At 34.2% G+C, this 144,179-nt stretch overlaps 5 protein-coding genes across 5 annotated transcripts in view; 2 read left to right on the forward strand and 3 right to left on the reverse strand.

The window, feature by feature from the left end:
* Positions 1-4,172: 4,172 nt before the first annotated feature.
* On the reverse strand, positions 4,173-6,184 carry LOC129227430 (CXXC-type zinc finger protein 1-like). Its single transcript, XM_054861988.1, has one exon. It carries the CDS (start codon positions 5,931-5,933, stop codon positions 4,287-4,289), a length of 1,647 nt encoding a protein of 548 aa, XP_054717963.1. The 5' UTR covers positions 5,934-6,184; the 3' UTR covers positions 4,173-4,286.
* A 292-nt stretch (positions 6,185-6,476) lies between these two features.
* On the forward strand, positions 6,477-59,592 carry LOC129227533 (E3 ubiquitin-protein ligase Mdm2-like). The gene is made up of 10 exons (XM_054862108.1): positions 6,477-6,612; positions 21,437-21,511; positions 22,343-22,411; positions 28,349-28,482; positions 33,281-33,327; positions 36,489-36,545; positions 37,040-37,203; positions 49,656-49,841; positions 50,192-50,320; positions 55,847-59,592. The coding sequence occupies exons 2-10, from the start codon at positions 21,452-21,454 to the stop codon at positions 56,744-56,746; spliced, it is 1,746 nt and encodes a 581-aa protein (XP_054718083.1). The 5' UTR covers positions 6,477-6,612; positions 21,437-21,451; the 3' UTR covers positions 56,747-59,592.
* Positions 59,593-74,677: 15,085 nt separating this feature from the next.
* LOC129228481 (alpha-1,6-mannosyl-glycoprotein 2-beta-N-acetylglucosaminyltransferase-like) lies at positions 74,678-89,060 on the forward strand. The gene is made up of 2 exons (XM_054863161.1): positions 74,678-74,716; positions 87,699-89,060. The coding sequence occupies exons 1-2, from the start codon at positions 74,678-74,680 to the stop codon at positions 89,058-89,060; spliced, it is 1,401 nt and encodes a 466-aa protein (XP_054719136.1).
* Positions 89,061-89,635: 575 nt separating this feature from the next.
* LOC129227787 (clotting factor B-like) lies at positions 89,636-102,415 on the reverse strand. Its single transcript, XM_054862396.1, has 6 exons — positions 102,339-102,415; positions 101,100-101,221; positions 99,703-99,803; positions 96,627-96,880; positions 93,096-93,277; positions 89,636-89,895 (listed from the first exon to the last, which is right to left on the reverse strand). Exons 1-6 carry the CDS (start codon positions 102,403-102,405, stop codon positions 89,743-89,745), a joined length of 879 nt encoding a protein of 292 aa, XP_054718371.1. The 5' UTR covers positions 102,406-102,415; the 3' UTR covers positions 89,636-89,742.
* Positions 102,416-129,813: 27,398 nt separating this feature from the next.
* LOC129228127 (clotting factor B-like) overlaps positions 129,814-144,179 on the reverse strand; it is a 33,307-nt gene continuing 18,941 nt past the window's right edge. The window contains exons 3-6 of the mRNA XM_054862774.1: positions 139,883-139,983; positions 135,544-135,797; positions 134,040-134,221; positions 129,814-130,295 (exon numbers count right to left, since the gene is read on the reverse strand). Coding sequence (XP_054718749.1) covers positions 130,122-130,295; positions 134,040-134,221; positions 135,544-135,797; positions 139,883-139,983 — 711 coding nt within the window. The 3' untranslated portion in view covers positions 129,814-130,121. The remainder of the gene's footprint in view (positions 130,296-134,039; positions 134,222-135,543; positions 135,798-139,882; positions 139,984-144,179) is intronic.

Here is a 144,179-nt window from a genome sequence, read left to right on the forward strand (position 1 = left end):
TTTTTTTCTGAAGCAAAATGCGAAATACCTGCGAAAAAAGCCAATCCCCATGTACATTACAGGTATACATTTTTCTTCGAATGAAATAATATCTGAGGAGTATGGCCCCAAAATTTTGAGCAAACTCACTAAAAAAGTTCAATTTTTGTTGCAGTAAAAAAGTCATACTTTTGTGTTTTGAGATATCAACTATGAAGAAATTTGTATTCAAACTTCAAAAGATCAGTTAAGTCATGTGTCATTGACTTAACCTACCATTAACTTTGATTACACTTAGAATAAAGGTATGAAAAATCTTTAAAAAATGCTTTTCGTACTAAATTTACGCTCCATTTCAAGCACCAAAGGAGGCGTTTTTTCTCTCTTCAAAAGTATTTGGCTGTGTATGAATGTACATTTTTAGGGAGGGAAAAAAAAACATTTGATGGAAAATAATCAACTCTGACCCTTGGAACTTTAAACCTTTAACTCCTAACTCCGACTCGTTTACCCCAAAACCAACCCAATTTCAACTCCACAGCCTTGGTTTCATCTATCACGTGGAGAAAACGAATGATTGCACATTGATCTCACAAACTAAATTTCAACATTTTGTTCACAGTATTTACTCCGTTCATGGTGCGGCACTGGTATCTATGTTACTCAAGAAAAAATATTTCCTGCCAATTTTAAAAGCATCCAAATCTTTCTACTTTCACTGCAGAAGAAAAAATTTAGAGACCCTTTTCAATATGAAGCACCTAGAAGCTGATAAGATGGTACTAATAGCCCTGGTAGATGCTGCTACACTGCATGATTTAGAAAAATATTTTAATGAAAGCCTACCAGGGGTGTTAGCAGATGGTAATGACATTTTTTGAACCACAAGTGAAATTTTATAAAATCTGGGCCAGGCTGTTATCTTAATCCTGCTTCAATTGCACCAATGTGCGCCATCAAACTAACAACAAACAAACAAACTTTTACAATTTTTACAAACTACTATTGCTGCTCCAAAACATATTTTTGAGCCTCTTTCAGGGTTGCCAACTACTCCTCAAAAATAGCGAAACTCTGCAAAAAAGTAATTATGCTCTGCATTTTCTGTTTGGTCTTAATTCTGACAAGGCTTAATAAGGATTTTAATAAAATTAAATTTATTTTTAGTTATTTTTTGCTAGTTAGTTATGATAGGCATGCAAGTTTGGGAAATTTTATATGCTTATACAAAGTGGGACATGGTGTTTAAAGCTGTTTTATTAATTTAAAAATAATTTTTATGCCATTGCTTAAAATGATTATCAAAGCCCAAAAATAATTTTGGACAAGAGATTTATATTTTTTTATACAAAAAACCGAGCTGTTCCCCATAATTACGAAATGTTCCTCAAAATCACTACAGGTACTCTCTAAATAGTTTCTTCAACCTTGCTATTTTGCACCAAAATGCTTTTACTCTTTGACCATGGATTGTATGGAAAGACAAGCATCCATTTTACGGCCGGAAATGGACGAATCTATGATTTTTTACCGATGTCAGCTTTTGCAGAAGCAGAGTCTCATTCAAATGAGCGGAATACGCGCATCAAATTTTTACTTTTCCCCCTGATTCACATAGATCCGTCTTATCAGGACGTTTGCAAATTCCATGCAATCCGTGGTTGGACAGTATTGTCAAAACATCGATTTTCAATTTGTTTGAGGCATTGGTGCATTTGTGGGGACATTGAGAATTCTTCATTAACTTGCCATTTAGTAAATAATTCAACAATTTTTTATTGATTCCCTTACAACCAGTTGTATCCATATTTACAAATTATTTATTGGAATTTTAAGCCTAAATCTCTATATTTTTTGTCTTAATCTCAACGTTTTTGATCAAAAAATGGACGGACAAAAAGTCAGGCTGATTCATTTGCTTTCTTATCGCACCTTTATTTATAGTGTAGTAGAATAATTGCTGAATGGTTTGTAAATACAAAGCATCAATGGCGCTAATATTGCTTCTTATAAAGCTTGTAATAACAAATCATGTAGTAGTTTTCCCATCAAATTTTCCAATTTCAGTCGTTAAGAAAATCGTGAATTGCAGTAAAAGTTCCAAAGAAAAAGTTTTTAAAAATTAGCTGTACACAGACTTGAACTTTTAAAGTTAATTTAAGTCAAATGTATATTTCTTTCATTTGATGTTTTATTATTTTTTTGCCCAATGGGAGGGATTTGATCCCTTAAATCCTTGGACACCGCCTTGAAGTGCGCTACATATGGCATGAATTTAATGATTTATATTATAATCACTCAATGGATTATGTTTAGTAAAATCTTTAATGAAAAACCAATAAATTCTAAATAGCCTCTAGTTAGTAATTTTTGGTCAAATTACAGTGGACCCTCGTATTACATGTGGGTTACATTCCACGGAAATTGAAACCGCGTAAATGGAGACCTAATATTAGTGTTAAAATAGGGTTTAGGTTCCGCAGATAAAAGAATACTTCATTTTAATGATGTCTAATTGCATGTATAATAAGTTTATTGTGTACTTATATCAATTCCTATGCACAACATGCATAAAGAACATAAATTAATTTCGTGTTCTGTTTATAAAAATAAGCTGGTCTTTTGGTAGTCATTAAGAATTTTTCTCTGTAGTTCTTTGCTGAGCATTAACGCATCCATGATCACTTGCGTCATTTCCATGACAGAATCTTTCTTCACTAACAAATCAGAAAGATCACTTTCATTGTCTAGGAATGGCTCAAAATTTTCAACATGAAAGTTTTTTGTTGTGCGTCACCGACGTCAGTATCCTCGTCGGTTTTGGCGTCCTTTGTCACTCCTAAAAGATCTTCTTCCAGTGAGTTCTGAACTGTGTGAGTTTAATAATTTTACTTCTGGAAAGAGCTCTGGAACCAATCATATAAAATGTTTCCAGTGGCTCAAGCTTGATTATTTGCACGCCAAAATACAATTTATTACATGTAATCTGCAATCTTTAGGAGTTAGGATTTTGAAAGAGGGGAAAATTTTATCTGTTTGCATTGCGTCATCCACGTAAAATAAAATAAAGGTATCAAATCTTAAACCGTGTATAATCGAAACCGCGTAAAATAAACTTGTGTAAAACGAGGGTCTACTGTATTCCCTCAAAATGAAGCACAAACTTCTTTTAAAGCAAATCTCCCTCCCCTACTTTTACAGAATTCTTTTTTTATGTTCTTTAATTAGTACTTATATTCTTAGGCAGAGTTACGGTAACATGGTCGTGGAGATGTATGAAAAATCTTGGAATTGGTTAAAATTTCTATTAAAATGTAAAAATTCCAACAAATAAATTTGTCTAAAAGAAGCATCTAAATATCTTTCAAAACTTAAATAGTCTTCCAATTAAATATAAAAAAAATATTAAAATGTAAAACAACTCGCGAGCTTCAGTTATTGGGGCAAGTGACCACGTTATCCAAAAGAGCCCACTCTTAATAGTTTTGATTTCTCTCTGCTCTCGTAGAGTAGTTTCAATATTTTAAAATCTTAAAAAAACGTAAGAATTATTTGTTAGGAAAACAAACATTTGGTAATGTTCTAAATAGAATTAAAGTAGAACTTATCATTAAATAAAACTCTGTACATAAAATATATCGCCAGCTCAGTCATTCCAGCTGAGGACTGGCTCTCTTGGTTCCTTTAAGAGGTTTTCTGCCTCCAGCTCAGTTACTTCCTATTGCAGGTCTGATGAGTGCTAAAAAGCACGTAACTGCAGTCCTCGGATTGAGCTGGCGGTGTATTTTATGTATTTCTGTCTTAGCCCTGGCTTAGGGCGGTAACTTACTGCGAAGAACTAAGTGCTCAGCAAGAGATAGCTGAACTATGAAGGGCAGTGTGCTTCCAGATAAAGGGACACTTCAATTTCCTTAAAAGGACTTTTTACAGTTAGTTCTGTGATAGATATAGAGGCCGCAAAGCCTGTAAATCCACTGGGTGCATTGAAATGTGCACACACAAACAAAAGGTAGGACACAACACCCTCCTAAAAATGCCAGGTAAAAACATATCATAAAAAACATTCAAGAACAATTTTTTTGCTTATTTCAACTTAAATCGTATTTACTACCACAAATACCTACTTTTTTAAATGTTCAGTTATGTTCCTAAGAGAACCACTTTTAAATTTATCTTCAACACATTGAGTTAATTTATAGAATTTATTTTTGCTTGCGAAGTAAATATAATAAATCAGATTAAAAATAACTGGGAATAGAAAAGATATAGTTTAAAATTAATTTAATATTTAACGATTAAATAGCAGTTTAAGTTTCAATTTGTGATTCATAAGATATAGTCTGATGAAGCATCAATCCCAGTACACTCCCTCTATTTGCCATTTGTTGCCGAAGACTTCTTTCTTGTTCAATTAAATCATCCAACTTAAATAGGAGCCTCATTTTGCATAAATCAAGCTCGGCTCTTCTGAACTTCTCCCACTGATGGTGTTTAACACATTTTTTTTTCAGTGTCCTACAAAATTCACTCGCAGATTCTGATGTAGTTTCCATCACAACCCTTGGTGATCTTTCCACAAGCGGAAAACCACATACCTCATCATCCAACACTTTTGGCTCTTTAGAATGTTCTGGGCAGATAACTTTCAGTCGTTTGCAATAGGTGCGTTGATTGCTGTTGTAGTAGTCGCAGAAAATATTGCTTCCATCAATGTTAGTTGGATAAAAGGAGCCAAACGAGGTCTGACTCTCATACTTGTTGAAACATTTCTCCATATGTTTCAAAGCATTCCTCTGACTTATTTCATGACCGCAAGTGACGCAATAATAACTAACTTCAGATTCCTCCGACTCGTTTTCCAAATTCTCCTGATCTGCTGCAATTGTAACTTTCTTTCCTCTCTCAATAAGCTTTTCCAGGGCTTCTTGCTGTCTATCAAGCAAGGAAAGTTTCTCTTTAGCCTCTTGCTGTTCTTTTCTGACTTTCTCCAACGTCTTTCTATTGGTCTCATCTGCAGAGCAAACAGACTGTTGCCACTGTTGGATTCTATGAGGCAATATTTCGTAGATTCTATTTGTTGCCAGTTTCATTCCGCAATCATCAGAACAATACTTCGAGTTCACTCTAGCTGGAAGAATGCAACTGGGGCCATAGCATTGTCTTGGTGCATCATTGTCTTTCTTGCTTGAACTTTTCTCTTTTTCTTCTCTGTGTTTTTTTCGGTGATCATTCCTTTTGCTCCTTCGTTTGTTTGTTTGCTTGTTATAGTGGCTCCTATGCTTTGACCTAGAGTGAGGCTTTTTTGTGCCAGGATCGTAGTCAACATCTCTGTCATCATCCTCATCGTCGTCTGAATATTTAATCTGTGGATCAACATTTGTTATTTCAGTATTCGGGAGCAAAACAAAATGCCCATTATCTTCAGTGTCATCACTCTGAGAACCTGAAAAAAGTTTTGGCTTTTTACCCAAAATAAGACCAAAATTCATACATTGCCTCTGTCTGCACTTTTGCCTAATTTTGTTTGGTCCACCGAATTTTCTCATGTCTTTACAGAAATCACAACGGCCGCAATCTTCAGTCCGGTAACAAGCAACACATTCACCACATCTCCTGGCCGACTTTCTATTGCGTTCCTCTTCTGAAACATATCTCTTGATTTCTTCAATTTTCTTCTTATCTATCTTTTCTTTCTTTTCTTTGAATTGTATTTCAAGGTTTGAGTCGCGTTCTCTACACATGAGGCAAAAAAACTGCTTAATGTTCTTGGCATATTCCTCTGTGATGCTAATACAGTCTCCATGATACCATTCATTGCAGCCGTCGCATCCTATCATAAATCTATTTGTGTCTTTAGTGCGACAAATACAATACACTAATTCGTCCTCATCATCTTGATCCATTTCATTGTCAATATTTGGTGGCTTACAATAACTGTGCATTTCTTGCTCCATGGTTTTGAAATGTAAGGGAAACTTTCAAGAGTAAGTCAATAGTTCGCCCATTCTATAGGTATCAATTCATACTCATCATCGTCTTCAAGTTCATTATCAATATCTGGTGGCTTACAATATCTACGATATTCTTGTTTCATTGTTAAAATTAAAGGGCGCTATTTCCAGGCTCATAAGATTAGGCCATTTAAATCGTATGAGATGCAATATGAACAAACACTTAAGCCTTTTGTTTACAATTGGTAGGAAAACACAAAAGCTTGCTTCACTTCGTTTCAAACAACGCTTAAAGCGCGTTCGAATAGTCTAACTTTTTCAAAAAGTGTTCGAAATAGCTAATCAGTAATACTCCATCTAGCTCCATGCACCTTGATACAAATTTAATACCAAATTAAAGAACAAAAATGTCAAAGCATAAAAGCTAACATTGGAAAAGAAAATTTTGATCTGAATAGTAAATGAATTTAATGGTCTAACATAGCAATTGAAAAACGTTGATAAGACGTGAAACTGTGACCGTTAGTAATGTATTTACGTAGTTGAATTTAGTGTAATTATAATTTTTCATTTATTACGTTAATAAAATATAAGCCTCTTCGTATTGTGTTTTGTTAAAAACTCTTGATTGTCTGAAAAATCCACACAAAATCATTTGCTTTTTCTGTGGGTTAATTTAAATGTAAGTACTGTTATCGACAATGGTGGTTGTTTAATGGTTACAGCAAAAGCGGAAGCTTTTTTACATGCGTGTATAAGTCGCATATGATTATTTAGCAGCTGTTATAAAATGATTATTAAAATAGAAAACATATATAGTTTCTCTGTGTCCTAAAGTTTATGTCAGTTGGTTAATTTAGTACTTTGTCATATGCAAAGCCATGTACACGAGTAGAATATAAGCCATTTTTTTTTTTCGAAAGTCGAACCTGTCTAATCATGTTTCACGGGTAAGAAAAAAATTCGAGATTTAAAGGGTTCGATGAAATGGGCGAAGATTGTAAGTCTTTTGCAGAAACAAATGAATATTTTCTTGTTATGATCTGTATTTTATCAATTTTACTGATAACATAAGTTTACTTTTTTTAATCTTAAGGTTTAGGATATTTTTTTTTATCTTTTACTATCAATTTCCTTGCAGTTTCACTCTTGTTAGAAATCATTTGTCCAAGGTATCTATAACAGCTGGACTGTTTGACCACGGGTTGTATGTAATTTGGCAATCAGCCAAGTTAAAATGATTCCATCTGAATGAATCTAGCAGGAACATGGGCGGATTTATGGAGGGGGCAGAGGGGGGCAATTATGTAGTAACAACATATCTTCCAAAATCTTAAAACAAAAAAAAATCATGACTTTTTCTTTTTTGAATAATTTAATGAAAATGAAGAGAATAGCGAATGTCCTTTTCTGATGGGAAAAAAGAAAAGGAAAAAAAAACGAACATTAAATATAAATAAAACAGCTGTCACTGGGGTGCTCAAAAGTGTCTAAATTCTCTATTTTTGGACTGAAAACCATTTGGGCAAGTATATGAATGAAAATATAGGCTAAACGAGCATTACATTAAGCTGCAGGGGCATTCCAAAGTATTTTTGATATTTATGTAGAGTCCGTAACGTGACCTTTTTTGCCATAACTTTTTAGTTTACTGTTTGATTAGCATATTTTATTTTGATCTTTTCCTACCAACACACCAGCTCAAATTAAAATAATTTGCAAATTAAAACGGTAAATTAAAAAGTTATGGCAAAAAAAGGTCACGTTACGGACTCTACATAATTTTAAAAATACCTTGGAATGCCCCTGCAACACTTATAATAATTGATGATTATTTTGACAAATTAGAACCTAAAGCAAAGGGGGGGGGGGGAGAAACTCCCCCCCCCCCCCCGCCCCCATTCTCGCTAAAAAATGATCTACTCGTTATGATTTGTGTCCACATTTCAAGTATGTTTGTGCATAATATTTATGTTCTTAGTAGATTAATTGGCCCTTTAAGAAATTCTAAAAAGCATATTTTTTTCCCTTTCTCTCCTTTTTTTAAGAGAGAAGGGGGAAAAAAATATGCTTCTCTCTCTCTTTTTTTAAGAGAGAGAGAGAGAGAATAAATAGTATCACAAACTGAATAAATTTCAGTTATCTGAGTGTTCTGATTAAAGTAGAGACGTACCGAGTACTCGGTAACTACTCGGTACTCGGCTTACTCGGCCAATTTGCCGAGTACTCGGTACTCGGCCAAATTCTGATCAGATACTCGGCCAATACCGAGTAGTTGCAAAAAATTGAATATTGTCCAAGACAGATACTAAAATTTATAAAAAAAGAGCAAGCATTATATTCTGCAATCATTTACAAATAAAATTTATAAGTCAAATTTAAATTTTGAGAATAATGAAGTTTGTTATGCTTCAATGGAATAAATCTTTATTTTAATGTCCCCAAAGTTAAAAAACTTATTTATTAAAAATTATGCAAAAAAGGTAAATTTAGAAATTATGGAATTTTTATATTAAAAATGGATTTTTGCTACAAACAAAAATTAGTTATAAAACAAATATAAAAATACCTTTGCTTAAAAAATAAAAGAAAATAAAACAACGTTAAAAGCACAGTGCAGGAACACTGCAGACACGTGTTTTGGCGTTCAAGGAATTCCTTTTTCAATGCACAAAATGGGAGCTTGTGGATTTAAAGGCATCCGACAACAGTCGGATGTTTTCGTCGAATGTCTTTACATTCTTTAGCTGACATGTTATGCTCTGAAAAAGACGTTCCTTGTAACGGGGGGGGGGGGGGGGGGGGGGGGGCAGAAACACGTGTCTGCAGTATTCCTGCACATTTGTTTTATCTGCTTTTAAAAATTATTTATGTTTGGCAGACTAGAACTATAATTGATTGGTATACAGTGAAACCCCTCCTAACGGACACCCCTCAAAGGTGGACACCCATCTTATGCGGACAATGTTTAATTCCCCAGTTCCAATGCAAATAACATTATTAAACCCCTGTCCCGCTGACAAAAAAAAAGTCCTGTTAGTGTCCTCATTAGAGGGTTTTTACTGTAATTTGTTATAATTCCAACTCGATTAATCATAACTTTTATTTATTTATTTTTAATTTTAAAAATAATTTTTTTGTAAAATTTGACACAAACAAAATTTTTTAAATGATGCAAGGATAAATAAGTTAAATTTCTGCAGGAATTTAGTTTTAAAAACTATTATATGAACAAGGAGTTCTATCTACTATTTTTGGATTTTTTCGTTGAATGTCTTTAAATTCTTTAGCTCACGTGTTATGCACTGAAAAAGATGTTCCTTATAACTGGGGGGGGGGGGGGGGGGGCAGAAACACTTGGTCTGCAGTGTTCCTGCACATTTGTTTTATTTGCTTTTAAAAATTATTAATGTTTGGTGGAATAAAACTATAATACATTGGTATAATTTGTTTTAATTCCAACTTGATTAATCAAACCTTTTATTTATTTATTTTTAATTTAAAAAATATTTTTTTTTGTAAATTTTTCACATAAACAAAATTTTTTAAATAATGCGTAGTTAAATTTCAGCAGGAATTTAGTTTTTAAAACTATTATATGGGCCAGGAGGTCTATACTACTATTCCAATAAGTTCAAAATTCATCACATGTGTGTCGGTGGTTCTTCTTAAAACATAATTGGTACTTGGTAACTCGGTCGAGTAGTGAAAGGCCGAGTACTCGGTAACTCGGTACTCGGCCGAGTAGTGAAACGCCGAGTACTCGGTACTTGGCTACTCGGCCAAAGTGCTACTCGGTACGTCTCTAGATTAAAGGAATCTTTTTACTTGGAGGGAGAGTACAATTTTACTTTACTTTATAAATACTGTTTGAAAAGTAAGGTTAGTCATAAACATCTAAGTCTAAGTGAGTTAGTCCTTGCCATTATTGAAATCTAAATAATTGAGTCATCAAAAGTTTTGGAAAATTTTGCTGAAATTTTATAAAAGTTTACAAAAACCAAACAAAGATTAGTAAAATCGATAAAATCCTTTAACCGTAAAAACTGACGAATTTTCGTAAAAATTACAAAAAATCAAGCAAAATTTTGCAGGTAAGAGTGAATTACAAACAGGGCCAAATTTGCCTATAAGGTAAACAAGCTATTGCTTAGGGCCCCTGCTTTGAAGTGGGTCCCTAACTCGCAAAAAAAATTCATGATTCGTTCCTTAAAAAATAGAAATTGCTTGAAAAAACTAATTTCATTTTTAAGTGCTTGAAAACCTTGAATATTTCAAAACGCGTGACTACAAACCTTAAATTATAAAATGCCTAACAAATGGTAGAGTGGGAGGAATGCCAAAATATGTCAAATTCAGCTCCTTGCCACATCCTGTATTAAAAATGTAAAAATCATGGTTCTCACGTTTGTAACATTATTTGAAATAAATTTTTGTGACTCATATGTTTCATACCTTGCTAGTTATTCAATCCCGAATGCAGTAATTTGGAAATTCTTTTGTATTGATAGCTTTTATCTTCTTCTGCATATTGTCTATCTGTTTAGCACGGAAAAAAAATACACAGTACACTACTTCTATCTCTTTTCGTTTTCTGCCCCACTTGCAACTGAAGAAAAGTTGCTGTCATGAGAAATCTATGGTTACTTTTCTCTTTTAAATTTAAAATAGCTATTTCTCAAAGTTAGAACAGGACTGTAAAAATTTACAATCAAGTACTAAAATATCATAGACTGGAAAGTACAAATGAAGTGCGTTAAATAATTTTATTTATTCTAGAATCCTTGAAAATAATTAGATAAGACTTTGAAAATCCTAAGCAAAATGGCCTCCAATTACTTCTACTGCAGATTGTTAATCTTTTTAGCCAGGAAAAAAAAAGATACACTTTCTCTATTCCTTTTTGTTTTCTGCACTCTATTTATAATTAAAAAAAGATTGTTTAAATGAGAAATCTATAGTTTATTTTTTCTTTCAAACTTAAAATGGCTGTTTCTTACAAAGTTTGAACTAAACTGTACAACTGTATAATCTAGTTATCAATTTCTATGTCTATCCAACTAACTACTAAAAGGCTTCAAAATGCAGAATTTTATATCCATTTTACAAAATTTCCTGCGGAGGAGAAACCCCCGGCCCCCTAAAATAGGAGATATTCTATTTCTTACTTAAAAGGAAGCCCTGCATCACTCTCTTGATACCGGCTCCCTCTCTTAAGGTCAATTCAACAAGGACAGCATGAAAACACACATTAATGAAAACGACACACAAAAAAGTAAAGCATGGACTTATGCATCACAGGAAAAAGACAAAAACATGTAAGTGGGGGGGGGGGGGGGGGGCAATAAAAAGTTACTAAAAAAAAAAATCCTGCCCCTCCCCAGAAACTGTCCTAAATCCGCCTATAAGCAGGGAGAAGGAAAAATAGGGATGCGATTTTAATGTACGTGTTTCATAATTTCCCTAGGGGTGATTATATTATATCATTGAGGTGAAAATTAATGGAAACAAAATGAGTCTCTATGGAAACAACTAAAAGAAAATAAAATGTTTTAATTTCGTTCGAAAATTTAAAATCAAAATTGTAAGCTCAAAATTATGTTGTAAACTAAATAAGTCAATTAAATTTAGAGTGAAAATATAGATAGAATATAGTTTTGATTAAAAATTATTGAACTGAATAAATTGTCGTTTTTAAAAAACCGAGTCGAAATAATAAAGAGGCAAAATGCGCATATCTAGATTAGAAAAACTAATGTCCCTGAAAGGTAGTAGGCCCATCCTTTTCCGCCTGTAAACCGGATTTAAGCCTTTCCATTTAATTGGTGGACTGACAGTATTGGTACACTTTTGATTTTAGCTGAAATTAACTCTACATAGGTATATTTTTTGAATTTAGCACACCAGGAAGGGTTCTGCAAATGTATTGAACTGCATCTCGTGCAGTTAAGATAAGAATAAGTTGAAAGAGCCCTTTGGGCCATAACTTAGAGCCTGGTCCATGTGGGGGGGGGGGGGGGGATCCAGCTGTTGGTTTTGGTAGGGAGTCATCCTCAGAAGGGGGGGGGGCAATGTAAATAGTAGGGGATAATCAGAAATAGTGTCTAGGGCAAATTTTATGAAATAAATTTGGGGAATAGAGCCATTTGCAAGTATATAGCATAAATTCTTTTTTTTAAGCATTTTTCTTCTGATACACCATGGATGAGTTGATCGTGCAGTATTTTTGAGCGTTTAAAATTATTTCGGTTGCGGCGATATGCTAATTCGGTGTTTCTACCTGAAGTTACAGTGTGTTTAAAAAAAAAAAAATTTTGATGAAGTCATATTTTTTGTTTAAAAGAACATTGTTTAAAATTTCCCGTTTTCTCCCTTGAGATTGATGTCCCAATCTCCTGTTTTTTTCTTTTCATAAGGTAAGCAAGTATGCCGTTATAATACGTACCTCGGAACCAGAGGTTGTACGTTTTATAGGTTTTGGTATTATTATATTATTTTCATAAATTTAAAAAAAAAAAATCAGAATATTGAATGTATTTGCGCACTATAGAATACGTTTTTACTAGAATGAGAAACAAAGTACAAATTATGCAATTTAACCTATGGTATAATTCACAAATAATGTTTCATAATTGAAAGAAAGGGCATTATTGTGCACTTTTGCTGGCTTTATGGTTTGCATAACAGCTGCAACTACAAGAACAATCTGGTATTTGTTTAGTGTGAATACTAATTATCAATTAAAAGCTTTGAATTAAGATTACAAAATGGAAAACCTTCAAAATTTAATTTACAAAAGATTTATACAGAAAATTCAAACTTGAGAACATGTTATTATAACTTAAAAACTTGTTTGCTTCTGAAAAGCTTCGAGTTAAGTTTTATAGGTTGGCGTTATAACAATACTGTAGTTCAAAAAATTCTTTATCTTTCCTTCTGTTTCAATTCTCTCAGTTCCAGCTATCTGCTTGCATATTCCTCTAATCTATAGTTTTACAACAGCGTCAAATGAAATTCCTGTCCACACTTGTACCCTTCTTCCCTCTATGTTCAAAGAAAAAAAGCAAAAAAAAAAAAAAAAAACCCTCAATACTCTTGAAAATGTTTAAACAAAACGGGAAACTTTTGGGGAAAATGTAATCCTCACACAATACTTTAGAGACGAAACTATCAACTCCAATATGATATCTGCCAGCTCATAAAGTATTTTTTTTTACTGAGCTTTTTTTCTAGATGAACATTAGACCTAGAAATGGGACTAGTGTTCAAACTAGGCTTAAATGTCAAAGCTCACTGCTTGAATAATGTCTACAGTACCACTTTTTAATGACTTTAAAGACAGTCTCGGCTTCTCTCTCTCCACTGCTGTTTGTGGAATCTTGGAAACTGTCATTTATTGAGAAATTTCATTCCTAGAAGTTGACATTGATGTTTTCTTTTCCACTTAGACAATAGATTACTGTTTCATCCATTTTTAACATATTTTTTCTTTCCTGGAATAAATGAGTAAGCTTATTAGAACATGTTTAACTTGAACTTCTTATCTTAAAAACCTCTCTAAGTCAAAATTTTCCATTTTCCCTGCATTAATAGCTTGAATTCAATGGTTTCCATATCATTTGTCTCGGAATAAATTTTCCTGAAAACCTCCATGTTTTGAATTTTCGTTTCACTGTCATTTTCGAACTTAAGCCCAGCGATCTTTATCAACAGCAGATCTTGGGGGCAAAAAGCCTTTTTTTTTCTAATATTAGCAATGACTAAGTTCAGCACTCCAAGTCCAATCTGAATTATAGCTCAGTGAAAACTATACGTACAGAGAGCAAGATATTGGGAATTCCATCCATTTGGAAACTGAGGACAAGGTAATATTGCTGAACAGTGAAAAACTTAGTGAGTTTTACTTTCAGGTCATTGAGAACAGGTCATTCTGGTGTACTTTCTGGGTTTATACCGTAAAGATAATTTCCGTTATAAAGGTATGCATATAAACAAGTTATTAATATAATAATTAAAATTAATGAAACAAGTAAATGTAATCACAACAAGTCATACAGTAAAATGTTCAGTAGAAGAATCTTAACTCCTTCAATCTGTTCCTTGTTCCTTTTTATAACTGTATCAAAACCCGTCTCGAATTTTTCTTCTGTCCCGTGAAATTTGAGATAGACAGTTTTGATTGTATTGGAAACCAATGGAAATTAAGTCCTTCCTTTAAAATTACCTCAAAGCTAAACAACAAGTGTTCATAATAACTTAAGTACTGAATTGAAAAAAAAAAAAAAAAAAAAACATCGACAATTTCATGAACTGCACTGTATGGTTGACATAGGAAAAACCTGTTTTGAATTATTTTTCTTATGCCAATTGCAGTTTCATATAATCTAGGTCTGGAATCTATGAGTTAAACTAAAACTGAAGTAATAATAAATATACTTTTAAAAAGGTTAATACAGTCAAGCTTGTCTCTCTGGGGACAGAAGAAAAGAGGAGATTTCAAGGTACAGCACTTTTGATAAAGTTATGAATAAGAGCAATTGGAACAAATTCAAAAAGAGTAGATTCTTCTACTGAACATTTTTTCTGTATGACCTGTGTTCTGATTGCACGTTTTATTAATTTTAATTATTAAATCAATAGTATGTTTTTTGCATACCTTTAAAAACGGAAGATATCTTTAGGGAATAAGCTCAAGAGGGTACACAATGAGGGACTTCCGCCCTGCACCACCATCTAGGGCATCTCAGGGTACTGACCTTTCGGCCAGGGACCACTCTTGTCCTTCAAAAACAACTCAATCCACTTACGACTCTAGTCACTGTGGACCGGGGTATGGACCTGACTCCGGTGGCACCCACTGCCTACTCACTGTACCACTCAGTTAGCCACTGAACAGATTTAGATCTGCTCAATCGTAAGTAAAGAGTGGTCGTTTTTTTTATGCGTGGATGCTACACCATCCCCATTTACCTGGGCTTGGGACCGGTATAGGGACCTCCATTTGGTCCCCCAAAACCTACGGCTGGGTTATGCTCAAGAAAGAAAGCCAGGCTTGCCAGATTTTTGCAATGTTCAACTGAGACACCGGAGGCGACCCCCCCCCCCCCCGAAGTAAAACTCGCAAAACTGTTTCACTTCAACAATATCCTTTCCACCCCAGTTTTCAAATGGATGGAATTAGCAAAAGCTTGCTCCTGTTGTATAGTTTTTTCTGAGTTGCATTTCAATTAGACTTGGAGAACTGTATCACTGCTAAAGTGCTAATATAAGAAAAAAAAAAGGACTTTCTGTCTCCAAGATCTTCTGTTGATAAAGATTTCTGGGTATCAAATTCGAAAATGACAGTGTAGCCAAAATTCGAGACATCGTGGCTTTCTAAAAAATTTATTCGAGATAAATGAGGTGAAAAACATTGAATTTATGCTATGAATCCAGGGAAAATGAAAAATTTTGACATAAAGAGGCTTTCGAGATAAACAGACTCGACTGTACTTCATTAAGTTTACCTATGTTCTTTGTATGCATTATCAACTTTTTCATCAATGAACTACCTCTAAGTATTGTCAGATTATGCTACAAATTTACCTGAATATTTTTTCATAAAAAGGAACCAAATTAAATATTGAGAAAAGACCTTATTTTCATACTTCAAAAATAATCTATACTGTAATATATATGGAAAGGAATGGGATTCCCCGTTTTACAAAGCAACCAACTGTTCGGCAAATGTCCAAGTAGTTGGTTTGCTTCCCAGGTATGGAGTGCATAGGAGTTGGTTAAACCAACGGGCTAGGTGTATGAACCTGGTACTCAAGGAAATTTATGTTAAGCATAGTATCAGGTTTATTGATGTGTGGAGTAAATGTAAACGCGATTGGATTGCTAGGGATGGCCTGCATCTGAGCTCTATAGGGGTCAAAATGGTTAGTGGTTTGGTTTTAGAGGTTTCAGAATCATAAAACTAAGTTGGAATGGGGGGCATGGTTTAAGGAGCAGAATTCGAAAGGGTACTAACTATTGGAATTTTAGTAGAAACGGAAATAGGGTGTCTAATAAGAAAAAATATTTTAACAGTTGGGATTCAAATAATTGTGCAGCATTAAATAAAAGTAAGATGGGCTTACTTAAGGTTTTTTATACAAATGCTTGTAGTATTAGGAACAAGATGGAAGAATTGAAAAGCATAATAATAGACGCGAGGTTGGATATTATTGGAGTTATACCGAGACATGGACTACCGAAAGTGATGATAATTTATCTATTGCTGGGTATAATTTGTTTAGACAAGATAGAGTAGGTAAAAGAGGTGGTGGGGTTTTATTTTATGTCAGAGACACTTTAACTTGCAATGAATTGGTAATTAATGATAAACCTAATGAGAATGATATGAATGGGGGAAGGAGTTGATGGAGCAATAAGGGCAAAAAACTATGTTTAGGGAACATTTATAGGCCACCCAACTTAAGTCAGGGTCAAGATGAACAGATGCTTAGTATTATTAGTGACATTTCTAGCAAGGGGTCAGTCATCATAATGGGAGATTTTAATTTTCCAGGAATTGATTGGAATAATTTTTACCATAGTAATAGCAGAGAAGAGGAATTTTTGAAAGTAATTGGTGACTGTTTCTTGAATCAAATTGTAACTCACGGTACTCAACAGGACGTGATTTTGGATCTAGTTTTCTGCGACATGGGAGGTTCTGTTCAGGGGTTGTGTGTAGGGGAACACATTGGCGATAGTGACCACAACAGTATTAGGTTTGGGATTAAAATTGATATGCACAAAGTAGAGAATTTTAGGTTTGTGCCCAATTTCAGAAATACTGACTTTGTGGCACTTAGGCAGAGTATGAAAGCAGTTTTTTCTTCTGGATTGGACAATAGCGATGTGAATCTTCAGTGGGCAGAGTTTAAGGAAAATCTAGCGAAAACGGTTGGGGATCATGTTTCCTTTAGGAGAAAGTCTGTCAACACTAAAATTTGGCCAATGTGGTTCTCCAGAGAAACTAAAGACGCTCTAAATTACAAGCAAGCCGCTTTTCATAGGTTTAGAGAAACTGGTCACAGTGCAGATAGGTTCCAATATTGTAAGGCAAGGCGTAAATTTAAGTATTTGGTACGGATTCAGAAAAGAGAGTTGGAGCAAAGACTGGCAGATAACATAAACAGGAATCCCAAGAGGTTTTTTGCATACGCTAATTCGGTGAAGGTTCGAAATACTCATATTGGGCCACTGGTTGATGAGCACGGAATTTTAATTCAGGACGATAGTGATATTGCTAATGTTCTTAATAAGTTTTTTCAAGTGTTTTTAACGATAACTATCTCAACAGTTGACATCAACAAGACGCAAGCTATAGTACAGCTTGAAGACTTTGTATTTTCCAGGGATGACGTTTTACTTCATTTGAAAAAAATTTAAAGAGACTAAGGCTCCGGGACTAGATATTATTTATCCAAAAATTTTAGTTGAATGTGCAGAGGAATTAGCAGATGTAATTGCAAATATTTTCAATGCGTCTTATAACTCGGGGACAGTGCCAGAGGACTGGAAGCTGGCTAACATTACACTGCTCTTCAAGAAAGGTCTGAAGGGAGTGTGGGAAATTATAGACCTGTGAGTCTAACTTCGGTGGTTTGCAAAATTTTTGAAACATTGATGAAAATTAAGATAGTAAATTTTCTAGAGACTAATAATATAGAGCATGGAAATAAGTGTACAAGTTATTATTCGCAAGGTTCAGTCATTAGTCAGGCAGACAAAGTTACTGATCTGGGGGTCTTAATAAGTCAGGATTTAAAGTTTAGCCAACAGTGCAGCATTGCTAGTAACAAAACCAATAAGATGCTTACGTTTATCAATAGATCTATTTCAAACAAATCTAAAGAAGTTCTTCTGCCCTTATATAGAAGTTTGGTAAGACCCCATTTGGAGTATGCTGTTCAGTTTTGATCTCCTTATCTTAAGAAAGATATTAATGTATTGGAAAGGGTTCAAAGGCGGGCTACAAGGCTAATAAATGGACTTTCCCACTTAGACTATGATTCCAGGCTTAGAAGGCTAAAAATGTACAGTCTTGAGCAAAGAAGAGACTGAGGGGACATGTTTCAGTTGTTTAAATTTATTAAAATGAAAGATGTTACGGGGCTGAAGTTTAGCACTGAAAACAGGACAAGGGGTCATTGTTTTAAGCTATTTAAATCTCAGGCTAACATGGATATTAGGAAAAGTTATTATTTTAGCAGGGTAGTGGAACCTTGGAACAGCTTACCGGAAAAGGTGGTAATGAGCAAGGGTGTAGATAGTTTTAAGAGGGCCATTGATCTTCACTGGGGATTGTAAATTGACCAGGACCAGTCTAGCTTTGCCCAGAGCCTGTTGCTGGTCGTCACTTTTGTATTTGTATTTGTATATGGTGCCATCTGGTCTTGGAAGGATTGAGAAGCAATGGAAGTGCCATCCATTAAGGATTAGAAGAATAATTTCTTTGTTGCAAATAAAAATCTCGTTAAGTTACGGAGAAAATGATGATAAAGTAAAAATCTAAAGAAAAACTTGAGAAATTGATACTTAAATGTTAAACCGGAAGAAAGAGGCAAGAAATGGGAGAGTTGGCAGGCCTGTACTTACATGAACAAGGCAATGCCATCCAATAATTGATGCATGAAGAAATTAATGAGTTAAACCTGTCTGGAGAGCACTCAGAAGAAATAACACTGTATTTAAAATGAGTCTTTCAATTTGTTTGCTATGGAAAGTTTTTTATAGCCTCATACTAACTGTGTTTCAGCGTAAATATATGTGTTAACTTCAGGGTTCATTACATCAGGGTTACATTTAGGATGTAAAAGTTGGGTGTTGTTACCCAGCTTTTTGTTTTAGTTGTCCCTTAGTTGTCAAAATGTTCTGCTTTTGCATAATTTAAAAATATTTTGAGTAGTTGAAGCAAAGTTTCCTGCATGATATTTTAAGCTTGTAAAAAAACGACTAAAAGTGAAAAAATGACTGTCTAATTGTTTTTGTATAAAACATTTGGCATCAAAAATAATGACTGAATGTTAAAGCTAGGTCATCAAACTAAAAATTTTAGTTCCAAAATATGGCTTATTGCTGCTTGTTTTGAACCCTGATAAACATATTTCTGAAATTTTGACTTCAAGGAGCAAAACTACAAAAGCTTCAACTCACACATTTTACTTAGGTAGAAATTTAGAAAAATGCATCACTGGTCCAATAGGCCAGTAACTGCGAAATATTGCTGTTTCATGCACTTTTCATGATCCATTCTTGCATCATGGTTTTATAAAATGAAGCATTGAAGATAAAAGTATGTAAAACAAAGTAATTTGACAGATGAAGGCAAATACCACTTTTCAAGAAAAAAAAGGTAAAAACAATATGTGTTAGAATGCTCTAGAAATTACGTATACCCCCCCCCCCTTTTCTTTTCTAAGAAAACTAGAACATTTAAATAAAGATATACAAACTTTCAACAGATTCAAACAAATATGCTTAATATTTTTAAAATGAAAACAGGAATAAAACTTAACTAGTCCCTTGGACCGTTAAAATTTGTTTTCTGCCGATCTAGTGGATGCTTCTGTGTTTTCAGAACAGCTGACAACTGCAGAGATGCCCACCCCCTAAGAGCAGGGGTGCACCCCCCCTTAATATTACAAAGACCCTCAAAAATCAGCAGCTCCCCCCTAAAAATGAGAAAAATATCCCTCAAAACAACCCTCTTAAAAATTTAAATGGCACAGTATGTGCCATAATGCCCCCCCTCTCCCCAGGTGGGTACCCCTGCAACTGTTAATTTCAAGCTCTGATTTTACTTTTAGTAATTTTTTTGATAAAGAATTTATGCATACCTTTAGGCAACAAAAAATATATATTCCAACAATTATCATTATTCCGTTATAGAAAGTATCTGAGCATTAGAATTTCATAAACAAAGAACCCACGACAAAATTACCGTTCTTAACGACTAAAAAATTAAAACTCGGGAAGTTGACTTGAAGGACAAAACAACCCCTGATGCAAGAAAAACTTTTACATGCAGTTTCTGCTATTGACAACTCGAGTTCGAAACTCGGCTTTCCAGGAATTAAGGAATAAAGAGGTTTCAAAGAAAATTTATTTGGAATAAGTGTGGAAAGAGTATTGAATTCATGCTACAAGTGCGAAGAAATTGGAAAAATTTTGACATTGTGAATTTTTTAGATATGCAGGTTTTGCCTATAATTAATTTTCAAAATTAAATAAGAAAACGTATTTAAAAGTCAGTAGTAAAATTAATTTCCCTGGATGTTTCTTATTAGTTTATTGTGAAACGGTCACAATTGCCATTCTATGACAACAGAGTGAAAATGTACATTTAAGGCTAAACCTTTAGAACCAAGGAGAAGTTCATTACAAAAAGAAAAAAGAGGATCAAAGTTGCAACTACAGTAGAAGACCATTATAACGCACACCTTGGGACTACAGCTTTTGCGTTATACAGGTTTTTGCGTTATATAGATCATTTCACAAATTTCGAAACTAATATTCAGAATATATCTATATATTAGCACTTCAGAATGAGTTTTATTTGCAATGAATATTAAAGCACCAATATTACAATTAGTTATTCACAAATAAATATGTTTCACAATCAAAATCCTGCACTTCTGCTAGCTTCATGGTTTGCATAACAGCTGCATTTTCAAGAGCCATCTGGTATTTTCTGTTTACTATGAGTACTCATTTTCAATTTAAAAGCTTTGAAATAAGATGGATAGATGAAAAACTTTCAAAATTTAATTTGCCTAACAATTTTTATTCTTGCAAAGCAAAACAGAGGGATTTTTTAAACTTCAAAACCTATTGTTTACTTCTGAAAAGTAGTGCGGTTTATAGAGAATTGTGTTATACAGGTCGGCATTATAACGGTCTTCTACTGTATTTTACTTTTTGTTGCTGTATATCCCCCCTCTTCCTTTTTAAACAATCTCTAGTTTCCACTTGATATAGAAAATTCATGGATCGGAAATTCAGCATTTTTTTTTTTTTTTTTGCAATTTTCATATAAATGTGCTTTAATTGTAATTGATACAGCACTCCCTTATTGTTAAGCTTAGGGAAGTGTCCAGGATTTCAAGTATTCTTTTAAAAATTGCTTTGGTTGAAATTTTTGGAATTTTGTCCATTAGTAGATTGGGGATGATTTTTTTCTTTATGTACATCTGTAGTCTAAAGATTATGGGCTTATAATGATGGATCTCATTCTGATATTTTGTTGAGAAACTTTGATCATTTAATGCAGTTGGTTATTAAATGTGAAAATAATCATAACTTTTATGCGCTACAGCTGTACTATAGAAAATTTTATAAATAAGATTGAAGAGAAATTAAGAAATGGTTTTAGCAAAGGGGGAAACGGTGAAAGTAAGTTTCTGATGTTGAAGTCAACTTTTTAAAATTAAGTTCAAAGTTATTTTAACTATGGTAATTTTCCTTTTTAGATTTATCTAGTCATCATGGCAAATAACGACTCATCCTTGGTCATTTCCCTTGAAACTTTGAACTGTCCTTATGTGGTAAGATTAAGCTTCTTTTTTGTTTTTCTTTTAATGATAAATTGTTTTATTTTCTCTCATTTGTTGGAAGAGATAAGTATTTTATGTAAAATGTTAAGTGATGACATTAAATTGTATATTTTTAATAGTGTAATAGATGCTGCCTTATGTTATTTTGGTTAAATTCGTTGGTCATTTAGTGTTATAAAAAAGGTCAGCTATGCAAAGAAGATTAGTTATGGCTGCACTAATGCTGAGGAAGCACATAAGAGGTGTTTGATTTGTTGTTAAACTAGTCCAAAGGAACACCTAGGCCAATTCTTCTAATATGAGTGATGCCCTAGTCTATTGGGCCAAGGCTTTATTTTTGCATTTAGTTCTGGAGATTAACCTCCAAATAAGTTGCAGGCTGAGGAGGTAACAAGGCATCACAAGCACCCTCTTTGACCTGGATGTCTATAATATTGTTTCCTTTGAGGTTTGATTCAAATAAGAGGGATTACCCTGCAAGTCCAATGAGACAAAGAATTGTTTCAACCTTTTAAGAATTGTCACTCCAAACATAAGTCAGGATTTCTCTTCTGAGTTTTTGCATCATGCCCTTGTGATTTGATGTTGATTTTACTGACAGAGAAAATATTAAGATCACAAGACATTCTTTTTGCTAAATTCAAACAGCATAAAATGTATGCATTGCATTTTTAGAAAATGTCTGCAATATATTTGATATTATGTAGTGCCTAAATTGTATCTGCATTTCACCCTAATTTCTGTTAAAAGATAAATGTATGAATTTAATGTACTTGTCTTTTTTAATAGTTTGCCAGAATTAATTATAATTTATATTTTCAGATATCCAAAGAATTGCACTCCATTTTGTCATCTGTGTCAAAATTGGAACCTATTGCTACACTTCATGAAGTATTATATTCTATTGCTGTTTGATTTTATTTTCTAACTCACCATCATTGGCGAACTTTTTGCATAGTTGGTTTGTAAATACAGTGAAAGCCCATTATAGCAAGAGTTCAAAACACCAAGGACAGTTCTTGCTATAACGGGCTTCTTGTCATAAGGTAATTTTTAACTTTTAGCAATCAGCAGGGTGGAGACGTTTCCAGCTTTTCCCAAGCTTCTACTTTTTGTATTTTGTAAAACTCTCGTCCTTTTTGCCTTCTTCAGGCCTTTCAGCATTCACATATTAGCAATTTAAAAAATCCTAAGAGATTTTCTGCATTTTCAGTCCATGCTTCCTTATTTTTTACATTTTCCCTTTGTTCTTTGGATCCTGATACCTGGAAAACTGGAGATTGGTCTATGCATGTGTTTCTCTTTGTTGATGTATGTAAATATGCAATTTTCACATCATATTGAACATTTTCCCTCCCTTTATTTATAACTAGCAAAAAGAAAAACAAGCATATTCGACTGAAATTTACAACAGGACTGAAAGTTTCATGATAAGACTCCTAGCCTTTCACCCACTTGAGTCCCTGAGTTTCCAACTGGCCTTGAATCAAACTTTTCTTCCTTTTCATTTTTCTTTGCATTGGAAGCCCAACAGCATCCTACTAGCCACATCTGGCCCTCTAGATTGATCGGTGTGGCTCGTTGTTTTGTCTAATGTAACAAATTGAAAAACAAGATTAGTGACTATGTTCTAATTTTGGAGCCAAATATTCATAAATTGGTTTCTAAAAAACATGCTTTCAATAAATAAGCATCTAGGTAACGATAACAACAATAATTAATCTGTAATATTCTTTTCATTTTCATGTTTTCCCATGCTATTTAAAAAAAGAATGAAATAATTTGAAATTTTATATGTACTTTGACCTGCAAGAATGGTTTTAATATGAGGTGTGGCCTTAGGGCAGAAAAAGATTGGGAGCTCCAATTTAAGGTATCTCACTGAGGAGTCATAAACCCGGTAGATCTAACGGATTTCTTTTTTGATTTTTATGGCCGACCTTTGTATGTTGTTACACAAACTGGAGGGAAAACTTTTGTCCTCCCCTCTTTATGTAATAATACCTGGGCTCTACAGACCTAGAAAATAACAGTGGTCTGCTGGTCTGGGACCAAAAAACATCAGACCATCAGAATATAAATTTTAGTGATCCATTGGGGCCAGTGAAGTTTTATTCCTGTTTTTCTTTTCATAAATTTTAATCAACATCATTTTTTAATCTGTGTTACAATAGTCGGATGTCTTTTCATCCCTAAGCTCATTACCTTTTGCATTGAAAAAGGCGTTCCCTGTAATGCTGAAGCACGTGTCTGCTGTAATCGGCAAATTTGTGCTTTTTTTTTAACGTTGTTTTTCTTACTTTAATAAAATACTGAAGCCAATGTTGCATCACAAGAAGGCATCTTAAAACTTTCTTTTTGGGCAAGGCAGTTGGTGAAATTTCGATTGAGAAGCTATGTGAAGCACTTACCGATAGTAATTATCCATGAATAAATGTCTCATGCTTTCCTTTGGATGGTCCTTATGTTAATAAAAAGGTTTTAGGTTGTTTGGCACTATTATCCTTGAGACACGAGAAAAAAGCCTAATAAATATTGGTACTTGCAGTATTCATACAATTCATAATGCGTATGTCAAAGCATTGCAGTATTTAGGTGAAGAAGCATCTGAACTTCTTCTTAGTACTTATAGCTATTTTGATGGTTGGCCTTCTCGTTATGAGGTCTTCGAAGAAGTGCAAGCTCAACTAAATACACCTCATCACAAGTTCCTGAAACACACAACTACCAATTGGCTTACCCTTGGACCTGCAGCAAACAGACTACTGGAACAGTGGGATGCTCTTCAGTATTATTTTTTTAAACATGTGCCTTTAAAAAAGAATCCAGCTATGCAATGCAGGTCATCTAAAGCTGTTGCAAATGTTTTAAAAAGACCTTCTATAAAAGCTGAGCTGCATTTTATCCTTTCATCTGCTGATTTGTTTATGCAGTTCACGAAACACTTTCAATGCCAAGCGCCTATGATACATAAATTGTACCAAGAAATAGAGACCATTGTTCAGACTTTTATGGCTCGGGTTATAAAAGCCTTTGTCATAAAGTAAGTTGTTTTTTTAAACGTAGACACGGATGAACTGTTTGCAGTTGGTAACTGACTACCTCTTGAAGATCTCGTTGTTAGTGGAGAGGTGACAGATGAACTGTCAAAACTGAAAGAAAATGAAAAGGTTATGTTTTTAAGAGCTGTTAAAAAGCATTGTGTGACTGCATGCAAGTATGTAATAGAAAAAAGTTGCATATCAAACGGGTTACTGAAAAGTTTTAAATTTTTGGATCCAAAAGAGAGAAGTAAATCAAGAAGCTGTAAGGATTTGATAAAGGTTGCCAAAATCATGCCTTTTAATGTTCCACTTGATAAGTTGCAAGATGAATGGAAACTTTTGCAGCTGGAAAAAGATGATGAAGCATCCGAAAACAAAACCATTGATATCTACTGGCAGCAGCACATTTAAAAAAAGGACTCAACTTCCAATAATCTAATGTTTCTGAGGTGATAAAAGCTTCACTTGCATTATCACATGGTAATGCTGACATTGAAAGACTATTTTCTATTTCAAAGCACCTTTTTGGTGAAAATAAGACAGCAAGGACTGAAAGATTTTTAAACAGCATACTTATAGTTAAAGACGCTGTAAAAAGAATATCCTCATTTGCTTTCTTTACCAATTGGTCCAGAAATAATTAAATGTGCACAACAGGCACATGTAAATTACACAACATACATATATAAAAATGAATGTTTTTCTGCATGTCATCCATGAACTCAAAAACTACCTGGCAGATTTGGCTGAAACTTTCACCGTTTGTTATTTTTGGTACTGGGAATGTTTATAGACCAGTTCGAAAAAAATCCGATCGATAGTTCCTTTTTTATTCCAATTTAAGTCACAATCCATTGGATAAATACGAATAAAATGATTGGCTGCAGAAATTAATTCGCGTGAAAGATCTCATTGATAAGAAGCCATTTTTCTTGAGTTTGAACAAATAAATTCTTTATTGTTTTATGGCTTTTCATGCAATGGGGGGATTTAAAACTTTTTCTATTTGATACTTTTAGCGATTGATTGATCTTGCAAACTGCTTGAGTACAAAATTTGAGTATAGTTACGGCTTCACTTGATACCTGGACCAATTATTATGAAAATTCGTATATATATGTATTTTTCCATGGAGAAGGTGCATAATATGCTCATTGAAGCCACTCGCCACCAGGTGGCACTGCAGAGTAGCAACTTCTGCCCCGTTCCACCGATTGTCATGAAAATCAGTATAATGATGTATTTTTTTGTTGGCGTAGCAACGCACGTCGGGTACAGCTAGTGGATGAATGTAAAAGGAAAAAGGATTTGGAATTGAAACAGAAGCAAAAAGAAGAGCAAAAAAGAAAGGATTGTGAAGAAACTAAGAAAATGGAAAAATTAAAACATATATTGAAAGTGAATCTGTAGAAATCTTTACAAAAAGCATATAGGGCTATTTCGGTAAAAGTCAGTAAAAAATGATAATCCTTTTCTGTTTTTTGAGTTCTTAACAAATTGCTTTTTGTCACCTTTTAGTTACTTTTTTGTCACTTTTTAGTCACCTTTGTTTTCAAATTCGTCACCTTTCTCACTTTTTCCAAAGGCCATCAGTAGTCCTCGGCCTGCTTGTCGGATTGGATACCTCATAGTTCCGGATAGTTAAAAAATCAGCCGGATAGGCCAGATACCGGATAGTTACCGGATATCCGGTGCATTCCTATTTTACACATTTATGTTTGTTCTTTAATTTTTCATTATTTAATGATGTAAGTATAAACCACTAAAAGTGCGTTAGGACCAGTAAGGTTTTTTTAGATAGCGGTCAATTGAACCAGTGTCTTATTTTTCTAAATTTCTACCTCTGCTCTGTTAACAAGTTTGATTGAACAACTCTGCCACACCAGTTATTTCAGGACTGTAACTGTTTGTTAATTTATGTTCAATTAAAAAAAAAAACTTTCAATTATCATTAACAAACTCACTCCCGTTGTCAGCCATAACTTTAAATTTAATTCCCAAAACCTTTCGGTTTTATCAATGATTTTTTAAGATTTGGGCAACTTGACTTTTCTCCTTAATGGGGGTACAATGACTTACGTGAAAAATCATCAATGATGGAGAAATAATTCTGTATCTCAGGCTAGACTGACATAAGTCCAAAAATTGTGATCATCCATTTATTAGTGCATTTTATGTGGAAGCCGCATCAAGCATATGAACGTAATTCTAAAAAAAAAATCCATTTCAATTTTTTACCGAGATTAAAAGAGCAGGCGTGCTATCCTTTGCATGCGCCAGAAAATAGTTTTCTCTATCCTGTAAAATTGCTATAATGTGAGTTACGTCCTTCTGACTCTGAGGTACAGAATTATGCTCACTATTTCTACCTAAAATATTACATGTCCGTCCTATATGAGCATGTAATAAATCTTATAGCTTCTGGTGAATTTTATTTATTAACTTTTAACAGTGGCAAATTTACAGGTTTAGGGGCCCGTTGCAGTGCATTTTTTGGGCTCCATAGTCCATCACTTTTTAAATAAAAGAGCTTGAGAGACAGGTATTATGAGCCTCTTCGGGACCCTTCGTAATTGCAACAGTTGCGACATGGTAAATCTGCCACTGGATTTAAACGAGATCCAAAAATTTACTTAAATTGCATCTTATTTGCCATTTTATTGTTAAGTACAAGAAAATCAGTGCTTGCAGCACTATGTAAATATCAGATCATTTCATATATTCAGTGTTTAAATGAGCAATATTTCTGTACTTTCAGTATTATTTCAAAAAGGGTAAATAGCTGGAAACTTGAAGATCTTCACAATGCACATCTTTGGTCGAGTTGTAATAGAGCGATCATTTAACTAGGGCTTGCCGAGGACTAACCAGAGGGTTTTAATAGATCAACAGGTTAGCCGATCCTATATGAAAACATTCTACTGATATTCACCATTCACCGCACTAACCACTGACGTCATCAAATGTTATGAGATTAACTGGTAACTCTATTTGAACATAAGCTTTAAGAATCACTTAAAAAAAGTTTATCTTTGTTTAATACCTTTATGAAACCATTGACCTTCTTAAAGATAGCTTCTCGCTGGTCATGCTTTGAACCTAATAGCAGGTTATTTCTCAAATTCAGTATTACAAAGCAAATAAATCATTTTTATTGACTGCCAACTTTATTGTTTCCTTATCAAAATTTGCAATTATGACCCCAACTCTGTCTACAGGAAAAGTGAGATTAAGTCACCACTTAACTTTCTGTGATTTACAAAGAAAAATAGCAAGAAAACCCTTAGTAAGTGAAACAGCCATTGTCAATTCTGCACCTGAACATAGACAATTTGAAAGCAAAATGAGTTGCAAAACAATTTAAGTAAATTAAATATTTTAAAGGTTTTTAAAAATCAATTTGATTACTTTTAAAGTTTAGGATTCTAAATCTGTCATATAATATATAAAACTAATGCTAATTTTTTCATTAAAAAATAATTCAATTTAAAAGGGAAAAAAAATCATTACTTTCCCCCCTCACATTTCAATAATTTTTTTTCCACAAAAATTAATTGTTTTGAAAAATATTTGCTGCTTTTTCTTGTTTCAGTTAAAGTTAGTAAACCAGACAATCAAACAAACCACCTTTTTTATATTAATTGCAACTACATACAACAGTTGCCGAATGAGATCTGCAGCATCAAGACATGATTCCATACATTGATTTCATTGTTTCTAGAAATTGAGGCTGAAAATTTACTGAACTTGATAAAATATCTAAAAAAGAATATTTTTCTTTTAGATTCTTGAAGGACTGAAGATATATATTATGAGAAAAAAGCTGTTCAGTCCTCTTGATCCTTCAAAAATTGTTTGTAAAACTGATGAACTTAGATCTGTTTTTGGTGTTTCTGAGTTTTCTGTCCAAGATTTGAGGTAAGTTTTTTAAATGTAGCCGATTTTGTTTTAGTTGAATGAAATGACCCACAAAATGATTGCTTTAATATGTGATCCATGTATCAAAATTATTGATTTTATTTGAAATGTTATAAAAATGTTACTGGTAATAAGCCACTGTTATAAAATATTTTAAAATTCCTGAAGCAACTTTATAAACTAGTGTAAAAAGGGAAGCTACCATTAGAACTTCTTGCTCCTTAAACTTTGGTGACCTTTTGAGCCAATGCATAAGCAAGAGATGTCTTTCCTAATAAATAAATGCAGATAAAATTTGTTCTGGGCCTGTTAAAATACTCAAGACACATTCATAGTAAGATAAAAATATAAAGTATCTGCATACACAACTGAAATATCTGCAGGTATTTAAAACAATATATAGTGGGTAAGTAAAATTTTCAGTAATATAATGCTTATTTTGCTTTCAATCATGTATCCATGAAAGCAAAATATTAATTTCATTAATTTGACTACAGATTTTTAAGATAACCATTGTTTAATATTGATATTAATTTAAAAATTTTGAGGGAAGTACATATTTGCAGCAAATGGTATCTGCACAGCGGCAAATGTATCCATGCACGGCTTGTGCGTCTACATTTTCTAGCTATGGGCACATTTAATGAAAAATAAATATGGCATTTGCTACTGAAAACAATTATCGAAGATTTATATAAGAAATAAGCATAATTGAATTCAGATGTTGTTTTAAAAAACATTAGCAGCAATGTTATGGTGGTTTGCTGTTGAAGTTTATTACAAATAGGGATTGTTGATAAGCAAATTGGTGGATTATTGATAATTTGGTTGTTGATAATCGGCCAGTTAACCGGCAAGGCCGATTTTTTAATACTTCGTTTTCTCCATTGCCATTTTTTATTTCAAAAAAATATTTCAAAATTTAATTTTATTTCTGTGAGCAAACTTTCATAATATTTTTAATAAATGTACAATATGTACTAGATGTATGAATTTGCTTATGGTTTCCGAAAATTTCACACTGTCGTCAGAAAATTTTACTTGAGTTCACTGTCTTAGAGGATTAATTTCAATATTTCATTCAGCTTTACACAAATTATGTGTTTGTCTTTATTATAGGAGGAACAATTCATGCTACATTATAACTTATGTTGCAAAAAATTACATTCATTTATAAATAATAAATTTATTCACCTTGATTTCTTGTTCAAAAATAATTTATAAACATTATTAAAAAGTACTTTAAAAATATTTTCCACTCTGATTAATCCGTAAAATTTGCCCGGTTATGAATAATTTGACAAAGCAGCCAATTATATCTGATTATTGATTGTTGCCTATTAATCTGCACATCTCTGATTGCAATTGTAACCAACAGGAAAGTGATAAAACTGAAATTGATGATAACTATAGGTCTGAAAAAAATTTCAAACCTCTGAAAAAATGTTTAGCAGAGTCGCAGGATTATAAAGAAGCACACAATAACAAATGTCCGAAGAAATATAATTTATTCACTTTCTAGTGTAGAAAGCTTTTGCAAAGAAATGCAAAAAATGCATTGAATCCAGTTCAACAACAAATAAATTAACACTAAATCCAGTCGACAAAAGTATCCAATCATTGTTAGCGAGCCACTAAATCAGAATTTTAAAATGCATTTTCAAATCAAATTATAGTATTTTAGCTTACTCCATGCTTCAAGGTATAAATTGAGTGATTCGAACTAGACGAGGACCGATATACATTCATGACTGGAAAAGCAAGTGAGAGAATGATCTTTTAAATCGGCAAAATTTTATGCTAATCTTCTCACATGGTGGAACAAGCAAAGGCTAAAAATTCAAGCTCTTATACAAAACAACTCTATTGCCAAAAACAAAAACTTTAGAAGAATAACTCACGCAGTTATCAAAAAACAAACTTAGAACTTAAACTCTATCCAGTTCAATTGAGCGAGTCGTCCAAATGACGTCATTTCGTGTCACGTGATGAGATATTTTATTTGTTGCATCAAATGCGGCTTAGATCTGTATAGGGCAAAAATAGTGATGTGGATCGGGTAAATACCCAGTGGGTAGGTAAATATTTTTTGGGTATTTACCCGGGTATTTACCCAAGGCCTGGGTAAATACCCAAAAACTGGGTATTTTACAAAAAATGCAAAAAAGTGAATGGGATTTTTTTTTTTAAATCTAAATTTGAAATAATTGGTAAAACTGATATATACATATGTATTACACAGTTTATAATATTTTTTATTGAAAGACTTGATGAAATCATGAAAGAAACATATTGTGAACCAAAGAATCTTTCTTTTCAATGTCATAATTGGAGAAGTATAAGCAATTCATTATGAACTTCAGGATTTCAAAATCACAATCTAGGTTAGTCATATCCAAAATGAAAAAAAAAAAGAAGCATGAGGGATGTTTGGAAGAATAAACTGAGAAGTTATTAAGACTATGGTGTTATTTATTTTATTGATATTTAAGTGATAACATGGAAAATATAGAAACAGTTTTCACATTAATAAACAAAAAAAAAGCAAAATATTCTATTCTGTTGCCTTGCTCATTTGCATTTGCTCCCCTGTAGGTTGGGAAGGTAAATATTTTTTTGGGTATTTATCCAAAGGCAGGGTAAATCCCCTAGTAATTGCGCATTTTGAAAAAATTTTTTAGGTAGTATTAAAAGGTGACTATTTTCTTTTTTAAACATAAACCCTAAAATAAAAGATTAAAAATTTTAAATGAATTTTAAATGTTTATGTATATTATGTGTGTGTGTGATACAAAATACACCTGAACAATTGAACTAAGTGTGGAGCAAGGGCGGATCCAGAAAATGTTCAAGGAGGAGGAGATTGTTTTCACTCTTTACTCTTTAGAACTTCAATTTCTAAAAATTTTCGAAGGAGTGCATTGAACTCCTCGTTTACCTATCCCTTATATCATCTATCGTCTAAAATTGAGATTTCGGAACTTCAATTTCAAAAATATTCCTGTAGAAAGTTCGTGCCCCTATCCCCAGAGTAATAAGAGATGTGCTACGATTGCGCTTTAAAGACTTCAATTCCGGAAGAATTCCTGGAAAGAGTTCCCTTTCTTCTAACACCATCGAATATTATGTAAAATTACGGTTTTGAAACTTCAGTATTGAAAATATACATGAAAAAATTTCCTGTCTCTTGGCTCAAGGAGGGGCCGATCGCCCCCATCGCCCTTCCCTTGTATCCGTCCGTGGTGTGGAGGAAATTTCTGCATAAGATATAAGTAAATAAATAGTAATAATAAATTGAGCGACATTTTGTTACATTTTGATGTCATGCAGGGACATATTACTGGGTTATAAAAGACTATTACCTTAAAAAATTGATGTTTGCTTTTTTTTGTAACCAGTTAAGCTTTTTACTTTTTGATGAATGGCTTTTTATATCTGAAATTTGGCTATCAACATTGATAAGGCATATCCAACACAATTAATGTGAATATCATATTAGATTGCTAAGCTGTTTCACACAATAATTCTTTAAATATGTGATCAAAATACAATTTTTGGGCAAAATTTATTGTTTTGTATATGGTTGGTTGTATATATACATAATGGAAGACACAGAAAAGTATTAGTTAACTATAAATTTTTGAAATAAATACCCGGGTATTTACCCATTTTGGGTATTTACCCGGGTATATACCCTGGGTATTTACCCCTAAAAATATATACCCGGGCATTTTACATCACTAGGCAAAAATGAAATTTAGTGCAAAATAATAACAGTAGGTTATGATTTTCTTTTTTTTTAATTTTTTTTTTATAAAGATTTAACTAAAATTTTAACAATAACAACTGAAGTCAAAAAAATACTGAGGTTTCACTTGTTACTTTATTTTATTGTATTAACAAATCATTTGTGTGCATAAGGTATATGCATATACAGTTTGTAGCCAAGTCATATATTGTGAATTTATGGCCATAAGGTAATATTTTCAATTCCCTTTCATGTTTTACTTTGTATTATTCAAATTTTCATAGCTAAATTTTTTCTTGGTCCTCTAGACTTCGCTATAAAAGGCGCAGTTGTATATACTTTTTTATGTGCTAATAATACATTTCTTTTCTAAACATAGTTAGGTACTTTGGAGTGATTTAACAATGGCAGTTAAAAACGTTTAACACATAGGGAGGGGATTAAAATCTTCTTTCATGTTAAAATAATTTTGAATCAAAAGATTTTTCTGTAATTGTACTGTATACTATATGAACCACTACTGTAAAAGCACTTATTTTCATAAGACTTTAATTTTCATTAGCTCATCGTAATCGCAGAAATTTAAGCCTCGCAAAATATTTTTTTGCAACGTATTTTTCAATTTTTAGGTCATTTCATATAAAATTGGCAACACTTTCAGCTTACAAAATGACCAATATCTTCATTTTTGCGAAAATTACGGCTTGCGAAAAGTGCTTCTACAATATATCATTTTGTGTTGACTTTTTTAATGTTAATCGTATTTCACTATTTGAAAAGAATTTTAGCTCTGTCAAAAGGAAGAAGTAATTTTTGAATTGCCAAAGAGTTTTGTAAAATGCTTGAGGAATCACAGAATGTGAAATGCATTTATCAAGCATTTGGAGATGTAGAAATGTTTTGCCGAGTTCTTAAGAAAGATTGTTCAGATTTAAAAAAAACTTAGTTTTGTCCCTTTCTTTTAATAGTTATTTAGAAGTTATTATTATGAGACAGTTTAAAATAATACAATAAAATTGATCATGTATGATGTCTATATATTTCTTACAGAAAAATCATACAAAAACTAATTGTCCCCGAAGTCAATCATATCAGTTGTAAGTATATGCAATCTGCTTTCATTTTAAATTTGAATTTAAAAAAGTAATATCCAAGTAATTTTTTTTTGCAATTCAATATGTGTTTTGTTTGTAAAATAAATTACAATAAAATACATTTTTAAATGCAATGAAATTGTTTGGCCATGTGTAATGAAAATGTTTTATTTTTTTAGGATTATGATTTTTTTTTTCAAAATGTGTTGCAAAACTTAGATGCATAATTTTAATTTCTGCTTAAAAGCAAAACATAATTTTACAAGTTGCAAATGAATAGAAACACAATCAAAATTTTTATCCCGAAAAAATTGCTTAGTTGATTTCAATATTTTTACTGTACTAATGTTTTTAAACAGTCACAAAGTGCAATATTGTATTAAATATGTTTCCTAATTTGTCTCTTTTATAGCAGTGTATATATACATACTCATGTATTTGCAGTAACTCCTCATCATATTACATTTTGGGAAATCACTCATTTAGATATACAGGGTGTTTCAAAAAGAATGATTCAAAAGACCCGATTTGAAATGCATATATTATAAAAACTGTTGAAATTAGACACTTCAGATTAATTTTATATTACATTGATAAATGTTTTTACGTACAAAATTGAAGGTGCTCGCTCAATATGTCCACCTTTGGATGCACGGCATATGTCTACACTGTAGTCAAATTCGTCCCAAACTTTTGCAAGCGTGTCTGCATTGACTGCATCCCCACTGCTTACACAAACAACCAGTTTCTTTAAATTATTTATACTATTTTCTGATGCTCTTTGGTTGGTTTCAATGTTGTTTGTTACTAAAAAGTAATCTAAGGGTTTTTTTTGACAACTAATGAAATCATTTGAAATTGAGTTGTGCACATAAGTAAATATTTTTATTATTTTTTAATAGTTAAAATGCTGTATTCATTCATTAAAACCTAAGTTTTTGATTAGAGAATAGCTCAATATGGCTGGTTGTTGAAAGATTTCAATTTGTTTTACATAAATATGTCTGTTCTGCCGTGTGCAAGTAAAGGGCAGTAACTGCACATTTTTCATTTTTTTTTTTTTTTTGCATTTTTGTCATCTATTGTACGTTATCTTTATTGTACATACTCATTTTGGTTTCCGCTAAAAAAGAGGCGCGAAAAAACGTCTAATTCCAACATTTTCCTATTGAATCCACCACATATTTTTTCAAATATCTCGAAAACTAATTTCTGCAAATACTGCACACATAAAACTTCAAGTAATTTCTTTTTTGGATTGATTTTTATTTTCTGTTACACAAGTTTTTTAAAATGAAAATTGAGACTTGGCAAGTATTTTTTGAACATTTCAACCAGTAGGGTAACAGCACCAGTAACAGAGATACCTAAGACATCGCGCTCAAGTTAACTCGATTTTCTGAGCCTTTTAATGCATTTAGAATTTTTAAACTATTTTTCTCTCATGCAACAACATCTCATCTAACATTTGGCTGTTTCTGAATCCTCCGATTTAGTTAATTCTATTTTTATTTACTCAATTTTGAAGAAAGGTCCGATCCCCAGTAACAGACACCGGAAAATCTGATGATGGGATGAGGAAAGGATGAGTGATGGTCAAAATTCCCCTTTTCTCTTCAAAATGTGCATAAGTTCTTTATTTTTAGAACTAAAACCCTTTTTTAATTCAAATGAACATGAAAAACCAGCTGACCTCGTGGTGTCTGTTCATACCATTCAACCACTGCTTTGTAAATACCAACTGACTCATAAAATTCACTCTGATAACATTAGATGTTTGCACCTTATTCATGGGCCACAGCAGCATTAGTTTTACCCGCCTAATTTTTTTTAAATTTAAATCTAAACTTATGACTTTCTGTTAGTGGTCCCTTGTCTGTGTTACTAGTGCCGTTACCCTATATTTTCATTTAATCATTTGTAGTTTGCTTTTTAGTTTATTAAATAAGTCACCTTTTGAACTTTTTACTGGGAATTTCAAAGATCAGTTCCTAAATTCCTGAACATGCACATTTCAAAACAGTTCATGATATTGCTCTTATATAATGAATACAAGTAGTTAATCAGTGTTTCAAGTTGAACTATTACTTGAAGAGTGTACCGCCAATGCTAAAGTGTGTTAGTGGAAAATCTTTCTTTCCTCTTGTAAGTGTTTGACTTGCTTTATTAGTTATTATGAGTGAAAATTATACATGATTTGAAAGTCTCTAGTATCTTAGTTTAGTCATTTGAAAAAATGTCAATTTGTAAATAATTGATTGATTGAGAATTGTTTCTCTGATTTTATGCTTTTTAATCAGAAATGTGGGGAGTATTTCAATGAGTTTTTACTTATAAATGATTAAGAGTATTAAAAAAAAAAAAAAAAAAAAAGATTCAAAATTCCTAATGAAATTCGTTACATACAATATTAACTACAAATTGTTAAAGTTTATCTAATTATTGATTTTTATTAATTAATAATTGATGTTTACTGAGTTGCTCCAAAAATACTTTTGTGGCAATTTCTCAGCTCCGAAAGGTGCTCCAAAACTTATAATAATATTACTTATCTATATAATAATAAAATGAATTACTTAGGAGCATTTTGCCCGAAGCTATTGGGAGCTGCTTAAGACTATTCAAATGTATTAGTTAAGTTATAAATGCTTTCAGAGTGCTCAAATTGGTATTTTATGAATTTTGTGCTCTTTTTCTTTTGCTTACATTGTAAAAGCCTAGTTTAGATTCAGGCATAAGTTTTGGTCAAGTCAACTTAATTTGTCATAAAATAAAATGTTTTGTTTTGATTTTTTTCTAAATTTTATTTTTGAATGTGTTAACTTTTTTGAATATCCTGCTAAAAACTTTTAAATAAAACAGTTTAATTTTGAAAAAAAAAGAAAACATATCCATCTTTTTTTTAAATTTCTAAACTAGAGTTTATAAATTGCTAATAAACTAGCTTTCAAAATATTAACCATATTTTGAGACAGAATTGTGTTATTGCATAAATGATTTGGATACTCTGTTTTTGTCCAATTGTGTATATGTATATTTGTTTCATTAAAATATGTTCATTATTTATTTCGTGTCGGAATACTTAGTTATTGACAGTCTGACAATTGCTGGCATTTTTTGTGCTTAAGGTATCTCACAATTAATATTGGTACTTTTTTTAATAGCATTTTCTCAAAATTCTGGTGCTAAGGGAGATGGTGCAATAAAAAGAACTTCTAATGGTATTTATTCATTTATTTTATTCATTGTATGTATATATTTCTCAATTTTGTTGACGTTGCATAAAATGAGCTGTATGAAACCCTAGAAAAAGTGAAATAACGTACTAAATTATCTTAAAAGTCCTTGATTTTTCTCATTGAAACCAAGCAAGTACATAACATTGATTGGAGTCCTAAAATGGGTGATATAAAAAGCACATTCTGCAAAATGAGGGGAGTTTTTTGCCTCTGCCTTGCAATCTGTGTTTAGCCCCCATGGTTTTGTCATTTTGTCAACACCAATATAAAGTTATACCGGAATGACGTATTGTTTCAGTGTGGTTGTTTGATGTTTATTTTTAAAAGGGTTGAAGTATTAAGTTAGAGGAATTAAAAACGGTATGCACTCCTTCCTCTATCACAAGGTCACTACTGAATTTGTTTCCTTTATTCATGCCTATTAATAATAAAACCAATCTGCTGAACTATTTGCTGATGTTCTTCATATTTTTTAGGTGATTTGGTGAAAGACGATGAGAGTGTAGTAGCTAAGAGGTTTTGTGATCCAAACGGTTCACAACAAAATTTTGTATCCAGCAGTTCACCTTCTAAAATGTTTCTATATATTCCTCCAACCCCTGAACGATGTGATTTTTCAGATCTTCCTGAAAGTATTCAGGTAATATTAAAAGTTCTGTACAAAGTTAGAGATTGAGAGAAAGAACAAATAAACAATTTTTACTATTGTCTCATTGTATGACCAGAAATTATTTTGTGTTTTTAGAACTAAAGGTCACCATTTAGCATTAGAAATCTTTAGAAAAAATAACTGGTCGTGGGAATCAGTATTAATGAAAATTTACTAGTTTGTAAACAGAGTGACTGGTCCACTTAACACAAAATGTTGTTTATCTTAAAATATGCTCCTACATAAATTTGTAACCATTTTACTTACATCTTATTTATTTTTCATGAAATCTTCATTATGTAGTTAATTGACTTTAATTAAAAATTTATTTGACAAAAATTTACTTAAATTTAAGAGCCATTGTCTGTAAGAATCAGGCAGTTTAAAGCATTTGTGATTGTTGACATTTTTAATTTTTTTTATTTTCACATATGTTGTTCCTTGTCACGAATGTAATGTAAATTCAAAATTTGAGCTTTGTCTGACTCACCGTTTTTGAGAAAACAATTTTTTTTGTTTAGGGGGCGTGGCACATTTTTGCTAGTTTTTCAAATTTGCAGATTTTAATGTGCTTGTTGCTTGAAGCGTCCTTATAATGACATGGATTTTTTAATTCCGTATCACTATATGGTCTTGTTAGATACTGTTACAGATGTCAAATCGGTGACACTACGAGGGCGACGCCCACAAACTCCATTTAAAAATGACCAAAAATGAATTTTTTTCTATATTCAAGGCCAATTTTCTCAAAGCGCCTTCATGATAACACCAACATTTTTAGATCATTTTCTAGCCACACTTACATACATCAAAAATATGTATCAAAATCGGTGTCACTATAAGGGTGCCAGAAGATATTGGAACTTTTATTCGATAAATTTCACAAAAACAAATATTTAAAATCTAACTACAACTGTCGCCCTCATAGGAGAGATCTGGTACTACATTAGGTTGATAACCAACATGTTTGTCTAACATTTGCACAAAAAAAATCGGTGTCACTTTTATTATTTTTGGAAATATAATCGTTCGAAGTTAGTACGTTATGGCGTTTTTTTTAATATTTATTTATTTAATCTTTTCACCCCCAGATAGTTTTTTTGAACATATTTATTTTTAATTTAATACAAGGAAGTGTACCTTATAACATAAACAGCTTTGGGCAGCAAGAGTATTTTTCTTGAATAGAAAATGCCCGTTTTGATATAGGTACCAGGTGGATCTATTGTGCATAACATGTCTAGATTATCAATACTCGTCTTGTTTTTCCGGCCAAAGAAATTTATTTATTCCAATTGTTCTTGACATGCATTTGACCTAAACTTGCAAATGGTCAACTTCTGCTATTTTTCTGGGACACCATGTTTTCCCATGCTTTAATGCTACAAAATTAGCAGTTTTCAATAAAAGATGACCGTCTTTCTGAAATTGGTTGATTTGATTCTTAAGGTTTTCTTCGTTTTGGTCTACTTTATCCTCAAATTCAGTTTCAGATTCTGAATGTTCGCTTTCTTCAAATATTCTCATTTGATGTATTGAGAATGCATTCGTTTTTTTTGTTTCTTCCATCGAAAAAAAGGGATAGGATTTGGTTCATAGTCCAATACTCTGAAGCAACGAACAGTTTTTTTCCCGTTACGAACTGCATTTCTCATCAAGTGTGTAACTTGACAGTGATGTTGTTTTTTCCAGTACTTTCATCAATCATAAAATGTTCTTATAAATACTCCTTCTGCTTTGGAGTGAACTTGAACTGAACTCGTAAAGATAGGGCCCATCCAATTTCATTAAATTGAACCTGTGGCAATGCAGTGGTGTTTATTAGTTGAAAATTTGAAGCATTTATATAAGATGTTTGTAAGAGCTTCTCTCTATACATCTTTCGTATAAAATCCGTTTGCAAGTTGAGGTCAAATGTATGTCAAGAACAATTGTAATTAATGGATTTGTTTGTCCGAAAAAACAAGATGAGTATTGGTATGGTAATCTAGACATATTATGCACAATATATCCGCCTGTACCTATATCAAAACGGGCATTTTCTATTAAGGAAAAAGACGCTCTAACTGCCCAAAGCTGTTCATGTTAAAAGGTACACTTTTTTGTATTAAATTAAAAATAAATATGTTCAAAAAAACTATCTGGGGGTGAAAAGATTAAATAAATAAATATTTAAAAAAACGCCATAACGTACTAACTTCGAACGATTATATTTCCAAAAATAATAGGAGTGACACCGATTTTTTTTTGTGCAAATGTTAGACAAACATGTTGGTTATCAACCTAATGTAATACCAGATCTCTCCTATGAGGGCGACAGTTGTAGTTAGATTTTAAATATTTGTGTTTTTGTGAAATTTATCGAATAAAAGTTCCAATATCTTCTGGCGCCCTTATATTGACACCCATTTTGATACATATTTTTGATGTATGTAATTGTGGCTAGAAAATGATCTAAAAATGTTGGTGTTATCATGAAGGCGCTTTGAGAAAATTGACCTTGAATATGGAAAAAAAAAATCATTTTCGGTCATTTTTAAACGGAGTTTGTGGGCGTCGCCCTCGTAGTGTCCCCAATTTGACAGCTGTAACAGTATCTAACAAGACCATATAGTAATATGGAATTAAAAAATCCATGTTATTATAAGGGCGCTTCAAGCAACAAGCACATTAAAATCTGCAAATTTGGAAAACCAGCAAAAATGTGCCACGCCCCCTAAACAAAAAAAATTGTTTTCTCAAAAACGGTGAGTCAGACAAAGCTCAAATTTCGTATTTACATTACATTCATGACAAGAAACAACCTATGTAAAAATAAAGAAAATTAAAAATCCCAACAATCACAACCTGCCTGATCCTTACAGACAATGGCTCTTAACCAAACAAAATTGCTGTAAATGAAAAAATAAAATTTAAAAAATGTAAACAATATGAAAATTTTGAATTAACCGTGGTCAACCACTGGTTCCAGGGACTACTGAACTTTATTTCATTGTGATCAAAAGTAATTTTCACTAGTCTCAGATCAGGAGACTAACAGTGATTTCGAACGCTGCCATTTTAAGAGACTACTTGTTCAGAAGTGGTACTAAAAATGTTGTCTGTATTAAAAAAAAAAAATCTTAATCTTGATTCTCATTTATTCAGAGGTTGAATAATGTCTGGAATTACACCATCTTGTTTTAAGGATTATTATTTTGATACACATGTAGTACATATGCAATTTTGTGCAACCAATGTGAAGTTACAGTAGACATGGTGTTTAAGAAAGATCTTTACTATTCTAATCATTAATAACAGAAATGGGTCATTCCAACAGATTCAACGGATGAGTGCGCTCGACTATTTTTAATTTTTTTGAAACTCATATCCCAAAAAGATGCATATGAATGATGTTTAAAACCTTTTTTATTTTTTCTCTAACCTTAACCCTTGATCTTTTAGGGGTCATCAAAAGTGATTTTCGCAGTCAAAAATGGGACTTTTAGACCTTTGCATTTTGGCCAAAATCTATTTGAATTACATTTATGGCAGTTAATTTTACGCTTTGATGTTAAAGTGCATAAGATGATAGTCTCACATGCTGAGTTACGTGGCTGTAACTTAATAATTAAAATAATGGCAACAGGTTAAAGTTCAAGGTCGAATGTAAAATTTTTACTCATTTCAAAGGGTCATAACTCGCTTAGGGGACGAAAACACAAAATGAAATATGGCAAAAACTAATCACTTGAGTCACGCTAATGAGAAAATATAGCTGTAATTGTTTGTTTGTTTACCCTTTATAAATTACAGCCCCTCAAAGATCAGAAAATTGAGAAAAATGACATTTTTAGACCCCTGTAAACCAAAAGGGGATGGAATTAAAAATGAAATTTCTTGGCCAATTGAATATTCCATTCAAGTACTATACATGTTATATATATTGTTTTGTGTATTTGGTTTGTAAAAATGATACAAGTCTTTGAAATTGAGCAATTTTGCTAGTTAATTCATGCACTAAAACAGAAATAAAAAGTGAAAACTTCATTGCACCTTCTTAAATTACGTATATTGCACTCTATGTAATATATTATACTGAAAAAAACATATTGTAAGTATAAAAATAATTATTTTAATTTGATAACTTAGAAATATTTGGAAATAAATGCGTAACCCATACATGATTGACAGCTTAAGTAGTTAATTTATAGACTATCTTCACACACAAATTTTCAATACATAGAAACATACTCTCTGTACATTAAATTATGTAACTTGCCTAAACATGTGCAAAAGCATTATCTACATAGTTGAAAGGGAAAAAAAAATTGCGTTTTTCATTTCTTGCTTCAGTGTCGTTTTAAGAAAATGAACTCACACAGTAAGTACTATAGTTCTGGTGGTGACACAGCATGTGGCGTACTGAAATACTTTACTCAAATACACAACAAAAATAGAAAGAACTTTCTTAATTTATGTAATCACGAAACGGATTTCAACTTGAGAGCTGAATGGCATTTCTATGCAATATCACACGGTAATGGAAATTGTAACAGAATTAGAAGAACCGTAAAAAGAATTGATACTACTAAGACTAGCTTGCAAATAACTTCTATATGTCACATTTTAATTCTTACAGAAATGTATACCTTCTGCATTTTTGGTACTAAATATTGCATGTATCCTTGTGAGCATTCAGTATATTAAACTAGCTGAAAAAATGCTGCAAGAAAGGTTTGACTCTGCAAATAAAATTCCCATTACAACATTTAATCACTGCTTTATGCCACCGTATTTAAATATTATCACTGTAAAATTATTGTCCCCTAGCAATAGGTATGAAGAATAGTGTGTTACTAAAAAGACTATCAAAGGAAAATGCCCTTTATTGTCAAAAAAATTATTACATAGCTTGTGTTGATCACTAAATTTAGAACCCCTGTCATTGTCTTGCTCCTAGTAAATTTTCGAAATATCAAATTATGAATGTGCCTTGGTAAAGCATTTTAAAACGCCATATACTTGAGTCACCATTACAACTATAGGACTACTAGGTGAGTTCATTTTTCCAAAACTACACTCAAACAAGAAATAAAAAATGCACTTTTTAAAATTAAAATTTTGTATATATGATGTTTTTGCATATGTTTAAGGTAATTTAGATATGTTAATGTACACAGCATATAATTGTGTGTATTGAAAATTTTTGTGTGTAGAGAGTCTATAAATTAACTACTTAAGCTGTGAATCAAGTATGAACTACTCATTCATGTCCAAATATTTCTAAGTTATCAAATTAAAATAGTTTTTTTTAATACTTAAAATATGTTTTTTCAGTATAATATATTATAGAGGCCATTTAAGAAAGTGCAATGAAGTTTTCACACTTTTTATTTCTGACTTAGTGCATAAATTAACTAGCAAAATTGCTCAATTTCAAAGACCTGTATCTTTTTTACAAACCAAATACACAAAACAATATATATAACATGTATAGTACTTGAATGGAATATTCAATTGGCCAAGAAATTTCATTTTTAATTCCATCCCCTTTTGGTTTACAGGGGTCTAAAAATGTCGTTTTTCTCAATTTTCTGATCTTTGAGGGGCTGTAATTTGTAAAGGGTAAACAAACACACAATTACAGCTATATTTTCTCATTAGTGTGACTCCAGTGACTAGTTTTTGCCATATTTCATTTTGTGTTTCCGTCCCCTCAGCGAGTTATGACCCTTTGAATTGAGTAAAAATTTTACATTTGACCTTGAACTTCAACCTGTTGCCATTATTTTAATTATTAAGTTACAGCCACGTAACTCAGCATGTGAGACTATCATCTTATGCACTTTAACATCAAAGCATAAAATTAACTGCTATAAATGCAATTAAAATAGATTTTGACAAAAATGCAAACGTCTAAAAGTCCCATTTTTGAGTGCGAAAATCACTTTTGATGACCCCTAAAAAATCAAGGGTTAAGGTTAGAGAAAAAATAAAAGTGGTTTTAAACATCATTCATATGCATCTTTTTGGGATATGAGTTTCAAAAAAGTTACAAATGGTCGAGCGCACTCATCCGTTGAATCTGTATGGAATGACCCAAATACTAGCTGTTGAAATCGAAACACAATTTGAGACAAGGAATGAAAAATTCTAAAAGTTTCTTCTGACATTAATAACAGGGTTGTTTGGTTTAAACCATGGTTTAAACAAAGTGGTTGTTTTCAAAAATGTTTTTTTTTAAATAAAAATTTCATTCTTTTCCCCCCAAGTGTTTCATAAATTTTAGATATTAAAGAGTAAAATCTAATTAATACAAAGTAACTAACAAAGCTTTATAGATTAATTGTAGATTTAAAAATTTTTAGAGACTTATATTTTTTAAGGTAATTCAAGTTTGCTAAACAGTTTTTATTTACTTATTTATTTTTCTTTTCTTAAATCTATCCAGCTTTTCCATTAGGTACATAAATATACAAGGCAGAACAACTAAGTTAAACAAAAATTACATGGAATAAAAGTCCAGGTAGTTCTTTTATAATTTTTAATTATCATTGTGTTTCAGTATTTTGCATTTCAAAATTGTCAAAAAACCAAATTTCAACCAAAACTTCAATGTTACCTAATTTGCTTGATTACTTAAGCTGCTTTCAAACTCTGCCTAAGTGCCACAAAAGCAGTATTTCTGAAATTGGGCACAAACCTGAAATTCTCCACTATGTAAATCATCATCATTTTCGGTAGCCCATGTCTCGGTAACTCCAATAATATCCAACCTCTCGTTTATCATTATGCTTTTCAATTCTTCCATCTTGTTCCTAATACTACGAGCATTTGTATAAAAAACCTTAAGTAAGCCCATCTTACTTTCATTTAATGCTGCGCGATTATTTGAATCCCAACTGTTAAAATCTTTTCTCTTATTAGCCACCCTATTTCCGTTTCTACTAAAATCCCAATAGTTAGTACCCTTTTGAGTTCTGCTACTTAAACCATGCCCCCCATTCCAACTTAGTTTTTTGATTCTGAATCCTCTAAAACCAAACCACTAACCATTTTGACCCCTGAATTTAACTTTTTTTAAATCTTTAAACAAAATATATGTTGATATTTTGATTTTTAAAGTTGTATGATGTACATCAGACTTATGATTCATTTGTAGATGCTGCAAAATACTTTCCATGTTTAAGAATGCATGATTTTAATTTTACTTCTGTTTTTTAATTTATAGTAGACAGCTATGATTATGAGGAAATTAATTTGCAAGAATGTATTCTTGGTTGTTTAACTAAGAAGGTTCTTCAGCCTTTATATTTATTAGAGACGTACCGAGTAGCACTTTGGCCGAGTAGCCGAGTACCGAGTACTCGGCCTTTTATTGCTCGGCCGAGTACCGAGTTACCGAGTACTCGGCCTTTCACTACTCGGCCGAGTTCCAAGTACCAATTATGTTTTAAGAAGAACCACCGACACACGTGTGATGAATTTTGAACTTATTGGAATAGTAGTATAAACCTCCTTGTCCATATAATAGTTTTTAAAACTAAATTCCTGCTGAAATTTAATTACGCATTATATACATACAATTTCGTTTGTGTCAAAAATTTTACAAAAAAATATTTTTTTTAATTAAAAATAAATAAAAGGTCTGATTAATTAAGTTGGAATTAAAACAAATTACAGTAAAATCCCTCTAATGCGGACACTAACATGACAAATTTTTTTTTTCTGCAATATAGAGGTGTCCGCAGGACAGGGGTTTAATAATGTTATTTGCATTGGAACTGGGGAATTAAAAATTGTCCGCATAAGAGGGGTGTCTGCCTTTGAGGGGTGTCCGTTAGGAGGGGTTTCACTGTATACCAATCAATTATAGTTCTAATCTGCCAAACATAAATAATTTTTAAAAGCAGATAAAACAAATGTGCAGGAACACTCCAGACACGTGTTTCTGCCCCCCCCCCCCCCCCCCCGTTACAAGGAACGTCTTTTTCAGTGCATAACATGTGAGCTAAAGAATGTATTGTAAAGACATTCAACAAAAAAAAATACGACTTTTGTCGGATGCCTTTAAATCTACGAGCCCCCATTTTGTGCATTGAAAAAGGAATTCCTTGTAATGCCAAAACATGTGTCTGCAGAGTTCCTGCACTGTACTTTTAAGGCTGTTTTATTTTTTAAGCAAAGGTATTTTTACATTTTTTATAACTAATTTTTGTTTGTAGCAAAAATCCGTTTTTAATATAAAAATTCCATATTTTCTATACTTACATTTTTTGCTTAATTTTTAACAAATAAGTTTTATTAACTTTGGGGACATTAAAATAAAGATTTATTCCATTGAAGCATTACAAACTTCATTATTCTCAAAATTTAAATTTGACTTATGAATTTTAATTGTAAATGATTGCAGAATATAATGTTTGCTCTTTTTTTATAAATTTTAGTATGTGTCTTGGACAATATTCAATTTTTTGCAACTACTCGGTATTGGCCGAGTATATGATCAGAATTTGGCCGAGTACCGAGTACTCGGCAAATTGGCCGAGTAGGCCGAGTACCGAGTAGTTACCGAGTACTCGGTACGTCTCTAATATTTATGTAGGAGTTTAGTAAGACCCCATATGGAGTATGCTGTGCAGTTTTGGTCGCCTTATCTGAGGAAAGATATTTGTGGATTGGAAAGGGCTCAAAGAAGGCTAACTAAACTATTAAGGGGACTTTCAGATTTAGATTATGATACCAGACTTAATAGGCTTAGTATGTATAGCCGGGAGCAAATGAGAGCCAGAGGGAACATGATGCAGTTGTTTAAATTTTTCAAAATGAATGATGTTAATTAGAGACGCACCGAGTAGCACTTTGGACGAGTACAGAGTGCTCGGCCTTTCACTACTTGGCCGAGTACCGAGTTACTGAGTACTCGGCCTTTCACTACTCTGCCGAGTTAGCAAGTACAGTGAAACCTGTGTAAGTTGACCACTCGCGGTGCAGTACTTTGGCGGTCAACTTAGACTGGTAGTCAACTTATAAAGGGCGGTAATGATTTTTTTTTCTTGCACCATGTATTTATTTTTTGAATAATTCACCCTTACTCTTTCTGCTCAACTAACTTTCATTGTTTAACATCATTGAAAGTGAAACAATAATTAAAAATACTATTCAAATAATTTTGTTATTTTTTTCTTGTTTTTAACTATATTAGACACTGTAGTTTTAGAAATTCCATATGTGCCAACTAATTTTCTCTGGCTTTCTCTATTTTCAATTAATTTTAATATTTCATACTTTTTATTAATCTCAAATTCAACTAATTTTCTTTTTGAAGCCTTTTTATGTAAAACTTATAACACAAAGAGCAACAAGCTTCACTCTCCCAGTTCATAAAGGCAAAATTAAAATGTATCTCTTAATTAATCCCTTGCACCAGAAATATGTAACTTTACTCATTAGCAGGCCCAGATCTGTGTATCCGCAGTGCGAGGGGCCCGCGTCCTTAAAGGGGCTAACGGCCCTAGAAATTGAAGAAAAAATAGAAAAAAACTAGCACTAAGACTTATGCACTTTAAAAATAGACACTGCTGGCCACTAGGGATGGGCTCTACATATTTTGTTGCAGGAAGGGGGGGGGGGGGCAAAATATATATATAGCCGGGTCAGCTCTTTTTGCGCAATTCCTATGTTGCCATAACATATTGCAATTGAAAGAAAAGATTTTGAACTTTTATACTGACACCTATTTTCATTGAACAGAGTACTAAAAGCTATCTCAAATAGAACAACAAATGAAAAACAAGTTTGGAGAATAAAGAGCAGCATAAGCTTTATGCTGCTGTTCAGTTAGTAAAATGCTAGACTGTCATCAAAGCATTAAAAACATTCTTGGAAAGCTATCAAAAAGAAAATAATAATAATTAATAAATAAATAAATAGATAATAAAATAAAATAATTTGCTGAAGAAAGTTTAAGAAAATAAACCAAGTGGTCAACTTACAAAGGGTTTTTTACAATACTGCAAACCAAATTTTTCATACATTAGTGGTCAAGATAGACAGGTGGTCAAGTTACAGAGGTTTTCCTTCATTATATGAGATAGGACTAATTCGGTTCCTGACAAAAGTGGTCAACATAGACAGGTGGTCAACTTACAAGGGTGGTCAACTTTACTGGTTTTACCGTACCAATTATGTTTTAAGAAGAACCACCGGCACACATGTGATGAATTTTGAACTTATTGGAATAGTAGTATAGACCTCCTTGTCCATATACTAATTTTTAAAACTAAATTCCTGCTGAAATTTAATTACGCATTACATAAATAATTTTGTTTGTGTCAAAAATGTTACAAAAAAATTGTTTTTAAAATTAAAAATAAATAAATAAAAGGTATGATTAATCAAGTTGGAATTAAAACAAATTTCAGTAAAATCCCTCTAATGTGGATACTAACAGAACAATTTTTTTTGTCCGCAATAGAGAGGTGTCTGCAGGACAAGGATGGGTTTAATAATGTTATTTGCATTGGAACTGGGGAATTAAAAATTGTCTGCATAAGAGGGGTGTCCGTTAGGAGGTGTTTCACTGTATACCAATCAATTATAGTTCTAGTCCGCCAAACATAAATAATTTTTAAAAGCAGATAAAACAAATGTTCAGGAACACTGCAGACACGTGTTTCTGCCCCCCCCCCCCCCCGTTACTAGGAACGTAATTTCAGTGCATAACATGTGAGCAAAGAATGTAAAGACATTCGACAAAAAAATCCGATTTTTGTCGGATGCCATTAAATCTATGAGCTCCCATTTTGTGCATTGAAAAAGGAATTCCTTGTAACACCAAAACACATGTCTGCAGTGTTCCTGCACTGTGCTTTTAACGTTTTATTTCCTTTTATTTTTTAAGCAAATGTATTTTTATATTTTTTATAACTAATTTTTGTTTGTAGCAAAAATCCATTTTTAATATAAAATTCCATATTTTCTATACTTACCTTTTTTGCATAATTTTTAATAAAAAGGTTTTATTTACTTTGAGGACATTAAAATAAAAATTTATTCCATTGAAGCATTACAAACTTCATCATTCTCAAAATTTAAATTTGATTTATAAATTTTAATTGTAAATGATTGCAGAATATAATGCTTGCTCTTTTTTTTATTATAAATTTTAGTATCTGTCTTGGACAATATTCAATTTTTTGCAACTACTCGGTATTGGCCGAGTATCTGATCAGAATTTGGCCGAGTACCGAGTACTCGGTACATCTCTAATGTTAATGGATTAAATTTTTGCACTGAAAGCAGGACGAGGAGTCATTGTTTTAAGCTATGCAAATCTCAGGCTAACCTGGAAATAAGGAAAAACTACTGCTTTAGTAGGATCATGGCAACAGCTTACCGGAAGACGTGGTAATGAGCAAGGGGGTGGATAGCTTTAAAAGAGCCATTGATCTTCATTGGGGACTTATAAATTGATTAGGACCAGCCTAGCTAGGCCAAGAGCCTGTTGCTGGTCATCACATTAGTATTTGTATTGTATTTGTTTGTAATTAATAATGTCTTGAACTATCACAGTAAATTAGTTATTTGATTATTTATACCAAGACCCATTTACGTATTGTATTTTTTAAAATAGTTTAAGATTTTCAAACAGTATTCTCTTATAGGAATCTCTTCATATGAGTAAATGAAATTACAAGATTTTACTCTTAATTATTTAATTAATTAGGAAGAAATTAGATACAAATATGAATATTAAACATTCGTTAACAATTAATTCATAAAATCTTCATGATTTTCCTAAAATAAAATTGTTTTTCTTACAAATAGTAAGAAAAACCAAATAGACCCTGTTTAAACCAAAAACTCGGGCTTAAACCTAGTTTAAAAAAAAAAACCTTTATTATACCAACCCTGATTAATAGCCTGAAGTAGAAGGCGCTTATTGCTTGCCAGTTGAGTTAAGAAAAGAAAATAGTGAATTTCTAGATTTTGTATTATAGTTTAAAATCAATGTAAACAATTCCTGTTCTGATTAAATAGTATCTCATTACTTTTCATTTACACACATTTAAAAAATAATAATTACCTGTTTTTTTTTTGGATTACAGTCCTTTTAAAAACACTTAAAAGTAAAAAAACAAGCCAATTTTTTTTGTGTGGTTGATAGATAAGTAACTTTGTTAAGTTCTTCATGATGATTTTTTTCAAAATTTCTGATAAAGTAGCATCTCAATATATTTCATTTTGTGAATATTATTCTCCTCTTTTCCCTGAATTCTTTTCATTAGAGTTGTAGTACTTTCTGTTTAGCTCTAAATGTTGAATGTATGACATTTTCTATTTTAAGTAATAATTTCCTTGAATAATTTCATCTTATTTTTAAGAGTTTTGAGTTATTTTTGTTCTCTGAATCATTTTGTTATTTTTTTTGCTGTGAAAGAACTTTCTTTATTTTTCAGGGCTATGAAACTGAATATGTCAAAGATTCGAGTGATATTTCATTTTGGTCCGACTCTGAGAATGATTTTTTCTCGAATACTGGTGAAACAGTCGCAACTGCAGATGTGTTTGACATTGAATATGAAGTTGAATATTCAAGTGAACATACTGCATTGCCTTCAGGAACTGATACCGATGATGAAGAGGTAAAGTGTTTTAAAAAAAATAAAATGATTTAGTAAATTGGTTAACAAACTTTCAGTGATCTGTGTTTGCATGTTAATCTATCTTTGTCTGTGCACCATAAGCTGTTGTAGTAGTCGAAGTTGAATTAAAAAATACTGAAGGAAATAGAAAAATTTCTTAAATTGAAATTTTTATGGACAAAAAAAAAAAAAAAAACTGGTGCATCCAAAAAGATGTCTGTGAGTTAAAATTTATCTCTTTATATTTTGTTTGCTTATCTGGTCCATTCATGTATTATATCTGTGTACAGCCTAATCTATATTCCTTTCTGCAATCACAGCTACTAAGTTTAACAATGCAATTTTATTAGGTTATTCTGAACACTGCAGCCATCATTTCTGTGCTGCAGAAGCCTGACAGTGACTTTGAGTTTTGGGCGGATGCGAGTTCAGAAGGGGAAGAAGATGATGACGATGATGATGTAGAAATTCCAGTGTCTGTAAGTTACGTACTAACTAATGCAGGAATGTACAGTTAAATTCCATTACAACAAACACCAATACAATGAAATTTTCGTTTCAACAAAATGAGTTATTAGTCCCAATTTAGTTCCTGTTTCATTGCTTGTATTCCATTACAACGAAATTCCCGTTACAACAAGCAAGATTTGTGGTCCCTTAAAGTTCGTTGTAACTGGATTTCACTGTATTACTTTTGCTACTCTCTTTATGTGTTTCAAGAAGGAAAACTATCATCTGTATCTGTATTTTTTGACATTTATTAATCACAACTCTTTAAAACAACATTTAACTGTATTAAAATGTAACTATTCCATGTTCTATATCTATGAGTGTCTATGAGCGTCAAATGTATGCTAAATAGGGTAACGACCACAGTAATTGACACTTAAGAAAAGTCCTTCAACTCATCTCTGTTTTCATAGCTTAGAAAACAAATATTTTCTTACATAAATTTTTGAATAGAGATTTTTTTAAAAATATATGTCTAAAAGTTACCAAAATTACCAGTAATTGGCACCTGATACTCCAGTGTATGACACCTTGTGATCGAGTGATTGGCACATATTAAAAGAACTGGAAAATAACGTTATTTTTTAATATTAGATTACATTTAATTTTTATCATCATCAAAAACATAATTAATGTTAATTTAAAGAAGGTAATTTTACATAAATTAATGGTAAATCACACATCTTGAAGTTGAAAAAGTATTTTAGAGAAATAAAAATAAAGTTGGAGTATTGCATGTAAAAAAATATCGAGATTAATGCTGTTCCATCATGGTATGCAGTTTTGATTTCACGAATTGTAGCTGTTTCCACAGTAAAAGGAACATCACCTGATAATTCTAAGGGGCCGGCCATAAAAAAGCAGACGATTCTCTACAGTCGCAAAGTTACTGTGGTGCCCACACATATTGTTTTTTTTTTTTTTATTGTTTCACTTTAAAATTTAACTGTAGAATCTGTAGGATTCAAATCAATAGTACAACCTATATAATGTAGTTGCTGCATATCTTTACTAATAATAAAGATGAAAGTCTGTCCGGAGGATGTCTGTGACGCGCATAGCGCCTAGCCGATTTTCATGAAATTTGGCACAAAGTTAGTTTGTAGCATAGGGTGCACCTTGAAGCGATTTTTCAAAAATTTGATGTGGTTTGTTTTCTATTCCAATTTTAGGAACAAAATTATCATAAGAACGACGAGTAAATTACGAAATTATCATAACGTGGAACTGTAACATGGGTACAAGCCAATTGGCGAGAAAATTCACCATACATCATTTACGAAATTGTCATAACGTGAAACCGTAACATGGAAACAAACCAATTGGCAAGATACAAAACTATCATAACGTGGAACCGTAACATAGGTACAAGCCAACTGGTAAGCCCAACCTTTCAATTTTCCTATTACGGGCAAAGCAGTGCGGGTACCACTAGTGTATCATAAATTAAACAACACATTAGTGACTATTATTGGCACATGTGCCAATTACTGGGGACTAGCAAAACTGAAGCACCACTAAATGGCATCCATCATTATTTCAAAAATCCAAAAAGGGACAAAAATATACTTCTTCCAATTAAAAGTAACACCTTTCAACTAAATAAAACTTTTGACTACCAAAATTAAAAATATATTTTAGTCAGATTTTAATGGATTGATGTGCAAGTGCATGCTTCCCTTAAGCCAGAGAATAAGCTTTTGCAACAAAACTGCTGATTTGACACAAGCTAAAAATGTTTCTCTTTCCTATGCACTGCTACCATTTAGTAACATGAATTGAAGTTATACTCTTTGAGGTAAATGTACATTCAGTTGGTATATAGCCTTCTACTTTTAAAAGATTGGATATGAATCTTATTTTAGGACATTTTTGTTGGAAGTGCCAACCACTGGTGACCTGCCAATTACTGGGGATGTTACCCTAGTTAGTTTTCTTTTATTTTTCCCTATGATATTGGTAGTTATCAATAATGTTTTATCATAGACCAGTGTTTCCCAAACTTGGCTTGAGTACTCCTCACACCTAATATGCTGATATCTACTGGGTGATACATAAAATACACTGCTTGACAATTGCTAAGGAACAATTACCTTTTCTGAAATAGTTAAGAATAGACAATGATTAAAGAAACAGAACAAAATATATAGTTAGTAAGGAGGATGTGCCTTTATTATAAGTACAAAATAATACAGATATTCAGATATTACTGCATAATGAAGTAAAAACTTAAAAATAAAAAAATAATCGTACTTACATGATTTTCATACAACAACAAAAATATGATCTAGGTCAGAATGATGGAGACATAAGTACCTTAATATGATGTATGATTACCAGGGACACTAAAGCACAATTTACATATGTTTTCCATACTCCCCATTAATCATTGAGGAGTGCTTGGGAGATGTTTTCCTACTTCTCTCTCAATGCGGATTTGAGTTCTTGTACTGTTCTGGAAGCGACAGTTCCTCGCACAACACTTCTGCCAAGTACCTCCCCGACAAGTTTCATCGGGTTTAAGTCGGGAAAGTAAGCAGACCACTGCTTTCGGAGAATGTTTTCACTTTGCAGTGTGTCTGACACTTCAATGTTCCAGTGTGGCCATGTATCGTCGTCCGTAAAGAGAAAGTGTGGACCTACGGCCCCCCTAAAAAGACAAACATGTTCCAGCACAACATCTCTGCAATACATTTGCGACGTATTGCTTTCTTATTAAAAAATGTGAAGCGGTGTTCTGCCATTGGGCATGACCCCTGCCCACACCATGACCCCTGGGCCGTACCGATCACGTTCACAAATTTTTGTGCAGCTATCTGTCCAGTTGTGAAATTTCTGTTCTTTTTTGCCATGAAGGCTACATAGCGATCCTCTGAAGGTGTGGTGCTTCTACCACGACCCCCGGCATGCTTTTGCAAAGCATTTCCACTTTCAGCGGCCTTCTTTGATCGGGAGATGGCACTTTTTGATACACCCATTGCAGCAGCCACAGTGGTGACACTTTGACCTGCTTCTAGACGTCAAACGGCTCGTCTACGATCGTAGATACTCAAATGATGTCTTGCTGACATTTTACTCTTAAATATTTCAAGAACCAAACAGAATTTCAGAGAAAAACCTTTTTAACATCCAGCACTATTTTTGTTAAAAACCAAACAGTGTGAATTTTCGTACGAATCTCAAGCATGTATGCACTGTTTTTTATACAGATAACGAGTCTTGGTCTACCACGGCATTTGAACTTGAATTTATTTCCATTGGCCAGGTGGTTGAGGTACAAATTCGCATAAATCATTTGTTCCTTAGCAATTGTCAAGCAGTGTATATTTCTCAAAGCATGAATAATTTTGTCATGTGATAAAGAACTCTAAAACACAATATAATGTAAACCAGCTTGCAAACATACTGCGAGAATTAAAAGAAAGAAGAAAAGTGTAGTTAAGCAAAAAAGATCATCATTTACAGTGGCAAACCTAAGGGTTGCTAAGACCCGATAGCAAGAAGGGTGGCAATTCAGAATTGGCCAAGATTATTTTGAAAAATATTATGTTTTTTAAGTAAAATACTTAACACTAGAACGGCCAAAACGGTCATTTTGATCACGAACAAATTTAAAATATGCTAATTTTTTTTTGTTTTTCACTAATCCCTTTGATGTACTTTGGCTTATAATCTTTATTTGTAAGTAATTGTTCCTTTGAAAATCAGTGTGATAATTCTGCTATGTAACACTAAATGTTATGTAATCAAACTGCTATATAGTTCTAAAATAAATAAATTACAATTTTGAAATAATGATCTTGATACAGACTTGCCAACTTTCCAAATTTAACCCGGTAATGCCGGATTTTTGCCGCGTCTTCCAGGTTACCGGACTTTTTTTTTTCCGGAATTCCTCTGATTTCTCCGTCGGTAATCAAAAGAACGTGTACGGATTTGAATTTTCTTCCGTTGTAGATGGCGACTTTCCTTTACCTACTGCGAGTCTCCAATTGGTTCACTCTTCTAACGATCGCTATTCAACATGACGTCATAGATCGCTCTGTGGCAGCGCCAAACTCAACGTTGTTCCCCGTTGTCGGCGGCCCCAAATCTTTCCACTCAGCAAGATTGTTTGAGATGTTTGGCATCGTGCCAAATAACGTGTTCGTGCGCGCTTGCTACTTTGTTTACATTAGCTACTGCAGACTGCGGAGTGTGTAGGCAAGAATGTTAAGAAAGCTTCGGAAAAGTTTTGAATTATGGTGGAACTTGACGATGTCTGGAAGAAAATATAATTATATCTTTAACAAGTCTTACAGTGTTGATTATTCATTCATTATAGAATCAAGAAAAGGTCAGCAGTTTGTGTTTTGCTCTTCGTGCTGTTGCGATTTTTTCATAGCCCATAAAGGAAAAGGAGATGTTATTTCTCATATTCGCACGAAAAAACACCGGGACAGTAAACAAAGTGTTGAAAATAATCAAACTTTGAGTTTTCCCCCGACCTAGTAGCTCTTCCAATGCTGGTATCCAAGCTGAGTGTTTGTTCACATCGTTCTTAATGGAACACAACATACAAGAGATCACTGCTGTTATTTAAATATGTATGTAAAATATTATTTTAGAATAACCATAATTATTATTAAACAAGATGTTTATAAAATATATATTAAAGTAAGAACAACAATCAATGGAATGTATTCAATCACATTAGGGATGTCTCAATAAATTAACTCCGGTAAATATTACAGAATTTTTTTCCTTAGTATTCAATGTAATTTTGTTGTAATATGTGTTGATCACAATTTTTTAGTACTCGATGGAATAGTTGCAGGATTTTCTCATGCAAATTGCAGGAATTTTCATTTTTCAAGGTTAGCAGGTCTGTTGATATGGAATGAATAAATACCCTTTTGCAATGGAGTAACAGTAGTAAACAATGTTGATTTTGTACTAATTAGTAAATTGATTGTAGACACTTGGTTTGGAATTTCAGGGAACCCCTTTCTCAATGCTGCAAAATGTAAGCTTTTGAATGTTAAATTATACAAGTAACAAAGTGGAACAAAATACTGGAGCAAAACAAACAAAATTTAACTAAGCAATAAATTTTGACTCTAGGTTTTGTTTTGTTTGTTTTTTTTTGATCTCCTGATTTTTACGATTTAAACTGTCTTCCACCTGGTTGCTTTTCTCAAATGACTTTACATCCAAAAGTTCATCCTTCAATGCATTGAAAAGGGGATTCTTTGAATCCCTGAAATACCAATCAATTTGCTAAATTGTACTACACATTTATTGTTTACTACTGTTACTAATAATGATCTTGATGTTGGTTGCACTGCTAAATTTTTTTGAAGAGTTTAAAGCTTGTTTGCAAATTTATTTTTTATAAATTTAAAATTTAAAATCGTTTTTCATCAAAAATTTTGTGCAGTATATTCTGAGAAGATTTTTCTGAAACTTGTGCTTGAGATAAAAAAAAAAGTTAACCTTATTCAATTTCATTTTAGGATCGATGGTTATGCAGAACTTGTGGCAGTCTCAACAAACCACCCATGAGATATTGTTTAGCATGCTTTGATCAAAGAGCTGGATGGTTGCCTGAAAAAAGGAAAGATTATGAACTGTGGAAAATGGCTTTTAGGAAGAAAAGGCAAACTGCTAGGGACAAGTACCGAAGCAGAAATCCTCATGCTAAATCAAGCGAGCACCATTCTGAAGACTCTTCAAACTCTTTCGAAAGTAAAGACTCAGACTTTTCAGCGGAATCACCAAGTTTTTTCAACTCTTCTCAGGAAACTGTTGATTCCTTAGGTATGTCTCAAGGTACATCTGCCAGTTCGTTGTTGAACGGCATCAGCTCTTCTTGTCCGTCTCTTCAAACATCTGGCTTTGAGAGTTCTCAGACAGAGACGACACATGATTCTGCTGGTTTATCACAAGGTTCTTCTTTAAGCCTGTCTCAAAATGATTATAATTCTTCAAACCCATCTCTACAATCAAATGACTTTTTAAGTTCTTCGCGGAGTGCTGATTATTTTGTGCAAATTTCTGGAGGCAAATCTATCAGTTCATCAGAATTAGGAGCTTGTTCTTCCAGTCCTTTGGAAGCATTCAGCATATTAAACTCATATGATGACTGCAATTATCCTTCGTCTCAAGAGCGCTTGAATGATCCTAAGAATTTGAGAATTTCTTTAAGCCAGAAGGGCAATGCAGAACTAAATATTTCACCCAGCGAAAAGTTGTGTATTATTTGTTGTTCGAGTCCTGCATTGGGTTCCATCATACATGGAAAATTTGCACACCAAGCGACATGTTACAGGTGTGCACGGACATTGCAGAAGCAAAAAAAGCGGTGTCCTATTTGCCGCAGAAATATTCAGAAAGTTGTGCATCAGATAGTGTGATCCATAACTCTGAAAAAATCCCTTTTTCCTCTAGGTTTCTAAAAGTCTTTGCTATCTAATTAGATCCCTAGTCCTCGCAATATTTTTATGAACTGCAGAAAATGTAAGATTAAAATAGGAAATATGTTTATTTTACCTACAGTAAACTCCCGATTATCCGCAGAATTGGGTGGCATAAGTGCCACAGATAATAAAAATCGCGAATGAATGGCAAAAAGGCGAAAATGAGGGACTAATAAGGTAAAAATTTTTCTTCCTTAAAAACTTAGTTGTATTGATACATCCTTTCTTCAAACAGTGAAAAATAAACAATACAGTAAAAATATTTTGTATTTTTGCACAACAGAACTTAACATCAATACAGAACAAGTGTACATACGATGAAGAAAGCACAAAAAATGAATAGATAAATAAAACAAAAGCAACTTAGTTTAAATTTGCAGTTTTTCACCAAAAAAAACAGCCATCGGTATTTGCTTTTTACTGCAAAAATACATGTTGTTGATCAACTCGCGGATAAGCTGCTCTACGGATAATCCATAGTCTACTGTATTTAATAACCCATTGCAAAAATGTTTAACTAGTTAAATTGTTCATAAAACTTCAAAGAAATTTCCAATTCTTTTTTACAATAAAAGTGAAAGAAAGAAAAAAACACCCATTGGAGTTAACTTTTCAATGGTTAACTTAGTAATAAAAATATTTTTTAATTGCATGGCAAAAGGTTTGTATGTAAAGTGGAAAATTTTATTTGTGTATTTATTTATTTAATCTGCTTTGATTTCTTAATTGGTTAAGATTTTGCTTAACCCATTTTCGGCCAAAGGTGCGTATACGCACCATTTCAGTAAAGAATTTTTAATTAACGCTGTTTCGTATATTTTTTACAAATTTTATTTTTATGCTATTTTAAAAGGTTTTGAAGGCATCTATAAAATAATAGTAATTCATTTGGAGCAAGCACTTTCTTTGGAGAAAATTTCAAAATATGCTTGTTTTTTACCTTGAAACGTTGACTGTCAAATTCGACTTTTTGAAATTGTATAATTAATCCACTTGAGATTAATCGCACGTTCTTATAAAGAGTTAAAGTTGTAAATTCTATAGATAAAATAAAAATTAAAATAATGTCATAAAAAATCTTATAAATCATTATTCAAATTTAATGGTGCGTAAACGCACCATTGGGGGGGGGGGGCGAATGCATGAACAATAATCAAAAATTGAAAACCTAGTTTTTATGCAAGAAATCGTACGTTTTTTTCTTTTTTTTTTGCAAATTGTTGTAATTTCATTTAAATTTGTCTAATAGATGTGTCTAAATCATGTGTCCTAATAGATTTGTCTATTTTTTTTTTCAAAAAAATATGCTAATGACAATAATAGTCACGATTTCCAATTTTCCGCAACCGACTTGAAAAGATTTTTAGGCATACTAATTCTTTCTGGATACCATTCTCTTCCCCAAGCAGATATGTACTGGTCTTTAGATGATGATAAAGGACTGCCAATAATTTGGAAAAGCACGAGTCGAATCAGATTTAAAAACATAAAACAAAATATCCATTTATCCGATAACTCTTGCCTTGATAAAACAGACAAGTTCGCTAAATTACGCCCATTTTTCCAGCATATAAAAAAACGTATCTACAATTTGGAATCTTTTCTCAAAATTTGTCAATTGATGAAGAGATGGTGCCTTATTTTAGAAGGCATTCATCAAAAATGTTCATAAAGGGAAAGCCAGTAAGGTTTGGATTCAAACTTTGGTGTTTGTGCTCATCAGACGGATACCTTTTCCAATTCATTCTGTATGAAGGTGCTGAGACTAGCAGTAATCAACAAAAAATGCCATTAGGAACAAGTGTTATTATGAAATTATTTAACGTTGTTCCAAAACCTGAAATGCGCAAAATATGTTTTGATTACTTTTTTTCTTCCTACAGTTTATTCCAAATTTTGAAAGAAAGGTTTTATTTTTCTTTTTTTGCATCTGGAACAGCTCGCGAAAATCGCATTGCTGAATGCGTATTGAATGACCCCAAAAATATTAAAAAAAAAAAAAAAACTCGGGGCTCCTATGATTTTGCATTCAACAAGGATGCAAAGACATTGACTATCAAATAGAACGACAATGCTGTACCAGCAATTGTTACCATTAATGGGACCGTTTTGCCAATTGTAAATGCCAAACGCATAGCCGCAGTGAATGAAATGAAATTTATATTTCACAACCCAACTTTATTTTGGACTACAATAAGTATATGGGAGGCGTTGACCTGCATGACAATGCTATAGCAAATTACCAGATCAGAATTCAAAGCAAAAAATGGTGGTTTCCATTATTTACAAATATTATTGATAGTGTGATAGTGAATTCATGAAAGCTACATAGAATTGCTAATAACACAAAAATGCCACTTACAGACTTTAGGTCATACATAGCGATTGCCTTATTAAAAGCCGATTTCAAGGACAATCTATTTGGGGAAAATACGGTACAAATAACACATCCAAACAAGGGTCGTCTATCATCCACAGCTCTACCGAAAGAAATACGGTCTGATATAATCGTATATACCATAAATGAACACGAAGAAGAAGCCTGCAGATGATGTAAAGTGCGCAAAAACCACATGATTTATTTGTGCCTCAAATGCAGTCCATTTACATCCAAAATGCTTCGAAAATTTTCATTTAAAAATGTAAAAATTCGACTAAGAATAATATTGTTCCACTGAAATATTTGTTCATTGATTTGGCAAATGGTGCGTATATGCACCATTTTATTTTTTAATTAAATATTTTTTTCAATGCAAGAAACTTTTTGTGTCTTAATGGATGTATTTTAAGAAAATATTACCACATTTTATAAAATTTCCATGCTCGGCCTGAAATGGGTTAAAAGTAGAAAAAATAGTAGGAAAGAAAACTTGTTTAACATATGCCATTCATTGTTTAATTTTATTTTTAAGTGTTCTATTCATTAAAAGGCTACTAAAGTAGATAAAAAATTAATTTCTTGCAATCATGTACTAAAGTATTGCTTTTCAGTGTCTTATAACTTGCTTTCATCTATGATACTATTTTAAGAATTTGACATCAACTTTCAGTCATAGGTTTTGCCAAGTACAATTTATTACAATAAGTCTCTTTCTTATGTATATGCAATATCCAGCAGTTTCATTTTACCAATGCTTTATGAAATTCTACACTTCCTTAGAGTTATATAAAGCAGGGGTTCCCAAACCTGGCGCCATGGCACCCTAGGGTGCCTCAGAGAGTGAGGCGGGAGATGCTGCGAAATGTCCATGATATCAATATATATACATAAAAGGGTGCCATGAGAAAATTCTAATTCTTCAAAGGGTGCCATGAATCGGGAAAAGAATGAGGTACCCCTGATCTAGAGTAATTTGTTTTGCTAATTTTCATATTTCTTTCTTTTTCTTGAATTGGTTTCTTTCATCTTATGCATTGTCTTCTCTTTTGCTTGCTCAATTAATTTGAAACCTTGTATATGTCTTTATTTATATATGTCAGGCAAGAACAGTAACGATTAAGTTTTTGTTCCCCCCCTTTTTTTGTGCAGTTTATCTTGCCATGACAAGTTAAATTAAAATTACAACAACAATGTGTTGTAATTCTTAATTAATGTTTTACATGTTTTGTTGATTTATTGCTCATGCCAAATTTTTTTTGGAAAATCGATGAGTAGTTTAGAAAATTGATGAGTTAGTTGATATTGCTTGTACCTAACTTTTTTAGGTTTCTTAAATTAAAATTGAGATTAAATTATAGATTGTTGTGAAGGTGACATAAGGTTTTTTTATGTTTAATCTGAATTACAAGTAATATTGGGAGTACCCTTCTCACCATTTTAAAATTCCTACAAATTGGATTGCTTCCTAGAAACCAGGTAGCAGAAACCTTACGCTGTGACGTGTGTCGCAGATTCTTAAGAAAGTCTACATGCTATTCCTTAGTTGGGAGAAAAAAAAAAAAAAAACCTAAAATTTGTAAAGAAGTAAGAATCTTAAATTTCAGCTAATGAAGATTTGTACATTTTTTTTGGGGGGGGGGGGGATATAATCCACAGATAGCATCTACTTGCAATTTACCTCCAATACTGAAGTCTTAAACATTTATATTTTTTGAGATTTATATTTTTGATAATAAAAGAACAATGATAGGGAGGGGGGGGGGGGCTCCAGGGAAAAAAAACGAAAGTTAAGGGTGATTCTGAATTTCTCCCCAGCAAATTCTAAGAAACCTAAGTCCCAAATATTTAGGCAGTCTTTAGTGATGTAAAAATGGAGGGGGGGGGGGGGAGGTGTAGAAAAATCGAAAACTAGAGTTTTAAAAACATTAATGTAGACAATCTTTGATGAGTTAATGAAAAAGGATTTCCGGTATTTTAAACCAAAAATTTCTCCCAGCTAGAGTATTAAAAACAGGGGTAATTTCAGGATATATTTGGATGACTGAAGGAAGAGTGTGTACGGGACACACTGATACTCTCCCACAAAACATTTTAACTGAAGTCTTAAAGCTTCCCTTTTAAGTGAAATTCCTAAACTGCTGTCTTAAAAGTGCAATTTTAGACTGTGTTTAGTGAACATTGGGAGTGGGGTTTGGGGTCCCTCCCTCCGAAAGTTTTTCAGAACTGAAGCATCGAGATCTTTGCTTTTGGTAATCTTTGATGGATGAAGGTTAGGGGATTTGAAGGGGATTCTAATTAGGGAATTCTAAAATTGATCTCCCGATCAATTTTAGAAATTGAAGTTTTAAACCTTTAAGGTTGTCTTTAGTGATGTATTAGTGTGAGCAAGCTGGAGAGAGGGGGGGGGGAGTCAGTTTGTATAAAAGTTTTTGAAATTGAAGTCACAAAACCCGCAAATTGAAGACAAATTTAATGAACTTATGGAAGGAAATCACAGTGGTTCACTCCTTTAAAATTATCCATGCTAAAATATTGAAATGCTATTCCAGGATATCTTTGGGCGAGTTAAAAATTAGAGGATTCGGTGTGTCTCAAATTTTTTGAAATCGAAGTTTTAAAACTTTAGGTTGTCTTTTGGCAATGTCTTTTTATAAAAAAAAATCTAAAACACTCTCTTACGCAGTCCTTGGTGAACACAGGAGAAAAGGTGCAGGAAGGAGTTCCACCCCCCCCTGCCGGAAAAAACATTTTTTTCTGAAATTTTAAAAACTCTTATGGATGACTTAAGAAATATGACAATCAGAAGCAATTTTAGAACTCCCAGTTTGAAAACATTGCTGTAAGAGAGTACCTGAACCCTATTGTTTCCCCGAACATTACCAAATTGGCCTACATTATATGTAGGCCCTTATATAATATGAAACATATATGATATACGTTTTTAAGACTTCACTTTAAAAAAATTCCAGGGGAAGCCCCTGGAACCCCCTTCTCTGTAGTTGTCTAAACTTACATTTTCGGAACTACAACATGGAAAAAAAATACGTGGAAGACACCCACTCACAGAGGGAAAAAAACACGCTTTGAATACTACACTTAAAACTAGGTTCATATTGTTAAAAAATCAAAAACTTAAAACTCAAATCAAGCACATTCCAAAAGTGGCGTAATTAAAATCAATAATGTTATATATTTTATTGATATATCAGTTTTTCCTTAAGCATGCATGTTTGTGTGTTTGGGATGATGGGCTCAAAATATTTTCCTTCTTGAACACATCACTAAACTTGCATCTTGCATCCTTTCTCTTGTCAAAGCTATTTTTTCAATTTTTTTTTTTTTTTCAATATTATTGAATATTTTCTTATGACTTTTTTGTTAGCAATAGTTTACAATACGCCAGTCTTTTCCTTAATTTTGTTTCCTAATTCTGCGGGAAAGTAAATAACAAATAATTTTTGATATCTAAAAAAGTCTTCTAAATTTGGCAATTGTTTGTAAATATTTTTCCTGTCAAATAATTTATTGTGTTAATTTTTTTTTTTTAATTTGAAATAAAGGATTTTTAGTTATTCATGGTGTCACTATTTTTTTAGCTACATTCTTTAGAGCAGGGTTTCTCAACCTTTCAACCTCTTCGTCACTTTGAAAATTCATGTGAAGATGTCCCCCCCCCAATCTTGGCCCCATAATTACCATTAATATATGAAGTCCAATTCAAGTAGTATAACAGGAAAAAGGGGAATTTGGAACTGAAGCTAAATGTTTAATGAAAAATATAGATAAGTTACACGAAATTTAGTGTTCCAACACCTAACTTTATTTTGAACACATTAAATCAAAAAACTAACTACAAGTTAATTTGAGGTTATCTAGGTATAGTAAGCATGGGGTAAGCATGTAGTAAGCTAGGTGTAGTACCTTTCACTTTCGCAGCATGAAAGAAAACACTGCCACCCTTTGTCATTGATAATTTTTTGAATATTAGATGTTGCCTAACAATGACAAAGTAGCATCTGGCTACTTTCAATGCCTTGCTAAAAGTTTTGACCATTTGTCTGCTGTTGCCAAAAATCCAGGTTCGGTGATGTGTAAATGAAAATTGCACTATAAACCTCAAAACAGAAGGTCTTAATGTCGAAAATAGTTACATCTGATATTGAAATTGAGCAAATTACACCAAGTTTCACTATTTTCTGCGTTGGGGGGGGGGGGGGGGGGGAGGGGGAGGGGGATTACACTACAAATGACCGCCCTGGATGAGACCTATGCTAGGTATGCCACGCCACTGGGTAAAATGAAGATAATTTCAGAGCAATAAGGTATACATGATGGATATATTTGTGTAAAATTTCTAGATGAGAAAAAAATTTGTTTTTAAATTGAGGCAGTAAGAAGCAAAGGTATGTAAGTGGCAAAATTAAAAATTTGGAGATAACCAGTACAAATGGTAGGTGAACCTCTCTTCTGTCTTGGGGCCAGAGATGGCACTAGTACCCCTGGTAAGTGCTGCTGTACAGCATGATTTAGAAAAAAATTCAATGAAAGCCTACCTAGGACGTTATCTTTATCGTCGTTTTACTCAAAACTTGGAAATGTCCATTTACATCCCTTTGCTTCTCTCTGCCTCAATTGTTATCTTTATTTGCTGCCTTTAACTTTATTCATAAGTTCTTTCAGTATAAGTGAACTTAGTTTCTGTGCACGCAAAAATATTTGCTGATAAGTAATTAAAGCAATCTTCTAAATGTTCTATGGAAAAACTAGAAATGGATTTTCTATGTTCTATGGAAAAACTCATAAATGGATTTTACTAAAATATGTTTTTAACTAAAAATTCGCAGAGTTAAATGTACAATTTACAGTTTTTTTTTTTTTACTTTGTGTTTTCCGAGATCAGAATTTTCCTTAAAGCTGTGTTTTCCAGCGAGTTTTCAAAGAAAAATAATTGGAATGAAACACTGCTTTTAATCACTAATTGACCAGTTTCAAGACCTTTTAATTTATTTTCCTAGTTTCAGAAAAGTTTTATTCATAATTCAGTAAATATATGAATTAAACTCACAACTTTCAGAATTAGTTCCAAAAAAGCTTAACATTATATTGCTGTACATTACAAATAAAGTAGCATCTATTTCACTAAGTAAGATACTCTTTTTAGCCTACTTTCCCAGTAAAAGTCATAGAAAGAAGAAAAAAGCATGAAAGAAGGCTATGCATCTTAAAAATATCCCAAAAAAAAAAAAAAAGTCAAAAATAAATAAAATAGTTGGATAAATATTGAAAAATTAGAAATTGGAAAGTAGGGTATTGAGATGGAGACAAATGTCTGTCTGTCTGTCCCCCCCCCCTAATAACTTTTGAATGAATAGTCCGATCCGAACAAATTTTTTTTTTGTTAGAAAGATCTCGAGGAGGACATCTCATTTCCATAATTCATTTTTTGATTGGATCAATTTTTCGTTCAATTTTGAACAGTTCAAATCTCTTAACATTAGCGCATACGGGGAAACTGAAAGTCAATATTGATTCCGAACTTAAAGGCGGATTTACTTCAAACAAACTTCGTTGGAAATAGCTCTTGACGACCTACTTCCGACTCCGACAATTTTGGGGCTCCTGACTCTGATTCATGTGCCCGAAAATTACTCGGACTCCGACTCCCCAACTTTGAATCTGACTTTGTAGCTTTGGCAAAAATTTATGCACGGGGGAAAAATGACTGACTCCGACTCCTGGAAATTCGACTATGACTCCGACTCCTGTATCAAATAATAAGTCCGACTCCGACTCTGCAAATATTGGTAGACTTGCGGACTTTTTGGGGAAATGACCGATTCCAACTACGCGAGTTTAAAACTTTCAGCTCTCAAACCTAACTCTTTTGTCCCAAAATCAGATGGACTCCTACTCTGACTCCGCAGCCATGGTTTTTACTGTGAAATAATTGTTTTTAATATGTTTTGATTTTATTTTCAAGTTAAAGGTTTAATTTATGTATTCAGTTTTTGGCGGAGAAATTCGGAGTCCTTTATGTTTCTACAAAAAGATATGCGCAGACGATTGTTTTTTCGACAATGAAAATTATTTCTTTAAGTTGATATTTTATTGTTTTCATTTATTTCTGAAAGTACATTAATTCATTCTTAAAATATTTTTTTTTGGCAACAGGGGAAAGGCAAGCGATTTTTTTGTTTTTGATATGATGTATTTATTTTAATTAGCTTTTAATTTGAATTCTTTTTTTTTTTTCCTTTTTGAAATCCACAACTCCAGCGCTCGAATACGCTACCTTGCGGTAATTTACATAACTGCCGAAAAAACTAAAACATTGCGTTCCACGTATGTCTGTTGAGTAAACATAGGCAGTTTGTTATGAGTATTTATTAACGCATTCGATGTGTCTTGGATTGCTTTCAGCAATAGAAAGTGTTTTTTCCCTTAATGTTATTCTCGAGCTCCTCAAAATAATGTTAGTCTTTATTATTTCATTCTAAAAAGTGAGTTGACTGTCGTAAGTGGCATGAAATCCTAAACAAAGAAAAACTCTGGATTAACAAACTTCGCATTTGCAAGTCTATTCAAAGCAATTTTTTTTTTTTTTTTTGGAAGAGGATAACTTTATACTAGGTAAATTTTTTTTTATTGTTTTCTGTGAATTTGTAAGAATATGTTTTATTTTTTATCTTAAGCTCAAAAGAAGGATTGTATGCAGTATTATCGTAGAATGGAATGAAAAATGTTTAACGCTGAGAATTTTCATCGCCAAAATAGTGCGATTATATTTTAAGGTTATAGTTTTAGTATTGTGCGAGCAAAGAACACTTGCTTGGCGAGATTTTGCGTGTCAGTTGTAAACCCTTTTTATTTTTTATCATGTGTGGATTAAAATGGTAGAAAGATAACAGAATTCGATAAGTTTAAAGAAAATAATGGAAGATCAATTAAAAAGAAAACTACCGCCATGTAAATGTATCCGTGAGAATTTTATTGATGATGCATAATTCAGAAATTAGAAACATACGAAACCGAATGTAAAACAATTAGCGCTAGCCAAACAAAACAAAGATCTTTCACCTTCCTCTTTTGATAACACTGATAAACAAAGGTTTATTTACATGAAATATTTATAGTGTTCATATGGCTACAATAAAAATGTAGTTTCATCAAGAATTGATAAATTTTGAAATCGACATCGTGGAAATGACTGCTTACAACTACGAACTACGAAATTTGTATTAATTTCTAATGTTTAGTAATGCTTCTTGAATTCTAATTTCTTTTTACATGGGCCAGAATATCTATAAGACTTTGAAAATTGATTTAAAAAGAATAAAACAAAAAAGTTATGCATACAAACAAAAATTACTATAAAAAAAATGTGAGAACGTACGTTATGTGTATGTTAGGGTATAGTGCCAAAATAAATATCTTTAGATGTTAAAGGTACTAAGATAATTCATGCTTATCTGATGGATATCATTTGGAGAGACCCCGGTATCGTGATTCCGCAGGCGGGGAAGAAATGGTGATAGCCCGACACCTTCTGCAATTCCAATACATTCTTCGGGAGCTGAAATATTTTGTTTAAGACATTATTTTGTACGCACATAAAATATTAGACTCGAATCATTTTTATATAGTCGCATCGAACAGTGGTTCTTCCGTCTTAGGTGTGGTGGGACACCCAGGTTCTGAAATATTAGGTATGAACGGTGTAGAATACATCACAACAATAACAATCATGATTAGTTCCAGATAAACTATTTATTTTTCATTTACTTTCCTCTTTTCTTCTTTAATTTCATCATTATAACACAAGAGAAATATCACTCATGACCTTAATATACATGTATACACTAATCAGATTCATCAACCACTATGTATATGGATGTGCAGCAATCGCCGCGCACATTATGTACATAATTAATACCAATTTAAAGAAAGGAGATGATACTTATCAATATCACATTTTACGAAGGAGATAGGGTCCCGATTTTCGTGTCGATGCCGACGGCACGCACCCATTCGCCATCAAAAGTAGCCGGTCAAACTCAAAAATAATACGAACTAAAAAAAGAATCCATCACTATCCCCAGGCCATGCCGATCTGACTCGCTTCCACGACGCGACCCCGTAGCATCAAAAAACCGTTGCCAAACGGGAGAAAAACTCCCCATTGCCCGTAAGAGACAACCCAACTCGATGGACCTGGAGCGCCGCCACTTCGAGTGAAGTAGAGGCAAAGCCGATGCATTGTACGGATCGAAGTGGGGTGGAGTCGCGACGAAGAATGAGGTAACTGATCAAGATTGTAGGCGGGAGTGCTGCAAATGAGAGGAATTAACAATCGTGGTACTGGAAGTTACCACATCCTCCCCTTCGAAAGGATGAAAAAAAAAGAGGAACTCCAAGTGGGAAGACACAGAAGTGTGGAACGGAGCATTGTCGAAGATGTACAATAGTGAGCCAAGGAGGTGGTAGCACCAGAACCCAGGGCAGAAGTTGTCGGCATACAAAAGAGACGAAAGTGACAGAGTCTCATGGTCAAAACGTGAATACAACCAGAATGCGGAAGAAATGAAAACAATATATACATGACAAAGAAAATCGTGTGGGAATACATTGCATGCGTCATGTGTACATAGGTATTGGGGAATATAGCAAGCACTGAAAACCAAAATGACAAACAGAAACGACTTATATTATGATACATGTGACACCCTTCATTGGTACACATAACACAAAAATACTGTCATAAATTTTTCTCATGATTAAATAGCACATACTACACTTCATTCTGTCTTAAGCTGCAGGAATACCAATTGACAATTAAATACCATTTCAACAAATTGTTCCTGGAAAAAAATGTATATACATATAACAATTCAATTATGTACAATTTACACGTCCAACAATACATGTATGCAAAAAAACAAGTAGAATTAAAAAAAAAAAACATTTCGTACATGTGGTGGCCAGCCACAATTTGTAAAAACATATGAGAAGTACATACATAAGAAACATTACAATTGAGTACTCATAAAAATGTGTCAGGTAAAACCAGAATATGCAACAAACATATATGTACTAAAACCAGTTGCACAAAACAATATGGATCCTTAAAAAAAACAAATATTGAAAATATAAAAAATACCAAATGCATGCAGGAGGGAAAACGGTTGGTGGTGCAGCGCTGCAGAGACATTAGGTCGCACAGAGGACGGAATGCTAGGGATCCCAAGCAGGAATAGGAATGCTAAAAGATTTAAATGCACAATAAATAATACAAATCTTACGAATTGTTGCTAAGGCATTCACATAAAAAATATTGACTGTTGCTAAAAAGAAAAGATAACTTTGACCTAGGCACATAAATACATTTGGAGTGCAGACAGAAAAGATATATATTATGGCATATTAAGAGTACCAGGAAATGTCCACAGGATTTTTGTATGGTTGAAATCCAAAAGGTAGTGTGGCTGTTGAACACAGGAGCAGGTGTACCAGACGATCAAACAGAAGCCTAGGATAGCTTGAGCACACAAGTCCTCATGGCATGGAACGGGAAAAAAAAATGCAGCTGACACACGGGCACATTGGAGCATATGGGGTCGCAGGGGTGTCTCACCATCACTGGGTAACCACAGCATAGGACAGGCCTCGTCCAGGTAGGAAGCCTAGATGATTGGATCCAGGGTGATCAATTCCGGAACAGAACATCAAGACTCAGATGAGGATCAGGCCAGGTGGTTCGATGGGTCACTGTTGCAGACTTACGGTGAGCTCCAAATCATCTCGCAGGTCGAAGCCGGCACATGACACAGGGGCGTTGCGGCAGGAGGACTAGATGGGCTGCTTGGAGGCACGGGGACGCAAATTGTATCTAGCTGCTGAAGGAGCAGAAACTTGGATAGGGCTCGGGCTATTGTCATTTTCTGCAGAGGAGAGAGGGAGATTAGAGGCAGAATTCACTGGATTGTAAAGAGGAGGAGGTGTGGAGGCTGCAGGGGCAGTTATTGATGGGTTGCCGTTGGTTTCATTGATATTGGATAGATGGGGTGCCCGAGGAGGGACCAGCAAGATTCTATCAATGTGTACCTTAAATTTGTGGCTGTTTGGGATGTTGGATTTCTGGATTGCAGCCACGACATTAGAAATCATTTTTAAGATGCAGTAGGGTCCGCCGTATGATGGTTTAAATTTGTCTTTTGATTTCAGATACACCAGGTCTCCTTTCTGGAATGTGCGAAGCTTTGCCTTAGGGGCTTGGCGTGCGTTCTGTCTTCTTCGCTTCACCAGTGTGTTCTGGTACGCCCTGTCGTAAATAACCTTGAGCTCGTCAAGTATTTTGTGCAGCTCGAATGCTGCATTGAGTGAAAAGTCTACGTCGATGGTGTCTGTGAGTAAGGATAAGTTCCTCCCAAAGTGAAGGACATTAGGTGGAGTTTTAGTGGTCGAGTGCATGGTGGCATTGTAGATTGCTTTGTGGACTGCTATAGCATATTCAAAAGACTTGTTCTGAGCCATAAGGGCGTTGACTGAAGATTTGATCGAGGAATTGATCCTTTCGCTCAAACAGTTGGCTTTGGGATTGCCCGAACATGTGTGCCTCAACTGTATACGAAACAAGTCTTTAAAGGCGTTGAAGACTTCTGCAGTGAACTGTGGTCCGAGGTCTGCAAGCACCATCTCTGGTCTGCCAAATGTTGTCACATATTGGAAAAGCTTCTTGACAACGCATGTGGCAGAGGTGTTTTCAAGAATGTAGAGTTCGATGTGGCGAGAGAAGGCATCTATGACGGTTAAAATTGATTTCCCGTTTGAAAATGGGCCAAGCAAATCCATCGAAATTAATTTCCCTGGAGCGTTAGGTGTTTCAGGAGTTTGGAAAGGTGCCTGCGGAATCTTGTGATGTTTAGATTTGATACATATGTGACAGCTCGCTATGTAATTGATGACATCAACCGACATGTTCTCCCAATAGAACTTGTTTGACAAAATTTGATAAGTCTTCGAAACACCGAGGTGGGTGAGATGGGCGATTGCAAGTGCCTTGGCTTTTAACGTGTTGGGGACAACAATTTTAAAATCTGCATTAGTAGGATCCGTACAGGGTTTCTTGGAAAACAACAAAATTTTTCGTTCTGGGTGTATGCAGTAGTGTTTCCATTTCTCTAAGTTAGTCCGGTTGAGTATGTCATTGTAGATTCGAGAGAGCTTGGTGTCGTGGAGCAATTCTTTTAATAGCCCAGTTTCAGTAATTTCTAATTCAGCATCTCCTGTGGTGTCTTGAACCAAGGTAAGGACTGTTTCTACATCCTTAATTATGTTTGGAGGATGTGATTGGATAAGGTTGCATTCTGTGGGATCGGGAATAAATTGAGGGAGACTGGAGCTGGATATTCCTGCTTGCTCTGGTGAGATTTCAACAATTTCTGGTAGCATGACTTCATCTTCTGGCGTCAGGTCAACAACGGGAGTTATCTCGGGATCGGTCAGGATATTTTGGTTGTCAGCGACACTTGACTGATTGCATGGTGTCCTTGAAATAAAGTCCGCTAAGCGATTTTCCCTCCCCGGCAGGTGGACGAATCTGTATTGGTATTCGCTCAAGCTGAGCAACCAGCGAGTTGTGAGGGATGCAGGTGATGTTGTTTTTGAGTAAACCTTGAGCGGGGCACTGTCAGACAAGATATAAAAGGCACGGTTGTACAGGATGAATTTAAATGCGTGTATTGATTTTACAATGGCCATAAGTTCGACCTTGATTGCAGGATACCTCTTCTCACTCTCAGAGAGAGTCTTGGAAAAGTATGAGACAGGTTTTAAGACGTCTTCCTCTTTTTGCATTAGTACCCCTGCAATTGCAACTAAGCTTGCATCCGTGTTAAGATAGAATTCTTTGCCCCAGTCAGGCTGAATTAGGAAAGGTTTCTTAAAAAAGGTGTCTTGAAGATTCATGAATGCATCATTACACTGTTTAGTCCATATGAAGGAAGACTTTGGGTGGGTGAGACAATTTAGGGGGTGCACCAGGTTTGAGTAATGGTGGATTAGGTTTCGGTAAAAGGCACACAGTCCTAGGAATCTTTTAAGTTGTCGCTTGGTAGTAGGGGGTGGAAAGGAGACAATTTTGGAGATATTTGCTTGAATGGGATGGATCTTTTTTGCAGAAATTTCGAATCCAAGATAGTTGATTGAGGATTTATATAGCTCGCACTTCTTCGCAGAGAGAGTTAGGTTAAACTTGGTTAAGACGGAGAATAATTTGGACAGTTTTCTTGTCATATCGGTGAAGGAGTCAGCACACAGGACAAAATCATCTTGATATGCGAAAATTCCAGGCTCATTTACTTCCTCTAGGACGCAATCTACCAGATTTTGGAAAATAGAGCTTGCGGTACGGACCCCGAAGCAAAGACGTTGATATTTAAAGGTTCCGAAAGGAGTGACGAAAGCAAAACGGTCTCTATACTCCTCAGGAAGGTGAACTTGGTGGTATGCACTTTGTAGATCAAGAGATGAAAAATAGCGGTATTGGGAAATTGCATTAATGATTGTTTGGATCTTCGGAAGTGGGTAGCTAGCATGGCAAATTAAAGCGTTGACCATACGTAAATCAAGCGCAAGCCTGTATTTGGGTGCGGTCACACCGTCACTGCGTTTCTTGACCAGGAGCATTGGGGAAGCCCACTCTGAATTTTCTCTGACTATTATTCCTGCTTCCTGGAGTTGATGGATTTGGTTACGCGCCTCTTCTATCATAGACTGTGGGAGTGGGAAAGGCAATGTGCGAATAGGGTAATTGTGGAGGAAGTTGAAGTTAACGGGGACTCTATCCGTGTGTCCCAAAGCCTTGAGTGATGTAGAAAAACATTTAAAATTATCACTCAACAGTGCTGACATTTCTTGAGCATGTTCAGGGGAGAGATGTGACAAATTAAAGTCCTGAATATTGAACTCTTCCTTTCTAAGATTGATAATTTCTTGGGATGCCTGAATAAAATTCATTGAGTGTTGTTCATTACCTTGTTTTATTTCCTCAATATCCTCAACAGGTTCTACAGTCCCCACCGTGGTGTTTTTGTTTAAATGAATCTTCTGTGAGGAAGAATTTTTAAGAAGAACATAAAATGTGTTCGTTATCTTGGCAGGGGTAGTTGATTCAGCAGCATCACATATGGAGTTGGGGCGAACAATGCTTAGATCAGAATCCACGTTAGTATTTTTCAAAATAGGGGTAAAAAGCAGGTTGACTTCTTCATCAAATTTCTTGGGTTGTGTATGAACTTCTGCATATACAAACGAATTGGGTTCTAAGAATGTCTTTCTTGATAACATAACATTAACTGAATGACTGATAATTTCCCCACAACATTGATGATTCCCCTTTGGTATGTTTTTATGTGACCCTAAGGGGCATTCCACATTGGAAGCATCATGACACTTGTGAACATTGCCTCTCGGCTGACAGGAAGTAGTAGAGTGACTTTGATGAAGATCATTAAAGAAAAAGATGGGGATGCTTTGATTCTGTATTGTGATGGACTTTTGAGAGGGAAACATTTGAACATTATTTTTGGTCAGGAAATCCATTCCCAATATGCCATGAAAAGTAGAATCTGCACACAGGTCAATTATAAAGAAGGTGTTTTTGAAGAACTGCTGTTGCATTTTAAAAGAGAGTTCTACACATTGGCGAAAGTTTACGGTAGAATTTAGAGTTGAAATGGAAACGTTTCTGGCTATGTTCTTGTAGGGAATGTTATGCTTCATGTTTTCAAAAATGTCCGCAGCGACTAATGAAATAGTTGACCCAGTGTCCAAGAGAAAATTGAGCTGTGTGCCAGAGATATCAACACGAACGAGTGGTAAGGAAGAGGCTGAGCCAGACTGGCCAATGCCCGCATTTGCAATGAAATTCTTTTCTTTCCCCACAGGAGGAGAAATGACACCACTATCAAAACATTTATGAGTATGATCTGAACTTGTACATGGTGTGTCATGTGAAGTACCTTGAGTGATGCAGGAGGGTCTCTTAGCCTTAGCAGGAGACGTTTGAGTACCTGAATGAGTGGTGATTTTGATTGCAGCACTTGACTTCTTTTTGTTCAGAGACTCAGAAGCAAGTTGTGGCTCCCCTACATTGGGTTGTATAACCAAAGATCCCATGCCATCAGTTGGGCATGTCACAGGTGGATGAAAAAATGGATCCTTGACAGTGCGAATATCTTGCGGGATAAAAATAGTTGCCTCTGGATTATATCTGGTGGGAGGCGGTGCATGTATGTTAGGTGGAAAAATCCTAGGTGCGGTTAATGCACATGCTTTCAAATTGTTAGACGAAGACTGGGTAGAATTATTAGCAAAGGACAAATGATGAATTGAGTGTTGCGAGTTGTTTTGATCTAGCATTTCCTGGCGAGAGAACTCTTGGTTTCTTGAGCTAAAAAATTGATTAGAATTTCTAGATTGATTATTGCCCCCTTGTCTGTTCCTTAGCTTGAAGCATTGATCTATGACATGTCCTGTCTTTTTACAGTAGGAGCAGACCCTGGGAAAATTTCCCTCTGAATTTTCCCTGATGTTGGTTCTCTTGGAATATGGTTGGAAATTTTTGTCGCCTCTGCGACGGTCATTGTGGAACCTAGAATTTGACCTGTTGTCTTTTGACGTAGAACTTTCCCTTGACCCACCTGTGATAACATTTGTGGACATGACATGAGAAGAAGAGCTACTCTGTTGTCGAGATTTAAGTTGCTCCTGGAGGAGGTTAACCTGTTCCGAGAGCTTTTGTATCTGTGCCGATTGGGCGGCATTTTGGGAGAGCAAGGATGCTTGAATAAAAAGTTCTTGCAGATCATTGGCACGAGCGACCGCTTCATCGAAACTTTCAATCTTAGCTTCTAAGAGCTTAATTCGTATGTCAGGGGGAACCAATTCGAGTAACTTCTGTAATTTAATTTTGTTGAGAGCCTCGCCTTGGGGTAAGCTGAATACCATTGACGTAACACGGCTAATTCTGTGAGCTAAATTTTTCATGGATTCGTTTGGCTTCATTGCCAATTGGTGGAAATCCGCCATGGTAACCCTTGCTTCATGTTTAAAAAAATCCTTTAGAGCAGCTAAAATCACAGTGTGATCCTTTGTTTTTCTGAGTGATGGAGATTCCAAAAAGAATTGGAGAGCAGCATTTTTCAGTTTACTTTTTAAAAATATAATTGCCCTGTCTCCTGACCAATTATTTACGTTGATGATGTCGTCAACTGTCTCGCAGAAGAATTCTAACTGGGAGGGATCACCCTCAAATGGGTCAATGTGGACCATGAAAGGAGCTGAGCTAGTGCTAGAAGCAGTCGAGGACTGGCCGGCATACATAGCGAGTGCGTTGACAGCTCTTTGAATGCGTTTGGGGGGCATAATGATGAAAACAAATAAATTGTGTCACAATAATAAGTCGAAAAAAATTTCAAAGATCAAATCTGATGCTCATTGAACTGATGTGCAAGTATTCTGTTGTCAGGGTAAGGAATGTGAAGCATCTCAAAATCTTAGTTTACCACCAAAGACTAATATGCATATATTTTCCAACTCATATATCTTGTAACACAATGGAGTGTTGGCATTCTTATATTAAAATCAACAATCTTCAAGACTAAATATTTCAAACTTCTGTACATGTAAATACAATAAAATGTGTGACATACTTGTATTATAATTAAAAATCTTCAAGACCAAATATTTTCAAACTTGTGTGACATGTAAATACAATAAATGTGTGACATACTTGTATTATAATCAAAGATCTTCATGATCACAGCCATGTTGATTTGCAACAGGTGTGATAGCACATAGAATGCATTTAACTTCATTTAATCATTAGTTAATTCAATGTATTAAGTAATGCATATTTGAGATCATCAAATAAAATTTTGGATGTAAACACATCATGTCAATAACACATCAAAGGCACTTCAATTTGAAAAATATAAATACATATTAATGCACAATTTAACCGTTCATTCAAGCATTCGGCTTTACCGCCGGGGCAGTATTGGCCGGCACCAACTGTGGTAATTTTAAAAAAAATGTGAGAACGTACGTTATGTGTATGTTAGGGTATAGTGCCAAAATAAATATCTTTAGATGTTAAAGGTACTAAGATAATTCATGCTTATCTGATGGATATCATTTGGAGAGACCCCGGTATCGTGATTCCGCAGGCGGGGAAGAAATGGTGATAGCCCGACACCTTCTGCAATTCCAATACATTCTTCGGGAGCTGAAATATTTTGTTTAAGACATTATTTTGTACGCACATAAAATATTAGACTCGAATCATTTTTATATAGTCGCATCGAACAGTGGTTCTTCCGTCTTAGGTGTGGTGGGACACCCAGGTTCTGAAATATTAGGTATGAACGGTGTAGAATACATCACAACAATAACAATCATGATTAGTTCCAGATAAACTATTTATTTTTCATTTACTTTCCTCTTTTCTTCTTTAATTTCATCATTATAACACAAGAGAAATATCACTCATGACCTTAATATACATGTATACACTAATCAGATTCATCAACCACTATGTATATGGATGTGCAGCAATCGCCGCGCACATTATGTACATAATTAATACCAATTTAAAGAAAGGAGATGATACTTATCAATATCACATTTTACGAAGGAGATAGGGTCCCGATTTTCGTGTCGATGCCGACGGCACGCACCCATTCGCCATCAAAAGTAGCCGGTCAAACTCAAAAATAATACGAACTAAAAAAAGAATCCATCACTATCCCCAGGCCATGCCGATCTGACTCGCTTCCACGACGCGACCCCGTAGCATCAAAAAACCGTTGCCAAACGGGAGAAAAACTCCCCATTGCCCGTAAGAGACAACCCAACTCGATGGACCTGGAGCGCCGCCACTTCGAGTGAAGTAGAGGCAAAGCCGATGCATTGTACGGATCGAAGTGGGGTGGAGTCGCGACGAAGAATGAGGTAACTGATCAAGATTGTAGGCGGGAGTGCTGCAAATGAGAGGAATTAACAATCGTGGTACTGGAAGTTACCACAGGCTTATTAGCATTTTCTACGCTACGACGTGCGTTTGTTTTAGTTTTTTCGTCCGCATTAGACAGTGACTGCAGTGCCCTCTATAGTTTGTTGGAGTTGCGAAAGAGGTTGAAAATTGTTTTTTTGTTGGGAAAAATGTATTTAACTGCTTTGTTTAAAAGGTGCTGCTATTTTATTTGTTCTTTTATTTATTTTTTACGTATCTAATTCTTGAGATGAGCATTAGAAGGCCTATTTTATTTCTCGTAATCAGCTTAAAATATTTAAAAAATATGTTTGAAATAATTTACGAATTTAGCTAATTTTGAGAGTACTGGGCGGTCATTCCAAGCTCGTCAGCTTGCGAGATCGAGACTTTCGCTCACGTGATCGTTTGTGATGTAGAAATGTCGCAAAGTAGTTTTCTAATCTACTCGAACCTAGCCGCAACAGAGAAGAAATCAACAGACATGAAGGCAAAAAAAAAAGAAAAGAAAAGAAAAAGAAAAAAGGTGCGTCCAAACAGTGCGTCCTTCGGATGAAGATGATGAAGACTGGTTCTGCATAGAGTGCTCTACTCAGAATCCAAAAAACCAACTATACGGCTTCAATGTCATAATTGTGACAAATGGCCACATGACTGATGTGCTAAGTTTGATAAATTATATGCTTGTAAAAATTTTAATTCGGACAATGATAATGATAGTTTATTAGAATAAGTCATTAATGAAGTAAATCTGTAAAGCAAAAAAGTTTTTGATTTTTAATGTGGTTAAGAATTTTTTAAATTTAACAGAATAAACCAGAAAATGTGCAAAATTCATTTCTTTACTAAAATATATCTAATGTAACAACTAACCCCATATACTGTAACAACATGCCCCGTGATGGGGTAAGTTGTTACAATCTACATCTATTAAAAAAACTTGAAATATTTTGGAGTAGTGACTTCTAATCATTTTTTAAAAAATATATTATGAATGTTAAACAGTCTAGATGCATTTTAAAGTTTCATGCGTGTAAATAATTGAAATATTTTAGCGTAAAAAAAAGTATTGAAAAAAATTGTAACAACTAACCCCGGTCTCCCCTACATATGAATTTAAGGAAAATTAGTGATTTTCAAACTTTAACTACTCCGGCCCATGATGTTCCTCGGGTTTGAATTTTTGTATATGTTCTCAGTGGCACCCCAAGAATATGTATACAAAAAATCATTGCATAGCCCTCCGAGGAGCTGCCACGATTTGTGGTGTAAAAACGAAGGGGGAGGGGGGACAAATGGCACATCAGTAGGGCACAAGGAATGTGTGTGCGAAATTTCAGCTTCATTCGTTTTTTCGTCTGGGCTGTAGCCCTGTCAAAGAAAGCGAAAACTTTTTTGAACAGCGATTTTATAACTTAAATTCCTCCTCCCCCTGATGGTCCAGGAGATTGTATTTTGGTTTACGGCGTCAGGAGCCACTAGATATTGAGTGTACCAAAAATCAACTCCGGGGGTATTCATGAGGCTGAGAAACAGAGGGGTGAAATCCCAGAAAACCTTAACTTGTTCTATCGCGTAAACTGTTCTTGGTCGCTTTTATTTTCTTTCGTCTTTAGCGGTGGATTTGCTTTTGTTGGCTGCTGACGTTTGGTTTCCTTGGCGGCGGGACGCTCCCGCCTCCCGTGATCTTTCCCCTTAAAAAACGAAATTCAAAATGAAAACAATATGCATTTGCAGGACCTCTAATACTAGGTGCCTGGATAGGGTTTGGGGAATTTCCTCCGGAAAAGGTTTGAAATTTTAGACCATTTTCAAAATGGAACTGGGTGGGGGTGGGGGTGGGAGGGTGAGGGGTTCGAGGGCGCTCCTGCACAAGTGTTTAGAGTTGAGTTCCTTTAAACGATATTGTTTGCGATGGTGTTTGGGAGAGAATTAACGTTAGGAACCGCAACAGAAATTTTCTATACCTTATTTGTCCTAAATGCGCAGTTGAAGATCATATTTGATACGACGTTGTGGGAAGGGATATGGTTCGTTGAGTCTCACTCTGAAACTTTTTGAAATTGATGTTTCATAAAAAAACAAGTTTAGATAATCTTTGAAGATGATAGTGGAAGCGGGTTCATGGAATCTCCTCTGAATTTTTTCTATTTAAGTTACAAAAATGCAATTTTATAGCTTTGGTGACGTAAAAAGATGGGAGTGGACTTAGAAAAATCCTCCCTCTCCCCCTATTTTGCTTTGTCCATAATATTTATTTCATTTTTAAAAATATGTTGTAAAACATCCTGACCCACTTTTTCTTTTCCAAAAACATTTAACTACACTGGTGTGCAAAAATCAAGGACGAAGTCGAAAAATTAGCATATCAGTTGAACGAAGAGGCAGAGCGGACAGAAAGACCAATCAGGAGATTAAGTAAGGTGATGTACGGTTGCACATGCGCAGATATGCAGGCAGACGTAATGGGGGAGTGTCTGAGTAGTAGAAAGCATGTTGTCGGTGTAAGATCAGTATTTCTGGCAAAGAGATTGCACTCCGCATAGCAGTTAAAATCACACCGAGTTGCTGCCTCAGCGAGAAATGGCGAATAATCAATCTGTTAGACGACATCTGGATGCTTTTACCCGAGGTCGAATCATTGGAAAGTTGGAGGAAGGTCGCAGTGTGATAAGTGTGGCTGCAGAGTTCGGAATTGCTCACAGCATCGTTTCACGACTTTGGAGACAATTTCAAACTATAGGAACAGCTATCCGGGGGTTCAGTAGTGGTCGTCAACGAGGAACCACACCCGCAGATGACCGGTATATTGTCTTACAGGCCAGAAGAAACAGGCGGGAGAAATCGCTAGACACACGACACAGGCGATTGGACGACCACCGATATCGAGTTTTACCGTGGCCAAAAGACTGCACGGTGGTGGTCTGTTTGCACGACGCCCTATACGGTGTGTACCTCTAACGCCTGCCCATCGGAGAAGGCGTTCTCTGTGGTGTCGGGAACACCGTAATTGGAGAGACAATGAATGGGGACGAGTACTCTTTACAGATGAGAGCAGATTCAGTCTGAGTAGCGATTCTCATCGCATACTCATCTGGAGAGAGCGGGGAAGCCGCAATCATCCCTGGAATATCATTGAAAGGGACAGGTATGGAGGTCGCATTGTTCTCGTTTGGGGAGGCATCATTCTTGGTAGTCGTACAGACCTTCGCATCTTCGACGCAGGTTCAGTCAACGGGACCCGTTATTGTAACGAGATTCTTCTTCCATATGTGCGTCTTTTTAGAGGCGCTATGGGTCCGCAGTTCCTTTTCATCGACGACAATGCACCATGTCATCGCACATTAGCTGCCGAACAGCTCTTAGAGAGTGAGGATATTGAACGTATGGATTGGCCGGCACGATCTCCGGATCTCAATTCCATCGTGCATGTGTGGGATTTTCTAGGCAGACGCTTGGCAGCTCGTACCTTACCACTAGTAACGATTCAAGATCTTCGATTGGCGCTGCAAGACGAATGGCCAGCAATGCCTCAACAACTCATTGACACCCTCATTCTCAGCATGGGCAGACGCTGTGAAACCTGCCTAGCAGTCGGGGGAGATCATATCCCCTACTAAAGACCGGATGTTTCTTGCTGGACACCCATCACAGGGATGTTTCGGCCTTCAGTCGCATTGCGCTCCGTGCTACTTTTTCAATAAAGCTTCTTTTTATCCCTCTGATTTCTCTTTTAGTAAGTGTTGCTTACATTACACATGTCCTTACGTATTGGAGATCTTACGGTATTAAATGTGTTGATTTGGAAAGCTTTTGTACAAAGTTATATTGAAAAAACCGCCTCGTCCTTAATTTTTGTACACCAGTGTATGTTAGTTTTCCCATAATGGAATTTTCAAATTTACCTTTCAAATTTTTGTTAGTTTGAAAAACAAACGCTATTAGCCCCGAGGAAAAAAAAACTTTCTACGTTTTGGCTTGAATTGATATTCAGCAGTGATATCTTATAGCAGTGTTTTCCTTTTCAATTAAATTTAAATATCCGGGCTCCTGAATTTCTTAATGCACTTTAGTTTTCCATTCACTTTTTTACCTTAGAAAAAAATTAGAACTGCTGGTGTCTATCTTACAATGTTCTGAATCACTCTTTCTCTCTATATTTAAATTTTTCTTCTAGTTAAAACACATTTCGGGGCATCCCATGTATTTTTATCCACTCTTCGTGGGGAAATTTTCAATAAAAATATTCATAAAATTAATATATTGGAAGCAAATCCCGATAACTTACATCATTATAAGTAAAAATACATAAAATTGTGTATAATAAATTATTTATTAGGAACTTGGATGCATTGCATGTGTGTGTGTGTAGAGAATTAAAGCTATCTATGGTGAATATTTTGTGCAAAATAGGATGTCTAATTTTTCTTTTCGTTAGATGTTGGTTCGTGTGCGTGCTCGTACTTTGTAATTCGGTGAGATTTGAACTTTTATTCGGTAAATTGATAATTTCCCCTCTCCCAAAAATTTTAACTTTGGGCGCCCCTGGCCATTGGCAGTTATAAACAAGTATGAATTAATAAATTATTAATTGCGAAACGCTTACATACTGACATAATTGAAAGACGTCAAGAGAAAAATAGTTTCAGTAACAAGGGTTTTATAACTAAACCTGTTCTAGGTCATGGTTTTTACTAGTTTTCCTGTGTGTGACTTACTTCTAATAAGTATTTTCACCTTTGCAAAGTTAGGGAGCTCCCCCCCCTCCGAGCTAATAGCCCACCGGCCCTCAAACCTATGCGTTTTCGTTTTTTTTTTTTTTTTTTCCCATCTTCGAACTTCTGCGCCCTTCAGGACATCGGTAGTCAAGGTTGACGCACTTTTGCGGGACCCAGTCCGCTCCTGAGCAAAGCTATATTTTTAACAAATCATTATTCAAATCAAAGATATTGAAAATTATCTGCTTTGACCAGAAAAGAAACTCAACTCAATCATTACGCCCCTTCCCTATCCTCCAATTACAGGGTGGCGACAGATCAGGGAGATCAGGGAAAAGTCAGGGAACTTTAGCACTCAGGGAAATATCAGGGAATTTCGAAAACATAACAAAAATTCAGGGAAAATTGATCAAATGAAGAAAAATTTTTTTTTCCCCCTTGCAAAATGAAGTACTTTGATTCCCTACGAATTTTCCTCAATTATTTGTTTTAAAAAAGTAAAATTAATGAGGTGCAATTATACAGTGCTGCACATTTGAGCATCTTTTTTCCTCAAGGTCAACGTATTCAATCTTTGGATGAGCATCCTAAGATTGCATGTGTGTCAGTAAAGTTGTTTATTTTACCTTGCTTGAATTTTCCTTCCAAGCATTCCAAGCTACGTAAAATAAACAACCCTACAGACAAAGAGAAAGTTGTCGATAATGACTTTGCTCCCTTGCCTTCACTCATTGTCTTGAAGTAATTAGCATACTGTTATCACGATTTCAAGAAAAAATCTTTGTTTTTTAAATTAATGCTGAAAAATCTTAAAAGTTATCACTTGGCGTGTTTAATTTAATTGCTAAAATTAAATTTCGACTGAAAATCATTTTTTTTTTGCCATGGTATTATTCGCTGTCACTTCAGATTACGCAAAGGGGTTTTTTTTTCGGACTTTAAAACTCTTTTATTTTAAAACCATATACATTTTGAAATTAATAATCGTTTTTGAGTTTCAATGTTGTTTGTTACTAAAAAGTAATGAAAGGTTTTTTTTTCGACAACTAATGAAATCATTTGAAATTGAGTCGGGTACATAAGTAAATATTTTTATTATTTTTTAATAGTTAAAATACTGTATTCATTCATTAAAACCTAAGTTCTTGATTAGAGAATAGCTCAATATGACTGGTTGTTGAAAGATTTCAATTTGTTTTGCATAAATATGTCCATTCTGCCGTGTGCAAGTAAAGGGCAGTAACTGCACATTTTTCTTTCTTTCTTTCTTTCTTTTTTTTTCATTTTTGTCATCTATGGTACGTTATCTTTACTGTACATGCTCGCTTATTTGGTTTCCGCTGAAAAAGGGGCGCGAAAAAAAAGGCCAATTCCAACATTTTCTTATTGTTGGTATTGAATCTACCACACATTTCTTCAAATATCTTGAAAACTAATTTCTGTAGATACTGCCGTTTACCTGCACACGGCCGTATTATTTATGTTAGTAAAACTACATAACATTTATACTTTAACTATCACCTGTTATTCTTGCAGCAACATTTATACTGCTTGAAAATTCAGTTCAAGATTATTTCCATTTACATGTTTTAGTCGTATCATGATTTATATTTCTTTTAGAGTGGTTTAATAATTTCTTAGAATTCTTATGTTAACTGGTTCATGGAAGTAAAGTATTTGTTTTAGATTTCCTACAATATTTCTCTGTCGATAATTTAATGCACTATTTTTACCAAAAAAAAAAAAGAGGAGCATCTTTTCGAAATATACTTTTATTTAACAGCTTAAACCGTTCTAAACACTGCATTTTATTTAATATGCAATGCTTTTCAGGTAGGGCAAAGAAAGGAAACCATTATCATTGATAACGTAAATCAGGGAAATTTGGTGAACTTAATCAGGGAAAAGTCAGAGAACTTTTTTTCCAGTTCCTGTCGCCACCCTGAATTACTTTTTCTTCTGCCTAACGGACTGGTTGCAATTAGGGTTTGCAATATCGGACCAAAAATTCAATACCGGTATTCGGTATTTTTAAAACGTGATACTGGAATACCGGTATTAATACCAGTACTTGAAATTTCTTAAAAAATACTTGAAAACATATTGTTTCGTTGCCACATTTCATAATTTTGCACCAAATTTGTATTATTAATGAGAAGGTATTGTGAACAAATATTAAATGAAAGAACAAATGTCATAATAAAAAATCAATAATGGTAAAAAACATTATGCATCGATTGAATTGTTTCGGAGCCTAGAACTCATTTAGTACTCTACTTTCCAACAGTTAGAAGTACTCTATCTGAATTCACGCAGGTCGATGGTACTGTTATCAATGCGCGATTCACCTTCTCTAATTATCTAGAAGGGCAGTTCTCAAAAGGTGGGAACAAAAAAGTTAACTTTGAGCAATTTCAAAAATTTTCGAATTTGACATCAATTTTGATTTTATTCTATAGTATGCATACCTAGAACACAATATATGAACATGAAAAGACAGCAGGTATTTGTAAAAATTGTTAATTAGCAAATTAAATCAGCAATCTGTAGGTAACAGATTTTGGACATTGCTTTCCTGTAGGTAACGGATTTTGGACATCATCATAACGTAAGTTTCATCATTTTTGACAATTGTTAATCTGATTTTTAACTTTTCCAATGAAAATTTTATTTATTACTTTTTAAATTTTGCAATTTAATAATAAAGAGGATATTAATGAAATACTTGAATGGCTATACATGCTGCTCCTTACATTTAATAAAGTTTTGGAATGATTTTGAAGAAATTGATGCAAAGTTAAAAAAAAAGCTTCAAATTAAAAATAATACAATTGTAAAAAGTGACATCAGTTTTAATAATGAATATTTTTTCTAATGTCATAAGAATTAAAATTATGTCTAAAAAAATTATTGAAGAAAGAAGTTCGTATTTCTATTTGGAGATCGTTAAATTATGTTTCCAAAAGAAAGAAGAGAAAAAGAATTCTAAAATAATAAAAGCGGAAAAAAAAAAAAAAAAATTGCTAGCGCAGGTGATAAAGTCGCCAAAAGTGGTACAGCTGACGATAAACTACATTTGTCAGACTGGAATTCCCCTCTGGTAACCTTTAGCGTATCGTATACTGTGTTGTCGCTAGCGGAAGTTTGCTTGGCGATGTTAGCGCAAAATGGCTTTCGTTCGATCATAGAAAGCCATGTTACTACTGTAATTTATGCATTGTTCAATGTGTAACGTATTAATTATGCAAAATACCAATGGATTAAAAAAGATAACATTATAATAACCTTTTTTATTGAGGTTAGAAGACAGTGGATCATCAAAAATTATGAATAAACGGTCAGAATTATCGGCATCAAGATCGTAACGCCATTTGGACATCTTACATGTATGTTTAAGAAAAATCATTTTTCTTCTAAGATACTGCATAAAAGCTTATGAAAACACTTTTAAACAATTAAAAATTGATTCTGAGGATCGATAAATACCTTTAAAACAAAAACATCATATACTTAGTTCTCAAATAATAGCATTTTAAAGATCGCAACTTTTGGACATACATCAAATTTCAAAGTTACGTTTTTTTTAAATCGTTTACAAAGTAAACAATCTATCTTTATTTTTGTTATCTGTGTAAAATATTAACAAAAAGTTATTCAGTGTAAGATTCATACCTTTAATTTTTTTTTGAAACGTATGGAAATAATTAAAAAAAAATTTTTTTTAATGGTACATTTGCTCAGTTAACGTTTTGGTATGTCCAAAATTGTGCCTTTTAGCAAAGAAAATATTTTTTTAAGGGCATTTGAAGAGCATTTTTTCCATAGTTTATGTCAATTCTTGTCTCTATACAGTATTATAGTTTAACTCAAAAATTTTTGAGTTAATTAAAATGAAAGTTATTTGGTGTTGAAGCTTCAAAGTTGAGGTCTGTGTTTGTTCCCACCTTTTGAGAACTGCCCAGAAGTTTTTCAGCTTCAAATTATTCGGTCTCTTGTGTGTTATTTTTGGATAAATCTTTTTGTGTGTTTCTTTTGTACTGTGTGTATTATTATTATTATTATTCCTTAATTTATAGCTAGTCGTAATTTTATTCCAAGAGACGATACTTTTCCAACAATAACATCATTTTCTTTTGAGCAGGAGAGGTTTCGTTTGATTTTTATTGCTAGCCCTTTAATTTGAAATTTAGAATAAACTTGACTAAATTTAATCTTGTTAGTTTCTTTTATTCGTTTTCGCGTTCTTTTAAAAATTCTTTACAGTTACAATTATTTTAAATATCTGAAAATATGTTTAATGATTATGATTAACATCTATTTAAATTTTCAAGTCACTAAATACTCTCCTTCTTCAAGCCAGACATGACAACAAACCAATGCCGGTGACAACAAATTACCATTTGTTTTACTAACACGAAAAAGTTTTTTGCCAAAATTCAGTACAATTGACACAAATATTTAAAGAAAATATCATAAAGTATCCCTGAAATTGATGGTTGGAATAAATTATCCGTAGAACAAATACATTCGAAATTACACTCGAAATTAACTTTCACAAAAAGGAAAGTGAGTGATCAATGAAACAGAAAAAATAAAAACATGGTGCACAGAAATGCAATTCATCGCACCATCTGGTAATTAAAATATCATTTTGCAATCTTTCCGCTACTTTTGTTTCATGATATTCTATTAGTTCGTGACTTTGAAGCCAAATTTTTACATCAATAGATTGATTTTGGTTCTGTATCATGGAAACAAAATGTACATTTAAAATATAAGTAGATATTTATTAAGTTAAATTGAAAATTCTTTAATTAAAACTATTTATTTTTTTCATCTAATACCGAAAAAAACCCCCGATATTTTACCTCAGCAAATATCGGTATTTCGAAATCGCAAAACTGCATGAAATACCAGTATTCGGTGTACCGGTATTGCAATCTATTCTAGTTGAATTTTGCTTTTTCATATGTACTAGCGCGCCACATTTTTTTTCCCCAACAAGCTGTTTATTAATTTTTTTTTCTCCGTGATGTGCGCCCTTTTCGGCTTGCGCCCCTAGGCCAGGGCCTAGGGTGGCCTATTGGGTAATCCGGGCCTGGTCCCCGTACAAAAAAGAATTTAACTCATATATACAACGCAATTTACGTAAAATGACCATTCCGCTCCACCTATTAGAAAAAAATGTTTTAAATTAAAATCGGCATTGCAAATACAAAAGGAAAATCCTGCTGCCCTGTAGAAAAAGAATTTAACTCAAATACGCAACGCATTTTTTAAAAACCTATTTTGCTATAAGGATCGCGCACGCCAGAATAGCTCTCAGTATTGGGTAATCCGGGCCTGGTCCCCGTACAAAAAAGAATTTAACTCATATATACAACGCAATTTACGTAAAATGACCATTCCGCTCCACCTATTAGAAAAAAATGTTTTAAATTAAAATCGGCATTGCAAATACAAAAGGAAAATCCTGCTGCCCTGTAGAAAAAGAATTTAACTCAAATACGCAACGCATTTTTTAAAAACCTATTTTGCTATAAGGATCGCGCACGCCAGAATAGCTCTCAGATGGCAGAATTTTTTCCTACTTGACACTTATCGTTATATGTTTCGGACATTTCACACAATAATTTTATAAATTATAGGTGTTATTCTGATGTATAATCTATATTATTGCTGAGTTTTATTAAAATCGATTCCGTAACTTTTGCAGGAAGGAGTAACAAACATCCTTGCATACAAACTTTCGCGTTTAATAGTAAGAAGTAAGATTCTTTCGTTGTCGGGTGAAATGTTGAGCATTTAGCCTTAGCCATGGCCCCACTAGATGACGCTGACGCTTAACGGGCCTTGACAATTCGTGACTTTTCTGTGGTAAACCGATGCAATTCATGCATCCACCAATTAATGTCAACGTTTCAAAGTTTGTTTATTTTTGATTGGACGTCGCCCATTTGGACCGCAAGAGGCGCTAAAGGGAACCCCTGCATCCACCAATCAATGACAACGTAATGGAAACAAGGGTGTTTCTTGTAGCGCCCTCTTTGTTGGCATGAGTTTCAGCGATTGTCACGGCCTATAAGTATTAAGTGTGGCCCATAGAATAATATTAAGAGTATTAATAATACTGCATACTTGTGAAATGTTAATCCTTTTACATGTTTTTCTTTGCAAGGAAATGCACAGCAATAGTGAATCATTTTTCTTGCACTTGGGTGTTTTGAATAAGAAATTTAACTTAACGCTTGGCAAACATGATTTCTTATATGGAAGACTTCGTCTGCTACGATTAAAGCTCGCCGTTGCTATGATACACACCGGTCACATGGTTTGGTTTGTGAGCAGCAAAAGCGTTGCCATAGTTCGGTCTACTCTAATTATTAGTCTATGGTGGGGCCATGATGGTTTAGCGTAAATTAAGTTCCTCTGCTTGAGTTTAGCCAAGCATTGAAATGAATTACCGTCATTCAGACTATTTTTAAACTATACATCCCTCGTTACGTTTTTATTATTCCATATTTTCAACGTTGGATTTCAACTGAAAATTTCCAACTTTTTATTACATGTGTACATGCGTTTACGGTTGCGTTATATTTTCTAATATGTAACGTCAGGAAGTTGAAATTAACATCACTTGAGACAGCTGAAAATCACATTATTTTCATAACATATGGGCATAAATTCATGTTACACAGATTGGCTCTTTGTAGCGACAAAATAAACCAATTTTTGAAGTAGACGAAAAGTTATGACGGAATGGCAAGAGAATGGATGTGTGCTACAATGTTAAGACGGTGTTACTCCCATTCGTTAAAAATTTTTGGACTGATATTTGTGATCTTGTTTTTATGGATCGAACTTTGTATTGTGAACATAAAGTCAGATATGTTTGTTTCACACAAAAACCATTATGGTGATCCGAAACTTGCTTTTCTTGCCAATTTTAGTGCCATTGTAAATTCTATCAGCAGCCCTAAGTCTGCTAATCTCTCGTTGCTTTCAAATACAGTTGTAAAAATAAATGTTTTACAAACTGTTGCAAACTTAGAAACATTTGGACCATTGAAGAAAAATGGTGTTGTAATTGTGATTCAAGTACATAACAGAACTCAGTATCTCTATGCACTAATAGAGTCCTTAAAGCAAGCTCAGTATATCAATCAAACCCTTCTGGTATTTAGTCATGACTTATTTGATGTTTACATCAATGCTCTCATACGGAGGATTGATTTTGCAAAAGTAATTCAAATTTTTTATCCTAATTCCATTCAACTTCATCCAAATGAGTTTCCTGGTCATGATCCAAACGATTGCCCAAGAAATATGAAAAGAGAAATTGCTTTGCAACAAGGCTGCAATAATGCCAAGTATCCAGATTTATATGGGCACTATAGAGAAGCAAAATTTACTCAAACAAAGCATCATTGGTGGTGGAAAGTAAATCATCTGATAGATGGTTTACAAATAACTAGTAAACATACAGGACCAGTTTTGTTCCTTGAAGAAGACCACTATGTTGCTCCTGATTTTCTTTACCTACTTACAATGATGGAGAATGCCAGAGTAATGATGTGCCCTCAATGCAACATACTGTGTCTAGGAGCCCATGTGAAATCTTGTAATTATGCTGCATTCAGCAGGAAGGTAGAAATCACTAAGTGGATATCTAGTAAGCACAATATGGGAATGGTAATAAACAGGTCATTGTGGCAGCAGATAAAAAAGTGTGCCAAGGCATTTTGTTCCTTTGATGATTACAACTGGGATTGGTCATTACAACATGTCAGCGCATCTTGTTTGCCATCTCCATTAACTGCCATGGTGGCCATTGCACCTCGCGTCTTTCACATGGGTGAATGTGGTCTACATCACAAAGGAAGGGATTGCAGCAGTGATAAAGTTGTATATAAAGTTATGAGAGTCCTGGTTGCTTCCAGCAAACATCTGTTCCCTACATCATTAACTGTTCACCAAAGTATAAGAAAACCATTTAAGGCTCCAAAAGGCAATGGTGGGTGGGGTGACGTAAGAGATCATATTCTGTGTTGCAGTCAAGTGAAAAATTCCAGCATTGACTGCTCCCAGTATAATTTCATCTAGTTTAATATGCAAGCATTCTTTCATGTTTGTATAGTTGATGTTTTATTTCAAAGATAAAGTCTTAGCGAAGTACTAAATCTGGGTAAAAGTTATAGAAAATTTTGTTTCATTTCATTTAATATGATTTCCCGAACTAACTCAGCACCAATTAATAGGCGATTTCATTAAGAGTGCCGAATTCCGAGTCTGCTAAGGTTAATGATGGATACAGCTTTGAATTTCTTGTATTTTTAACATGATTGGAGGACATCTGTGATTTCTCTGAAGAATAAATGTAACTTTTTGTAAAAAGTTCGATTTTCATTCGAAGTAATTGTGTGATTTCTGAAGATAGTGACTCATGAATCACTTATTGTAGCAACAATGCCACTGCAGTTGCTGCTGCAATGATGTTGCTGCAATGTCACTGCAGCAACATCAAAAGTATTATTTTTTAAAATTGAGTCCATCATTTGTTCTCACTTTATATAATAGAGGTAGATTGGGCACAAGTTTACGAAACATACTTTGTCAGTAAATAGTTATGTAATTTATGTGATTATTATGTAAATAGAAAGAAATGGTAAGATGTTTTACATAGTTTACTACTTCACCTGTAGGACAATACTTTTAAGACAATATCCAAATAAACACCATAATTTATTGATTACTGCCAGATTACTTCTCTAGGCGAAGACTAATTTCAAGTGTGTTTACGTATCCAGTCTAAATAGCTGGAAACTCTGGTGTAACCACTAGGAATTCCGTATCCCCCACAGTTGTATCCAAAAGAAGTAACGCCTACTGCATACCACAGGCCACGGTAGCGTAACATAAGGGGTCCTCCGGAATCACCCTGAAAGAAGGAAAGCAAATGTCTGAACTATAGTATATAATTTTTCTTTTTTGTCTAAAGGTAGCTGCGTTTTAGGCAAGTTAGCCTTTAGCAGACCTAGTGCGATCCCCCGACATGGCATCCGGTCTTTCATGTGCCACCATTTAGGCGCGGATGTCAATGGGACGGATAATTTGGACGCCCAGTTTCCACCAGATGGAGGCACTTAGGCTCTCTTTAATGCGAAATTGCACTTGGAATTTTGATTTTGCCGAGGGAATTCGAAGCCAAACGAAACCCAAGGGATCTTTTACATGCCGCATAATCATGCGACATAGGCGCTGATGATTTCTGCATTAGTATATTGTTAATAATAATAATGCCAAAAAACTTCAAAAAATGAAAAATAATTGAAAATGTTGAATTATTATACGGCGTTGAAATGTAGGCAAGTCAGCTGCATATTAGATGTATGGTCAGCTGTTGGTTATGATGCATACTGCCTTGCGGATACATCTTCATTAAGAAGTATCCGCAAGGCAGTATGCAGAGATCGTTGGTGCGTATATTTGAGATCGTTGGTGCTACATTAATTGATAACGTGTCTTATTTTTTCTACCAAACTATTTAAAATTACAGCTTATTTCTTTTTATTGAAGTTTTCAAATTATTTATTATTTTATTGTTTTGAAGTTTTCAAACTATTTATTGTTTTATTGTTTTCATACAAATTTTCTATTAATTTTAATATATTGTTGAAGTCACATATTAACTTAATCTCGATTTTCATTTTTATCTAGTCGAATAACGACAGGTCTCAAAATTCTTCTACAAAAATGGGGCTGATTAGTACCTTTTCATTTTCTGGTTGTAATGTTTCCTCCCAGGACAAAGTTATACATGAACACACTTGGCTAAAAACAAATTCAAAAGCTATGTAAGTCGACGTTAGGTTTTTTCTTTTAATTTTTTTTAATTTTTTTTATATTTATAAGCGAAACTATTGCTTGACCGTCTTATTTTATTTTATTTATTCATTTTCTTTTTTTCATTTCAAATAGTTTATGTTTTTTGAATCACGCATCTAAATTTTACTTCGAAAAAACATATGTCGTGAGACTGTTTATGCACTATATGACCAAAAGTATTTTGACACTTTCAAAAATTGACATTGTTACGGATTTCTTAAGAAATAATAAAAAACCAATTGCTCTGTAATATTTTTCACATAAAAAGTATACTTCAGCCGCTATTTTCCAACAAAAGTTAAGTCTACTATTCATTTAGGGGACGAACAACAAATTGAGGAAACAAAAAAAAAGTTTTTTTTTTTTAATCATTTTTCATTGTAAATAGCTGGGAATAGCTATAAATTTCAGAAATAAGTTGAAAATCTATCTAGAATTTATTTTTATATTTTCGTGAAAGTATCTCTTATACTCACGGACATGTAAGCATTTCTTTCAAAAATGCTTCCATTTTTTTTTTTTTGAAGGTTTTCTGCTTATATCACGCAGAGTTTTCCGTCAAACGTTACCAAACTTTCAGAATATTTGACAGCATATTAGAGAAACGTAATAATAAAATTTGAAGTTAAAATATTGAACATTTAATGATATATGAACGTTTGAAGCAATTAATTTTTCACTGCGCATGAGCGAAAGATAGCAGTTTATAACATTTATAATCCAGAGCTCAGATCTATCCTACAACGCATAAAAAATATTCCACCTGAATTTCTGAAAAATTAGAAAAGTTATCAGCGATCTAATGAGCCGAATTTCTATAATTCTTGTATAGATGACAAATGGTAAGGGGATGTTTGCAAATAATCCGTTCTTATATTGAAAAATTCTGCAACAATAGGAGGAAATTGTTGCCAGTTTGCAAACGTCCCCTTACCATTCGTCACCTATCCAAGAATTATAGAAATTCGACTCATTAGATCGCTGATAACTTTTTTGATTTTTAAGATATTGAGGTGGAATTTTTTTAATAAGTTGTTGGATAGATCTGAGCTTTGGATTATGAACGTTATAAATTGTTATCTTTCGCGCATGCGCAGTGAAAAATTAATTGCTTCAAACGTTCATATATCATTAAATGTTACATATTTTAACTTCAAATTTTATTATCATGTTTCTCTAATATGCTGTCAAATATTCTGAAAGTTTAGTAACGTTTGATGAAAAACTCTGCGTGATATAACCCGAAAACCATTAAAAAAAAATTGCATTTTCGAAGGAAATGTTTATATCTCTGTAAGTATAAGAGTCACTTTCACGGAAACATAAAAATAAATTTTTTAAAATTTTAATATATCTGAAATTTATAGCATATTCCCAGCTATTTCAATGAAAAATGATCAAAAACCTTTTTTTGTTTCCTCAATTTGTTGCTGATACCCTAAATGAATTGCAAACTTACTTGTCATTGGAAAACGACAGCTAGAGTCTACTTTTTATGTGAAAAAAATTACAGAGCAATTGGTCTTTTCTTTGTTGAGAAATCCGTAAAAATGTGAATTTTTGAAAGTGTCCCAATATTTTTGGTCATATAGTGTATGTCGTTGTTATATTTTGTTGGAATGGCTTGTGGATTATCAGTGTTGAAGGATAGCATGCTGTATGTAGCATTTTTTGGCATAAAGTGGCCAACTACACTAAAAGTTACTTATTCCAAATGAAAATCTCGATTGGGATAAAATCGTTAATCGTAACATACGAGTAGTATGGAAGGAAGTATTCGGTTAAACACCGATTCCACCATAGCAATATTGGCATCCTTTTAATTGATGACAGAAAATTGTATAGAGGAAACAAATGTAACAGATATAGTTTAAGGCAAAATGTTGATTTAATTGCATTCAGAATCTTCTTTGTTTGCTACTTTTAGTATTATAAGAAGGTCGAGCGCTTGATATTTCATTAACTTGAAGCTTTTCAAGTATACTTGAAAAAGTATCGAACCTTAAAAAAAACATGAGTTGACAAAAAAAAGTTCTTTTAAAGCCGAGCGAGGCTCGTTCGCCCAGGTACTGAAGTTAAAAATACCTTTTACAGCATTTTCCTTTCCATTTCTATTTCCATTTCTACTGGAAATTTTTTAAGATATTCAACTCAATCCTTTTACATTGCATATAGAAATGGCAGCTCTAATGAAAATTGTGCATGAAACGCTTAAAGGTACTTAGAAATAGTTTATCTTTATATCACACTTACTCTGCAAGTGTCTTGTCCGGGTCCAGGAAATCCGGTACACAAGAGTCCATTTGTGATGCCCCGAGGAAAGTACTTCCTGAAATTACTAGTGTCTTTTTCTAGTTGCCTCTCACATTTCTTGCTGGAAATTACAGGAATGTTGCTCAGCTTCATAAGGAAGCGACTGGATTTACTGCCTTGTTCTGGAAAATATAACTCATTCAGAAAGCAGAAGCTGTTTAGAAAAAGCATTTTCATCACTATTATGAATGAAGCGGAATTAAAAGGAATCTCTAAATGTTTACGTTTTTTTCGTTAAAAAAACCCCTCTCAAGTAAAAGAAACATCAAAACAAAACGTCTTGTCAATTAAAGAGAAACGTAGGCTAGAAGTTGTTCTTATACATACTCTAAGTTCTTGGATACGCTGTTATGAATCTTAATCGCAAAGGATATCTACTATAGTAGCACCTCGTTTATCCAGACCTCATTCATCCGGATTTCCAGATTATCCGAATCAATTTGGTAAAAATATGTTTACATAGATCATTTTAAATTATGATGGCTAAACCTAACTATAAGTACGCGGAACATTTGCTTTTTATTTCAGTTGAATGTACAGCTCTTGCATAGTTTGTACAGTGAATTACTGTCAGACCACGGATTGTATGGAAAGGCAAACATCCGGTTTACAGACGGAAATGGAGCATCTATTAGTTTTTAGGCATGTCAGCTTTTGCAGATGTATGCCTCTTAATTAAGCAGAGTCTCATTCAAATAAGAGGAACAAGCGCATCAAATTTTTACTTTTCCCCATCATTCAGATAGACTCGTCTTAATTGGACGTTTGCCAATTCCATACAATCCGTGGTAGAACCGTATGCTATAATTCAAACAACACTGCAGCTGAGCTGTAATGATAAAGTGCTATGTTGACCGTGTTAACAGTAAAACAGTTCTACATAATTTGCTTCAAAAAATTAAAAAAAAAAAAATTCTTATTGTATTTTCTTTGCTTATTTCCAATATTACCTGGATCCAGATAGTCCGATAAACGATCTTTTACTGTACAGTGGTACGTCGTGGAAGACTTGCTGCTACGAACGACTTTTGAAACGTTTATGCACGTCTCACATTCCCATATGAGGCCGTGGATATTTTGAGGTTTTGTGTAAAACGCGTTTGAAGTTCCGGTCCTGGATAGGTAGATGTTCATTGAAAAAGTTTTTTAAATCAGGTTGTGTTGCAACACCTACTAGGGCTACTAATACTAACTCTTACCCCAAATGAGAGGGAGAGGTTCACTGACCATTTGGACTGGTTGCCCCTAAATTTTTACTTTTGGCAATTGCATCCCATTTCTTCTTACTGCTTCATATGATATAGTGATTCCGATCGTACATTTGCTACTACAAGTACCTTTGGAACCTATCTAGTTGGGACAAATGCTGTAAATACAAATATGCTTTTTCTACTGTTATTTCTTTAAGTACCGCCAGTAGGTTTGCTCCAGTACTTTTTGTTGGATACATATGTCAAATTGTTTGCACTGATACAAATTTTTTCATGAGGTACGGTGCCACATATAACTGGAAGCAAACGTCTTATTCTTACACCTAAATAAGCTAACGAATAAATACCTTTGTGCTGAAGATTCAAAAAATCAGTAATCCAACGTCATTAAGCACAAAAATTGCAAAAAAAATTGCAGACACGTGTTTCGGTGTTACAAGGCTTTTCTCGGATGACTTTTCATCCAGAAGCTCACACCTCTTTGCATTGAAAAAGGTGTTCCTTGTAACACCGAAACACGTGTCTGCAATTTTTTTTGCAATTTTTGTGCTTAATGACGTTGGATTACTGATTTTTTGAACCTAAATAAGCTGTTTGCTACTAGTAGTGCCTCTTGTAAGAAACTATATAGTTTTTACAAATGTGACCTGTAGGACACAGGGACGTGCACAAAGGGAGGGGGGGGGGGGAGAAAGGACGCCAGTTGGCCCGACCCGAGCCTGAAGAGGGCCTAATATTTTTAAAAGTGGGGTAAAATATAGGGGTAAACGATATGGAGGGGTCCCAAAATTTCTGTGCACGCCCTTGGTAGGACACACGCTACTGCAAATGCCTCTTGCTATCAAAAAGCTTTCTACAAGTATATACAAGTATTTTGTTTTAAGATACATACTAAAAGTGTCTCTGAATAGGTATTTATTTAAGTATCTCTATTTTAAAGTAAAGTGAGTACTTTTTATACGAAACATATCGTCGCCTAATCCCACACTGTTGAATTGAGGCGATTTATATCAAGCTCCCTTTGAAGGAAATTAGTTGCTACACATGCCAATTGTAAGACATATACTGCAACAAATTATTCTTGTTAGTTACTAGTTCAAGTACCATTTGTAAGTTACATACTGCAACAAATTATTCTTGTTAGTTACTAGTTCAAGTACCATTTGTAAGTTACTTAACTATGTTACGTAGTTACATTTTTGCAGGATGCTAAAAATGCCAGCTGCTAGATATTTACTTGAGTATCCATACTCTGAGGTGGTTCAAATACTTGTTATAGCAATTATATATCAAGTGTCTCGCATAAGAAACTGCCACAAATGTCTTTTATGAAGTACCGTATAGAAGGCTTTGTGTTAGCTGTGTGAATTTTTTAGTGGAAGTTTCTTAGGCTGTATCTATATAAAAAGTTTCTAGTCAAGTTTCATATCATTAAAGAACTGAATGTAAACGATATTCTAACATTACATTTTAAAATTAACCACAGAAAAGGTATAGAAATACAGATAAAGCGCCTTGAAAGATAATTTCAGTTACAGGTATAGCTTGTAAAATATTTGAAACCTTTGCTTCCTATAAGATTCATTCTATATGCGTGTGGAGGGTTTGTTTCCTTCAGTCAAAAGTACTACTTCTAGTCACTGAAATTGATAGAATAGGAAAAAAAAAAAAAACATGGAGCGAAAAAACACTTTCATTTTCCCAACGCTTAATTTTTAATTAATTTTTTAAACTGTCCGATTTGGAAAATAAGGCGTGGTCTTTATGGCGTCAAATGGTGTCTACCGCGTTTCCACGTTATGGTAATCATGAAGCGAATTAAATACTGCGCTCTGCGCTTGCTACCAACCATATCGTTGCCAACACATGTGAGTAAAGATGCGAATTAAATATTATGCTCCGCGAATGCCATTTCATCACTTGTGATGTCATCGGCAGAAGCGTAAACAATAAAAGCACACCGATTAAAATAGTTTCTTTAAATTATTAAACTTAGTCAAATTATTTAAAAAATGGTCAGATCCTATGTTTTTAAGCATGCTCTTTCAGAAAAAAAAAAAAAACTTTTTAAATTTTGGAAACAAGCCCATTGTGCCATCAACCTTAGAGCGATTTTTGCCAAAAATGAATCATTGTGGTTCACCTGTAACCTAATTTATATTTGAATCCTTCCGCTACATTTCAAGATATAGCAATAAGAAAAGCTGCGGTCCTAACATACTTCAGTGGATCATTTCCGCAACTCATAGCGCTTTCTCACCTCTTTGAGTTACTCCCCATCCTGCGGCTGTGGTAAGGAGTCCTTTGAGGGTATGTTTTGCAAGCTTCTTCCCTGGAAGGCAGATTGGTACGAATCCTGGGAACCTGACGTTCCTGTCCAAGGTCAGTAAAGCGATGTCGTCGTAATTGAAACCAGCTTTATATCCAGCATGAACTACGATTTTTTTGAAGCCGAATCGGATTCCTTTTAACAGGTCTCCGTCCCCTATAATCGCTGAATAGCTGCGAGGAGAACTAAACAGAAATAATGATTAGTAATTTAAAATTTAACCGTTTTCAAACGTAGTGAATTGAAAATCGCACAGGAAGAATCGATTGATCTATCTATATAAAAATGGATGTATGTTTGTGTGTGTGTTTTCCTTATACAATTCTCCAGTTTTAGTCGGATTTCTTCCAACACACACAGTTTGGCACAGAGGTAAATTGATGCTCAGGAAGTCATATAGGCTGGTTTTTGGAATTAAAAATTCATCCAAATGGACATTCCAGCGTTACGTGCTTGATTTTTTGACACCATTTCGTTGAAAATAACAATAAAAACCAATTTGATGATTTCAAAATATTTCTTAGCAGTTTCTACTGGATTAACAGAAGATATGTAAGAGGTTTTAGGTGGCAATTTTATTTTCGTAGGACAATTCTAATTTTTTTAATAAAATTTTAAATTCAGCGTTACGTGAGTGACTCAGAAAATCTGAAATTTAGCTATAGCTCATATTATTTTGTAATTTGATGTAAAGTTTTAAAAGGTAAATGGACTATTTTTTGTGCCTAAGTATACTGAGTAAGTATTCCACAAATATTTTTTTTTCTAAAGCTCGTACAAAGTGCTAGCGGGTATGACGCAACTTTTGAGACACAGAGATTACTACTGAAAAGGGTATGATGAAATATTGCGCCACAATATGAAATTTTTTCTTTATCGTGAAATAAGTTGAATAAAGCTGTATTTCCAATTAAAAAACTGGGTTCTATAACTGTTATCGTAAACAATCGAAAAACATTAGAAGTTTGTAACTACCACTAAGCTTTAAACCGTCATTGAAGAAGTGCTGTAAGAGATGAATGGAAAATTATCACTGTAACAGCTTAAACTCTCTTAACAGTATAGGGTAAGGTGAAATACTCTGTATCTCATGTGTAACCACAATGGATCTTTCTTTAATCTTCAAGGGAATACAATCTCCATTGAGACTTCCGGTCTCTATCACGATCAACAAGTCATAAGGGCAGTCCACTAAGTACTTTAAATGTATTTGAGATGTACCTATTTCCGATATAGTTCGATTTATGTTGCTTGCTCAAGGTTAGGTTCACCCAAAAGTGTAATTCTTCTTGCTGCTGGGAGGGGGACTAAGAACAATGTTTAGGAGCAAGTTTTGACTTAAATTTATGGATTTCAAAATTTTGAATCATTTTACTTTTAAATTTTTAGACTACGTTTCGAAACGTGGAAATACATTTTGTTTGCTTTTAAACTGTGAATAAGGAGAACAAAATATACAACAATCTTCTGGAAAATATAAAAAAAAGATTTGTCTAATATATATAAACAAAAGATTTGTCTAATAATATAAACAAAAGATTTTTCTAATATATATAAACAAAAGATTTGTCTAATATATATAAACAAAAGATTTGTCTAATATATATAAACAAAAGATTTTTCTATTATACAGTTGTAAGTACAAACAAGACTTTTGTTTCAAATTTCATGGCCAGCAAATAATTTATTTTTTAAAAAAAAAAGCTAATCCGGATAGTGGTCAAAATTTGCACGCCTACTTCTTTCTCTATAACGCAATTTAATTGACATTTTTAAAATAGTTTGTTCCATAAGTTTGCGTCCACCTACTTCCATTTTTAATGTTTTACGTAACTTAAAATAACAACTGTAATATAGTCAGTGGATCCCTTCCCACCTCTCACGAAGACTGTGTCTCTATAAATAAAAATTTCGGTGTTCTCCAAGAAATACTTTGTCTAGAGCAACAAACTTAAATACGTGCTCTCTCTATACCTGCATCAGTGTGAGATATCATGTACAACGTTTCCGCAAGTATTAGGTTTAAAATTTTGAAATAGAATTTAAATCTAGACAAATTTGAAATCGTTACAAGACATTACTATTACTGTTAACTGTCATTTTTGCCTAGGAAACTAGAAATTTGATGTCAATATAAGAAAATAAAATGTAGCTGACGTGCGTCTTTTTAGTAAAATTACACTATTGCATGGCAATAAATCACCTTGAAAAGAACGAGCAGACACATTTTGTAAAGCTATTTATGCTAAGCAAACTTTTTTTTTTGCGAAATGTGCTTGCCTGAAAACATAGAAAATAACCTAATACTTGATACCTTCATTCGAAAAACACCGGCAAAAATTCCGTAAAACGGAGTGTTATCGTCTATTAACAACACTGACTGAATTCTTTATTTTCCGTACGGAGGACTGTATGTTTAGCTTTTTGACATTGAGGGTTTTGAATTAATCTGAAAATATTGTATACGGTGTTGTATATATTTGTGTCTGTGATAATTGGTAGCCTCACGACTCTTTCTAAGAAGACATTCAATGATTTATTTCCGAATAAAATGTATGTGAAAAGTACTTTTGCATTTTTTTGATGTCTTGGGGAAAGCAAAACCTAGAAAGGCAGCACAACACTTTTCTTTGGAAGCATCACATAAAAGGTTGTACCACAAGATGTGCAAAAGACGATAGTTTGTCTTCGCCCATTTAGACAATTTATGTACCGCCTGTCTGATTTAACCACAGACAACGTGCCAGTGGACACTACAGAGCCCAGACAACATGTATCATACTTTCTCGCTTTAAGTTGATGCTACTTTTTCGGAAAATACTTGATTTTCTGTGCTATTTAAAGTCTTTTGAAGACTTGAACCTAGAGAGCGGACGTGGATGCAATTTTTTTACCCTCATTTAGATAGAATTCATTCATTTGATTATCCAAAAGATATGTTGCATTGAAAGCCACCCGGGCAACGCCGGATAGTAAGCTAGTACCGAAATGAAAATATTTCGCTTACCTGTTAGTTGAAAAACAATGAGCAGCTGAGACAACATGCCGCTTGTCAATAAGAAAACCAGTACACGTTGCAGAGTCGTAACCTTTATGCGTGATAGCAACCTGTCAATAAATGCATATATAAAGTAGCCGGTATCACTTACTGGGTGGTACACATTTAATACCATCCATGAGCATGTTTGACTTACATGTCACTGACCAGAGTAACGCTAACTCTCACTAGATCGATCTCGTTATCATTCAAATTCAAGGTTACTTATTCAATATTATTTTTTAAAATCACCAGGAAAGTCAATTGCTACCTCCTGATCTCTTCAACTGGTAAGCCTGCTTCTATCAGCAATAATAAGATAGAATTTACGTTTACTCTTTTTTAAAGTTGTCGTTCCTCTGGAAAAAGTTCTCTCTTCTCCACTTCATAGGCTTGAGAGTAGTTCTTAACTTTAACACACACAGATAAAGCTAAGATGTTTATCTCCTCTAAGAGCGAGAGTGCTACCCTGTCTCCCTCTAATACCTCGAAGAACCTACAAGAACGAACATCCCCCCTCCAAAAGAGAGAAAAGTACCTCCGAAAATAGCTCTAAACCATTCAATGACTCAGTTTGTGCCACAACCCCCTCCCCTCCATAACCTTGGTAGTCAACCCTCAATAGAGAATTAATGTAAAACATCTTTCACGTGCTTTGCTAATGCTCAAAATTGAGAATGAGATGTCTTGTCACATGCAGATGTTGAATTTGTTCCGTACCTTCCATTTCTCACCGAAAGTCACAAAATTTGGCAACTTTACTTAAAATTTCGGCAGACTTTAATACTTTATATATTGATATCGAAGTCACATAATTTATGCGTCCAAAAACATGTTTTACTATACGCTTTCAAATGCTACCTATTTGGATTTTTTTCAAATTTACACAATTGTGTAGTTCCCTTACGCTAGAAGAAGGAATAGTCGTTGTTTCCTGGAAATTAGGTATCATAACATACGGAGAGGGAAGAGGTGCGTCAGCTGTACCAGGGCAGATACGGAAAACAATCGCCAATCTAATGGTTCCACCTGATCTAACACTTCTTGGCTTCTTCCTTTAAGATGACTTCAAATCCCTTGGGTACAACGTTAAAGTCACAGGTTTGCAAGAACTGTGGAAGTAGACAGCAGCACCATGGATACTTAGCGATGTGTTGTCAGAACTTAGCGATGTGTTCCGTTCCATAGTGGAACGGTGGTCTGTCAACGTTGACATGTTGAACTGAATTAAATTCCTATGTAAATATCTCCTTTATTCTCAGCGTGTATTCGTTTCAGTCAGTAAACCAGCTTAATCATTAAAATGGATCTATTTTTGGAGCACCCTGTAAAGTATATTGATCATTAAAAAACAAAATAAAACGTACCAGCCAAGGCCATGCTTTCTCTTGGGCTTTTACGCCTTTGATGATTGGAGCCGTCCGATGAGATTTCGAAAACTTTTTTGACATCAGATATGCGTATAAGTCGGTACTTGACTGCCCACAAGCTGTAAAATCCAAAATATTGAATCAGAACAAGACTTAATATACAACATACAGTAGAGCACGCTTGTTGGAGTATTGGTTAAAAGGAAAATCATATACAGTGGACGTCAAATAATTGAATTAGTTGTGATTTGAGTCAAGCGCTTTACTGAATCAGCCACTTTATTGAGTTAAAACTGTTCATAAGAAACGTGATTCATATAAGCGGCGGTCACTGTACCACTTAATGTAATAAATTTTCAATGATCCGATCCGTTGTAATTTGTCATTTGGATCGTGGAGCATGGAATATTTCGCTTATTAGAATTATTTTCCATGCATGGTGAACTGGCTGTTCTTTTAAGCGGGCTCAACTGTATTGATGCTAAAGCTCGAAAGTCGAGTATCAATTTTGGAATATGATGATAATAGTAATGATGATAATGATGATGATGGAAGAGCTGTTGAGATTGAAGACAAAAAATCATAAGTTTCATTGGTATTCAAGAGGACATTCAAAACATCTGGTCGACCTCAGACCTTTAAAACGCTGAAAAACGGGGCATATGATGGGTACGTTCATCCAGGAATCTTCAAAGCGTTTAGTAGTTAAACATACAGCTACCTTACTATTGTCTGATTCCAAATGTACGACCAGTGTCCAAATTTTTATTTTTGAAATACAAAGACATGTTTTAGGAAGTCAATACTAAAACATGTATTAAGATCCGTAATGAAACATAGTTGGTATTAAAAAATATTTCCTGACGATTCAAAAAAATACACACTTAATTGTTCAAGTTTTAACTCTGCCGCAAATCTATTGGTGCTTTTTTCTTTTTTTCTTTCAATGGAAGAGAATCAGACGGATTGGGATAGCTGCATTTTGTCTGGCATAAAATGTGGTTTTTTATCTAGCTTGTACTGTATATGTAGAAGCTTTAGACTCTTGCTTAATTCTAATCTGCTACGTCTATTGGACGAGCTGGAAATAATTTCCCACATTTACTTTGGCATAAATGCAACTGTCCCATTCCTCTCAACTTTTCCCGACTGAAAATTCCTATTTATAACAAATATGTACATTAAGAATCACAGTTGAAGTTACATTTCAAATGCAAAGTAAAAGAAATTACTCACACTGCCCATAATGGATACTCGGAAAAGTCAAAAGAAATAATAGATACACGGACAGCATTTTCTTCATATCTTCAATGATTGAGTTATCAGATACTAAATAATTATCCGGACATAACTGAAACTGAAATGGATCGTCATTTCCGGTGATATCCTGTTGCTCTTGAAAATTCTGAAGAAGGAAACTGAGAGTGAAGTTCCTTGACGATTCTACCAAAAGCGATGGAAATGAAAGGGTTGAAACAGAAAATATCTCTTACTTCATCACAGTTAGCCAGATAACAATTTTTGCCCTGTTAATGGGGAAACAACTGTGAAGCGTCTCGTCTGTTCATGTTTTGAAATATTTCTGTCAATTGTAGGGCTGCTCATCACTTTTACCCCACTGCAAATCTTCAGATGTTTTGAAAAAAGACACCCGTCTCCTTCAGGACCTACTGTAGCAGTTCTGTCGCCCTAGGCGATAATAATAATATAGAATAATATAGTAATAAAATTAAAATAATAGCAAAGTGCTTAAAATTAAAATAAGTTTCTCGTGAAATTCCAAACTGGGTTTTGCGCATCCAAGCATTCGTGCTCACTTTAAATTATCTTTTTTACATTAAAGTAGTATATCTTATGGCACTGAAACATATATTGATATTTTAAAAAGACTTTTCAATCACGCAATTTTCCACCTCTAAAATTGAATTGAATTTCCAGAACATGATTTGTCTATCTAAGAATTGGTACACACTCTAAATTATTTTTTTTTAGCATTGAAGCAGTGAATCTTATAGCTCTAAAACAGATATTCATACTTTAAAAAACATGTTTCAATTTCGAAATTTGCCACCCCTAAAATCTACCGCCCTAGGCGGCCACCTAGGTCGCCTACCCCACGAGTCGGGCCTGATCCCTTTTACAGAACACTAAGAACACTTTTTGGAACAGTTTTCAAAACCTTTTTTAAAAACACTTATTTGGTTCGTACACTTTTTTGACACTTTTGGGAAAATTTGAAATTTTTTTTTGAGCACTGGCATGTCCCTTCTTTTAAAGCACTTCGTAGCCCACGTTTTTGAACATTTTTAGATCATTTATGAAGCATTAATCTTTTTACAAATTTTGAAACATTTTTAAACTTGATTTTTCTGTTAATTTAACAAATACGTCCCGTGACAGACTTCAGGGGGCGGATCTATTCTTCTACCAGGGTTGGTCGTCCTCTACGAAAGCATTCAAGGCACCAGTTCATAACGATTCATTGTAACAAAATTCCTAGTAAAATAACGTTGAGTGATGCTATTGACTGTTATTTAAAAGAGAATTGTGAAATTACTTTTGTACAAAATAAAATTATAATTCAAAACTATTGTTTCCTTAATGTGTTCCTAAATGTTCCCCAAATCTGCTCTTAAATATGTTTTTGAGTTTAAATTCAACAATATCCTGAGCGGGACACATTCAGAACACATTTCGGAGTGCGTTTCAGTACACTTTCTTTTTTTCTGAGCACATTTGGAACGCATTTCTGAGCACATTCAGGCAAGTGAAACATTTTTTGTGAATGGGGTGGTTTCCTTCAGTCAAAAGTAGTACTTTTAGTTACTGAAATTGATAGAATAAGCAAAAAAAAAAAAAAAAAAACTTGGACCCAGAAAATACTTTCATTTTCCTAACTGTTATTTTTTAATTAATTTTTTAAAATGTCCCATTCTTCAAACAAGGCGTGCTCTTGATGACGTCACGAATGATGCACTTTGCCGCATCTTTCACTACGTTTCCACGTTATGATAATCAAGAAGCGAATTAAAATTGCGTTCTACGCTTGTTATCAACCATATCGTTGCCAATACATGTGAGTAAAGATGCGAATTAAATATTTAGCCCCGTGAACGGCAACAATAAATGGCATTTCATCATTTGTGATGTCATCCGGCAAAAGCATAATTTAAGTAATTTTTTAAAAATATTAAACAAAAACAAATTATTTACAAGAAGTTCTGTCTAGAACTAGACGAGCCTACTTTCTCGTATATCCATACTACTTTCTAGTACGTGATCAATATTCTCAAAAATAGCTAAAATCGAAAATGTTTTCAAATATATTTTAAAAATACTTTAAGCTGGTTTCTAGGAATAAAATATTCCTCACTCATCTAAAAAAATTAGATGCGTAAAAAAAAAAAAAAAAAAAAAAAAAAAAAAAAAAAAAAAAAAAAAAACTGAACAAATAAAATAGCAGCAACTTTTAAACAAAGCAGCTAATCCACTTTTTTCCGTTAAAAAAATCTTTAACAGCTTTCAAAACGAAAAAACAATAATTAAAATTAATAAGCTCATTAAAATAAATACATCATATCAAAAAAAAAAAAAAAAAATCGTTTCTTTTTCCCTGTTGCCAAAAACAATTTTCTAAATGAATTAATGCACTTACCAAAATTAATAACAACAATAAAATGTCATGTCAACTTAAAGAAATAATTTTCATTGTCAAAAAAAAAAAAAAAAGTCTGCGCATAACTTTATGTAGAAACATAAATGACTTCGAGTTTATTCGCCGAAAACTGAATAACTAAATTAAAACTTTAGCGTAAAAATAAAAACAAGTCAGATCAACAATAATTATTTCACAGTCAAAACCATAGCTGCAGAGTCGGAGTCAGAGTCAATCTCATTTTGGGGTAAAGACGTCGGAGTCGAATATTTAAGAATCGGAGTCAGTCATTTGTCCTTCGTGTATAAATTTTTGCCAAAGCTACGAAGTCAGAGTCGAAGTCGGGGAGTCGGAGTCCGATTAATTGTCGGGCACAGGAGTCGGAGTCAAGTGCCCCTTAATTCTCGGAGTCGAAGTCTGGAGTTTGGCGTCAAGAGCTATTTCCAACAAAATTTGTTTGAAGTAAATCCGCCTTCAAGTACGGAATCTATATTGACTTTCAGTTTCCCGTAGGCGCTAATGTTAAGGGATTTGAACTGTTCAAAATTAAACGGAAAATTGTTCAAATCAAAAAGATATTTTACATACAAGTTTTTCATCAAAAGCTTTTTCCTACAAAGTTTGTTTGAAGCAAATTCGCTTCACAGTTCGGAATTGCCTTGAATTTCCCCGTAGGCGCTAATGTTAAGTTTTTTTTGAACTGTTCAAAATTGAACAAAAAATAGTTCACATAAAAAAGTGAAATATGGGAATGAGGTGTCCTCACCGAAATCTTGCGAACCAAAAAAAGTTTGTTCGAATCGGACTATTTATTCGAAAGTTTATGGGGGGGGGGGAGCAGACAGACAGACCGACAGACATTTTTCCACATCTCAATACCCTACTTTCCATTTTTTAATTTTTCGATATTTAGTTAATTATTTTATTTATTTTTGACTTTTTTTTGTTTTTTGCGATATTTTTAAGTAGGGCTCGACCGATGGCATTTTTTGGCCGATGGGCCGATGCCGATTGTTGGTCGATTGTTCAAAGATGGCCGATGGCCGATTGCCGATTGTTTTCCTCTAAATGGCCGATTGCCGATGGCCGATGGCCGATGCCGTTGGCCGATGGCAAAAAAAAAAAAAAAAAAAAAAAATCTAACGGAAATAAATTGATAACATTGTCAGGGATTTAAAGGTTATTTATTCATTTCACTTTACTTCCTTTCTACGAATAAGGACTTGTAATCAAAAAAAATCAAATTTCGATCTAATTTCTATTTTAAGATCCCCCAATTTAAACTTCAAAGTTTTTTCGGCACATCTGTACACGTATATGTATTAAAGAACATATAGAGGACCAAAATATCCATTTTTAACACCTCCTCAATTAATTATCGCAAGTTCTCTTGTGATGTCTTCATACGCGTAAACTTGGGTCACTCAGAAACGTTATGAAATAGTGAGTTGAAAACTCATACGTACGTAGTATGATCTAAAAGTTTGAGGACAAGCAATATAAAACCTTACCCTGAATAGTTCACATTACCGAAGCACATCTATCTACAAAATAATTACCTTGAAGGACTACGCACTTCTACCAACGTTCGTATAGCTTTTAGAAGCACTCCTGGCAGCCATTTTTCGCAACCACCGGTAAGATTTCTTGCGCTGTTTCTTTAATTTCATCGTGGGGAAGAAGGCGACTTTCATGTTGAGGATGCACGGTTTGATTGATCAATGCTCTGATATGACAAACAAATAACATAACGTTTCGTCGGGCTTAGCTCCCTGTGACTCTTACCTGTTCCAAGCAAAAAACATTTGCATGGACGCCGCTTTCTTCCGTCAGGAGAAGATAAAGCTGCATCATAATAGGTTACGATAAAGGCTTCCAGGGAATGTTTCCAAAAGTTATATGAACACTGGCAGAAGTACATAGTCCCTCAAGGTGACCCTTTGAAGGCGGACGTGCTTCGGTAATGTCAACTATTCTGAGTAAAGTTTTATACAGCTTGTCCCCGAAATTTTGGATCGTACTACGTACAGCAGTTATGCTTCTCTTTTTTGACTGTTGTAAGATGATAGAGAAAGAACAACAGCCAAAAAAAAAAAAAAAAAAAAAAAAAAAAAAAAAAAAAAAAAAAAAAAAAAGGAAAACAAAGACACTGTTTAATAACCAACTGATTTGTTTTTTTTTTTTTAATTTTTTTTATTGAACATATAACTAAGATTTCAACAATATTGTAGTAATGTATGGATTATGTACACTATATATAGTAAAACACTTTAAAATATGTTGTTTAATCATTCAAAAAAAAAAAAAAAAAAGAATAAAAATATGAAACCGTCAACAAATTAAGCAATTAAAGTGGAAAGATTGCACGTAGACATTTTTTAGTCATGAAATTAAAAATTAAAAAAGTAACAGATTACAATATTAAATCATAATAGGAACATTTTTATACTTATTTAAAATTTTTGAACAGAAAAATTGCATTTTTCATAAAAGCTATAACAGTGACATAATTTTTTTTCTGAAAAAAGAAATAGCCATGAAAAGAGTGAGGTTCTTAAAACGCAGCTACAATAAAAAAACTCGATATTTATTCCACGTTAATAATAACTGAATGCATATACTACTTGATATGATGTTAGCACACCTAATATTGAACAATTTGATTGGTTAAAATCTTTTATGAAGCACTACAAACAAGTTAAAATTAAATTCTTCAGTTTAACAATAATATGCTGAAATTAAAATTGCTTAATAGAAAATCTTTGAAACTTTCCTATAGCATGTTATTAAAAATATGATGAAAACGAAACTAACTCGTTCATTGATTTTATAAAAATACATGAAAATAGTTACTTACAATAGAAAACTAGTATGTTGTGGCCATCACGAAACTTTCTTCTATATTTTTCCTTTTTCTGATCCCTCCCCATGCTTGACGAGGAAGCAATATTCCCAACAAAAACAAAATTACACATGCACAAACTTGACGACTCTCCCAATGTCTGAATTATTGCAAAAGCAAAGCAAAGAGCGAAAATTGAAAGGTATTTTAAAAGCCTTGCTTGAATTAATTACAAATATTTTATTTGTTAACAAACATAAGATGGCAACAGTTAAAATTTTTAAATCATTGAGATAATATTTCCTATCATTTCCATACAATTAAAATCACGAGAAATACGCAGACGACAATCTATTACGATTTATCTTTCTTATTGTTGCATTAATAAAGCTATTTTTATTCAAAAAAAAAAAAAAAAAAATCAACACCTCTTGGAGCGATTGGCGTCAAAATTGAACCAAAGCCTGTTTACATATGGATTCACATATATTCCAAATTTCAACCAGAACGTAGCATTACTTCTTGAGATAGGGCACTCAAAATGGAAAAAAAGAACGGGTGATTGCGCTACCCCCCTTTTAGCTGTTGACACAAAACTAAAATCAGTTCTTATACCCACTAAGGGCTACTTGCCGATAAATTTTTCTTTCATTCCGTTCATTATTTCTTGAGATACAGCAGTCACAATTGGCGACAAAAAACGTTCTACAGCTCAACCCCCGTTTGAGTTATTGACACCAAAATTGAATCAGCACCTGTTCCTGTTAATACCAACATATGGACCAAATTTTGTTTGATTCCGCCAGTAACTTCCTGAGGAATAGCAAGCACGCGTAACTCGAAAAACGTCCCATTGCTCCACCCCCCTTGGAGGAATTCGCGCCAAAAACTAATGGGCACAAGTTCACATAGGGGCACATATGTGTACTAAATTTCGTTCGATTTCATGCGGTAGTTTTTGTTGTAGAGCGGCCACAAAAAACTGGTCACACACAGACGTGACACACATACCTACACACACACATACATACATACACACATACATACATACACACACACACAGACAGACAGACATTTTCCAAAAATGGTCGAAATGGACTCAGCACACCTCAAAACGTTCGAATCCGTCAAAATTCGAAATTCGAAAATTTGCACGAATCCAATACTTTCTTCTATATATTAGATATAGAAGAAAGTAACTAGTATGTTGTGGCCATCACGAAACTTTCTTCTATATTTTTCTTTTTTTTTTCTGATCCCTCCCCATGCTTGATGAGGAAGCAATATTCCCAAAAAAAAAAAACAAAATTTCACATGAAAAAACTTGACGACCATCCCAATGTCTGAATTATTGCAAAAGCAAAGCAAAGAGCGAAAATTGAAAGTTATTTTAAAAGCCTTGCTTGAATTAATTACAAATATTTTATTTATTAACAAACATAAGATGGCAACAGTTAAAAATTTTAAATCATTGAGATAATATTTCCGATCATTTCCATACAATTACTAGTATGTTGTGGCCATCACGAAACTTTCTTCTATATTTTTCTTTTTTTTTTTTCTGATCCCTCCCCATGCTTGACGAGGAAGCAATATTCCCAACAAAAACAAAATTACACATGCAAAAACTTGACGACCATCCCAATGTCTGAATTATTGCAAAAGCAAAGCAAAGAGCGAAAATTGAAAGTTATTTTAAAAGCCTTGCTTGAATTAATTACAAATATTTTATTTGTTAACAAACATAAGATGGCAACAGTTAAAAATTTTAAATCATTGAGATAATATTTCCGATCATTTCCATACAATTACTAGTATGTTGTGGCCATCACGAAACTTTCTTCTATATTTTTCTTTTTTTTTTTCTGATCCCTCCCCATGCTTGACGAGGAAGCAATATTCCCAACAAAAACAAAATTACACATGCAAAAACTTGACGACCATCCCAATGTCTGAATTATTGCAAAAGCAAAGCAAAGAGCGAAAATTGAAAGTTATTTTAAAAGCCTTGCTTGAATTAATTACAAATATTTTATTTGTTAACAATCATAAGATGGCAACAGTTAAAAATTTTAAATCATTGAGATAATATTTCCTATCATTTCCATACAATTAAAATCACGAGAAATACGCAGACGACAATCTATTACGATTTATCTTTCTTATTGTTGCATTAATAAAAATATTTTTTATTCGCAAAAAAAAAAAAAAAAAATCAACACCTCTTGGAGCGATCGGCGTCAAAATTGAACCAAAGCCTGTTTACATATGGATTCACATACATTCCAAATTTCAACCAGAACGTAGCATTACTTCTTGAGATAGGGCACTCACAATGGAAAAAAAGAACGGGTGATTGCGCTACCCCCTTTTTAGCTGTTGACACAAAAATAAAATCAGTTCTTATACCCACTAAGGGCTACTTGCCGAAAAATTTTTCTTTCATTCCGTTCATTATTTCTTGAGATACAGCAGTCACAATTGACGACAAAAAACGTTCTATAGCTCAACCCCCGTTTGAGTTATTGACACCAAAATTGAATCAGCTCCTGTTCCTGTTAATACCAACATATGGACCAAATTTTGTTTGATTCCGCCAGTTACTACCTGAGGAATAGCAAGCACGCGTAACTCGAAAAACGTCCCATTGCTCCACCCCCTTGGAGGAATTCGCGCCAAAAACTAATGGGCACAAGTTCACATAGGGGCACATATACAAATACAAATACAAATACAAAGACCAGCAACAGGCACTGGGCCCAGCTAGGCTGGTCCTAGTCAATTAATTAGTCCCCAATGAAGATCAATGGCCCTCTTAAAGCTATCCACTCCTTTGCTCATTACCGCCTCTTCGGTAAGCTATTCCAAGTGCCCACGACCCTGCTAAAGTAGTAGTTTTTCCTGATTTCCAAGTTAGCCTGAGACTAAATAGCTTAAAACAATGACCCCTTGTCCTGCTTTCCCCGCAAAAATTTAATCCATTTACATCTTTCATTTTGATAAATGAAACATACTGAATCATGTCCCCTCTGACTCTCCTTTGCTCTAGGCTATACATGTTAAGCCTATTAAGTCTGGTATCATAATCTAAATCTGAGAGTCCCCTTACTAATTTAGTTACCCTTCTTTGAACCCTTTCCAATACAAAAATATCTTTCTTCAGATAAGGCGACCAAAACTGAACAGCATACTCCAAATGAGGTCTTACTAAACTCCTATATAAAGGCAGAAGAACTTTCTTAGATTTGTTTGAAATAGATCTATTGATGAACCCAAGCATTTTGTTGGCTTTGTTACTAGCAATACTGCACTGTTGACTAAACTTGAAGTCCTGATTTATAAAGACACCCAGATCCATAACATTTTCTGCCTGATTTATGACTGAACCCTGTAAACGATATCTCATACGCTTATTTCCATGACCTAAGTGTAGCACTTGACATTTCCCTACATTAACTGCCATACCCCATTTATCTGCCCACTTAGTAATATGATCTAAATCCTCTTGCAGCTGTTTTACTTGTTCTTCATTTTCGACAATCCCCATAACTTTTACATCGTCAGCAAAACAATTCATGCTTCCAGAAATATTTTCATTGATGTCATTCATAAATATAATAAACAAAAGAGGCCCTAAAACTGATCCCTGAGGAACCCCACTTAAAACATCACTCCAATTAGAATGATTTCCTCTCACAACTACTCTTTGCTTCCTACCAGTAAGCCAATTTCTAACCCAAAGTAAAGTTTTTCCTCCTATTCCAATGTCAGCTAACTTGCTGAGAAGAGCAACATGCGGTACCTTGTCAAAAGCTTTTTGAAAATCAATATAAACAACATCCACACATTTTTTGTTATCTAAAGCTGAGGTAACCTTGTCGTAGAAATGCAATAAATTAGTAGTACAGGATTTACCTTTCCTGAAACCATACTGCAAACTAGTCAACAGACTATTAGTCTCTAAGAACATCATGATCTTAATTTTGATCAAAGTTTCGAAAATCTTACGAATCACCGAAGTCAAACTTACAGGTCTATAATTCCCAGCAATACTTTTAGACCCCTTCTTGAAGAGTGGCGTTATGTTAGCCAGCTTCCAGTCCTCTGGCACCGTCCCCGAGTTATAAGAAGCATTGAAAATATTCAAAATAACATCCACTAATTCCTCTGCACATTCAACTAAAATTTTTGGATAAATATTATCTGGTCCCGGAGCTTTAGTTGCTTTAATCTTTTTCAAATGAAATAAAACCTCCTCCCTGGAAAATACAAAATCCTCAAGCTGTATAATAGCTTGTGTCTTGTTAGTGTCAACTGTTGAGATACAGTTATCGTTAAACACACTGGAAAAAAAGTTATTTAGAACATTTGCAATATCCCTATCGTTTTGGATTAAATTTCCATGCTCATCAACCAAAGGCCCAATTTGACTTTTTCGAGCTTTCCCAGAATTAGCGTAAGCAAAAAACCTCTTAGGGTTCCCATCAATGTCATCTGCCAGCCTTTGCTCCAATTCCCTTTTCTGAATCCGTACCAAATACTTAAAATTTCGCCTTGCCTTACCATACTGGAGCCTCTCCGCACTCTGACCAGTTTCTTTAAACTTACGAAAAGTGGCTTGCTTATAATTAAGAGCTTCTTTAGTCTCCCTGGAGAACCACATGGGCCAAATTTTGGTACTAACACCTTTTCTCCTAAATGGAACATAGTCCCCAACGGTTTTAGCAAGTTTATCCTTAAATTCCGTCCACTGCTGATCTACGTCGCTATTTTCCAACCCTGACGAAAAAACCTCTTTCAAGCTCTGCCTAAGTGCAACAAAATCGGTGTTTCTGAAATTGGGCACAAACCAAAAATTATCATCTTTGCACACTTCAAATTTAACCCGGAACCTAATGCTGTTATGATCACTATCTCCAATATGCTCCCCTACACTCAACCCCTGAACAAAACTACCTATGTCACAAAAAACTAGATCCAAAATGGCCTCCTCTCGAGTTCCCTGAGTTACAACTTGATCTAAGAAACAGTCACCAATTACTTTTAAAAATTCCTCTTCTTTGCCATTACCAGAATAAAAATTATTCCAATCAATACCCGGAAAATTGAAATCCCCCATTATGATAACGGATCCCTTACTGGACATGTCACTAATAATACGGTACAGCTGTTCATCTTGTCCCTGGTTTGAATTAGGTGGCCTATAAATGTTTCCAAAGCGTAGCTTTATGCCCTTACTGCTCATCAACTCCAGCCAAACCATATCAATATCAGTAGGCTTATCATTTATGACCAATTCATTGCAAATAAAATTGTCTCTAACATAAAATAAAACCCCACCACCTCTTTTACCTACTCTATCCTGTCTGAATAAATTATACCCAGCAATATGTAATAACTCTGCATCAGATTCGGTAGCCCATGTCTCTGTAATTCCAATAACATCCAACTTCTCATCCATAACTATGCTTTTCAATTCATCCATCTTGTTCCTAATACTGCGAGCATTGGTATAGAAAACTTTAAGCATGCCTAAGTTGCTTTTATTTAACACCCTGAAATTTCCTAAATTACAATTGCTAACATTACTACTCTTGTTTGTCACTTTATTTCCATTTCTAGCAATACCCAAAAACATTTCATTCTCTCGATACCTGGTGCTTGAACCATGCCCCCCATTCCAACTTAGTTTTTTGACTCCGAAGCCCTTAAAATTAATCCACTAACCATTTTGACCCCTGTAGAGCTCAGATGCAGGCTATCCCTAGCAATCCAATCCCGTTTACAGTGACTCCATACATCAATGAACCTGATACTGCGCTTTTCGCAAATTGACTTCAGTAGCAAGTTCATACACCTCGCACGTTGATTTAGCCAGCTCCTATGCACTCCATACCTGGGAAGCAAACCAACCACTTGGACATTCGTCGAAAAGCTGGTTGCTTTATCCAACAGGGATTCCCATTCCCTAGAAAACTCCTCATTTTTACTGTGGCCTACATCATTTGTTCCCACCCACAAAGTAACCATGTCCTCCTTATTCAATACTCCCTTCTTTTCAGCAACCATATTAACGTCTTTTACCCGAGCCCCTGGTAAACAACACCTAGCCACCTTACGCTTTACTCTCCCAACTGTGTTACCCACCTCCCTTACCATAGAGTCCCCCAAAATTACACCCTTAGTTTCCCAATCTAACTCCTCATTCGAAACTTCCCCCTGAATCTCTGGAACATTTATACCCTCTACAACTGGCTTACACCCTAATGCTAACTGGGCTTCCAAAACTAGCATCTTAAGTCTTAAGTCTGAGAGTTCAGCACATTTAGTGCAAATATAATCCTCTTCAAAAACAGACTCATTTTCCCCCTTATACAGGCAGAACATATGACATAAATCACAAGAGATCCACCTGTCCCCCTTCCCACTCTTTACCTCTTTCATAATGCATATAACACCCATTTCTACTCAGTGAATATGTTCCAAAAGGCAAAACAGTAAGATAAAAATGCAAAAAAACACAGAATAAATACTAAAAACAGCAGTAAATAAACAGAGTTGCTACACCCAATAAAGCACACAAGATCAAAAACCAGGAGATCACCACATGTTAGGCTTAGCTCCAAAAAATGCAAAAACACTTCAAGAATACAATAACAGCAAAAATGAGCCCCCAAAACACAATAAAACTAAATTACATGATAAAGTGAAGTAAAAAAACCTAAAACTAGACAGTAATAATGAAAAATTATAGTAAAAAAACACTTATCAAATTAGCAGCAAAAAACACTCCCTGCATCACAGGCGCCCTCTAGTGGCCGTTCTCGCCACTAGAGGGCGCCTGTGTACTAAATTTCGTTCGATTTCATGCGGTAGTTTTTGTTGTAGAGCGGCCACAAAAAACTGGTCACACACAGACGTGACACACATACACACACACACATACACACACACACACACACACACACAGACAGACAGACATTTTCCAAAAATGGTCGAAATGGACTCAGCACACCTCAAAACGTTCGAATCCGTCAAAATTCGAAATTCGAAAATTTGCACGAATCCAATACTTTCTTCTATATATTAGATATAGAAGAAAGTAAAAATCACGAGATATACGCAGATGACAATCTATTACGATTTATCTTTCTTATTGTTGCATTAATAAAGCTATTTTTATTCGCAAAAAAAAAAAATAAAAAAAAAAAATAAAAAAATAAATCAACACCTCTTGGAGCGATTGGCGTCCAAATTGAACCAAAGCCTGTTTACATATGGATTCACATATATTCCAAATTTCAACCAGAACGCAAGCATTACTTCTTGAGATAGGGCACTCACAATGGAAAAAAAGAACGGGTGATTGCGCTACCCCCTCTTTAGCTGTTGACACCAAAATAAAATCAGCTCTTATACCCACTAAGGACTACTTGCCGATAAATTTTTCTTTCATTCCGTTCATTATTTCTTGAGATACAGCAGTCACAATTGACGACAAAAAACGTTCTATAGCTCAACCCCCGTTTGAGTTATTGACACCAAAATTGAATCAGCACCTGTTCCTGTTAATGGCAACATATGGACCAAATTTTGTTTGGTTCCGCCAGTTACTTCCTGAGGAATAGCAAGCACGCGTAACTCAAGAAACGTCCCATTGCTCCACCCCCCTTGGAGGGATTCGCGCCAAAAACCAATGGGCACAAGTTTACATAGCGGCACATATGTGTACCAAATTTCGTTCGATTTCATTCGGTAGTTTTTGTTGTAGAGCGGCCACAAAAAACTGGTCACACACAGACGTGACACACACACATACACACGCACATACACACACACACACACACACACAGACAGACATTTTCCAAAAATAGTCGAAATGGACTTAGCACACCTCAAAACGTTCGAATCCGTCAAAATTCGAAATTCGAAAATTTGCACGAATCCAATACTTTCTTCTATATATTAGATATAGAAGAAAGTAAAAATCGATCGCTATAAATGATGCAAAGAAGATGGCGCATTACGAAATAAAGATGAAACAAAAATGAGAAATACGCAAAATGATATTTCTTGAGCAAAATAAATAATCGCTAAATATTTAAGAAATGCTTGAAACGACGAGGACGGGCGGGGGAAGGGGGGGGGGGTCACCCGCTGATTTCGGAGTAACTCACAACATTAAACTTCGTTCCCTACTTCGGCCTCATTTGTTTATTGTGCGTTCATGAGGAGAAGAGACTTCGGAACGCCTTCCCGAAAGCAAAGCTAAGTTTAGCGCGGGGGTGATCGCTACCGCTTTCAATTGAGACAACCCTAAATTTGGCGGGCATTTAAATTTGCCAAAATGTCTTTGTGTTCTTTCCTTTCGTTTCTAGCTTCGCGTAATTGTCGTCTACGGGGAATCTATACTTTTTAAACTGAAAATTTCAGAACAAAAATATTGTATTTACAAAAAAAAAAGTAAGGTATTTTGTTTTCCGAATGAAACATTTCTATTAAGGATAGGCTTTCTGAATTTTGAACGATATCCTTTTAAACACTAACATCCTATATTCGAAATTGCAAGTGCGCTGATGAAAAAAAAGGGGGGGGGACAGGAAAACTTCATTGCCACCAGACTGGGGCATTGAAATGCTTAAGGGTTGCGTTCGTTTTGAAGACTTAATATCTCTCTCCATCTCCCTCTCCCTTTTCTTGCGGGGGGGGGGGGGAGTGACTCAGTAGCTCTTACGGGTTGGGTCTTTTTGATGCATCTGTATGGATTGTACAAAATTTCAGATCATATAGAGCGGATATACAGTCAGTAGATCTACAGTAGCAGTTATTTTTGAAAAATGATGAAAACATTATTCGAACAAAAGTTGCCCCCCCTCTCCCCCCTTCTCCAAAAAAAACTTGGTTGAACCAAAGGCGGGGACTGGGCAATTGTTCCAGAAAGGATTTACATGTGAGAAATAAAAGTAAATGAGAAAACAATAAAAAATCAATCTGAAATATTTAAAGCAATTGACTATTAGAATCAAGGCTATTTCTCTAAGTATTGCATGAATATTAATGTTTAGAAATATGTAATAATTTGCGATGCGTTATAAAAAGTGTCTTTGGTTTGAATATTGTTTTAAAATTATAGGTTCATCGGTTGGGTCCGGCTTAAGAGATGACGACTACCCCCAGGGCGAGTATTTTCAAGGCGGGGGAGGGGGAGGTAACCAACTTCGTTTCTGGGGGGGGGGGGGAGGCAGAAACGAAGTTAGTTATAACACTTCAGTACACAGTAGCCTAACGTAAACACGGATTGTCCATAAAGGACGTTACACTTCACCTTAGCCTCTCCCCTCGTCACATCTCACGCAATGTTCGATGAACATATTGCTATAACGAACGCTTGTATTTGGACCAAAATATGTGAAGTCATATTTCTTATAATCCCCTCCTTCCCCCTTGAGACTAACTGTCCGAAGTTCATGAACCCCGAACCCCCTCTCCCTACCCCTTTCAAGCGTGACATCATTTGTGAACGACTCCTTAGGTTTGCTCTAAGTCACCAAAATCGCAGTAACAATTGTTTTAAGAGAAAAGATCGGTTCTCCCCCTCCTTCCTGGATAGCTCTAGTCACAATTTGTTTATGATCATGTATGTTTTTAATAAAGAATCATATCGCACTCCGGCAAGGAAAGTGACACAATTCAAAATCTGGGAAAACCGTACCGGCTATTGATTTAAAATCTAAATTTAGTGCTTTTTCTCGACACAAAAACCGCAAAGTTAGCTCACCTAAATGGTGCGGGGGGGGGGGGGGCGTAGAAACAATTTCATCAATAATGACACATCATTAAAATTTCATAATTTGGAAGAATATTTTTCGAGCTTAAAGTATGCATTATGTATCTATACTTCAAAAACTAATTAATAAACATCACATAATAAGTTGACTGCGCATATTGTAATGTTTGAGACTAAATCACTTAAAATTACTATTGCGTCATACCTTAATTTTCTCCATTGCTGTTTTTTTTTTCTTGTGGTTGAGTCTGTTTCCTTGCCACTGTGGGATATGTTGAACAACTGAATAGGTTGACTATAGCAACGTTTCTTGATAAAAATAACGCATTTTACATTCAGAGTCAAGGACGGATCCAGAAACTATTCAAGGAGGGGGCGATTGATTTCACACCCTTACCCTTTTATAAATTCGCAAACCTCCGCCCCCCCCCCTTTCCAAACACCATGAAAGATCGTCTCATTTCAGTTACTTTGGGAAAAGGAGGGACTTCCTTTTCTACAAAATTGCGGAGGAGTGTACGAAACCCCATCCCTTACCTTAACGCCATCAAAGGTGTCCCATTAAAGTTCCTCTTTTTTTTGGGGGGGGGGACTTCAATTTTCCAAACTTTCCTGAGAGGAGCCCTTGAACCCTATAACCCTATTTAATATCATCTAAAATTGAGTTTTTGGAACTTTGAAATACTTCCTATACAAAGTTCAGATCTCTATCAGTAATGTGTTAAGAATAAGATATGTGCTACACTTTCATTTTCCAGACAGCAAGAGCTTCGTCAAACTATTGAAGATAGGCTAAAACAATTTTCAACTTCAGTATCAAAGACATGCCGTGGAAGAGTTCTGCATCTCGACTCAAGGAAGGGGCGGTCGCCCCATCGCCCCTCCCTTGTGTCCGTCCTTGTTCGGATCTGTATTAGAATACGGGCAACAAACTTTTGCCTATTTTATGATCCCCACACGTAACGCTGTTCCGTAAAAGTACTGGAAGAACTGAATTACTTTTAGAGTAATCGAAAAAACTTGAATAAAAAAAACATGTATATTTTTTCGTATTTACAAAAATAAATAGGTTAAAACAGTAACATAAAACGTTGTTTCAGGCACTTATTCAATTATTCTGTAGATAACCATATTGGCATGTGAAAAGCTTTAATTTTTGTTTTGTTCCTTTTTTCATTTCTGAAGAATAAAAGCCATATTGGAAAAAAAAAAATAGTACTAAAGTATTGAAATGTGTCACACAGAGTGCAACTTACCTACTGAGGCTTCCAAAATTGTTCGTAGGCTTTAAATGTGTATGGTTAAAAATGAAGTGCCTAGGAATCGAAATAGTAGTTCAATACTTTTTCATACTGTCTCTACATGATTACATCAATTCAACATTTTTTTTAAACAAAATATTGACTGTTTGAAATGGGTCAAAAATGAGGTGACAGAGAAATATTTTCAGAAAAATTCGAAATTAAAGTTATCGTCTGTCGTTTTCTTTCTTTTTTTTTTTTTGTTATTTTTTCAATGCGGTTATAGTTAAAAAATCTTTTGGCATTAATTTTTGCTTGTTCACTTTACAAATCTACTTATTATTTTAAAAATGACTCGTATTCGCAAAGTAACAAAAAACACAATTCGAAAGCGCATTAATTCTTCATTATATTCTAAGTAAAACAGTTCGAAATATTGCAAAAGTAGTTCATTTATCCCTAAGCACTGTGTAATATTTAATAAACGCTTTAAAGAAGAAAATCGGATCGAAAATAAGGTGAGAAATGGTTGACCAGCAAAGTTAACAATATGCGATTAGAGATTTATAATTAGAATACCTATGAAAAACCCACGTTTGAGAGCTGTGAAAGTTTCAGCAGAATAGAAGGAAAAATTTTCCTTCCAATTTCACCTGCAACTGTTCACCGTGTTTTCAGAAAATGTTTACTTAGCGTGAAAGACAGAAAGTTTAGGATTTCCTTCGCAAAATCAATGATAAATTAACCCAAAACGTATAGAAATACACTGCAAATCTTAAAATACTTTTAAGTCGAACAATTGTCTTAGTAGCACACCTTTTTTTTGGGAAAGAAGGTGGGAGGTAATTTCTTAGAAAATTATAGAACACTCGTCTTAGCGCGATAACGATGGCCAATTGCAACCTTTCTCAGTGTTGGTCTGAAGCCTCATCCCCAAAAGACGCATATAGAATCTTCCGATACCACGTGTTGGGGGCGTGGCCAAGTCTCAACTAGTGAAAAACGGACAATAGTACAGAACTGCTACCATCAACGCCTCGGAAGAGTTTCTGAGTCGACTTCAGCACTTCCGAAGAAAAAATTTCAAAAGTCCCTTTGATTTCCGAATTATGTCGCCATTCAAAACGTCTTTAGTCAATTTCTGACATTAATGCTTTAAATTCTGCCTAAACAATAGATTAAGTTTGAAAAAAAATCTCTAATTTTATGAATGGTGTTAGTTTTAAACAACTCGGATGTGCAACTAGAGTTTAATTTCAGAAATACAGAGAGGGGGAGGGGGGCACGCAAGAGTTCTAAAAATTACCGTCGGTTCAACGAAAATCTAACAAAATGACATAAAAACCGGTTTTGCCATCTCATATTTGTTTCCATGGTCACCAATTCAGCAATATACACTCTATAACAAAAAAATGGACGCATCAAGAAGCAATCATCCGATTGCTTTGAAATTTTCTATGCATGATTGTTTTGACCAGATCTGCAAATGAATTAAATTTGGTTCCGATGAATGAATAGTTTGATCTCCAGCGCATCGAAACTGCGCTTCCAGCAGATGTATATAAAGAGCAGTTCTTGAACAGTTGTCAAAACTTTCGGTTTGATTGCGATTCAGATTACCTTTCCACAACTAAAAAATGCCTCGCCGCATGGTTCGTGCTCATTACGAGCAACTGTCAGAGTTTAGACGAAGTCATATCATTGGATTGAAAGAGGTTGGGTGGTCAAATCGGAGAATCGCTCGTCATTTGAGTCAAAGTAATGCGGCGATTCGAAGATGCTGGCAAGGATGGGTGGAAAATGGCAGAATTCAGCGTCAGGATGTTAGCGGTCGACCTAGGGTCACAACAGATCGTGATCACAGAGTGATTGTGCGATCAGATGTCACAGCGCTTTCTTCATCTCTATGAACCACCAGACATTCAACACAAACACCAGTGTCCATCATGGCCATTTACAGACGGTTAGGACAACGAAATCTACACTCGCCCTGACCGTTACGCCACCTGCCACTGACGCCTACACACTGCCAAGCCAGATTACAGTGGTGCATGGCTCGATCAGGTTGGAATGGTACCGACTGGGGACGTATAGTTTTTAGTAACGAATCCCGCTTCCAACTGTGTCATGATGATCATCGAAGACGTGTTTGAAGACACCCAGGGCAGAGAGGGATCCTTTTGCACGCCACACTGACCCTCAACAAGGCATTATGGTCTGGGGTGCCATTTCCTTTGATAACTGGGCCCCTTTGGTCGAAATTATAGGTACACTTACTGCACAGTGGTACGTCGACGACATCCTAAGACTTGTTTTGTTGCCGTTCCTTTTGCAGTACCCTCGGCTGGTTTTCAGCAGGACAATGCAAGATAACACACGGCATGTGTTGCTATGAACTGTCTGCAAGCTTGTCAATTTCTTCCGTGGCCTGCCAGAGCATCAGATCTCTCTCCCATCCAGCATGTCTAAGATATGATGGGATGGCGATAGCATCTGGCAAGGAATGTTGGTAACCTCGTCCGACAATTAGAGCGAATTTGGCCGGAAATATCGCAGGAGAACTTCCGAGAGCTTTATCGGTGTTTCCCACGTCGTGCTTCAGCTTGTATCTAAGCTAGAGGTGGGTCAATACCTTATTGAACTTGTTACTGTAACTCTGACATAAATTATTCAATTTTTCTAAGAATTTAATCATTTACTATTCTGTGCATTGTCTTCCTATCCACCAATTTTCGTCTCAATCGGATCACTCCTTTTTGGTGCGTCGATTTTTTTCTTATAGAGTGTATCACCAAATGATCGTTAGTCTAAGACGCTATATTAGTTTTGTATTGAAATAAGAAATTAATACGCACAAAAAATGAGTAAATATGCTTTTTAGAACACCCGATCGAAAACAAAAAATGAAGTGCACAACTGGAACGTACGCGCACCCCACATGCGAAATTTTAACCTTCTACAGCTTACCATTTTTGAGTTATGACTTATGAGAGATACTTACGAACATCCAGCCGCAAGAAACAACGCAATAATTAACTTGTTTGCTACCTGAATGCAGTATTAAAAACTCTTTCAGGGGTGGCTAAAATAGAAATTCATACTGAAGTTTAAGTAAAAAATTTTAGATGAAAACAATAACTCCCTTTACTTTGCTTTAAAAAGTAAAACAGCATAAGTCTTTTTTTTTTTTCGAAAACATCGGCCAATTCCATCGGCTTTACGACGTTTTTAAGGCCGATGGGCCGATGTTTCCTGCAAGTTAGCATCGGCCGCCGATGCCGATGCCGATGGCTAAATTGTTGAACCATCGGCGCCGATGCATCGGAGGCCGATGCATCGGTCGAGTCCTATTTTTAAGATGCATTATGCCTTCGCTCATGCTTTTTTCTTCCTTTTCTGACTTTTACTGGAAAAGTAAGCTAAAAAAAATGATCAGTTCCTATGTTTTTATGCATGTTCTTTCAGAAAAAAAAAAAACTTTTAAAATTTTGGATACGACCCCATTAAAGTGTTCCAAACGTGTTTCCAATGTGTACTGGCAATCAGCAGTGTAATCTTTTCTGTGATTTTAAAAACTCAATCCAACTAGTGATAGCTAGTCAGAGTGTAATTTTTACTCACGCCTTAGAGTTGTTTAAGAAACAATTGTGGCAGTGATAGGCAAAGGGATGTAAGTAGACATTTTATAGTTTAGATCTTAAGTAGGATTTCATTGACATTTTTTCTAAAGCTTTTTTGAATTTTTAAAATTTTGAAATTTTTTAAATGTTTTTATTGCAGCACCTACCAGGGCTACAGAAAGGGAAATCTGAGGTAAAAGGCAACAGTAAAGGTAACTTACTTTTTTTTTTTCCAAATGAACAAATTGGAAATTTGTTTTGAAAATTACAATACATAAAGAAAGAACAATGCATTTTATTATGAAACTTGTATTGAAGCATTACTTTTTTATTTTTGGTGGTAAGTTTGTACCTTCATAATTAAATAGAGCTGAAAAGTTTTCCTTTTTCTTCTGGGGGAAAAAGGAAAAAATAAAATATTTTTCGGATGAAATATTTTTGATTTAAGTATAAATATATTTTTGATCAAATGAATGAGTAAATAAAAATTAATGAATAAATGAGTAGATAATGAAACAATAAACAAACAAATTAATAAATGAGTAAATTTATATGTGATAAAAAATAAATGAGTGAATAAAATAATGAAAGAATTAGAAAATAAGGGGGAAAAAGATTTGTGCTATTTTTAGTTTTATCATTTAGAGTGTTTAAAATTTTTATTTTTAAAAATAATCTAACAGTCAAATACGATAAGTTAAAATTCCAGTTGCTTTCTATTTTAATTTTTCAGAATGCTAAATTTTAAATCGAAACTTAAAGCGTGAAAATACGTTGGACTAAATTTTTGAGCCGTATTTTCGATTTTTAAAGCGTGAAATACGTTTGTAAAGGCGTTAAAAGTAACTCACAATATGTACTATACATTAGAATGTCCCAAACCAGAATGAAAGTCGATTTTTCAAGTCACACACCCTCTTATGTTTTTCCTTTGATATCAAAACAATTGCAGAAAAAGTGTCATATAATTTAAACCACGGCAACCCGTGCGACTCGCGCAGTGTGAACCAGCACTGCGTACTAGGCCAAATCGAAAAAAAAATTTTTTTTTTTTTGGAAGTTTGCAATTTGATGTCGATAAAAAGTTGACCTTATAGCCTCACATGTACCACAAAAATATTTATCCAAATATAAAAAAAAATATTTAGGTGTAGAACAGAAGGCTTAAACATTACAATATTCTTCAAAAATTTGATTTTTTCCCATATGTTTTTTAAAAAATGTAAGGTGAATCATAAGAAAGTATCAAGTTGAAAAATGTAAACAGTGAAGTACGTATTTAGCGTTAAATAAAAATTTTTTGATTGGCAATAATTGAGTCTCCCACATATTACTCAAAGATATGGATTTTTTCAAGTGTAATTAAATTTTTCATTTTAAATATATTATTTTTTTTATTATCCATTTGCAAATGTTAATTTGAAAATGTGTTCACTAATAATTTTTAACCTTGATGTTTTATTTAAGTTTAATATGTAATTTTTAAAAAGATAAATAGAAAAAAAAATCTTTTTGAAGAAAATTATAAATTTTAATCCTCCTGCTGAACACCTAAATATTTTGAAAAATTGAATAAATATTTTTGTGTTACATGTGGGGCTATAGGTGCAACGTTTTATCAACATGAAATTTTGAAGTTCTAAAATATATTTTTACTTCCTTTTACAAAAAAGGAAGTATTGTATTCGCGAAAAAATTTTAACTCAAAAATTGACCTAAATTTCCATTTTGCTCACCCCCGAATGAACGTTGAGTTTTTTTTTTCGATTCGATCACACGTGGATAAGTGCCTAAGAAGGCATAGACACGCGAAATATCAATTTTGACGATACCCGAGTTAGTTACAACGAATTTTCTCGTGACGTCTGTATATACGTATGTATGTGCGTATGTGCGTATGTATGTCGTATAACTCAAGAACTGTATGTCCTAGAAAGTTGAAATTTGGTACTAGTCTATTGGTCCCAAGTGTTGTCACCAAGTTGGCTACAAATTTGGCGATTTTTTTTTTATTTTTAAATCTGGTTTCAATTTGGCCACTGTTGGTGATATTTAGAAAATAAACTATTGAATCACATTAAAATTACCAATAATGGGAAAATGACATTAAATTGGAGTAAAAGGAAGTCATGTGATGCTCACATCAGCTCGTTTTGATTCGTTCTAGTACTAAGTGCTGGTTGACACTTTCAGCGCTTGTCGGCACTGGGTGCCGTTGTTAAAATTATATGAAACTTTTTTTACAATTGCTTTGACATAAAAGGCAAAATATAACAGGGTGTGAAACTTGAAAAATTGACATTCATTTTTTTGGGCACCCTAATATACATGTGTGTGTGTTTTCATGAAGCCTACTAATGACTCTTGATGCTTAAAAATACATTTTTAACCAACTTTATTGATTATAAAATAAAAAAAGAGTTTGTCCTTACCTTAATGCGCGAATTCTCAGACTGACATATTAAATAGAAGAAAATCACTTAATAATATTTAAATGGTCCCGTCCAAATTTTTTCAATTCAGTATTTTGTGAGGAAGCGGATGGAAAAGGTGCCATACATTACTTCAATTTTACCTCGAAAAGTGTCCTAAGGCTAGTTGCGTCCCTGCTACGACTATTGATAAAAAGTTTTATAGTTTTAAGGCTTTGTGTTTCTCTGCTTATTTTTGTTGTAGCATTTGAATTTGTAATACGTTCTTTTACTTAATCAAAAATAGCTGAGGTTCACAGATTTTGTTCTGCACGTTTTCTTGAATTTCAATTTCTTGAATATTAGTTTAAGCGTCCGTGCGTACTTTGAAAGAAAATTTGAATTCGCAACAGATATAAACAAATCAATTTTTTTCAAAGTTTGAAAGTGGAGCTGTGTATTATAATTTTTTAGCCGACTCAATGCCTCTAACTTCTCGTGATGCAATTGGTTGTCATATTCTTCAAGAACCCCTCCTCCATTGACTGCCAACAATTTTGGAACATGTTCTGCTGGAAGTGGTTCCCTCCTTTATTCTAAAAAAGTGTTGCTTCTAAACACCTGCTACAGCTTCTGATTAGAAAAAAAGTACAGTAAAACCTATAAAGTTGACCACCATTGTAAGTTGACCATCTGTTTAAGTTGACCCTAAAGTAGCGCATCGCAAGTGGTCAACTTACACAGGTTTCACTGTATTACTCAAATATAGCTCGTTATAACACGACTACAAGTCGGATGGTGATAGCTCTGAAATTTGCATGAAGCTGTGACATTTAGAAATATTTCTGTATCGATGATGTAGCACTTTTATTCAAATGTAATACATGAAGAACTAGGAGTATTTGTGCGTCTAATTTCATGTTGAAAATTTTTTTTACAGCTACCGTTTTTTTTTTCTTTTTTTTTTTTTTTGTGAAGCTATGACAAAGAGAGCTTTGAATGACTAATAGATTTTACCAAAGTTTCATTATTTTAAAGACGGATAATGCAGCTTCTAATTGAAGCTTGGACTACAATAATTTAAATTTGTTCTACTCTGATTTTACTTCTTCAACTGATTTTTCTTTTTATCCTTATTCTGAACTAACTTTGGTAATTATACTAGGTATTTTTAGCCTACTTTCCCAGTAAAAGTCAGAAAAAGAAGAAAAAAGCATGAAAGAAGGCTTAATGCATCTTAAAAATATCCCGAAAAACAAAAAAAAGTCAAAAATAAATAAAATAATTAAATAAATATCGAAAAATTAAAAATTGGAAAGTAGGGTATTGAGATGGGGAAAAATGTCTGTCGGTCTGTCTGTCGGTCTGTTTGTCTGTCGGTCTGTCTGTCGGTCTGTCTGTCTGTCGGTCTGTCTGTCGGTCTGTCTGTCCCCCCCCCCCTAATAACTTTTGAATGAATAGTCCGATTCGAACAAACTTTTTTTTGTTCGAAAGATCTCGGCAAGGACACCTCATTCCCATATTTCGCTTTTTGGTTTGAACTATTTTTTGTTCAATTTTGAACAGTTCAAAAAAAAACTTAACATTAGCTCCTACGGGGAATTTCAAGGCAATTCCGAACTGTGAGGCGAACTTGCTTCAAACAAACTTTGTAGGAAAAAGCTTTTGATGAAAAACTTGTATATAAAATATCTTTTTGATTTGAACAATTTTCTGTTCAATTTTGAACAGTTCAAATCCCTTAACATTAGCGCCTACGGGGAAACTGAAAGTCAATGTAGATTCCGTACTTGAAGGCGGATTTACTTCAAACAAATTTTGTTGGAAATAGCTCTTGACGCCGAACTCCAGACTCCGACTCCGAGAATTTAGGGGCACCTGAATCCGAATCCGACTCCTGTGCCCGACAATTAATCAGACTCCGACTCCCTGACTTCAACTATGACTTCCTAGCTTTGGCAAAAATTTATACGCGGACAAATGACTGACTCCGATTCTTGGATATTCGACTCCGACTCCTTCATCCCAAATTAGATTGACTCCGACTCCGATGCTATGGTTTTAACTGTGAAATAATTATTGTAGATGTGATTTGTTTTTATTTTAACGCTAAAGTTTTTATTTTGGTATTCAGTTTTCGGTGAATAAACTCGAAGTCATTTATGTTTCTACATAAAGATACGCGCAGACGATTTTTTTTTTTTTTTTTTTTTTAACAATGAAAAGTATTTCTTTACGTTGACATTTTATTGTTTTTATTTATCTTGATAAGTGCATTAATTCATTTAAAAAATTATTTTTGGCAACAGGGGAAAAATAAACGATTTTTTTTTGATAGGATGTATTTATTTTAATGAGCTTATTAATTTTTATTATTATTTTTTTCGTTTTGAAAGCTGTTGAAGAATTTTTTTTAAATGGGAAAAAAAGTGTATTAGCTGCTTTATTTAAAAGTTGCTGCTATTTTATTTGTTCGTTTTTTTTCTTTTTTTTACGCATCTAATTTTTTTAGATGAGTGAGGAATATTTTATTCCTAGAAAGTAGCTTAAAATATTGGAAAAATATGTTTGAAACAATTTGCGATTTTAGCTATTTTGAGAACATTGATCAGGTACTAGAAAGTAGTATGGGTATAGGGGAAAGTAGGCTCGTCTAGTTCTGGACAGAACTTCTTGTTAAATTCTTTTATTTGTTTTTTATCCCCCGCTCTTTTTAGCTCCTACTTTGCCTTACTTTTAGTAATTTTCATGTTTTCCTTTATTTTTTAATTTATCTCGCCTCTTTTTTCGTCTTTCTGGAGCAGTCAATGCCATTTGTACAATTTGTTTAAGGTATTTTAACGAAAAGAGAAATGTGACTGATGTTACATATTTTAAATGAGTTTTAAATACTTAAATTCAACTGTTTCTAAATATTTAAGGGATTATTATTAAGGATATCATCATTAGTGAAGAGAATATGACTTTTTGTAAACTTGGGTTTGTTTTTGTTTAAGCAATACAAACTTTTATACAATTTTGTGACTGATGTTGCATTAATATGAGGCCTAGTTTAAAAAAATGTTACAAGACAATTATAACAGTTTGAAGTTTCTTTGTTGGTCTAATCTTTTCCTATGTAAACTGAATTTCAATAAAAAATAAGATTATAGTCATACCAATTAATTTCCTAAGTGAAAAAAAAAAGATTAAGTTTTAGAACCGCTAATACAATGACACATGGGCATTAAGTAGTATTGTCAAAATTTGCCTATAAAACTTTCAAAAATTGTGTTTATTACTTTTCTCGCATAGTTTTATAAAAAATAGTTTTTTTTTACCTCCTACGGAAAAAACCACCCGATACATTGACCTTTTTTTTACTGTGATGTCCGTAGTTTCGTGGAATTGCCTTTAAGTAATTTTTCAATAGATTATTTTTTATTGTTTTTTATTCCCTACAATCGATAAAATCAGAAGAATATGTTTGGCAGCGCGTTGGAATATGATATGAGAATGGTAGACCTTCGATCCTGAACCCTCCCTTTAAAAAATTCGTGCGTGCGCCACTGGCGTCTTCACATTTTGGTCAAGATGGAGTTTTCCCGCCATAGATTTTCCCTAGTGTGAATTCTGAGTGTGTAAATGAAAAAAAAAAAAAAAATAATTGCAGGTTTAATTTGATGCTGATTACATTTTTTAATATTTGACTTACATTTGTCAGTAGTTTTGCCCTTTCAGGCTTTTTAAATTTAAACATATAAGTAGTTCTCGAAACCTCTGCATGCACACTTATTTAGTAATTAATAATTTATTCCCAAAGATTAATTATGCTGCCCATTTTTAAAAATTCAAAGGAAATTTAAACGAAGTTAACATTTCAAAACATTAAAAAAAAAAAGAAAACTTCTTTATTTTGCGCATTCAAATCGTTTTTGCTAAATGACGACAATAATCAACTATATAAATCTGTACGTTTACTAGCTAATACATTTGATAAAAAATATTCTGCAATTAACAATTTTAAAATCAAGAAATTCTTCCGATATTTTTTTTAATACACTTACGACAAAAAGGATCATTTTAAATCTCTATCTTTAACGGAAACAAATACTCAAAGACCCCAAAACAATATAATCATGCACAAATACACACAAACAAAAAGGAAAGCATTACTGAAGAAAGGGGGGGGGAGAAAATGGTGGGGAAGGGATGGGGTGCTAGAAGAAAAAACTGCAAAAACAGGAAGAAAAATATTTTTTCCCCAACTTAAAAAAAAAGAGACTAATTTTGCTGAAGTTCAATTGTTTCATACGTAAAATCTAAAATCTTGAATAATTCTTATTATGAAAGAAAGTTTTGTGTAATTACGTAGTCAAAAATAATGTTTAGCCTTCTACAATGCTTAGAGAATGCAAGAGTTTGAACGATAACATTCTAAAATGGAATTATCCCTACGCGTAGACCTCTACGCATCTCAGGCAACCCCGAGGATTTCTTTCGTTGACGTGAACACCTTGGAGACCGGCATATGACCGTGGGGGTCAACGTGGACTACTTTGGGAACCGCTGATTTAAGTTTAATCTGCTGTGAAATTTGCTTTTGATTACGCGTTTCAAGGAATTCTTGTTTCGTGCCATTATTTATTTTCAGGAAGGCTACCTCGGCAAACTTTGAAGTGGATGTACTGTCCAACTCTAAGAAGTTGAGCTATGGCCTTGAGCAAGTCCATTTTTTTCAAGGGAGAGCAATCAGTAAGAAGAGGCATTGTTAGTCGCAGAGCTGGGCTACCATTGCAACCCTTTTATTGGCGACAAAATCCTATAAAACTTGCTCACGCTTGCTACTCCTTACCTGAATTATTTTGTTCGTCAAATGGGCAATGACACTGCGAACTAAATCCGCAAGTTCTTAAGGCGTTTTTCCTCACCCTTATTTTAACAAATGGAATCGTTTAATCGGTCGGGCAGCGGATCTCAACTTGCCAGATGTGAACAGTACAATCTTTTTTTTTCTATTAGAAAACTTATAGGCACAAGTGGTTCAAAGTGTATGAACTTCAGCTATAAAACAAGTAACTGCTTATTTAAAAAGTATTATCATTTATTTATGAAGGATAACTTTTATTAAAAGATCCGAATGAAATAAGTAAATTACACAATTCTAAAAGTTTTTTTCACAAACTTTAAGTAGGCATTCGCAAAATCGAAGTGATGTATTTATTCATATTTCATCACCTACAATTGAAAACAAGTACATGGAATATACAGAGTGACTGATTAGATGACTTCAGTCGGACAAAAGATTGAAGATTCCAGTTGTTACAATAGAGGTGACGATAGCCAGTTTGCATTATCAATAACGATTATTAGCTTTCTGCCAGTATCAGAATTTCTCCTTTTTATTCTCTAACATAATTCAACTCCTCCAAGGTTAAGCGTCCCTTAATTAGAACCACTCTATAATTGTATCTTGGAAAGAATTTATGTGCTGTTATTATCTCTGTCCACATGTTGATGGATCCATCTCAAATACTCTGAGATTCTCGTATATCCGCTTGGATTTCCAGTTGAACCGCAGTTGTACATAAATGAAAACACTCCAATAGCATACCATCGACCACGATCGCTGAACATCAGAGGACCCCCAGAATCTCCCTAAAAAACATAGAACAAGTGAATAAATACACATAATGGAGAGATAATTTTGATTCGATCCATCACAGCAAGATCGAGAGACCATCATTCCGCACGATGGCGCAAAAGTTGTCTTTTATTCCTTACTAGTGGTACCTGCACGGCTTTGCCCGCAGTAGAAAATAAAAAGGTCATTTGGTTCGCCTGTATATTTTTAAATAATGGATGATGAATTTCTCGCCAATTTGCTATGTTCATTTGTTCGCCCGTGGTATATGGTAGATTGCTCGTATACGTCATGGTAATTTGCTCGTCCATGTTATGTAATTTGCTCGTCCGTGTTATGATGATTTGCTCTGTAAAATGTTCTTAAAAATGGAATACAAAAAGAACAAAATCGAATTTTTTAAAAAGAACTTCGAAGTACACACTTCCATGCTACAAACTATATTTGTGCCAAATTTCATGAAAATCGGCTGAACGGTCTAGTCGCTATACGCTTCGCCGAGATTCAGACAGAGAGAGATCAAGACAGAGATACTTTCATCTGCATTTTTAGTAAAGATGAGGCAGTGAGAAGTAAAGGGATGTGAGTGGATATTTTCAAGTTTTAGGTAAAACGCATTTGAAGATATCGTTCTAGGTAGGCTTTCATTGATTTTTTTCCCTAAATCATGCTGTATATAGCAGCACCTGCCATTGCTACTAGTAGGGGAATGAGGGGCAAAGCGAAATAGTTGAGATGACTTAACTTTTGAAAAGTGAACAAATTGCAATTTTATTTTGAAAGTTACATTACATAAAGAAAGAACAATGTTTTTTGTAAGAAATCGTGCATTCAAACATAATTTTTTATTTTTAGCAGTAAATTTGTGCCTTCAAAAGAAAAAAAAAAGTATAAAATTGTCACTTCTTTCTTTTATTGGGAAAAGTGAAAAATGAAATATTTTTGAATGAAATATTTTCTATTCGATTGTAAAACATATTTTTGACAAAGGAATGAGCAAACAAATGGATAATTGAATACATGAAAAAATAATGAAGCAATAAGCTAATAAAAAATTAATTAATTAATATACGACGAAAAATAAATGAGTGATTAATGTACTGAATGAATAAGAAAATGAATAAGAATGAATTAATAATTGAATTATTAAATGAAGGAATGTAAATAAATTAGTTAATAAATGAATGCGTAAGTGTTTTAGTTAATGATTGAATGAATAAACGAAATGAACCACTTCACTTTGCCCCGCGTGCATTTGACTAACTGTGAAGTATATTACTAATACAAATAAGCTAATTATTTCCTAAATAAATGCCGCATATTAGTATGTCCCAATTAATATTTAAAATGTTAATAATAAGAACTTTATCATTTGCTAATAACTAAAATATGTTTTGCTTTACAGTAAAAATTTACGATTTGAGTATCAATTTTTGAAAATTGCTTGTATTATCATATGCTTTGATCTTCAGAGGTAACTTTTCCTTGACTGGAATAGACTACATGTGACACTATATAGTTAAAATATTACCAGATGTGTGGCGCAAAAAGCAAAGTAAACATTTCATCATTTCATTTTGCCCGACATTTTTTGCTATCTCTGGCCAAGACAGAGAAGAGGTTCTTCTACCGGGATTGTACTGGTTATCTCCAAATTTTTAATTTTGGCACTCACAACCTTTTGCTTCTCATTGCCTCATGTGCATCAATAAAACCGTCCTCTCCCCCACCTGCAAATCACCAACCTCTTCGGAGGCAATAGCAACCCCATTCTAATGAATAGTGCAAAACATAGTGGCAAGGCAACAATCATCGACCTTCACTACCCAAGAAACCTCTCTTCTACAATAGCTAGGCTACGCACTGGACATTTTAAGGACGTGAAGATATTACCAATTAATAATAAATCCTATCCCATCTGCAAATACTGTCACCATTTACAACTCACCCCTGATCATGTTTTTAATTGTCAAGCCATTATTCGCTCCCTCCTCCAACTTGGAGCACCACCAATTGAAATTCTGTACAGCCATCGGGCTAGAGAATTAGCAGATCTTGTTATGAAGACTTTTGGAGGCATCTAAACCTTTCGCACTCTGCACGTCATTAGACACGACAACAACAACAATTGAGCATTATGCAGTCAAACATTGTAATCGCGACACCCGGATTTCCTGTTACTCCGGATGTCACGACACTTTTTCATATTTTACTTATTGCATATAATTTTAATGTTAAGTGACTCCGGATTACACGACTGTATTTTATTGTGAAACTCCGGCTACCACGACACTTAGGGCTGCTTATACAGGATTGAATTTCTTCACAATTGAAATAATTTCAGTAAATAATGAAAATATCTGGAGAAGTTTGTTGTAGAAATTTCTGAGAAATGATAAGAGACCTGTGTTATTAAAGCTCGTGTATGTCACAAGAATGGCGGTGCGTGTACGTAAGTTCTGAAAACGACAGATATTAGCCTTTGACGTGACGGACAGTAAAGGAACCCAAAGAAATTGGACAACTGAAGACAACTTCTCCACTTCTCCCCCGAATGGTAACGACCTTCTCGGTTTTGGTGGGAGATGTGGAGTGACTTTCCATCGCTGTCAAACAAAGAAACCCTGAACAACAGCTGACTTGATTGACATTCTGACAACACAAAATGCAGTAACACCATCAAAATTAACATTTTGTGAACATAATTAAGGTTGATTGCAATTTGAAGAAAAATATATAAATGATTTTTTTTTAAAGTACATTTTGAAGAGAAAATGGTGTTATTTCAAAAACATAAATAATAAGGAAAATTCATTACAAAATGATTAAAAGTTATTTAACATTTTAGAAACAAACTATTTTTCAAAAACAATCTTGATTTGAGATAAGAATGATTAAAAATATACTGGTGCAGTAACAAAGTCGTGATCAGTATAGAACGTCACAATTGGTAATATGGTCATAATCAGTAAATTGATGGCTTTAGTAAATTGGTGGAAAACATAACTCGTCTTTTTTTTTTTTTGAATTTTATTAAAGTAAAAGTTTAAGAGGAAAATAAAAATAACAATACCTGTTCACAAAAAATTTAAAATTCTCAGACCCTAAATATTTATATCCAAAGCAAAAGGATTTTAAAACTAGAGTAAGGGAGCAAGAGAAGAGAAAACCCGTAGCTGAAACATTCAGTTGTAGATAATCTATGCAAGCTTCCCCCGCGCGAGAAAGAGAACATTATTGAGCCCCTTAGTTAGATTGACAAGAAATACACCAAGTCTTTAAAGTATAGAAAAAATTAGACAATGCTTTTCCATGTTTGAAGGTTGGGACTAGCTGTCAGAAACTCTTCTCACTTAAAAATCAACTTGATTGAAAGTACGGTTGCTTAAAATGTTGTCCAAAGAAGTTAGAAAACTCTTTTGGGAAAGTTTTTGAGTAAAATAAAAAAATTAAATGAAGTTTTTTCCCCTCTATAATTTGAGCCTTGTTCGTCAATAATTCAAAATTACGTTAGTTAGATCTAATTAATCACACCAAACTATTACTCAATTTATTAAACATGTACTTTATTAAAATATTGTTGAACTAATTATTTTTTACTTTTCTGGTAAAGACGTTGTTCCGGCTATAACGACACTTTGTAGACCGTCTTAATGGTTATGTGATAACAAGGTTCGACTGTATTTATATTAAAAACTACCAAAAAAACTCAAGGCAAAACATGTTTTGGTGATATTTATTTTTAAGAATTTTCTCACCTTGCAGGCGTTTTGCCCCGGACTTGAAACTCCAGTGCACAATAGACCAGAAGTAATGTTAAAAGGAAATTGCCTGCTAAACGACATACTTTTTTTATTGAGTATCTTGGTACAATTTTCGTTGGAGATGATAGGAACTTTGTTCAGTTGCATGAGGACATCACTTGTTTTTGCGAATAGTGCTACAGGAAACATCATGAAGTAAATTTTAGAGAAACTACTGTACAGCAATAAAAAAAAAAAAACATCATACATCTATTTCAACAATGGTTTCATTTTATGCAAAAGGATAGTTTCACGCCAAAAACTATCTGTATATTCAACTTATAAAAGTAAATGTACAGTAAGTGGTGTCCCCACAGTTTCGCCGACACGAAATTTCCTCCCCCCTGTTATTCAGTTTCAATCATACCTTTTAGTATACGTTTAAGAGGGGTGAAAATTTCAAATGTCGGTGAAACTGAGGGTAAACCCTGTAAGTATGTTTATATATATTGTAATTTTTTAATGTATGATATATATTGTCAGTCTAGTGCATATTATGAACAACTTGAAATGTTAATAAAATATAAATTTCCCATTCATATCCAAATAGTTTATATTATCAGAGTGAAATTATAATTTTATGTTTGTATTATGTTTTTCAGTAGATACAGCGTGTCCTCGTTTGACCTGCAAGACCTCTATTTTTGCAAGGGTTAGTCCTAGTTGCATACTTTCAACTGCAAAAATAGTCAAAATAAGGTGAAGAGCCAAGATATCAAAAATTTGAAGCTAAAAAGAAAATAATAAATATTTTGCTTAAAAAAAAAGTCATTTAACTTTTTATATGGTTCCCAGATCAATAAATGTGCATTTAGGAAAAATCAAAAGTACAAAAAAAAAGAAAAAAAACATATCGAGAAGCAAAGGGATGTTAAGTGGCAAAATTAGAAATTTGTAGATAAACCAGTAAAATGGAAGGTAAATGGTAGGTAAACCTCTCCTCCATCTTGGGGCAAAAGATGGTTCTAGTAGCCTTGATATTAGGTGCTGTTATACATGATTTAGAAAAACTTCTGAATGAAAGCCTTTTTAGGATCCCATATCTTTAAAAGCGGTTTACTCAAAACTTGAATATGTCCACTTACATCCTTTGCTTCTCACTGCTTCACTTTTACGATCGAAATTCAAAAAGATGTTCAAGTGTTCAAAATTCAAAGGGACCGTGTGGAAAATGAGATTGGGAATATATCGGCCTACCAGAAGAACAACAATCATGGTAATTACTAAAGGAAAAAAAAAACAGTATACATTTATCAATTTCATTGCTATTGAAGAATAAAAGGAAATCTTACACTTTGATACGGAAAAAAATTACAGCTCCTAGAATTTTAAGGACAAAATGCAAATATGTTAAATCACACTATGGCCCCTAAAAACCATCTGTTGCTTCCCATCTTACTACTATGGCAAATTCAATAAAAATTTAAAATTCCAATGGAGTTTAGGATATTTTTCTCACTTAAACTAGTTAAACCCCATCCCGCTGCTGTTGCAAAAAGCCCAGTGAGATCTCGTGTGGATAGCTTCTTATCAGGAAGGCAAATAGGCTTGAATCCTTCAAAGCGAACCTTTCTCTTCAGTTTTACAAGAGCAATATCATCGTAGAAGAAACTGTCGTTATATCCTTTATGAACGTTGATTCGGCTGATGTAGTACTTTTTTCCGTTCTGTATCTTGACGTTGCCAATTACAATCGTATATTTGTCAGGAGATCTAAGAAACAAAAGGATTTAAATTTAGTCATACGGCTGAGATACAAATCATAGTTGGAGTAAAAAAAAAAAAAAACCCTCATTGCCACTATCCTTTGTAAAAGATTTGGTGGAGAACACATGTCCAAGCTCTCTTGTTTCCATACGACAATGCACGAGTAGAGGGTCAATCAAAAAGTTAGTTGTATTGCTTAAGAAACTAAACAGGATAGAAAATTAGCAATAGCTTCATTCATATTTAAAGTTCAGTTAAAATCTACATTTCAACATTATTAACTCCGTTGTTTAAGAATTTATCGAGATGTGGCGCAAGTTTTTCGATGTCTTCTGCAAAAAAGTCTCGTCCAATGCCCGATAGCCATTCTTGGGTTGTAGCTTTCACCTGGTTATTAAAGTGGTATGATTGCTTAGAAAATTCTCATTTCATGGTACTCTAAAGATATAGGACACAAGGTGAAAGGTCTGGGACATAAGGAGGAGGATCCCAAGCCTTATCCTTTCTGAAAACTAAGTGTAGTACAACTCACTTTCTCTGACTAACATATGTATTTCATAATATTAAACGGAACATATTGTCACTGATTTTTAAGTATATGGATTTTTATTTTTAATTAATTATGTAACTACCAAGTTGTCAAGAACCTCTTGCTATCTAGTGTGCAAATCTTTCAAACTTGGATCGATAAAATCAATTGGTATTAGAGTAAAATATTAAGAGACACCATTTTGGATATCAAGCAAATTTTCAAGTTTTTTGTCACACTGTTGTAGCGATTGAAATGAAACGAAGCAGACGGCTTAGTGTCAAGCGAGTATAGCATGGCTTTGATAAGTGAGCTGTCATCTTGAAAACGCTTCTCTCTTATCGGGGAGTTTAGTGAAAAAGGGAGATGTTATTGGCGGGGATTTAAGCTAGAATACCTTTGCGAAACTACTACGAACGCACGTCAATGCTAGTTACCATCCTCCATTACCCCAAAGGAGGTGAACTTTATCAAGGTTATTGCTCACCTTATCGGAGTCACAATATATCGTCGCCTCAGAGCAACAGTAAAATATCTAATCCCAGAAATAACACTAAGATATCTTACTATTGCTCTGAGGCGACGATATATTCTAGTGGTTGTCTGCAAACGTGATTCAGCAACACCACACTGCTTCAGATGAACCCTGGGAAAAAATCAAACCATACTCGCTGGACATTACGCAATTTTCAGTCCCTTTAACCTGATCGCTATCAGACAGAAAATTTAGCAAATATACAAAGTGCCATCAGCAAATATTTTGCTTCAAAGCTAATTTGTTTTAATCGATATGGTATTGAAAATTTGAACATTAGGCTGCAAAAAGTTGTTGACGACTTGAGAAAACAAACAAGCAAGAACGATAGTATATTCCGTTTTTCCTAATATTTCCCTTGGTGACCTCACTAAACTTCACCTCACCTTTAGACCTCACTAAACTTCACATAAAAGCGTTAAGAAACATATCATGGGACGAATGCTACAACAAAATAACTGTAATTCAGTTTTTTTCATACTGCTTAGAGGATAACTCAATAAAACTTTTTTCACGACTTTTGGTGAATGTGAAACTTTGATTTAAATGTTATTGAACTATTCATTTCTATATTTTATTTATTTATAAGTATTTATGCCTTCAATAGAAAAAAAATCAATAAAAACGAAACCCTCTATTTTTTCTTCAAAACTCGCAGTTACCTTTAGTTGGGACAAACCTAACCTGGCAGCTTCGTAATGCTGTGATTAGGATCTGCATATCCTTCAAAATGCTACAAGGTTAGGTTTTTCACAATTTTAGTTATAGTAAGATAAACAAATACCTTTGTGCTGAAAAGTAAAGTAAGAAATAACAACGTCAAAAGAAACAAATGGCAGGTTACTGCAGACACCTGTTTCGGCGTTACAAGGAAAGTCTTTTTCAATGCAAAAGAAATGAGCTTATGGATAAAAAGAAATCCGCTTTTGTTGGATGTCTTTTTATAAACTGCAGTAACCTGCAGTTTGTGCTTTTTGACGTTGTTATTTCTTACTTTATAGTTGTAGTGGTAAGCCGACCATATCATTCTACCTAATTTAAACTGAAGATCTGGGACACGCGAGCTTGTGGCTTGATTCAGGATGATGCAGGGTGTTTCAGAAAGCACTGAACAACTTTGAATCGATATAACTACGCCACAGTAAGAGAGAGAAAAGTAAAACAAATAGTAAGTTGGAGAGATTAAGCTGGGATTTGGTTGGTTTTAAAAAAATGTTCCGCGATTGGACATTAGAGGGCGCTGCAGTCGCAAATGTCTTTTAATGGCGTTTGAAAGTGGGCTTAGTGAACGAAGGTCAAATTACATTACAAAGATTTCGATATGGTCACCTTTTACAGAAGTAACAGTATATACGCAAAGTGTAAAGTTCGAAGACACTTGTTGCAATGTTTGTGATTCAAGTGCATCCGTTTCCAAAAAGATGAGTGGCTTCAAACTTTGCCCTTCGGTTGCACCATGTTACTGGTGTGAAAGTTATCCATATAGAAATAAGTGTAATGTGATTTGACCTCTGTACACAAAGCACACGTTTACACACTATTTCAAGGCCGTTTGTGGATAGAGCATCCTCTGTTGTCCAATCTCGTAATTATTTTTTTAGTACTTTAAGTGTTAATTACAATATTTTTGATATAATATATTTTAAGTATTTCTTATTATAGTTCTTATAAATATTAATTATGAGTATTTCTCTTAGATTCTGTGCAAAGCGAATTTGTTTACTTTAGGCAATTAAATATAAATTATTATAAAACCTCTCATTCAGAAATTGTAATCAACAAATTAATCAAAATAAGAGCTAAAGTAAAATAAAAATGAAAGAAGCCTGTCGAAAGGGCAACAATATGCTACTGACCCTGACAAATATGACACAGAACAAAATAATGATTAAAAGATAGAAAATTGTGGCACTAAAAGCTTTTAATGAATTTAAGCCGTGTACAGATATTGCAACCGTCAAACTCCCCCGAAATGCAAAATTGCAAAGGTGTTTAAAATGTAAGTGGTCGAGTTTTCAATCACCCAGAATTATACCAATCGTATAGTATCATGTCCGAGTATTATGGTTGTAATAATCTGGAAATGAATAAGTGATGGTAGTTTGATTGAAACATAACTTGTAAAAGTTATTCCAGTATTTTTAAAAATGAATAAAAACATGCAATAGGTTGTGCATTTACGTTATACCCACTTTTGGCTGTAGTGGCAGATTTTGTTCAGACGTCAGGGGTTGTTGTAACGAACGTCGACTATATTAACAGTTTTTAAGAACAAAAATAACTATTTCCCTCCATATAAGATGTAATTTCTGATATCGATAATTTTTAAGCGCAGGTTATTGACATTTTTTATCCTTGTGGACAGAGCATCCTCTGTTGTCCAATCTCGTAACTATTTTTTTAAACCGGTGTATAAAAAATTCCATACCTGTTTGTCTTAAAGCCCAGAATCGTAGATTAAGTAGCGACAAGATTCCAACATCTTGGGGCTAAACTGTGCTTTCTTCCTATGTCTGCTATGGTGAAGGAGCGGGTTTCTCTTCTTGATTGTGGTTTCTTATTAATCTCATGTTGATCCACAACAAAGAAGTTCCACAATCACGAAGCAAAACCCGCTATTTTATTATAGTAGATATAGGGAGAAGGTGGGTTTTGCTCCTTGATTGCGGTTTCTTGTTAACTTCATGTTTATCCACAACAAAGAAGTCTCACAATCACGAAGCTACACTATTTTATTATAGTAGGTATAGGAAGAAATCAGAATTTAGCCCCAAGATGGTGGACGTGTCGCTACTTGTTTTACGATTCAAGGTTTAAAGTCTATTCAACACAAACACATCATTTTTTTTTTCACTTTTCTGACTTTCACTGTTTTGATTGTGGAGGTCCTCAGCTCGCTGTTATGCCATTTCAAAGTTGGAGAGGCTTCTCCGAATCAATCTGTACCAGCATCTTGCTTTTGCATAAGGTATGCATCCGAAAGCAAAAAACCTAATAAAAGTAGACGTAATTAAAGAGTTGTCTTACCTGCTTCGCATGAAACAGTGACCAGCAGTTAGAACGTGTGTTCTGTCAATTAGAAAACCAGTGCAGTGCGTAGAGGAAACGTTTCTCTTCGTAATAACGACCTGTCCAGAGAAAAAGGATCGCAATTAAGCCAGTGAGAAGAAAAGAGATATAAGTGCCAAAATAAAAAACTGGATATAACCCGTAAAATTGTTGGTAAATCTCTCCTCTATTTTGGGGGCAAGGGATAGTTCAAGTATCCCTGGTAGTTGTTGCTATATAGCACGAAAAGAAAAAAATCGATGAAAACCTACCTAGGACCAGAAATTTAACACTAAACTTTAAACTGTTCACTTACATCTCTTTGCTTCTCACTGCCTCAACTGAATATCAAATTTCAAGAAGGACCTATCTCGAGTTTTTTTTTTTTCTCGAAGTCGACCTTTTTTTATCTACTCAAGTCGATTTATAGTTTTTGAGCCAGAAAGAATGACATCTTTTTTAGATCCCGGGGAAACACATGACTCTCTATAAACAATTTCGGTCTTATCTCAATGAGATAAGACTGTTTTGAAGACTTCTGAAATCTCTCTGAAGATTTTTGAAGTCATCTATGAAGGCATTTTGAACTGAAGGGGTGGCAATCTTTCAAGCTACGTGCCCCCTTTAAACACTGCTGTCGAATCATGTCCCACTACCACTAACATGCGTGTTGCAAGTTGTACCACCTACACAACAAGTTGTACCACCGAAAAATCAGAATTTGAAACAGAAGTTGGTTTGGACAGCAGAAAAAGGTTATTAAATGAAAATATAGATATGTTCTCGTACAAAATTTCATGTTACGAAACAAAATTTTATAGTTTGAATATATTATTATCGGAACATATAAATTATATAAGTAAATTAATAAAAAAAACCTAATTACAAACTAAATTGAAAAGTGATCAAATAAGTTTTGTGCTATAATATGTATAAAGGGAAAACCAACGTACATAAAGCACAAACTCTCAAGAAAATACAGTTTATAGCTATTTCAAGGCTACAATGGGGTCTGTTGATCAATGCAAAAAATTAACCACACAACCAGAAAGTCGTGAGAGAACTGAACGTCAACCGCTTCGGCACCGGTATTTTTACCAAATGGGGCAAACAATAGAAGTTCATGGCAAGAGACGACAACCAACCAATCAACAAATTAAAAGTCAACCCCGGGCTGCGCATCAAGGGAGAGAAAAAACCAATCAAAAGATAGGAAACAAAAAGAGTAGAAGGAAACGAACAGTTCGAAAAAGCAATTATAAAAATTGCTTCCAAATGAAGTTCTGGAAAATCTGACTAGAGAATGAGAATTTTTTTAAATATAGTTATATACAATTACACAGGAGTGCCCCTCCCCCAAAAAGCAAGAAACCCCCTAAAAAGAGAAAAATATCCTTCAAAACACCCCCTAAAAATTTCAATGGCGTAATCTGCACCATAACCCCCCTAGGTGGGCACCTTTGAATAACAAATAATTCTGACAGAACAAAAATCAAAACAGTGGCCAAAAGTCCAACAATGTAAAGCGATGGAAGAACGAGCAAGTTCTTGATGTTTAACATAATTTTCATGCTCTTTCAGACAGTGCTTGAGAGCACGTTTATTCTGACCAACGTAACGAAGTCCACACTTGCAAGAAATGCTATAAAAACCCCAGTTGCTATAGTAATCGATTGGATGCTTCAAGTTTGAAAACTTGATCTTGCTTAAAGGGCAAAAAGCAGTATCGAAACCAAACTTCTTCAAAACTTTTGCAACTTCATGACTGACACTTAGATAATAAAGCAAAACAACAGTATACGCAGCTTTGGAACCAGAAACCTTGCCAGAATGAGAGGTTTTAATTAGAATATTGTAAACTGATTCAATAATACTGTTTAAGGCTTTCACGGCCGGCGTCAATATGGGGAAATAACATTTCCGGGCTTATTGGCCGTGGTCTAATTGGAGTAAAAATTCCAGACGTTTCTGCTTGCTTTGCTGCAGCCACCATCAGTGGTTTGAGTTTGGTGCGACTGATTCCTGGCTTCGGTGGCTCCGGTATTTAAGTAAACTGCTGCTGGGCTGCTGGTCCTGATTGGGAGGCGTTCTCAAGCCGTTGGTGGAATAAGGTTCCTGATTGGATGAGATTCAAGCCGCTGGGTGATCCTGGTACCTGATTGGATGGGATTCACAAACCGTGGTGGCTACCGGTTTCTGATTGGATGGGACCACAGTATGTTTTAGACAGTTGTGGCGAGCGGATCTAAAGGCAGGGTGCCATGTTTTTGGTAAATTGAAATTCTCCTCTTTTCTGTTGAAATTAAAGGGGTGTTTGAAAATTTCTATAGCTTCGCGATGAAGACGGGCAAAGTAATGAGATGTTGTAGCCAAGATTTCTGTGTCTTTAAATTTGATGTTGTGGACTCCTTCTTGTTGGCTGTGTTCTGCTACGGCTGACTTATCATAGTTTCCTAAACGGCAATGACGAACATGCTCAGAAAGGCGTGTCTTGATGCTGCGCTTCGTATTTCCGACATAAACTGATCCACAGGAGCACGGAATTTTGTAAACTCCAGATGTGGAGAAAGGGTCGCGGGTATCCCTTCACCGGGCGATAACAATTCCTAAGTTGAGTGGTGGGCTTGAAAATGCTCTTGATGTTGTGTTTTTCAAGGAGTTTTCCAATTCGGTCAGTAACTCTGTGTAGGTAGGGTAAGAACACTTTCCCTAGGTAGTAACGAACAGAAGTCTACCCCATTTGAGCCATTAGGGAAAGTGTTCTTACCCTACCTACACAGAGTTACTGACCGAATTGGAAAACTCCTTGAAAAACACAACATCAAGACCATTTTCAAGCCCACCACTCAACTTAGGAATTGTTATCGCCCGGTGAAGGACCCCCGCGACCCTTTCTCCACATCTGGAATTAACAAAATTCCGTGCTCCTGTGGATCAGTTTATCTCGGAACTACGAAGCGCAGCATCAAGACACGCCTTTCTGAGCATGTTCGTCATTGCCGTTTAGGAAACTATGATAAGTCAGCCGTAGCCGAACACAGTCAACAAGAAGGAGTCCACAACATCAAATTTAAAGACACAGAAATCTTGGCTACAACATGTCATTACTTTGCCCGTCTTCATCGCGAAGCTATAGAAATTTTCAAACACCCCTTTAATTTCAACAGAAAAGAGGAGAATTTCAATTTACCAAAAACATGGCACCCTGCTCTTAGATCCGCTCGCCACAACAGTCTAAAACATACTGTGGTCCCATCCAATCAGAAACCGGTAGCCACCACGGCTTGTGAATCCCATCCAAACAGGTACTAGGATCACCCAGGGGCTTGAATCTCATCCAATCAGGAACCTTATTCCACCAGCGGCTTCTGAACGCCTCCCAATCAGGACCAGCAGCCCAGCAGCAGTTTACTTAAATACCGGAGCCATCGAAGCCAGGAATCACCAAACTCAAACCACTGATGATGGCTGCAGCAAAGCAAGCCGAAACGTCTGGAATTTCTACTCCAATTAGACCATGGCCAATAATCCCGGAAATGTTATTTCCCAATCTTCTTTCAATAATGCTAGGAGAGTTACCCCGATTGATAGCCACTGCTTTAAGATAAGAAATCTCGGCATTTAAAGAATTAGAAGAAGAGGTGTTCAAAGCACCGATTACAAAAGCATTAAATGAGGCCAAGTTTTATTGTGGAGGCCGAATGGACAATGTGATGGGCTTTTTGTAATGATCCAGTTTAATAAATATGAATTAATGTTTTGATTTGGTTTTCAAATTTACGCACAATATATTTTGTTTTATTACCAAGATGTATTATTTTGTAGTATAACTGGAATGATTCATATCAATTTTGGGGACGAAGTATTGAAGTGTAAGCGTCCGGCTCGCATTTAAGCATACGGTACTCGAATTTGGACTTGTGAATAACACGCGCTCTTCATTGGTCGAATCGTCTGTCAATCAATCGTCTTTCGCTGGAAGTGATGCGAGAACGTTAAGTACGAATGTAAACATCGTGTTATAAGCTGTTTATTTTTCATTTTTGAGAAATAAATTGTTTTGCTATCTTTTTATGTTTCTCGAAAGCATAGTGGCCGCAATTTTGTTCTGATTTTAAAAAGAAGGTTATGTTTGAGTAGCAACTATTTTGTTGTTTACATTGTGGATTTCTGTTGCTTGCGATTCGAGTATGCTTCTTCATTACCTTTTTCTTTAATGAATTTTATGCATAAGTGGCGTTTTGTTTTACGCATGGATTGGATCATTAAGAATATT

The sequence above is a fragment of the Uloborus diversus genome, chromosome 8 (assembly GCF_026930045.1).
Source record: "Uloborus diversus isolate 005 chromosome 8, Udiv.v.3.1, whole genome shotgun sequence".
Classification (NCBI taxonomy): Eukaryota; Metazoa; Arthropoda; class Arachnida; order Araneae; family Uloboridae; genus Uloborus; species Uloborus diversus.

What these genes read in the sequence shown, in the direction of transcription:
- LOC129227430 (XM_054861988.1), bottom strand. Translation starts at nt 5,933, where the DNA reads ATGGAGCAAGAAATGCACAGTTATTGTAAGCCACCAAATATTGACAAT.
- LOC129227533 (XM_054862108.1), top strand. Translation starts at nt 21,452, where the DNA reads ATGGCAAATAACGACTCATCCTTGGTCATTTCCCTTGAAACTTTGAAC. An exon ending in ATCTTCCTGAAAGTATTCAG is followed by an intron (nt 37,204 to 49,655) that starts GTAATATTAAAA and finishes TTTATTTTTCAG; the next exon opens with GGCTATGAAACTGAATATGT. An exon ending in ATGTAGAAATTCCAGTGTCT is followed by an intron (nt 50,321 to 55,846) that starts GTAAGTTACGTA and finishes ATTTCATTTTAG; the next exon opens with GATCGATGGTTATGCAGAAC.
- LOC129228481 (XM_054863161.1), top strand. Translation starts at nt 74,678, where the DNA reads ATGCTCATTGAACTGATGTGCAAGTATTCTGTTGTCAGG. An exon ending in GCAAGTATTCTGTTGTCAGG is followed by an intron (nt 74,717 to 87,698) that starts GTAAGGAATGTG and finishes TTTTTGAAGTAG; the next exon opens with ACGAAAAGTTATGACGGAAT.
- LOC129227787 (XM_054862396.1), bottom strand. Translation starts at nt 102,405, where the DNA reads ATGAAGAAAATGCTGTCCGTGTATCTATTATTTCTTTTGACTTTTCCG. An exon ending in AGAAAGCATGGCCTTGGCTG is followed by an intron (nt 99,804 to 101,099) that starts GTACGTTTTATT and finishes ATTTATTGACAG; the next exon opens with GTTGCTATCACGCATAAAGG. An exon ending in ATGGGGAGTAACTCAAAGAG is followed by an intron (nt 93,278 to 96,626) that starts GTGAGAAAGCGC and finishes TATATTTTCCAG; the next exon opens with AACAAGGCAGTAAATCCAGT.